The sequence below is a fragment of the Papio anubis genome, chromosome 9, assembly GCF_008728515.1.
Source record: "Papio anubis isolate 15944 chromosome 9, Panubis1.0, whole genome shotgun sequence".
In the NCBI taxonomy this organism is placed as follows: domain Eukaryota; kingdom Metazoa; phylum Chordata; class Mammalia; order Primates; family Cercopithecidae; genus Papio; species Papio anubis.
Window position 1 is genome coordinate 60,559,708 of NC_044984.1, and position 118,320 is coordinate 60,678,027.

At 40.2% G+C, this 118,320-nt stretch overlaps 1 protein-coding gene across 2 annotated transcripts; it reads left to right on the forward strand.

The window, feature by feature from the left end:
• Positions 1-15,379: 15,379 nt before the first annotated feature.
• Positions 15,380-74,405, forward strand: IRAK3 (interleukin 1 receptor associated kinase 3). Of its 2 annotated transcripts, XM_003906738.4 has the most exons (12): positions 15,380-15,928; positions 29,584-29,766; positions 35,176-35,240; positions 35,867-35,921; positions 37,161-37,312; positions 43,049-43,113; positions 51,576-51,690; positions 53,146-53,264; positions 65,470-65,668; positions 65,931-65,993; positions 66,081-66,245; positions 67,536-74,405. In XM_003906738.4, exons 1-12 carry the CDS (start codon positions 15,796-15,798, stop codon positions 68,010-68,012), a joined length of 1,791 nt encoding a protein of 596 aa, XP_003906787.1. In that variant the 5' UTR covers positions 15,380-15,795; the 3' UTR covers positions 68,013-74,405. The 2 variants fall into 2 exon arrangements, with proteins under 2 accessions (XP_003906787.1, XP_009179415.1); XM_009181151.4 differs by lacking the exon at positions 29,584-29,766 and having other exon boundaries at positions 15,667-15,928.
• Positions 74,406-118,320: the final 43,915 nt, after the last annotated feature.

Genomic DNA, 118,320 nt, shown 5'->3' on the forward strand with positions numbered 1-118,320 from the left:
CTAGACTCAAAGCTAGTAAAAGATAAGCATGTCACACCTGCAACTTAGTAAAGGGAAGAGAAGAGAAGGCACTGACAGCCCCAAGAGGCCTAGCTTTCCTTACTGACAAGAACTTACTTTGAATGCAGAAAGAAAGCAATGACTTTTTTTTTTTTTTTTTTTTTTTTTGAGACGGAGTCTTGCTGTGTCACCGAGGCCGGAGTGCAGTGGCCAGATCTCAGCTCACTGCAAGCTCCGCCTCCCGGGTTGCCATTCTCCTGCCTCAGCCTCCCCAGTAGCTGGGACTACAGGCGCCCACCACCTCCCCCGGCTAGTTTTTTGTATTTTGTTAGTAGAGACGGGGTTTCACCGCGTTAGCCAGGATGGTCTCGATCTCCTGGCCTCGTGATCCACCCATCTCGGCCTCCCAAAGTGCTGGGATTACAAGCTTGAGCCACCGCGCCCAGCCAACAATGACGTTTTAAAAAACATGAATGACCAAGGAATCTTTGCACACCTTTTTTTTTCTTTTTTTTTTTTTTTTTTTTCTGTAATAGGGTCTTGTTCTGTCACCCAAGTTGGAGGGCAGTGGTGCAATCATAGCTCACTGCAGCCTCAAACTCCTGGGCTCAATGGCTCCCCCCATCTTAGCCTCCTACTACAGATGCATGCCACCATGCCCAACTCATTTTTTTTTTTTTTTTGAAACGGAGTTTCCCTCTTGTTGTCCAGACTGGAGTGGAATGGCGCAGGTCTCAGCTCACTGCGACCTCTGCCTCCTGGGTTCAAGTGATACTACTGCCTCTGCCTCCCGAGTAGCTGGGATTACAGGCATCAACCACTACGCCCAGCTAACTTTTTTGTATTTTTTGTAGAGACGGGGTTTCACCATGTTGGCCAGGCTGGTCTCAAGTTCCTGACCACAGGTGATCCGCCCACCTCGGCCTCCCAAATGCTGGGATTATAGACGTGAGCGACCGTGCCCTAATTTTTTAAATTTTTTGAGACAGTGTCTTTCCGTGTTTCCCAGGCTGGTCTTGAGCTCCTGGCCTCAAGCAATCCTCCAGCCTTGGCCTCCCAAAGCACTGGGATTACAGGCTGTCACATTCTTTTTTTATCTTTTTTTTTTTTTTTTTTTTTGAGACAGAATCTCACTCTGTTGCCAGGCTGGAGTGCAGTGGCGCGATCTCAGCTCACTGCACCCTCCACCTCCTGGGTTCAAGCGATTCCTCTGCCTCAGCCTCCCGAATAGCTGGGACTACAGGCACCCGCTACCATGCCCGGCTAATTTTTTTGTATTTTAGTAGAGACGGGGTTTCACCATATTGGCCAGGATGGTCTCGATCTCCTGACCTCGTTATCCGCCCGCCTCGGCTCCCAAAGTGCTGGGATTACAGGCGTGAGCCACCGAAGCCGGCCCACATCACTTTTTACTTGTGTGCTTTCCCTGTAAATGTCAACCGCTTACACTCAAAATGAAGACACAGAAGGAAAAGGAAAAATATGGCAATCATAGTTCCTTTTCTTTTCAGGCTATCTTTTGCAATAAGCTAAAGTTAGAGAGTGTTGCTATAGTTTGCATGTATCAGGAAGTGAAATAAAAATAATTGATTTAGTTTTGTGTGACTTTTCCACAGTTCTTATAAGAATGAAATAAATACGTACAAGCCATGAAACACAAATTGTGTCATTTTGGTGATTCCACATATGCATTAACCCCCCTTTTAAATTTGTATTTAAAACTAGCATTGCAAAATATAAAGATCAATGGCAAAATTTGTGCTAATAATTTTAAATGATTTTTTATTTACTACATTAAATAGAAAGTAAAAAGCATCATGGCAAGTCAAGAGATTGCAAAAGAAATGAAAAAGCTTTATATTTAAGTATCTTTAATAGGGCTTTTTCCTGCTTTTTAAACAAGAGGTCCAACATTTTTACTTCTTGCTGAGCCCCACAAATTATGCAGATTAAGCAATTCCTCTGGAAAATTGGCAGTATCTACCAAAGTTGAACATACACTGCAAGTTCTATGACTTGGCAGTTCTACTCCTAAATAAAGTATATGTTCAACAGAAATGCATGCACATGTTTACAAAAGACATAACCAAGAATATACATAGCCAAGTTATTCTTAATAGCCAAAAACTAGAAACAACTCAAATTGTCCACTATTGGAAAAAATGAATAAATTATAGTATATTCATATAATCACATACCCTATATAATTAAAATGAACAAATTGACATGTTCATGGGATGTAGCTTACAAACATAGTGCTAAGCAAAAGAAATCAAATGTAAAGAATATGTAGAATAACATAAAGAATAATGTAAAGCTGAAAAGCAAACAAAAGTAATCTGTGGTCTTACACATCAGGAAATTGTTTATCTTTGGGGAGGAGGAAGGGATAATCATAGGGAGAAGGAACTTAGAAGGAATTCCAGGATTCCAGTAATGTTCTGTTTCCTGGCTGATTACATATGTTCACTTATTGATAATGAGGCAAGCTATTTATACTTAGGATTTGTGTGTATTTTATACTTAAATTTGTATATTATACTTAAATTTTAAAAATTGTCATAGAAAAGTGAAAAATTATTTGCTCCCTCTCAGTTTAGATAAGAAAGCTATCTTATGACAATAAAGCATTTACTTATACACATGAAATCCAATAACTCAGTAATCTAATGCTTCTCTATTTATTTTAAAGCTACAATTTCAAGGAAAGTGCTTTGTAAATAAAATCACTAATCTAAAGGAAATTTTATTGATTTTTAAAGACCTATCTGCATGCTTCCTCTTCCCTCTAACCATCTCTTTATCATTCTCACCTCCTTTTCACCTGTGTTTGCTCTACAAACCCCAAGCTAAAACATCTTCTGGACTATTCTCAAACCACAATTCTGTCCTTATTTCTGGATTGCCTAGAAAACACAAAACATTTTTGTTTTTGGCTTTTGGATAATAACCTACATTCAACATTAAAGGTTGTGGAGATATAAGTTGCAATTATCTTTAAAATTGTTTTATCTTTAAAATTTTATTTACAGCTCAACTTTAGTGGCCAGAATAGTGGAGATTTATAAGGCTCATAGGTTACTTAAAAAGAGCAAGGGCTTTTACAGCCAAATAAACTAGAATCTGAATCTTAGCTCACTCACCTATTTTCGGGCATCTAAGTAATATCTCCAGGCCTAGGTTTTCTCTACTGTAAACTTAAAATTGGAGTACCTAAACTGCAGGGTTGTTGGAATATTAAATGAGTCAGTATGTAAAGCACATACTGATAGTAAGTGCTCAATAAAGTTTACTTTTCTCTTTCACTGAACCTTAAAGGATAGGCAAGATTTGACCGCTATTAAGGAATGAGAAATGATTTAGTTTTGCGTGACTTTTCCCTTTTTTTTTTTTTTTTTTTTTGAGATAGGATCTGTCTATATTGCCCAGGCTGGTCTCAAACTCCTGGGCTCAGGCAATCCTCCTGTCTCAGCCTCCCAGAGTGTGCTGGGATTACAGGCATGAGCCACCATGCCCAGCCTCCCACAGTGCTTATAAGAATGAAATAAATATGTTCCTCCCTTAGAAGAAGGGAGGAAAATAATGAAATGGGAATGGCCAGAGGTAGGAATGAACACAACCACCTTGACCTGGACTTTAGAGAGCCTTCAATGATAGGACTCAATTGTGTAATGGAGAGCCACCAAAGATTTTTTTGAGGAAGTAGTATGTTGAAAACTCTGTTTAATGTAGATGAATTTGAAGATAAAATGAATTGAGAGAAAGCTGGGCTAGTGAGATAGCATTATTTTGTGGTTAGGTAGGCCTCAGTTTTCTTATCTGTAAAATGCAGATAGCATTGATACCTACTTCCAGCTGGTGTGTGTGTGGTGTGTGGGTGGTATAATAAAAAATCTATCTGGCCATTGTTCTGGCACAAAGACCAAATACATTTCCTGGCACAGAACTTCAAAAACCTTTGGAATTTCTAGAGCCACAAGAATGTCTTCTATTATTCATAATGAGCCCCTTTCATATTTGAATCTATGCTAACTCAGGAGGTGACCCATGGTGGGCCCTTACATAATTTCAAGGAAGGGGATGGCCATATCAGAAAGACCAAGCACATGACCAGGGGACTGGAGTAACAGCCACCCCATCCTGGAGATTGAGTTTAATCACAGTGGTCAACAATTTATTCAATCATGCTTATGTAATGAAACCCCAGATAAAAACTGAAATAATGAGGCTCTGGGAGCTTCGTGGTTGTTGAACACATTGATATTCTCGGAGGGTGGAGCATCTGGAGAGGGAATGGAAGCTGTGCCGTGGGTGCCCTTTCAGACCTTGCCGCCCTATGTATCTCTTTTTTTTTTTTTTTTTTTTTTTTTTTTTTTTGAGACGGAGTCTCGCTCTGTCACCCAGGCTGGAGTGCAGTGGCCAGATCTCAGCTCATCACAAGCTCCGCCTCCCGGGTTTAGGCCATTCTCCTGCCTCAGCTTCCTGAGTAGCTGGGACTACAGGTGCCCACCACTTCGCCCGGCTAATTTTTTGTATTTTTTTTGGTAGAGACGGGGTTTCACCGTGTTAGCCAGGATGGTCTCGATCTCCTGACCTCGTGATCCGCCCGTCTTGGCCTCCCAAAGTGCTGGGATTACAGGCTTGAGCCACCGCGCCCGGCCCCTATGTATCTCTTTACCTTGCTGTTCATTGGTGTCCTTTATAATAAAATGGTAATAATAAGCATAGCACTTTCCGGAATCCCATGGGTTGTTCTGGTGAGTTATCCAACTTGGAGGGAATCATGGGGACTCTCAAATTTGTATTTAGCGAGGCAGAGATGCAGATAGCTTGGAGGTACCTGAGTCTGGCAGCTGGCATCTGAAGTGGGGGCTGTTTCATGGGACTGAGACCTTGTGGGGACTGCATTAACTCGGGGTAGTTAGTGTTAGAAATTATGGACCTTGTCCTTAACTTGTGGACTCTGTACTAAGTCAGTATTTAGTGTTAGAATTGGGATGAATTGCAGGACACCCAGTTGGTGTTGGAGAATTGTTGTCGGAACATAGCATGTAAAGTAATAACACTGTGCCTAGCAAACAGTGAGTGCTCGCTAAATGGTAGTTGTAATTATTATTGTCTGAAGGCAAGGTCATCACTTCTTTCATTGATTAGACATTTATTGGGAAGTTACTCTCTGCCAAGCAGCATGCCAGGTACACAAAGATGACTGACTCCTTTGCTACACACCAATCCTTCACAAGCCCACGGGAAAACAATACCCAAAAATGAGTTCCAATGGAAAGGAGTACTGAATGTTACAGAACCTAGAAAGAAATGGTTAACTCTGGGGAGATTATAAATGGTTTCATGGAGATTATAAAGTGTTTCAGTTTCCTAGGGTTGCTGTAACCAGTTACCACAAAGAGTGACTTGAAACAACAGAAGTTTCTTCTCTCACAGTTCTGGAAGCCAGATTTTGAAATCAAGATGTCTGTGTATAGTTTGTTCCTTCTAAAGGCTCTGAGGAAGAATCTATTCCACACCTCTCTTGGTGGTTGCCAGCAATCTTTGGAGTTCCTTGGCTGTGGCTTCATCATTGCCATCTCTGCCTCAGTTGTTACATGGCCTTTTCCTCCTCTGTGTCTCCAAGTCCAAATTTCTCTCTTCTTATAAAGTCACTAGTCATTGAATTAGGGGCTACCCTAATCCAATATGAGCTTGTCTTAACTTGATTGCATTTGCAACATCCCTATTTCCAATTAAGGTTACATTCAGAGGTAGTCAGGGTTAGGACTTAAAGATACATTTTGGGGGTACACAATTCAACCTGCAACACAGAAATGGTGACTTTTCAATTGAGTATTAAAGAATAAGTAGGGGTTCACCAAGTAAGAGATATTGCAAAATCTCAAACATGAAGTAATAGACAAATTAGGAAAGACCCAGACACATATCAGAAATATTATAGAAGAACAAGATTTGGTGACTTATTAGATATAGGTACCTAGCACAAGGTGCCCAGTAAATCTTTCTGAATATAGTGTAAATCAGTCAGTCAAAATTACTCAGAGTTACCTTGGCCCATGTGATCAGAAACAAGGAAGTTTATTTTCTAGGAAATAATCAGTTTGGGACATGCTGATTTGATGGAGGCAAGAAATCCAAATGGAATTGTTCAATAAATACAGGAGGTGAGACGAGAATCTTCAGGGCAAGTTAGGGCTGATGACACAAATATCAAAGTAGTCGACTTACAGATTGATAGATGAAGAATGAGATTATATGAAACCTCTAAGACCCAGAATAACAGGATCAATAAATTCAGCCTATGGGTACATTATACAGGTCAGAAGTAGAGCTAGTTAAGGAAACAGAAGAAACAGTGTGTAGGAAAAAAATACATTGAGTGTAATCATGGAGGACAAAAAAGGCAAAATTTCAAGAAAGATGGTATGTAATGAGAGGGTAAATGCTATGGAATTGTCAAAATGAGTCTTGAGGACATTTGATCTGAACAATTACTAAGATTTTTAAACCTAAATATGCCGAGTATTTGCACATACAGACCTTTGTTACTGTCTTCTTTATAAAGGCACCAGATTACATCCAAGCTTTACTCTGCTATAAAATTTCAGAACAATGTAATAAATTCTGTACAAGAACAGCAAGAGGAACCATAACTGCTGTGAAAGACCAGAAGATGTGGATAATGTATGACCAAGTGTTGTTAGGATGTATACTCTGAAACTTGATGATGTAACATTATTTCTTGAAATTACGTACAGTTTGTTACCAGCTGAATGTTTCTGACACCCTGCAAGCCCTATCACCTGACCCAAATTCTTATGTGGAAGCCCAAACCCCTGGAGTGGCTGTGTTTGGAGATGGGACATCTATGGAAGTAATTAAGGTTAAATAAGGTCATAAGGATAGGGCCCTGATCCTATAGGATTAGTGTCTTTATATGAAATGTCTTCATAAGAAGAGACATCAGAGTTAGTTCACACTTGCCATATGCATGCATCAAGGAAAGACCTTGTGAGGGTGTAGCAAGAAGGGGGCCATCTACAAGTCAGAAGGAAAGCCCTCCCCAGAAATGGGACCCTGCCAGCACCTTGATTTTAGACTTTCAGTCTCCAGAACCATGAGAAAATAAATTTGTATTTTTTAGGCCATGCAGTCTGTGGGATTTTGTTATGGCAGTCTGAGACTAAGATAGGGTTTATTTGGTGGATTTATTCAGTGACAAGGAAAAGAAAGTCAAATACTGTTTTTTGTTGTTGTTGTTGTTGCTGTTGTTTGTTTGTTTTTGTTTTTGTTTTTTCAGAGGGACTCTGGCTCTGTTCCCCAGGCTGGAGTGCAGTGGCACAAACTTGGCTCACTGCAACCTCCACCTCCCGGGTTCAAGTGATTCTCCTGTCTCAGCCTCCCAAGTAGCTGGGATTACAGGTGCACGCCATCATGCCTGGCCAATGTTTGTATTTTTAGTAGAGACAGGGTTTCACCATATTGGTCAGGCTGGTCTCAAACTCCTGACCTCAGGTGATCCACCTGCCTCAACCTCCCAAAGTGCTGGGATTACAGGTGTGAGCCACCATGCCTGGACAGAAAGTTGGATCCTTCAGAGGAAAAATACACAAGATTTATGTTCATTATATGCCAAAGAAATTTTGGATATCTTAAACAACATTTTTATTGTGTAAACATTTTTGTAAGTCTTTTTCCAATAAATATTGCACCCAGAGTTCTTATGGCCAGCAGCAGTTGTGTCATTTGTAAACTGTAGGAGTTGGACAAGGACCTCTAAGCCCTTTTCCAGTCTCAAATTGTAAGCAATCCGAGTAAATATCTTAATGAAAGAGAAAATGTTTAGCCATAATCTCAGATTTTTTTTTTTCCCACATGTCTAGGGTTCTTCTAGGGGTAAATAAATGTTTGCTTCAAAAACAAAACTTTAGCTGATATTGAAATTATCATAAAAAGCCCTTGGCTGAAAGTTATTCAAACATGAAAATCAGACTTTTAAAAGTCAGTGGTGACTAGGCAAAAGTTATCACAGCAACATACCTAAACTGAAAAATGCCATGAAAATGGTTTAGAAAGAAAACAATCAAATGGGATTAATCACAAAGTGTTGGAAGAAATTATTTTTTATAGTTGAGGATTTTCTAATCACAGAGATGATACATAATAATTGTAGAAAGTTTTGAAAACACAAAAATCTCAAGTAACAAAATGAAGTACTGAATACTCCTTTCCGCCATCAATCCTAAGAGGATAATTGTTAAAATCTTGGTATATATCATGTTGTGACATAATTGATTTTTAGAAAAAATGTTTTTTACTTATTAAATGGGAAAAAATTGAGTTATAAGCGAACACAAAACTAATGTTATTTTAAAATATTATATATTTTCTGTGATATACTATGTAAATACATATATACACACACGCATATAGAACTGGAGGAATAACGAGCACATGTTCTTTTCTTTTCTTCCTTTTTTTTTAAACAAGGTCTCTCTCTGTTACCCAAGCTGGAGTGCGGTGGCTTGATCACGGCTCACTGCAGCCTCAAAGTCCTGGGCTCAAGCAATCCTCCCACCTTAACCTCTGAGGTAGTTGGGACTGCAGGCACACATCATCATGCCTGGCCAATTTTTGTATTTTTTTTGGAGAGGCGGGGTTTCGCCATGTGGCCCAGGCTGGTCACGAACTCCTGTGTTCAAGTGATCCTCCCACCTCAGCCTCCCAAATTGCTGGGATTAGAGATGTGAGCCATGGCTCCTGGCTACATGTTATTTTCATGAGGTCATTTTGATGAAAGCCTAAGAAACATTCAATCTTCATTTTTTTAAATTACTAAGTAGCCAGGTGCAGTGGTTTATGCCTATAATCCCAGCACTTTGTGAGGCTAAGGTAAAAGGATCGCTTGAGCCCAGGAGTTTGAGACCAGCTTGAGCAACATAGCAAGACTCCCATCTCTACCAAAACAATTTTTTAAATAAAATAAAATAACCAAGCAATGTACCACAAATGTCTTCACCCTGTTCCTGATCTTTACTCTATCCCTGAACCCCAATGTATATATAACTCTCTAGGGTAAGGTCGTAGGTTATAGGTAAGGGATGAAGCTCAAATATGGGATAGGTTCTTGATCTTTGTTTTGAAATTACTTCCCAAACCACAAAATATCATCGGTCCCACAAACTTGAGAGTCTTTTGAACATCCATCTCTAGGGGTGGCTGTATAAATAGCTACTACCAAGATACTTGTCTCATATATATTAAGAGCTGTTGTCTGCCTCACCTCTTTTCTCCCTCACCTGTTTCTAGATTTCTGAGGATTTGTGCCTGTGCTTAGCTGGGGCTTGGTCACTGATATTACTCTGTATCTGTGCCATTGTCACCATGGCCTTCAGGGTTTCCTTGGCATCTCCATTTGTTCGTCTTTGCAGTTCACTGTTATCTTCTTTCCAGCTGGGATAAAAATACTTTATCCTTCTGGTATCCAAAACTTGGGGGCAGGGGGATGTTGGAGAGGATCCCACAGCAAAGAGCTATGTCACACAGTTTTGTGACTTAACCATAGTCCTCTTTTTTCCAGATAATATGTATGCTGGCAGTGGGAAGGTAGGATGGGGTTGAAGTGTCTGGGTCTACATGGGTTCTAGTCCAGTTTCATGCACTTCTAGAACTTCAGACTGCTTCTGCCCATGCTGCCAGAATCATTCTTTCCCAACGTTTATTTTATCTCAGGGTCTCAGCTGCCTCTCTCTGCAATCTGGTTTTCATACACATCTCACATCCCACCAGATACAGTGTACACATTTGAACTCCAGGTTTAGACAGGGATTAGTTTTCTTCCCATAGGTTTTATAGGTGCTCAACAAACCAGAGAGTATTACCAAGTGCCTGCTTAGTGTGTCAGCTAGGATGCATTTGGCTTCAAATAACAAGATTCCTGGCTTAAAAAGGAAATTTATCTCATATAGTTATAAGACCCCAAGTAGGACACGCTCCAGGCCTAGAATGAATGAACTGTTCAATGACATTAGCAAGGACTTGGTTTTTCCTCTCACTAGGTTTTTCCTCTCATTATTCCCAGGACTTGTTTCATTCTAATATTGATGTCTATGTGGTTGCAAGATGGTTCCCGTCCATGACCAGACCTGCTACATGTTCTTATTCTGATCCAGAAGAGATATAGCTGAATGAAATATGATTCCCCAAGTCATACATTATTGGACCAATTTCAGTCATATCTCAGCCCCAATCTGAGTGCACGAACCATGGCAATTTTAATTATGGGGGTCTGAGTAGACCTTAGCCATGTGGGAAGAGCATACCAGGCAAGGGAGTGGCAAGTGCAAAGCCTCCAATGTGGGGCTCTCCCTTTGTGTTCAAAGACCAACAACGAGATATTGTGGCTAAAGCAGAATGAACAATGAACAAGGAAACAAAATCAGAGGGCAAAGCAGCAGAATGGGAAGGGGAGAAAGAATGCAGATTATATAAAGAGTTTGACTTTTATTGACTGAAATTAGGAGCCATTGCTGGCTTCTGAACAAAGGGGAGACACAGTTAGATAGGATTTAAAAGAATCAATCTCACTGCAGTGTTGGAAGCAAGAGTGGAAGCTATCCTTAGTTCAGAGGCTACTATAACAATCCAGACAATATGTGATGGTGGCTGAAACCAGAATGGCAGCAGTGGAGGTGAGGAAAATTGACTAGATTCTAGATTTTGAATAGCCTTGACAGGATTTGCTGGTAGATTGAACATGGGATTACACTGGTAGCTGGGAACTGGTAGAGGAGTCAAGGATGACTCTATAGATTTTAGTTTAAGCAACTGGAAGGATGGAGTTGCCGGGGGAGCGTTGTTTGGGGTGTGTGTGTGTGTGTGTGTGTGTGTGTGTGTGTGTGTGTTTTGAGACAGGGTCTTACTCTGTCACTTAGGCTGGAGTGCAGCAGCACAATCATGGTTCACTGCAGCTTTGGCTTCCTGGGATCAAGTGATCCTCCCACCTCAGCTTCTCAGATAGCTGGGACTACGGGTGTGCGCCACCACACCCAACTACTACTAATTTATTATTATTATTTTGTAGAGACAGGGTTTTGCCATGTTACCCAGGCTGGTCTTGAGCCCCTGGGCTCAAGCAGCTTGCCTGCCTCAGTCTCCCAAAGTGCTGGTATTACAGGCCTGAGCCATTGTGCCCAGCTGGTGGAGTTGCTGTTAACCTAGACATGGAGGAATGCAGGAAGAGTAGGTTTAAGAGGCATGATCAAGAATTCAATTTTGGACATGACTCTAGAATTTAAGAGAGAGGTCTGGACTAAAAATAAATTTGGTCGTCTGTGGTATATAGATGGTACCTAAAGCCTTGAAACTGATTAAGATCAGCAAGGCAGTGGGTGTAGATAGAGAAGAGCCATGGATTGAGTCATGGGTTGCTCCAACATTTAGAATTTAGGGAGAAGAGGAGGAACAGCAAAGGAAGCTGAGGGGTGACCAATGAGGTAAGTGAAAAATATAAGAGAATGTGGTATCCTAAAAATCAAATGAAGAAAGTTTCCAAGAAGGAGGGGGTGATCAACTGTAGCAAAAATACCGATAGGTCAAGTAAGTGAGGACTGAAAATTAATTATTTTACTTAGCAATGATGTGGACATGTGTGACCCTGAAGGCAGTAGTTTTAGTGGAGTAAGGTGGGAGGGGTGCCTCTAATTAGAGTTGGTTTAAGAGAAGATAGGAAGAGGGCATTGGACACAATGAGAATATTCGGCTCTACACTGCAAAGGGGGGCAAAGAATTGGGACCAAAGACAGAAGGGGGAAGTGGCATCAAAAATTTTGGTTTAAGTTGAAAGAAACAACATCATATTTGTATGCTGATGGAATTGAGGTGGTAAAGAGTGAAAAACTCATAATGTAACAGGGACCAGGGAAAGCAGGTGCCCTTGATGCCTTTGAATTGGTACTAGAAATAAGATCCAGTGCACAAATGAAGTCTAATGATTTACATAGGCGCCTAGATAATTCATCCATGGAAAACAAGAAGAAAGAGTATGTTGGCACAGATGCTAGTAGATAGTTCGATGTTGTGGTGAGATTCCATGGAAGTTTTTTTTCCTGATGCATCGGTATTCTCAATAAATATTCTCAAGATCATTTGTGGAGGACAGGATGATGGGAGTTGAGAAAAAAGAAAGCATAGCATAGCTTTCAAGGAGACCAGAAGACTGCATTGGCTAAAGGTGCATAGTATGCTTGCCCAGTGACATAAAGGACCCACTTGAGAGTCTTGGCCTTGATTTTAAATTGAGTTCAATTAACAGGATTTTGGTTTTCCACCCTGTTCCCCAGCTACACTCAGGTGCATGGGTGCAGAGCCAACTTAGAAAATTGGATTTAATCAGGATTTTAGACTTGCCAAGAGAGCTCAACAAAGTGGGAGAGGAACAAGGGAATGTAGAGCATATGCAAAGGAGTGAATATATTAATTGACCACAGACCTAATGGAGAAGCAGAAAAGTGAGGACGTCAAGAGGGTGGAGCCAGAAAAGAGGCAGCAAGATTTTGGATTGGATATCTGGTGAAGGGAAAGGATTGTTGGGGTCAGAGTACTAGAGGGAATGTGCTAGAAGGACAGGAGGTATGGTCAGAGAGTGGATTCATGAAAGAAAGTATAGATGGGATGCAGCTATTGATAATGACAAATTCTAGGGTAGCTCATGGGATTGAGTGGCTGAAATGGAGCATTGGGTGGAGTACAATGTCACTGGAGGAGAGGAGTCAAGGAAATGAGAGGCCAGGCATTGGAAAGATCACCATCCATTCTACATATATATCTGTGTGTGTGTATTTAATTTTGTTTCATCAGCTTTTAAGTTCCGGGGTACATGTGCAGGATGTGCAGTTTGTTACATAGGTAAACATGTGCCATTGTGGTTTGCTCCACAGATGATCCCACCACCTAGGTATTAAGCCCAGCATCTATCAGCTATTCCTTCTGATTCACTGCCTCCCCTACCCCTTCCCCTGACAGGCCCCAGTGTGCATTGTTCCCCCTCCATGTGTCCATGTGTTCTCATGGTTCAGCTCCCACTTATAAGTGAGAACATGCAGTGTTTGATTTTCTGTTCCTGTGTTAGTTGCTGAGGATAGCGGCCTCCAGCTCCATTCATGTCCCTGGAAAGGACATGATCTCATTCCTTTTTATGATTGCATAGTATTCCACGGTATATATGTACCACGTTTTCTTTATCCAGTCTGTCGTTGATGGGCATTTGGCTTGATTCCATATCTTTGCTATTGTGAATAGTTATTCTACATATATTTTAAATCACTGAGAACTAAGACAGGATTAGTACTGGAGAGAGCAACAATGGGCCAGGAGCTAGAGAGTCTAAAAATGAGGAGAAGGAATTGGAGTCGGGGAGATCAGCAGTTGACAGCAACCATGATGATATAACCTGATGATATAAAAATCAAAACTCAAAGACAGTTTTAGGAATAGGGAGGGAACATGGTCTGAGAACAACTGCCAACCCTGAAAATACAGGAAATTTCACATACTTTAGCTTTCACATAGGATCCTTGCTTCTTGGTAAATTACAAGATCTGGCAAAGCAGGCTGTTCTGATTGCTTCCTTCATCTGCAGTGATTTCCTGGTTCCTCTGAGTGAGTTTGCCTCCCCTGTAGTAGCAACTCAAGAGCTACCAAATAATTAATGACCTCTTGCCTCTGTTGCTCAGAGTGTTCAGGTAGTCACTTTAAGAGGTGTAGAGAGGGCTGGGTGCGGTGGCTCATGCCTGTAATCCCAGCACCTTGGGAGGCCAAGGTGGGTGGAACACTTGAGCCCAGGAGTTTGAGACCAGATTGAGCAACATGACAAAACCCCATCTCTACAAAAAATACAAAGGTTAGCTGGGCATAGTGGCATGCACCTGTAGTCCCAGCTGCACTGGAGGATGAAGTGGCAGGATCACTTGAGCCCAGGGGTTGGAGGTTGCAGTGAGCCAAGATCACACCACTGCATCCCAACCTGGGCGACAGAGCGACTAAAACAAAATAGAAAGAAAGAAAGAGAGAAAGACAGAGAGAGAGAGAGAGAGAGAGAGAGAGAGAAAGAAAGAAAGAAAGAAAGAAAGAAAGAAAGAAAGAAAGAAAGGAAGGAAGGAAGGAAGGAAGGAAGGAAGGAAGGAAGGAAGGAAGGAAGGAAGGAAGAGGTGTACAGCGTGTACAGATTGACAATAAAACCTTGAACAACGGCATATGGAAATTCCTGCCCACACAGTATGGGCTTTGCCAGTTTTTAGGTATATTTTTATGGAGTATTTTCGCTGACAAGGACCATCCAGGTAGGGGCATGAAATGCTAGTGTTTCATAACTCGTGATCTCTAGATATTCCTAAGACTACAATCTGAGAGGTTTAAAAACACCTCTGGTGTTTTCACTTGATGGTCACTGCCCACTCTTCTAGTCATTAAGGCTAAGCTTTTTCTCACCACTTTGAAAACAACTTTTTGTCACTGGTAACATGCCTTGTGTGACCTAGAGGATTTCGAAACAACAATTTTACTTAAACTCCGTGAAGATTTCAAAACAATAATTTTACTTAAACTCCATGTTGAAGGCAAAAAGCGAGATTATGTGAAGCACTTTGAGGAAGGAAAAAATGATGGAACGATATTTCATCAGGGAAGCCCATGAGGAAGAGAATTTCTTAAAACCAAGTAGGTGTATGGAGGAGGGGCCGCCTCGTGAAGAAAACGAGCATAATTTTACTCTGATTTGGTGTCTCTTCTGTTTTTCTGTTGTTGATATCTACATTCATCTTTTCCAGTAATAATCCCATATATGCACATTTTTATCTGTTTAAATTCAGTAAAAGTTGGGAGGAAAATGTGTCAACACTTTTAGAGGGTAATGGGCTGAGTGGGGTTGTGAGTGATTATCTTCTTTTTTCAGTTTTTTTTTGTGGGTTTTCCAAGTGTTCCTCGATGAACATGGATAGCTATTCTGACAGGATAAACAAGAAATAGTCCGGGGACAGTGGCTAATACCCCCAGTCCCAGCACTTTGGAAAGTCGGAAGTGGGAGGATCGCTTGAGGCCAGGAGTTTGAAGCCAGCCTGGGCAACATAGCGAGACTCCCTCTCTACGAAGAAAGAAAAAATAATAATTAACTGGCGGTGGTGGCGTGCGCCTGTGGTTCCAGCTACTCAGGAGGCTGAGGTGGGAGGATCGCTTAAGCCCAGGAGGTGGAGGCTCCGGCGAGCTGAGATACAGCCACTGCCCTCCAGCCTGGGCGACACAGCGAGAACCTGACTCAAAACAAAGAAAAAAAGGAAGAAAAGAAAGGAAGGAAAGAAGGAAGGGAGAAACTTTCAGAAACAAACTTTTTAAAGAAGTAATGACACCTCTAGCTATCCACACCAGGAGACCGCCTAGCCATGGGGCACGGTGGGCCCCTGGTAGCTCTGAGCTCTGGGCTTTCTCCAGTTCTCACTCTGCTTGTTTCAGCAGCTCCATCCCCACCGCAGAGGTGTGAAGGGGCGCAAAGCCAGCGAAGGGAGAACCCGGGTTGGGTAACCCCCCAGGCCAGGCCAAGCGGCCGCACGGGCATCTCGGGCTAGGCGCGCCTTGCGTCACGTGGGCACCGCCCCTGCCGGGGCCGGGGAACGGCGTGTTCCTAGGGCTCTGCAGCCGTCGTGGAAGCAGGATTTCCGCGGTTGTGTAACGGCCTGTCGCGGGCCTGCAGGGGCCTGGGCTCCGCCTCGTTCCCGGGGCTCGGGCCACCGTGCCATGGCGGGGAACTGCGGGGCCCGCGGCGCGCTGTCGGCGCACACCCTGCTGTTCGACCTGCCGCCCGCGCTGCTGGGGGAGCTGTGCGCGGTGCTGGACAGCTGCGACGGCGCGCTGGGCTGGCGCGGCCTGGGTGAGTTGGCCGGGACCGGCCGGGGGCGGCGGGGGAGCGGAGCGCGCCGCGGGGCCAGCTCGGCTTAGGCTCCGCGTCGCCCTGCACGGCTGGGGTCGCTCGCGGGGCTGGCGCGGCCTCCGGGAAGTTCCCGCCGGGGAGCAGGCCCCTTCCTTTCCCGGGGAGGACGCAGAGACTCCCTGGGACCCAAAAGCCAGCCCTGCCTTCTCTGTTTCAAAGAATTTTGGGTATCGCAGCAATGTCAAGGGAGACGAGGCCTGGGAAAGACGGATAACCCGCGTGAAAGCATCTTCTGTTCGTCCGCAATGCCACCCTCACTGGGTTCGCAATGTGTCATGTCTTCTGGCCCTTGCGAAATCATCCCAGAATATCATTTTCGTATTAGGACATTTTTAGAACTTTGAGATATTTATCCTTTGGTGTTTTCAATGCATGCCTAAGCCCCTAACTTAATTCCAAGTGAAATGCTAAAGTAAAATATGATTTGCAATGAACGTGGCTCCTAGTTTTCTTAATTAAATCTTATTTAACCAATTTCGTTGAATGAAGGTTTATGCTCGAGTGACTTTTTATTTTAGTCTAAAAAAATTGGCTTCAGAACTGTATTTTATGCAGACATGGGAAAGTTGAGCAACTGCCTGTTTGGAAGTGTTGAGTGTAGCCAGAGATAATTCAGACAAAAATCTTTGTTTTGTTAAGTATAGGCATTTTTGGTTAGATTTGATATTCCACAATGTCATGTTTAATGTTTATTGAAAAGAATCATGATTATGTCAAAATAACTTAGCTTTAATGGTCTGAAGTAGGATTTTTCTTACCAGGACTAGCAGAAGACCTAAATGGAGAGTTTTCTTTGTTACTGATGAACAGGATGGTCACAGTCTTTGAATTGTAGCAATGGGCTTCTAGTTATACAAAAAATGTTTATATATTTTAAGCTCTGTAATTTTAAGTTATGCCCCCCCCCAAAAAAAAGTCTGATTTCTAGAAAACAGAGACTTCCAGTGTGCAAAAGAGGGATTTTGAGGGATAAGGTCACTTCCCCATCAGATCTTTTTGAGATGGATTTTGGCGTCGGCAGTATTTATACCCCTGGATTTCCTAGAGTTACTGACTGTGAAAGAAAAGTGTTTTTAGTCCAGTTTAATGTTGGTGAATGGGGCCAGGTGGGTATCATAAATTAGTGAGGCAGATTATTCTCTCTGTTGATAGCACTGAAATCCAGATATTCATGCTTTACATGGCTTGTCTCATATAGCCCCTCCAATTACTCTGTGAGCCATTATCATTGCCAGTGTTTTTTAACAGGTCAGGAAACTGTGGTACAAATTGGTTAAGTAACTTGTTCAGGTTCACCAGCTGGAAGTGGAAGAGCCAGGATCTGAACCATGGCAGTCTGGATCCAAGGCTTATGTCCTTAACCCCAGCCACTCTACACTTCTTCCCTTACTGCTGTGCTCTTTTTGGCCACATCTAACAGCCTCCCTAAAGTACAGACATTTCTGGCATCAAAGAACAATTCAGTGATCCATTTCAAGCATGCAGCCCCATTTCCCTAGTGGTGAAAATAAATGAGGACCACTCAAATGAGAACAAACAAAAGCTAATTTTTCAAAGCAAGGGAGCCAGCCACCATTACTTGTGTTTGGCAGAAACTCAAAAGCAGGCAGAGGACGGAGGAGGGTGGGAGAAGGCTGTAGTTATGTCCTGATTGGAGGCTATTGATACAGGGAAGCTGTAGCTGAGCTACCTAAAAGGGGGGTATGCTGTGTGTTTGTTTAGGGGTATATAATTGACTTTCTCTGATTGGCCCTAAGTTGGAAGTAGGAGCAAAAATTGAGGAAGCTGTCAGTAATTATTCAAGTCCTGGCCATTTGGGGCAGGTTGCTACAGGGTTTATAGTTTGGCTGCCTGGGCTGGTTGCTACAGTTTAACCCAGTTGCTGATAGTTTAACTTGTTAGATACTGTAGATGGTAGGTTGGTTTCTTGGACTGGTTGATGCACATTGTCTGCAGAATTCTGTTTTTATATATAAGCTGGCCGTTGTCCATTTGTGTATTCATTCTCTCATAGGGCAAGGGTCTAAAATGTTTACTCCATGATACTTCAGCCGTAATTCATTGTGCAAGTGGTCATGCCTACTGACTGCCTGGACTACTGAGCTGGCCCTGACCAGGTGCTGCACAAGCTGTTGGCTCAGCAAGAAGGCAAGGCCAGCTCAGTTCAGGGTGTTGAGGCAACTGCCTGTACTAAACATGCTGAGTTGTCCTGTGGGCACAGTGAAGGGAGAAAGAGGGGAAGAGGTGCAGGGAGGGAAAACTTAACCTTCGAGAGGGGAAGGAGAGTGATGGAGGACTGAATCAAAGAGGCAGTCCCTTGTATGCTCAGGACAGCTGACAGCCCAAGCTTAAATATAGAAAACAACCGTAATATACTAAGTAAAGCTCTTTCGAGCTGATCATGATTCTTGATGACGGTATCAGTCTATGTTTACCAAGGCAGCTCATATAGCAGCCTATATATGATCAGTGTGTGCAGGATAAGGTAAGCCAATCATTCACAAACCGAAATCATCTATGCAGTCTTTTAAATACACAGATGCAGGTCTCACTCCTAGAGCTGCTGATTCAGTAAGTCTGGGTTGAGGGTCCAGCTTCTTTCATTTTTTGTCAAACCCCAGGAGTGAGTCTGATGCACAACCTGATTGGGAAGCCATTGCTTAGGCCAAATTCTCTTCTTTAATAGTGTCTTCATATAACAGATATTTTACTACATTTTTTCATTACTTCATTTAATTACTTTTATTTTTAAACATATTCTACATATTACTCTTCAAATCACTTTTGTCAAGTATTATTATTATTACAAATAATGTAATAACAAGATAATATATTCTCTGGTTATCATTGATGACTTTATGGCTTTTAGTGAAAGCAAGAGCCCAAAAGCCCAAATGAAAAATGTTGTTTACATTACAGACATGATAACGTAGTACATATAGAACCTCTGGAGACAACTCATCTGATTACATTAACATAGATTGGTATTTAAATTAAATTGTTTGGAGCAGCTGACACCATAAGACCTCTCAACAATTATGATGCACTGAGAAATGCTTTTTGCAGATGATTTATAATAGGCTGTATTCAATTTTCTTCCTCTCAAGAAAGGAAAGGGAAATTATTATATAAATTATTAATAATTACTTTAAAAATTAAATGTAAAATCACACTAAGTGTGTGTTTGTATATTCAATAAAGATTCAAAATAATAGTAGTAATAATAATAAAGCTACCTCCTATCAAGGCTTACTATTGGCCAGTGTGATAAGCATTTTACATGGATTATCTCATTTACTTATCACAACAATTCTATGAGGTAGATACTCTTCCTATTTCCATTTTATAGATAGGGGAACTGATTCTCAGAGAATTTAAGTAACTTGCCTTGAGTCACAGTCTTCTAAATGGCACACTAAGATTCTAACCAGATGATCAGACATCATAGTCTATGTTTTTTTTTTTCCTTTTCTTTCGAAATTTTAAATAGATGTGTTTTTTATACTATTATTATTATTTTTTGAGATGGAGTTTCACTCTTGTTGCCCAGGCTGGAGTACAATGGCGCAATCTCAGCTTACCGCAACCTCCACCTCCCGGGTTCAAGTGATTCTCCTATCTCAGCCTCCCGAGTAGCTGGGATTAAAGACATGCACCATTATTCCTGGCTTAATTAAAAAAAAATTTTTTTTTTTTTGTATTTTTAGTAGAGACAGGGTTTCTTCATGTTGGTCAGGCTGGTCTAGAACTCCTGACCTTAGATGATCCGCCTGCCTCGGCCTCCTAAAGTGCTGGGATTACAGGCGTGAGCCACCGCGCCTGGCCTAGATGTGTTTTTTTACGAACAGTTTTAAATTTATGGAAAAGTTTAGAAGATAGTAGGAAGAGTTCCCGGATACTCTGCGTCCTTCGCATACTCCGCACCCAGTTTCCCGTTATTAACATCTTGCATGAGTGTGCTGCATTCATTACAATACAATATTGACACATTATTATTAACTAAAGTCCATGCTTTATTCAGACTTCCTTTGCTTTTACTTGATGTCCTTTCTCTGTTCCAGGATCCCATTCAGGATACCATATTACATTTAGTTGTTGTATCTTCTGGCTTCTCTTGGCTGTGATGGTTTCTCAGACTTTCCTTGTTTTTGATGACTTTGACAGTTTTGAGGAATATTGGTTGGAACTTATCCACTATTTTGTAGACTGTTTGTCAACTGCGATTTGTCTGATGTTTTTCTCATGATCAGACTGAGGTTTTGGATTTGGGGGGGGAAAACCATAGAGTACCAACCTGTATCCAGGGTCAGTACTATTTACAGGAGTTATCACTGCTTATGTTAACCATGGCTGAGGTGGCGTCTGTCAGATATCTGCCCTGTAAAATTACTTCACTTCCTTCTCTTTCTGTTTCTTACTTTTTGGAAGGAAGTCACCATATGCAGTAGAGCCTGCTTTTTTTGTGTTGCTGTTGTTGTTTTGGAAACGGGATCTCACTCTGTCATCCAGGGTGAAGTGCAGTGGCACAGTCACAACTCACTGCAGCCTCGACCTCCCAGGCTCAAGTGATCCTTCCTACCTCAGACTCCCAAATAGCTGGGACTGCAGGCATGTGCCACCACACCTGGCAAATCTTTTTGTACAGATGGGGTCAGGCTGGTCTCAAACTCCTAGGCTCTAGCAATCCTCCTGCTTCAGCCTCCCAGAGTGCTGGGATTACTGATGTGAGCCACTGCTCCCGGGTAAGCCTGGTCTTTTGACCACTGTGTTATTTCTCTCACATGTTAGCTAGACAATGCTATGTCTAGCTCTCACTTCTCCTCTAAGCTAACACCTCACTGCTCTGTTCCTCTTTATGGTAAAATTCCTCAAAAGGGCTATTTATACTCCAGGTCCTCCATTCTTCCTTGAACTCCTCCAAATCAGGGCTTCACCTCCCACTGCTTCATTGAAATTCCTCTCATCCCAAGTCACCATAGCTAAATTCAATGGTTGGTTCAAAGTTTTGATCTTATTTGATATAGTTGATCACTCCTTTCTCCTTTCTTCTTGAAGCACTTTTTTCCTTTTCTTTCTAAATTTTAAATAGATGTGTTTTTTTATGTTATTATTTTTTGAGATGGAGTTTTGCTCTTGTTGCCCAGGCTGAGTGTGGTGGTTCACGCCTGTAATCATGCCCCTGCTGGGTGTGGTGGTTCACACCTGTAATCCCAGCACTTTGGGAGGCCAAGGCGGGAGGATTGCTTGAGGTCAGGAGTTCAAGACTAGCCTGGACAGCATGGTGAAACCCTGTCTCTACTAAAAATGCAAAAAATTAGCCAGGCATGGTGGCAGGCGCCTGTAATCCCAGCTACTTGGGAGGCTGAGGCAGGAGAATCCCTTGAACCTGGGAGGCCAAGGTTTCAGTGAGCCGGGATCACAGCACCATACTCCAGCCTAGGCGACAGAGCGAGACTCCTGTCAGAAAAAAAAAAATAATAATAATAAAAATTATATGCCCCTTAATTTCTTCTCTCCTTATAGATTTATCTTGATGTCTTAGAGTGCCCCTGGGCTTAGTCCATGGACCTTGTCTCTTCTGTTTATCTGCTAAATTTACATAAATTCCATCTATATATTAACTCCCAAATTTCTAGCTAGCCCAAGTCTCCCTCTAGAATGTCATCTTCATTTATCTATTTACCTATTTGACAGACATCTCCAACTTAACAGCTCAGAAATGCTCCCCCTAGCCCTCCCAAAGTTTTCCCATTTCAGTAATGGCTGCTCCATTCTTCATTTGTTCAGGCCAGAAATATTAGCCTTTTGTGACTTGTCACTTTCTCTCACAAACCACGTCCTATCTCTCAGTAAATGATGCTGCTGACTGTGCCTTCAGGATCTATCTAATAATCTGACCGCTTCTTACCACTGCCACCACAGCCATCTTGGCACCAACCACCATCAGTTCCCACCTCTACTATTTTCGCAGTTGGCTGACTGGGCTCGGACTCCCTGCTACTGCCCTTGACTTCCTCGAGTGTCTTTGCAGCCCAGCAGTCAGCGAGCCTGTGATGCATGTAAAGCATATGCTATCATTGGCCTATTCAGAACCCTCCAGTGGCTTCCCAGGCCACTCAGAGCAAACCCCGAAGTTCTGCATGGCTTTTCTCACTTTCTTCTCCCTCTTGTTTGCTTGACTCCAACCACATTAGCTTTCTTGTTCCTTGAACACGCAATGAACATTCTTCCTGCCAGTAACCTTGTAGGCTTGCTTCTTCACTTCCTTCATGTTTTTGTTTAACTATTACCTACTCTGACCACTTTTTTGTTTTGTTTTGTTTTTTGAGATGGAGTTTTGCTTTTGTTGCACAGCCTGGAGTGCAATGGTGCAATCTTGGCTCACTGCAACCTCCACCTCCTGGGTTCAAGTGATTCTCCTGCCTCAGCCTCTCAAGCGGGATTACAGGCGCCTACCACCACACCTGGCTAATTTTTTGTATTTTTAGCAGAGACAGGTTTAACCATATGGTCCAGGCTGGTCTCAAACTTCTGGCCTTAGGTGGTGCTGGGATTACAGGTGTGAGTCACCATGCCTAGCCGTGACCACTCTTTTAAAATTGATTACCCCCTCTAACACTCCCTTATGCCTCTTCTCCAGTTTATTTTTCTCTATATTATTTATCACCTCTTACATACTTCATGTATGTAAGTATCTCTATGTATATATAAAATAAACTATATACATATGTAAACATATATATGTTTATTTGTTTATTCTTCATCTAGAAATAAGCTTCAAGGGGGCAGGGATATTTCCTTCCTTTGTTTCCTGCTGACTCTCTTAGCATTGAAAATTGTACTTGGCACAGAGCAGGCACTCACTAAATATATGTGTTTTGAATAAATTAATGAATCAACAAATGTCTATTAAACATCCAAAACCTTGTTGAGCAGAATCTTTGACAAAGCACTGTAAATACAATGTCCTAGTCCTTGCTTGTAAGAATTTTCCAATTTAGTGTAGGCAACAGACCTATAAAAGTTTAACAATGGAAGAATGTGTGGGGAAATAGTATTGATATTCACCTGGGAATGAAATTACATAGCTTCTGACTGAAACCTTGGTGTTGAGGGTGAATTCTCTCCCAGAGGTAGTTAATGTTAGGTTCCTACCTGTGTCTAGGATTAAGAGAGCAGGACAGACAGAGGGGCACCTGAGAAATCGCACACAGCCCTCCCCAGTTATGAGTCCTACTCAGGCATGGGGTAAAACATACACATGAGCTTAAGTATGAATAAGAACTATTTCTTCTAAAATATATTAACTAGTGAGTGTTAATGCTCACAGTCTGGTATGAAGAACAGATCTAACTTATAATTTTGACTTTTGTTTTACTTTTTTGGAATTAAAATATCTTTAACCTTAATAGTTCTTTTAAAAAATTGTCTAATTTTTTGCATGCTTCGTAGAAAGAAAGAAACATCTTTCCTTTTTCCATTACAGTATCTAAAAACAAGCTCTGTGAGAATGGAGTCTTAATTTTACAGGGGTTTTGGCATGTGGTTGTATGCAAATACAAAGATTCCAAATACGGATGTGTTGCGTTATTTGAAAAAACCCCTTCAGAGACATATTTGCATATGGAGACGTGATTTCTGCAACTGAAAACCCCAAAGGTTAACACTACTTAGACAGTCCTGCACTCTTAAAACAGCCTTCAAGGACCTTTGAGCATGTGATTTCTGAACTTCTTAGGTTGACTTTTTGGCTTATGTGACTCCAATATGACTTTCAACAAAAGATTTGTGTTCCAAAAAATGGTTTTCAACAATGCTTAACTAACAGCATGTTTTTCTTAATTTGTATTTTCAGTTTAGAATGCTTTTAATTTTATCAACACAATTAATCATTGAGAACTTTTCTCTATATTTTTATTTGATATGTACTGTGAGTAAACAAAGTCCTATATTCTGAAAGGGGACAAGTAAGGGAGAGTTGGAGAAAATGATGAATATTGAAGAATGTAATTAACATGTTGATAGTTTGCATTTCTGTTGTATCAGATTGAAACTATTTTATAGAATTGGATCTAAATGAAGTATGCATTTTATGGACGCTAATAATACTCTTTAGCGATGTTTCTATTCAGAATGCATCATCGTTAGAGAAAAGCTATTAAGGTTGCAATGTGAATCACCAGTTGGAAAAAGAGAAAACATATTTCACTTCCAGTCCAGAAGCAATCCATACATGCAGGCAGTCTGGATCAGTTTTTCACCATGAACTTCTGCTATTAGAAAAAAATGCCTTTGACTAATCTAGCTTTCCTTAGATTTGGTGCAAACTCAGAACTATAAGCCCCTGGTCAATTTAGAGAACTTAAAACCCCAGCTCATTTGACATCTGTTCATTCATATTCCAGCTGAATCTCAGAAATGTGCTTAAGGGAGAGCATCTGATATTAGCAGTTTCTCAGCCAAGTCACAGGACAGGACAGCAGAGAGTCATGGCCTGCTGCACTTTTAAAAGGGTAATCAAGGAATTAAAAACAAAACAAAACAAAAAACAAAGAATGGAATTTATGGAAAGTATGGAATGAAAAGCTGACATTCCCTGGGACTTGAAATGTTAACTGTGGATTTCCTTTACAGCTATCAACTGTGCCTTTCCTTCTGTGGCAATTGTTGTGAGCAATTGAAGGTAGCTTCAACCTCCTGGGCTCAAGCTATCCTCCCACCTCAGCCACCTGAGTAGTTAGGATTACAGATGCATGCACACCACCAAGCCTGGCTAATTTTTAAATTTTTTGTAGAGATGGGGTTTTGCCATGTTGCCCAGACCTGTCTTAAACTCCTGGGCTCAAGCGATTCTCTTGCCTTGGCCTCCCAAAGTGCTGGGTTTACAGGCGTGAGCCACTGCACCCAGCCTTGATTAATTTTCTAATAGAAAACATAGAAACCTAAACTTTCCCTTTGCTGAAATTTGATATTTAGAGTTCTCTTGTTGGAATGTTCATTTTGAGAGTGGGAAGTGTTTTACAGATTAGAGGTGCTATAATTAATTAACAGGCCAGGGAAGAGCAAGAAGATTTATTATATGTTTTAGGTGGGACTACAAGGACATTTGTAAAGAAGTTTGAGATTGTTCAGTGAGGCTATGTTTTGCCTGGAGTTGTGTCATAGGTCGATGGCAGTGCCACCACTAAATACATACGTTCCTGTACTCTCCCAGAGGCCCACGGGAATGCTTTGTTTTGACTAAGAACCTTTTTTCTTGGAAAGCAGGATAGTCTGTGGGGCTCAGACTCATTCATTTGTCTTGTTTTCAATCTGAAACTCTAGCGATTATTTTTTTCCTCCCCAGGATAGTGTACCCTATCCAATACTTCAAGAATTGGCCTCTCTTTAGAAGTACTCAGTTTTAGACATGGCATGGCTCAGGCTTCAGAAACCACCCCTCCAGAAAGGCTTCCCTGCTGTTCTCATCTTTAGGTAGAGGCCTGTCTTCATAGTCAACTCACGCTTGGTGCATGCAATTACTGTATTGCTGACACATAACAGATACTCAACAAGTGTTTGAACTACACTGATTTGCAGTATTTCTCTTAAGAGCTTTTAGAAATAGCTAAATAAAGTGTTTATTAAAAATGTGCCTCAATGAAATAGGCAGATTACCTCATCAGAAAGAAATACATTAAAATAACATTACAACATTTGGCTAATATTTTTGCTTTTTAAGGCTTCCTTTTAAAAATGATAAGCTATCTAAAACATATATTGGCATGTGGATAGTCTTTGCCTCTTTGTGAAACGTCATCTCTTCAAGGAGATGAGGAATGAATATATTCTTCCCAGAACTTGAAATATGGAGGAAGGGCAAAGACATTCTAACTCAATTATGTCAGACATTTTATTCTAGCTATTTTTCTTTCCTTACAGCCTAAACATGCATTCAAATAGAATGTCTCAACTTTATCTTCCCTTGTTTAATATGTAATTTGCAAAGGCTGCCACTCTGTTTAACTCTGTTCTGGTACAGGTTGTAACAGAGTAACAAAATTCAAGATATGACCTTGTGTATATCAGTCAGGATAGACCAAGTTATGCTGCAGTAACAAGCAGCACCAAAAATCTCAGTGGTTTAACATAGCAGAGGTTTACTTTTTGCTCCCAGGAAGAGCTCTGAGAGTCCAGCAAACTCTCCTCCATGTGGTGGCTCAGCATTTCAGGCTGCTTTGGTCTTGAGGCAGCCCCCTGTCAACACGTGGTGAATTGTACCCTGGTTCTTCAGTGTTTCTGGCTGGAAGAGACATAAAGGCGTCCCTAATCTGAAAGGGCAGGGAAATGGAATCCTCTGTGATGGGATAGAGGGTTGGAAGTTATTAGCGGCACTAGTAATGTCTACCATGTCAATTTTTAGCTCATAAAAAGAGGGCCAGTAATGGTTTCATATTGTGGAAACTTTCAACTTTCAGGATTTACTCATCGCCTCAGTGGGAGCATAAAGTTGAGGTAAATTGAATATTCCAGCAAAGGCTTGTAGAACCAAAAATTGGGCAGGGGGGGAATGCGATATAAAGGCAGAAGATATCTGCCTTTCTGCTGGCTTGATTTCAAACATAACTGGTGTAGCAACTCCCTAAGAAATGAATGACCTTTGGACTCTAAAACAGACTTTTGTGTGTGTGTGTGTGTGTGTGTGTGTGGGTGTGTGTGGGTGTGTGTAAATGGAGTCTCACTCTGTTGCCTAGACTGGAGTGCAATGGTCTCAGCTCAGCTCACTGCAACCTCCACATCCTGGATTCAAGTGATTCTCCCACCTCACCCTCCTGTGTAGCTGGGACTACAGGTGCACACCATCACACCTGGCTAATTTTTGTATTTTTTTAGTCAAGATGGGGTTTCACCATGTTGACCAGGCTGGTCTCAAACTCCTGACCTCAAGTGATCCTCCTGCCTCAGCCTCCCAAAGTGCTGGAATTACAGGTGTGAGCCACCACGCCTGGTCCCAAAACAGACTTTTAACAGAAGAAAGTTTCACAAGACTTATCATTCTTCTGATATCTGAACAACCATTGCCTTTTAAAAGCACATCTGCCTTTGGAGTATCTCCTTGGTGGAAAGGGGAGTCCTGTCTCCTATGAGATCACATTGGTTCCTGCTGGAGGGCAGCTTCCACATATTGGTATGTGGCAGGATGAAAGGGTGCTGAGCTCCTAAAGCCAGTTATGGTGGCATGTCAGGGGTCCCCCATGACGACCCTCAGATAACAGTAGGATTTGATCCACAGACTTGCATCCAGGATCCTAAATTTTTTAGCTTCTCTGGAAGGTAAAGTTATGAAAGGATGCTGCCATCACCACCAATAACCCAAAAACACTGTTAATTTTAGTGCTCAATATTCCAGGTTGTAAATATTATCATAGGAACGAGACCACCTTTTCTGTCATTTGCTTTCTTTCTCTCCACTTTGCCTCAAAGTACACTTTAAAATTTGGAAGTTGTGCAGAAAGGCAACATAAATTTTCACTTGAAGAAACCTGTTAAATCAGGGCACCACAAAAACTCATATGCTTTCTGCACAGTTTTAAGATGTTTATGCCAAACTTTAATTGAATTATTTAAAGCCTAGTATCCTAGTAAAACATTTCCCTGATTTTACCCAGATACTAGCTTTTAAAATTGCTCAAAAGTGTTCAAGGGGAAGACAGGGGGAACAAAACACCATTTCTCAAACCTTCAACAGTTGAATCTAACTGTATTACAAATGAATAATAACCACACTGAAGGGGTGAGGAAGAAAAGAATTAATCTAAGTAAGTTTGGAACACAACATCTTAACTGCATGTGCTTATGCTAAGGACAGAAAGAATTATGTATTCTGATTTTGCTAATGTGTTTCTCACAAGGTTATGGGTTGGCAATTCTGAAAGTACTTTATGTGCATTGTAGAATTAAACAAACAAGTAAATATATTATCAATAATATTATTGTTCAAGAATAAAGTTACAAATGAGGAAGGACTGAAATATACCCTGTGATGCTGGATTAAAATCCGAAGCATCAGAATAAATTCTTGGTATTTAATATATGCGCATACAGGTAGAGGAATAGAGATCCACGGATGAGTGTTCATACCTATATTTCCTTGCTCTGTGTTCTTAGAGGGCCTAGAAGCAATGGAACCTTGGCCACAATGAACAATTCTAGCACCGGGATTGAGCTTCTATACACCATTGTCCAATAAAGAGACCAGAGATCATCAGACAAATAATTGCAGTCCAGGAAAGGGGGAAATACAAAATAAGCCTGGATCACCTTGTAGAGCCAGAAAATAAGGAGATACTCACAAAAAGATAGGACTTGTCAAAAGAACATACGAGGCCTGCCGTGGTAGTTCATACATGTAATCCCAGCACTTTGGAAGGCCAAGGTGGTCAGATTGCTTGAGCTTGATCCTAGGAGTTTGAGACCACCTGGGGCAATGTGTCAAAACCCCATCTCTACCAAAAAGGAAAAAACAACCCACACAAATACAAAAATTTGCTGGGCATGGTGGTGTGGTGCACACCTGTAGTTGCAGCTACTTGGGAGGTTGAGGTGGGAGGATGGCTTGAGCCTGGGAGATGGAGGCTGCAGTGAGCTGAGATAGCCCCACTGCACTCCAACCTGGGTGACAGAGTGAGATCTTGTCTCAAAAAAAAAAAATAATAATAATAATAAAATTTTAAAAACCAGAAAAAAAAGAACACAAGAGTCAACCTACATGGACAAAGCTAGAATAATTTTAGCAACAAAATTATTAATGATAGTACTGGATTTTAACCCGTGGGATAAAATAAATATCCATGAGCCCATAGACATAAATAAACAACTGGATAAATAAATAAATAAACATAGGAGAAAGGACAGCTGTTTCTTACCAAAGAGTTCATGAAGGAAAAAGGGAAAATAGAAAAATCACCATTAAGTGAATACTGTGGTAATAATTGTGATAAATAAGATCCACTGGTGGATGCAAAATATTAGTGGCCCAAATCTGAGGAGAAGCAGAGTATTTTCATAATCTCAAAGTATCTCCCCCTAAATATTTATTAATTACAAAGGGAAAGATAATTTTATAGTAGAGAAACTCTGCAGATACTCCCTTCACTAAGTGATCAGAATAAACATTATTATTGATAAGACATCACTATCTTAAACCTCTTGATATGATGCACTGAGAAGGACAATATCATTTCACTGTCCTGAAAGACAAGGAAAGATTGAGGGACCATCATAGATTGGAGGAGATTAAGGAGAAGGAACAATTAAACATAATATGGAAAACTGGATAGGATCTTAGAACAGATAATGGGCATTAGTGGAAAAGCTAGTGAAATTAGAATAAGGTTTGCAGTTATCACTGATTCTGATCTTTGTATTGTGGTTAGTAAGATGTCAACATTAGCAGAAGGCAGGTGAGTATATGCCAAATTAGTTCAAAATAAAAGTTATAAATAAGAGGAAAGTTAAAGTTATAAATAAGAGGAAATAAACATAAGGTACACAAAAACAAGTATTTCAATGAAAGTACAGTAAACAATTCTTTGTTTATATTGCAATTTCCACAGCAGAGAGACTTTCAAGCAGCTGGCTGGATGTTCGTCATATTGAAAAGTATGTAGACCAAGGTAAAAGTGGAACAAGAGAATTACTTTGGTCCTGGGCACAGAAAAACAAGACCATCGGTGACCTTTTACAGGTCCTCCAGGAGATGGGGCATCGTCGAGCTATTCATTTAATTACAAACCATGGTAAATGCTGATTCTTATAATGTGGCTCTTAATCTGTAATAGGAACTATAGTTTATAAATTCGAATATTGCATTTTATCCAAGACATTGACTCATGCTGTGTGTCAGTGTTTCCTTACCTGTGGCTTTTATCTGGAAGGGACTTTCCAGCTTCACATTTTCTTGTGACACTTTCTTCCCTTATCACCTAACTTATACAACATATTTCTTTCTACCACTTTATAGTTTTGTTTTGTTTTTTTAATTTACTTTTACTTACAAACTACACTTTTTAAAATGTTTCATTTTTCGCAGTTAATAGAATGAGCTTGCTATCAAAAACTCCGAAACTCTTTGAGTCATAAATGTAATTGGAATCATAGTATTTGAGAAACAGATCATGCTATTCTTTGTTTTACTATATATTACAAGTTGAAAACATAATTGTATTTTCCCCCTATATTTAGTATTTTATATTGCACCTACCTCCAGAATAATCTTGGGATGTTTCTTTTATCTTCACTGCTATTTTTACGCCACAGCGTTTAACCCTGCCTTACTTGTTACTACCCATTCCACAGTAGCCTAATTCTTCCCTTTGTTTACCTTCTCTATTTCTGATGCTGTGTCATGCCTTATATTTAGAACCTGATCAATAAAGCTCGTGAAGTTTTCTCCATGTATTCTTTGTCAGTGAAATAATCTAACGTTACCTGTTCTGTTTGTTCCACTCAGATGTATTCATTTCAACAATAATGATCTTGGGGCTTATGTTATAGACCCAAGGCTCTTAGATTGGAAACTCTTTTGAATCAACATCTTTGTTCTTTGGCTCTTTTCATAGATCACATTTTTAGTTTTGTGTATTTGCACACATGTTCTTTGGTAATATATTTAGTGCACATGAGCCCTTGCACACACACACACAAGGAATCCTGAGAGGTCTGTACAAGAAAACTGTAGCTTCACATTGATTTTTATCTTGATCTTTCCTATTAATGGGGTATTAGTTCCTAATAGACTTCCACCATGGTATTATTCATATAACTTGGCTAATTCCCTTTGTCTTTCGCACATTGTTTCTTCACTTAGTTTAGTGCAGCAGAATATTTCACTGTGAAGTTGACTGAGCAAGTGAAATTCAGTGAGTCCCTGGGAACTGTAAATGCAATGCCTTTTCCATTATCTGAGCCTTTCTCAGCCACTGAAACCACCCACATGGCTTGCTGTTCATAATACAAACTTATGCCACTTTAATAGGACACCCAGGTATGTTTTATACGGCAGCGTTCAGTGTTCTGGAATAAATTTTAGAGTATATTTTCACTCTCTATGTTGTTTATTTATGCAACAGAGAATAAGTTGGACTGTAAGTGGACAAAAATTCCACATTCTTGGTTGACTCTTAGTCTGTTGCACATACAACATTTATTTTTCTTTTTTGGATGTGAGATTAGCTGATTGGTAAAAAGACTTTACTACCCTAGTACAAAGAGATAGGCAAATCTGAAGTGAAGAGGAGGATAGCACCTTCCTTCTTTACTAAAGAAAATAGCATTATTTAATTGTAATTGATTGAGTTGGTGTTTCAAATTAAGTAACAATTTTGAAAAAGTTAATTATGTAGTTGTTACAAGTGAGATGTGATGATTTGTTGGAAGCATAAGTTATCTTGCTCAACAGGGGTTTCCTATCATGGCTACTCACTAAATTAGGAGTTGGAGCTCCTAACTGAAGATGGATAAAACGATTTAGTCTTTCTGTGTTGCTACCATGGACAGATTTATCAGTTATCTAAATAATCAGCTATTGCCCACCTTTCCTTGCAATTTTCTTCTGTTTTGTGGAACTGATTTCATTTTAGAGGAATTTGGGGCTTTTATATTCCAACTTCCAGGCATCACGTTGTAGATTTGGATTTTCCCAGTCTTATAAAAATGGGCCTTTGATTTCCTCCCAGGTACTGTGCCTACAATTCAGGTTGCTGCTGCTTGGTGGTTTCTTCACATCAGTAAAGCATTCTGTCAGATCTCAGGACATACCAATATTGCTCAAGAAACTAGAATCTCTATTTTTTGTTATTATATTTCTGACATGCATGTCCTTATATATCACTTTTTGCATTTATATTTCAATGATCAGCAGTTGTTTTCCAGTTTTGACACAAAATTCACAGCTTTCTACTGGCTTCTTAAGAGAGCCATTTTCAATTTTCCATTTTATATGCCAATGAAGTATTATCTCTCTTTTCACAAACAGCAAAAGAATAATGACTTTTAGTGCCCCTACAGCCCCCAGATTTCACATTTTTTTTCTACACAAATTCAGTATGTTTGTTATTTTTTCTTCTTGCCTAGTTGCCCTGGCTAGAACCTTTAGCATGTTGAGTAGAAGCGGCAAGACCGGACATCCTTACCTTGTTCCTGATCTTAAGGGGAAAACATTCAGTCTTTCACAGTTAGTGATGATAACTGTCAGTTTTTTATAGATGGCCCTTATCATATTGAGGACATTTTCTTCTGTTGGTAGGGCTTTTATCATGATAGGGTGTTGGATTTTGTCAGCTGCTTTTTTGTCATCTATTGAAATGAACATGTGTTTTTTGTCCTTCATTCTGCTAATGTGGTGTATTACATTGATTGATTTTCAGACATTAAACAAATATTGGATTCCTGGGATACATCCCATTTGGTCATTGTATCTAATCCTTACATGCTTCTGGATTCAGTTTGCCAGTATTTTGTTGAGGATTTTTGCATCTATATTTGTAATAGGTATTGGTCTGTTGTTTTCTTGTAATGTCTTTATTTGGCATTGGTATCAGAATAATACTGATCTCATAGAATGATTTGGGAATTGTTCTATCCTTTTCTATTCTGGAAGAATTTGTGAAGGACTGGTGTTAATCTTCTTTAAATGTTTGGTAGAATTCACCTGCGAAGCTATCTAAGCCTCGGCTTTTCTTTGTGGGAAGTTTTAAAGTACCAGCTCAAACTCTTGTTATGAGTCCATGTATATTGTTTATTTTTACTTGAGTTAGTTTCAATAGTTGTGTCTTCCTAGAAATCTGTCCATGTCATCTAAGTTATCTAATTTTTGGCATATCATTGTTCATAATATTCCTTTATAATTCTATTTATTTCTGTGAGGTCAGTGTTGACGTCCCCTCTTTTTTTTCTTGATTTTAGTAATTTGAGTGTCTTTCTTGGTCAGTTAAGCTAAAAGATTGTCAATTTTATTGATCTTTTCAAAGAAATGATTTTGGTTCTATTGATTTTTCTTTTTAAAAAATCCTCTATTTTGGCCAGGCGAGGTAGCTCCCGCCTGTAATCCTAGCACTTTGGGAGGCCGAGGCAGGCAGATTGCCTGAGCTGAGGAGTTCAAGACCAGCTTGGGCAAAACAGTGATACCCCGTCTCTACTAAAATACAAAAAAATTAGCCGGCATGGCAGCGTGCACCTGTAGTCCCAGCTATTCAGGAGGCTGAGGCAGGAGAATTGCTTGAACCCAGGAGGTGGAGATTGCAGTGAGCCAAGATCGCACCACTTCACTCCTCACTCCAGCCTGGTTGACAGAGTGAGACTCCATCTCAAAAAAACAAACAAACAAACAAACAAACAAAAAAATCATCTGTTTCATGTATTTCTAATCTAAAGTATTTCCTTCCTTTTGCTTGCTTCAGTTTAGGTTGTGCTTCTTTTTCTAGTTCCTTAATGTGAAAGTTTAGTTTACTGATTTGATGCATTTCTTCTTTTTTTAAGGTAGGCACTTGCAGCTATAAATTTCCCTCTAAGCATGGCTTTTGCTGCATCTCATAACTTTTGATATGTTGTGTTTTCATTTTCATTCATCTCAAGGTATTTTCTAATTTCTGTCATGACTTCTTTTGGAACTCATTGGTTATTTACGATTTTGTTGTTTAATTTCCAGATACTTGTGAATTTCCCAAATTTCCTTCTGCTGCTGATTTCTGCTTGCATTTCAATGTGATCAGAAAATAGACTTTGTATGATTTTAATCCTTACACATGTATTTGAAGTTCATTTAATTGCCTAAGGTCAGGTCTGTTCTGGAAAATGTTCAATGTACACTTGAGAAATATGTGTATATTTTGGTTTTGGATGGAATGTTCTATAGATGTCTCTTAAGTCTGGTTTATAGTGTTATCAAGGAAATTTGTTATTAATTGGTTATGCTTTCTTGCTAGTTTTCTAAGCAAAATAATTTAAGAAACACTAGAAGATAATCTAGAAAGAAGAAAGCTAGAATATAAAATGAAAGTTTTCTAGTCTGAGACAAAATGTTAGAAATGACAGCAAAATATGGCAGGGTTTTAATCTGTTGTAGGAAGCTACATAAATTACCTCAGTCCAGACAGCACTCTACCAAAGAGAAGTTATAGTCGACATTTGGGGTGGTAAGTATTTGTGATTGATACACACACACACACGCACACACACACATGCCACTTCCAATACTTTATGGCACAAGATGATATAAAAAAAAATAAACGAACCCAGGAAGATATAATATCATAATTGTAACATTTAAAAATATATGTGCAAAAATGCTGATGACACAGCTGGGCACTGTGGCTCATGCCTGTAATCCCAGCTACTCAGGATGCTGAGGCAGGAGAATCACTTGAACCCAGGAGGCGGAGGTTGCAGTGAGCCAAGATTGTACCACTGCACTCCAGCCTGGGTGACAGAGCAAGACTCTGTCTCAAAAAAAAAGGCCCGGTGTGGTGGTTGGCTCATACCTGTAATCCCAGCATTTTGGGAGGTCGAGGCAGGTGGATCTCTTGAGGCCAGGAGTTCGAGACTAGCCTGGCCAACATGGTGAAGCCCCATCTCTATTAAAAATACAAAAAAAATTAGCCAGGCATCCTGACGGGTGCCTGTAATCCCGGCTATTTGGGAGGCTGAGGCAGAAGAATCGCTTGAACCTAGGAGGCAGAGATTGCAATGAGCCGAGATCATGCCACTGCCCTCCAGCCTGGGCAAGAGTGAGACTCCATCTCAAAAAAACAAAAACAAAAACAAAACCTGATAACAATTTTTTAAAAAAATTTTCTTCTGTGTACTTTAATATTTTTAATGTCTAACAATAATTTATCTTATTTATTACTTATTTATTATTTAATTATTTAAATTATTTAAAGTTATGTTAATAATAGATTAAGGCAACTACTTATGTTTTAAGTGAACAAAAGTATGTTTGTATAACATTTGTTAATTAGAAAACTGTTTCACAAATATAACACTTCACAAATAATACTTCCACAAATTTATTGTAAGTGTTCGATGGGAATGAAACTTTAGAAATCAACAATGACTAGCAAGACATTTATTTTCAGAGTCTCAGAAAGAAAAAAAACATTAGGGACATAGAATTGTTTTGTATCTACCTTCCCGTATTTCTCTTTCAGGAGCAGTCTTGAGTCCTTCAGAGAAGAGTTATCAGGAAGGTGGATTTCCAAACATATTACTCAAGGTAGAGTATGTGTGCATGGAAAATGAGCCTGGAACTTTGTTGTATGTATAATTGAGCAAAAGGAATGAAATTAGCAGGCAGAAAGATGCTGGATTTGCCAGCACTTTTTAAAAATCAGAAATGCCCTGGTTCTCTCATTATTCTCTATTTAGTTGAGGATTCAGGAAAGTAGAGATTTATAAATATTTGAGAAATTAAGAGCTTTCTCTTCTCAGTGATCTGTCAGAGATGAGACTGAGAACTACTAAGGATGCTGTGATTTATATATTTGTCTTAACTCAGCTTTTAATTTTCCTTTTTTAGTTGGTGTTTTGCATATCATTGTTAGTTTTTATTACAGCAAACTAGCAGTGATCATTTTTATAGCAGTAGAAGTAATTTAAAATTGACTTTAACTGACTGTGGCATTGAAACTTGAGTTTTTACCGTTGGTATGAAAGCCTTAAATATGGCAATGAATGCTATTAAATAAAGTGAAATAACTTTGATTTCTGCTGACTTTATTTTAAATTAGGTTGCACTCTGTTGCACTGCAGAGTCCCCAGGGAGCTTTAGATTTCTGCTGAAGTTCTGTTCTTTCTAGACTTATGAAATAGAATTACTTTAGTATGTATTTCTTCTCTTAGGAAACAGCCAGTGTCACAGTGGATAATGTTCTTATTCCTGAACATAATGGAAAAGGTAAGAAAAAACAACTTTTTCCAACAATTTTTTTAAAATCATACTTTCATTTAAGTGAATTAAGAAGGAGAAATACCCAATAAACACAATAACCATATAAATTCAGATTCAGTATAAAATTTCATAGATACTAAAATAATTTCAATTTGATTGACACTTATAGTTCTAATAGATGACACATTATTATGTTAAGGCTCCATTGGCAAATGAAGAATGCAATTGTGGTCTCTTCACACAGGGGTATGTTTTTGTTTTTTTTGTTAGTAAAATTTGCTATGTTTGTGTGTCATGGGAAAACATTTTTAAAATTATGTTGAGATTATATAGTTTTAGAAATGCCCACAGCAATTACAGAAATCTTTCAAGATGATTGTAGAGCAATGCTGAAGGTCAGTATGAAAATCTGGTTATTTTCCATATCAACTTTCCTACTTTATTAGTAGGAAGAATAATTTAGTTCCGCCTGGAGTCATTCTGATAAATTTTAAAGACTATTTAAGGCTGTGTTGACTAGTCTTTGCCACTAGATCTGATACTTCTTTCATTGAAAAAAGAATTAGAAAAGTTAGATAAGGCTTTGGTTCCTTAGCAGTAAGGTCTAAATCAAACATTAAGTGTCTTCAGAGAGGATTTTGTATTAGCTATGGAAATATAGCCAAAATTGGGTTCTGAAGGACATAGCCAAACTTTTCCTTTTCAATTTGTATTTGATTACTCTTTGCATGTTTTCTCCCAATCTCCACTTTGGGTGAGTTTTTAAAAGGCTGAATCATCTTTCTAATTTACTCTGAGGAAGTAAATTAGGCAGTTAGAGGGTTTGGCACATGAAAAGTGTTTCTATCAGTCATGCTTGGAGAATATTGCTTACTCATGTCAATATTTCCACTTCCATAATTTTTTAGTAGTTTTAGGTTCACAGTGGGTCAACAGCAACACATTGACCTAATGACCAGGAAATTGAATCTTGGAAGAATTTCTTCCGCTAAGCTCTTTGGCTGATCTCTTTTGAGAGGAGGTAAAATCACAATGCTGCTGTTCTAACCCTTTGCTCTGTGGAATGGTGGGAACTAGATCCAAGTAAATGTGCAGAGAGCACATGATGGGCTTCGGCTTTGGTTCCTGGACCTTTCTCTACTGACCTTCCACTGGACTCTGAATTGTTTCTAATATAGAAGTTTTGGTTATAATGGTGATGTTCATTCTTAGATAACTTATCTTCCCCCTACTTTCCTTCCTAAGGAATACTGCCTAAATCTTCAATCAGCTTTCAAAACATCATAGAAGGAACTAGAAATTTCCACAAAGACTTCCTAATTGGAGAAGGAGAGATTTTTGAGGTATACAGAGTGGAGATTCAAAACCTAACATATGCTGTCAAATTATTTAAACAGGTATGGAAAGAATTATTGTCACAGGACATCAATTCCATTTATTTGCTCATCTTTCATATTTAAAAAAGTCATTTTTCATCGATGTTGAAAGGGGTATTTGAACATAAAATTTTATAAGTGGAAATAAGAGATATGATTTCAGGTGCCTGAAGAAATAAAGACCTGTCTTGCAAGAATGTGGAAGTTAAATGCTTTCCATCCCCAGATGTATAGCATGAAAGACTTTTCCGGGCTGGGTGTGGTGGTTCACGCCTGTAACTCCAGCACTTTGGGAGCCCAAGGTGGGTGGATCACTTGAGGTCAGGAGTTTGAGACCAGCCTGATCAACAGGGTGAAACCCCATCTCTACTAAAATCACACAACTTAGCTGGACATGGTTGTATGCTCCTGTAGTCCCAGCTACTCGGGAGGCTGAGGCAGGAGAATTCCTTGAGCCCAGAAAGAAGAGGCTGCAGTGAGCCAAGATCACGCCACTGCACTCCAGCCTGAGTGATAAAGTGAGATACCACCTCAAAAAAAAAAAAAAAAAAAAAAGGAATTCTGAAAAGTGTCCTGGGACTTTGCTAAAGAGGATCAGATTGTGCTAGCCTGCCACGATTTTCCTGAATTTTTTGGATGAGCTGGGTCCTCTCCAGGCAGCTTCACAGGCTAAGCCACAGTTTGGCATTTGGTACTGCTTTATAAGTTGTCTTCTATCACAACTCAGAAGGGTGGAAGGAGGAGGCTTTCAAGTAGGAGCAACAAACCAACATAACAGGATGGGAGGTCAGAAGACAATTGAGTGACTGCAGCCAGTGAAGCAGAAAGGGAATTCCAGGATCAAGCTCAGGAGTCAGTCAGAGACAGGTCCACACACAAACACAGAAGAGCTGCTCTTCATTTTCTTCATAGTTGGTCAACAATAAGTAAACATTTACTAAACTCTTATATGGACTGGGTGCTGAGCATGTAGAGATGAATAAGGCATAGTTCTGTCCTCAAAGAGCTCACAGTCTCTCTGGGGAAATAGCCAGGTAAACAAAACATTAAACTGTTGTGAAAGAAGTACTTCAGCAGAGAATTGTACAAAAGATCACAGGAGCACATAAAAGATAGCAACTCTTGCTGCCATAAAAAAAAAAAAAAATGAGTTCATGTCCTTTGCAGGGACACAGATGAAGCTGGAAACCATCATCCTTAGCAAACTAACACAAGAACAGAAAACCAAACGCTGCATGTTCTCACTTATAAGTGGGAGTTGAACAATAAGAACACATGAACACAGAGGGGAGAGGAACATCACACACCCGGGGGGTTGGGGAAAATGGGAGAAAGAGCATTAGGACAAATACCTAATGCATGCAGGGCTTAAAACTGAGATGATGGGTTGATGGGTGCAGCAAACCACCATGGCACATGTATACATATGTCACAAACCTGCATGTTCAGCATATGTATCCAGAACTTAAAGTAAAATTAAAAAAGAAAAAAAAAAGGAGAAGAGGTTTAATGGACTCACAGTTTCACATGGCTGGGGAGGCCTCAGTATCATGGCAGAAGGTAAAAGTCATGTCTTATGATGGCAGACAAGAGAGAACTTGTGCAGGGAAGCTCCTGTTTTTAAAACCATCAGATCTTGTGAGACTTATTCACTGTCATGAGAACAGCACTGGAAAGGCCCACCCCCATGATTCATTTAACTCCCACTGAGCCCCTCCCACAACATGTGAGAATTGTGGGAGCTACAATTCAAGATGAATTTGGGTGGGGACACAGCAAAACCATATCAGAAGTCTATCTGAAAAGGTTACATACCATATGATTCCAAATATATGACACTTTGGAAAAGGAAGAACAATTGAGACAGTACAAAAATGATTTCTGGGTGTTTGGTAAGGGGTAGATGAATAGGCAGAGCACAGATGATTTTTAGGGCAGTGAAACTGATACTATATTCTGATACTATAATGGTGGATACATATTATCATGTATTTGTCAAAACCCATAGAATATACCACACTAAGAGTGAACCCTAGTGTAAACTATGGTGATAATATGTCAACATAGGTTCATTGATTTTAACAAATGTACCTCACTGGTGTGAGATGTTAATAATTGGGAAGCTGTGTGCGTGTGTGTAGGAACGCCTTACTTTCCTCTCAATTTTTTCTAAATCTAAATCTGCTCTAAAAAATAAAGTCTACTAATTTAAAAAAAAAAAAAAAAAGATAGCAACAACTCTCTCTACCCAGAGAGGGGATGTATCTGGCACCCAGAAGAGTATCTGGCCAAAGTAACCACTCAATAAACAGTTCTCAAAAACAAATGGAAAAACCTTCCAGCTAGATTTTGAAGGAAGAGTAGAATTTTGGCAGGCAGTGAAGGAGGGGAAGTACATTCTGAGTGGAACAAATAGCAGTTGCAGAGGCCTGGAGACGTATGTATGAAAACGTAGGTCTTACTCATGAATTCATTCAGCGCAGTGGACTGGCCGTAGGGAAGATAGTGAGAAGAGGATGCTGGAAAGATATTAAGTCTGTGGGGTCTGTGTCCCCACCCAAATTCATCTTGAATTGTAGCTCCCACAATTCCCACATATTGTGGGAGGGGCTCAGTGGGAGGTAATTGAATCTTGGGGGTGGGTCTTTCCAGTGCTGTTCTTGTGACAGTGAATAAGTCTCACAAGATCTGATTTTTAAGTAGAAGAGTGAAAGACTTAGATTTGTGTTGTTAAAATATGACTTTGATTCTAGGTTAGATAGTAGATTGGAAGTTGTCAGAAGAATTGGGGGAAAGATGGCAAGAGCTAGACTGGAGGCAGGCTGGGCGTGGTGACTCACGCCTGTAATCCCAGCACTTTGGGAGGCTGAGGTGGGTAGATCACTTGAGGTCAGGAGTTCGAGACCAGACTGTCCAACATGGTGAAATCCTGTCTCTACCAAGAAATCAAAAAAAAAAAAAAAAAAAAGCTGGGTGTGGTGGTGCCTGCCTGTAGTTCCAGCTACTTGGGAGGCTGAGGTGAGAGGATTGCTTGAACGCAGAAGACGGAGGTTGCAGTGAGCCGAGATCACGCCACTGCATTTCAGTCTGGGCAACAGAATAAGACTTTGTCAAAAACAAAACAAAACAAAAAACAAAACAAAACAAAACCCACAGACTGGAGGCAGAAAGACCTGGTGGAGGGATATTTCAGATGTGCAAACCAAGAAATGGACAGGGTGTAAACCAGTGTTCCCAACCCTGACTATATATTAGAATTTTCTAGGGAGCTTTTTAAAAAAATGAGCCTTTAAAAAAATGGGCTTTTAAGAAAATGAGCCTTTAAAAAATGAGCTTTTAAAAAAATGGTAGGCACCAGTGTTTTTTAAAAGATCCCAAGGTGGTTCACATGTGTTGCCACTGTTGAGAGCTAATGCTGTTAGTCTGGGCAAAGTCAGTGAGGATGCAGAGGAGAAAGTATGTCTAAGAGATGAGGTGAAGTGGACCACATCTGATTATCTGTTATAGGACTGGGGAAGTGGGAAGAAGGAGGGTTCCACAGTGATTCCTAGTTTGCAACGTGCATTACAGAACCGTTTAAAAAATTATTTCCCTAATTTCTCCATTTCTCCAAATTGCATTTAGTACTACTTAATTGTACATAGACATCTCAGAATTCCTGAGAAGATGCTAAAGAAACAACCAACTGGCACAACCATTCAACAAATAGAATGTGGTCGCTTTAGAGGTGGCCAAGCTAAAGCCTGTTTCTTAGTGCCAATGTGTCCCTGGCCCCAATTCGTACACTCTCTTATAGTTGAGCCTCAGGACTCCATCCCCAAACGGTCTCTCCAGTCTACTTTCCTGTTCTTTCTGCAGCTGCCACCAAATCACACTCCCTTTTGGGAGTTTTCTTTCCATGAGTCTGAATGGGATATCATTGCCTCTAGAACCCCTTCCCTTTCTTTCTTAAAGACAGGTGTTATTTCCTGGATTGTCTCTGACCCCTCCAGTGTGGTTTGGGTGACACTCCTATGTTTAGCAACAGCATCAAAGCATTACATTATTCACCCACCTCTCTCAAAGGACTAGGCAGTTTTCTTTGAAGAGCTCTTATTTCTCTTTGTATCTTAGTGCCTTATTACAGGGCCTGGCCCATAGCAGTTGCTCAGTAAATGTTTGCTGGATAAATTGAATGAAGCATACATACCTTTTTCAATAATTCAGTTGCTAGTTGTTACGAGTAAAAATACCTGAGATTACCAAGGTGTATACAAAGTCTTACTGTCTCTACATACATTTTAACTTTCTCTTAAGGTGGTAAATGGAAGTATGGACGGACCTCACCCTTCTGCTTTTGTCTCTTCCCCCTATTTTAACCCAACACATGCGTGCACGCGCGCGCGCGCGCACACACACACACACACACACACAAAATCAGGAAAAAATAGGAACATTTAATGAAGCCTTAGCCACAGAACATTGTTAAAGAAATACAGTTTTGTAACATTGTTTATTACCAATTACTTTTCTTAGAGGGACTGAGGTGGGAAATTGTGCTAGGTGTGTTAGATCTGTGCTTCTCTAACTTTAATTACCTGGGAATCATCTTACAATGCAGATTCTGATTCAGCAGATCTGACAGGAGCCCTGGATTTGCCATTTCTCAGCAGCTCCTAGTGAAGCTGAGGTTTTTTGGTCATAGACCACATTTCAAGCAACAGGGTGTTAGAGTGCTACATTAGCATAAACAAAAAAACCAACTTCTTCATTTCTCAAACTAGAAAACTATGACCTTAGGGAGGTTGAGTGACTGACAAAGAGTCACAAATAGCAAGTGTTAGAGATAGGCGGAAAATCCAACCCATCTGGCTCCCAGGACAATGGTCTCGTAAAATGTAAATTCTGATAAAATGGTCCTTGAAAATGATTTTTTAGCCTGATTTATTGTTTCTGACTTCCTGGTTCAACTTGGAAAATAGTTTCCAAAATTCCTGTTGAATTTCTCTTCCTTTATTCCTGAAGGCAGAGCTCCAAAACTCCACCTTCTTTAGCAATTTGCAAATGATAGAACGTTACAGCTGGTGAGAACTAGGAGCAGACTTAATTTAACTCTTTTTTTGGTAGAAGTTGGAAACCTGAGATCCAGAGTCATGCAATGACCTAAGATGTATGAAGGCATCAAGAACAGTGCCAGGGACAGAGTAGGTGCTCAGTACAATATTATCAAACTCATTAAAATATTCATGTGTCAGGCTCTGGGCTATCTTCTAAAGCTTCTTGGAAGTAAAGAGTTATATTTTTATTTGCTTAGTAAGCCCATCTTTTCAAAATGCAAAGGTAAACTTGAACTGACATATCCAAATAACCCAAATCATAAACACCAAATTAGTGAAATTTTGCAGCAGAATAGAAATAATACAAACTGGATTCTTTATAAGATCAAGTGGGGAAGGTTCTAGCTGTCATGGGATTGTCTTTGAATACATAGAATGTTTTTGAATTTATGTAAATGTGTGCAAAATATGATGAAAGAGTTTAGCAAGGCAATACATTGCATGAAAAACTTTTCATTCAAGAACACTCATTCTAGATCTCTTTTGGGGCTAATGGATTTTTGAAAATCTGGTAAAAGCTAAAGATTATTTCCCCAGAAAAGTGTTCATATGCATTTACACCAAAAAGTTCATCTAATTTAGGGAGACTATAGACCCTGGGTTAAGAATCCTAGGAACAGATCCTTTTCTTAATTTTGTTCTTGTCTTTCTGTATATGTAGGAGAAAAAAATGCAATGTAAGAAGCATTGGAAGAGGTTTCTATCTGAGCTTGAAGTCTTACTACTGTGAGTATGTTTTCTCTGGAATTTCCTTCTCTTTGTGCCTGGGTTTCATCTCTGTTCATTTTTTATTTTACAGCACAGAGCTTGGCGTGATATGTAATACATTTGATTTGGATGTTAGAACTTTGGATAAATTTTGACATGTGCTTTAGTATATTCCTTAAAGTACATTTTAAAATAGATCATTTACATAATTCCCTTGAACATATTTTAGCAGGAAACTGTCACAAGGAAGTGGGTTAAATCATATGTGACTAACATGGCTGAATAGTAACTCTTAGAACATTAGAATGGTCTATATTTCACCATTTCCTCTCTTCCTTAGAGACATTCCAGTCTATAAGCTGTTTCATCAGTATAACTCTGTTCAGGAAGAGAGTTTTAGACAAAGAAATCAAGCGATTTTGATGTACATATTATTTTTCGGGAATTCACTCCTGAGTCTGAGAGTCCTTGGAGACAAATTGAAATGACTTCATTTTCATATATATATTCATATCTGCAGCTGTGCAGCCCTCCTCACTGAAAGCCTCTAACCCTGTAGAGTTCACTTGTCACTCTTTACAAATAGGAAACTTTCTTTTCGGTATTTTTTTAACCAAGATGTGAAGTCGGGAGGCAGAGAGGAAGGTGAAGAGAGAAGGCATTATACTGAATCCATTTTCTTTTAGACTGAAGACCAGAAATCAGAATAGTAGAGGCTAATCATCAAAGCTTACATATCACTTAGTCAATAAAAAATGAAATCCAAAATTGTAATAGTAAAAAGTTTTTACATGTGATTGTTTTATTTATTTGCTTATGAAAGTAAGGTTCAAACATTGCAAAATTTCAAAAGTGCAAAAGGATAGACCAAGAAAAGATTTTCTCCCACCATTATCATCCAGTCACTCAGCTGATCTTTCCAAGGCAACAGTATTACCAGTTCCTTGTATATCTTTCCAGAGATATTTTGTGTGTAGGCAAATATGTATTTTGTTTTCTTATTTTTCTCCTTTAACACAAGCAGTGACATGAACACATTGTTCACATTGCTTATTTTCATATTCTATTATATTCTGTACTGTAGTTTACGTAACCATTCCCCTGTTGATGGTTTCTTAGATTTGTTCTAATATTTTATTATATGAAAATAATGCTGCAACAAGAAAACCTTGTATTTATGTTATTTCGTACTTATTTGAGTATATCTGTAAAATAAATTCTCATCAAATGGTGGTATTAAATGGTTATGTGCATTTTATCATAACAAATTGTCCTCCAATATAAGTTATAACAATTTACTTTCAAAGAAGTCATATATGAGTGCCTGGTTTTCCATTGTTGCCAACCTGGTATTTATTCTTACCTCTTAATTTTTGCCAATCTGTTAGGTGAAAATAGTTTATCAGTGTAGCTTTTGAAAAAATTTTTATTGACAAATAAAAATTGTATATATTAATGTGTACAGTGTGATGATTTTATATACAGTATGTACACATTGTCTAATGATTACCACAATCAAATTAATTAATACATCTATCACCACCCATGCTGTACTTTAGATCCCCAGAATGTATTCATTGTACAATGGAAAGGTTGTCTGCTTTGACCAACATCTCTCTATTTTTCCCAACCCCCAACCCTTGGTAACTATTTTTCTGCTCTGTGCTTCTCTATGTTTGACTTTTTTAGCTTCCACATGTAAGTGAGATCATGCAGTATTTGTCTTCTGTGTCTGGCTTATTTCACTTAGCATAATGTCTTCCAGGTTCATCTATGTTGTTGAAAATGGCAGGATTTTCTTCTTTTTATGGCTGAATAATATTCCATTTTTGTGTGTGTGTATGTGTGTTGTGTGTATCACACTTTCTTTATTGTTTATCCATTCATCTGTCAATGGACATTTAAGTTGTGTCTATGTCTTGGTTACTGTAAATAATGCTGCATTAAACATGAGAGCACAGATATCTCTTTGAGATACTGATTTTATTTCTTTTACATACATACCCTGATATGGTTTGGCTCTGTGTCACCACCCAAATCTCATCGTGAATATACTCCCATAATTCCCATGTGTTGTGGGAGGGACCTAGTGGGAGATAATTGAGTCAGGGGGGGCAGTTTCTCCCATACTGTTTTTGTGATAGTGAATAAGTCTCACAAGACCTGATGGTTTTAAAAAGGGGAGTTTCTCTGCACATGCTCTGTTCTTTTGTCTGCCGCCGTGTGAGATGTGCTTTTTACCTTCCACCATGATTGTGGGGCATCCTCAACCATATGGAACTGTAAGCCCATTCAGCCTCTTTCTTTTGTAAATTGCCAGGTCTCGGGTATGTCTTTATCAGCAGCATGAAAACGGACTAATACATACGCAGAAGTGAGATTGTTGGATCTCATGGCAGTTGTATTTTTAGTTTTTTAAGGAACCTCCATTATGGCTGTACCACTTTATATTCCAACCAACAGCATACAAGGACTTCTTTTTCTCCATACCCTCAGCAACTCTCGTATCTTTTTCTCCATACCCTTGGCAACTTTTTGATAATAGCCATCCTAACAAGTGTGAGGTGATATCTCATTGTGGTTTTGATTTGCATTTTTCTGATGATTAGTGATGTTGAGCATCTTTTCATATACCTGTTAGTCATTGGTATGTCTTCTTTGAAAAACCATCTCTTTGGGTCATTTACCCATTTTTATCAGGTTATTTGTTTTTTTGCTATTGAGTTGTATGAATTCCTCACTATTTTGTATCTTAACACCTTATTAGATATATGGTTTGCAAATATTTGCTGCCATTCCATAGGTTTCCTTTTCATTTTGTTGATTGTTTCCTTTGCTGTGCAGAAGCTTTTTAGTTTGATATAGTTCTACTTGCTTATTTTTGCTTTTGTCACCTACGCTTTTGGTGTCATAGCCAAAAAATCATTGCCAAGACCAATCTTAAGGAAAATTTTCCCTATGTTTTCTTCCAGATTTGTATGGTTTCAGATCTTACATTTAAATATTTAATCCATTTTGAGATAATTTTTGTATATGGTGTATAAGACAAAGTTCTAGTTTTATTATTTTGTATGTGGGTATTCAGTTTTCCCAACACCATTTATTGAAGATAATTTTCTTTTTCTGTTGTATATACTTGGTGCCCTTTTCAAAGATTAGTTGATGATGTATATGTAGGTTTATTTCTGTTTTTTTTTTTTTTAATTCTATTCCATTGGTCAATGAGTCTGTTTTTATGCCAGTGCTATATTGTTTTTATTACTATAGCTCTGTAATATAGTTTAAAATCAGGAAGTAAATGCCTCTGGCTTTGTTCTTCTTTCTTAAACTCACTTATACTGTTTGGGGTCTTTTGTGGTTCTGTATAAATTTTAGCATTCTTCTATTTTTTGAAAAATGTCATTGGAATTTTGATAGAAATTGCATTGAATGTGTAGCTCACTTTTATGGACATTTTAACAATATTAATTATTTCAATTCATGTATGTAATGCATCTTTCCATTTATTTGTGTCTTCTTCAGTTTCTTTCATCAGTGTCTTATAGTTGTTAACGCACAGAATTTTCACCTCCTTGGTTAAATTTATTCCTAAGAGTTTTATTCTTTTTAATGCTGTTGTAAATAGGATCAATTTCTTTAATTTCCTTTTCAGATTGTTCATTGTTAGCATATACACACATAGTTAGTTTTTATACATTGATTTTGTATTCTGCAACTTTTCTGAATTTGTTTATTAGTTTTAACAGTTTTTTTGGTGGAGTCTTTTGGGTTTTCATCATGTCATCTGCAGACAGAGCCCATTAACTTCCACCTTTCCAATTAGGATGCCTTTTATTTCTTTTTCTTACCTAATTGCTCTGGCTAGGACTTCCAGCTTTATGTTGAATAGAAATGGAAAGTATGAGCACCCTTATCTTTTTCCTGAACTTAGAGGAAAAGCATTCAGCTTTTCACTGTTAGGTATGATGTTAACTGTGGGTTTGTCATATATGGCATTTATTATGTTGAGATACATTCCTTCTACACCTAATTTGTTGAGAGGTTCCATCATGAAAGGATGTTGAATTTTATCAAATGCCTTTGCATTTGTTGAGATGGTTTTGTGATTTTTGTTTTTCAGTGTGTTAATATGGTGTATAATTTATAGATCTGCACATGTTAAACCATTCTTGCTTCTCGGGGATAAGTCCTGTTTGATTATGGTATTTCATCCTATTAATGTTCTGTTGAAGACTGGGAACGATGGCTCACACCTGTAATCTCAGCACTTTGGGAGGCCAGGGAAGGTGGATCACCTGAGGTCAGGAGTTCAAGACCAGCCTGGCCAACATGATGAAACCCCATCTGTACTAAAAATATAAAAATTAGCCAGGTGTAGTGGCGCACGCTTGCAATCCCAGCTACACAGGAGGCTGAGGCACAAGATTCGCTTGAACCTGGGAGGCAGAGGTTGCAGTGAGCTGAGATCATGCCACTACACTCTAGCCTGGGCAACAAAGCAAGACTCAATTTCCAAAAACAAACAAACAAACAAACAAACAATGTTCTGTTGAATTTAGCTTGCTAGTATTTTGTTGAAGATTTTTGTATCTATGGCCATCAGGGATATTGGCCTACAACTTTTTCTCATTATGTTCTTATCTGGCTTTGATATGAGGGTAATGCTGTCCTAATAAAATAAGATTTACAGTGTTCCCTCCTCTTTAATTTTTTAAAAGAGTTTGACAAGGATTAGTATTAATTCTTTTTTAAATGCTTGTTAAAATTTTGCCAGAAGCTCTATGGTCCTGGACTTTTCTTTGTTGGAGGTTTTTGATTATTGAATCAATCTCCTTAGTTGTTATTGGTCTGTTTAGGTTTTCTATTTCTTCATGATACAGTCTTGGTGGATGGTATGTTTCTAGGAATCCATCTATTTCTTTTACGTTTTCCAGATTGTTGGCATACGATAGTTCATAATAGTCTCTTACGATCCTTTGTGTTTCTGTGGCATCAGTTGTAATGTCTCCTCTTTCATTTATATTTTATTTATTTGAGGCCTCTCAGAAAAAGAAGTCTCATAGTATCAATTTTTCTGAGTGATATTAATAATCCTTTTTTATTAAGAGAGATATTTTATTTTCTATGAAGTAGCTTATAATATTCCTTACCTATTATTATAGATTAGACTGTTGGTCTTTTCTTAATGATTTGAAGGAATATTTTATAATTCCTATTAGAAAATCAGCCTATTTTTATGTTATGAGATGCAAATAATTTTTTACTGTACTGTCATTTCATCTTTGCTTATTATAGTGTTGACATGTAGAAATAGTTTTAATACAGTTAAGTTTATCAAGGTTTTCTTTTAGGGATTCTAGATTTTATGTTATAGTTTAAAAGGCCTTTTCCATTAAGAAGTTATATTTAGGTTGGTGTAAAAGTTATTGCAGTTTTGCCATTAAAAGTTATCACGTTTTTTGCCATTAAAAGTAAACACTTTTTTTTTTTTTTTTTTTTGAGACGGAGTCTTGCTCTGTCACCCAGGCTGGAGTGCAGTGGTTCCATTTCAGCTCACTGCAAGCTCTGCCTCCTGGGTTCACACCATTCTTCTGCCTCAGCCTCCCTAGTAGCTGGGCAAAAACCGCAATAATTTTTGCACCAACCTAATAAAATAGTTCTCCCATTTTTTCCAGTACTTTCATGGCTTCAGTTTTTACATTTATTTACCTGATCCATTTGTTTATCTGGTGAGATATTTTCTGTGAACTACAACAACAGCTTGTCTAGGCTTCAAAAATTCTGTTGGCATTTTTAATGGAATTTTAATAACTTTATAGATTAATCTGGAGACATTTACAATTTTATAATGTTGACTATTCCTGGGGTACCATTTTTATTTTGCTAATATTTATTTTGTGTTAGGCCCTATTTCAAGTGCTTTATGTGTGTTAATTCATTAATCCTCATGACCATCCAATGAGATAAATTCTCCTGTTATCCCCATTTTGCAGATGAGGAAACTGAGGTACATCCTACCTTTTCTATAAGATCCAAGTTATTTCCTAAATCATCTTCTCAGATGTGACTAAGGCAGATGCAGCTTTCTCCTCTTAGAATGTACTATCAAAAATGGGATTGGGAGAGAAATTCCTAAGTAAACAGACAATTTCAATAAACTAAGTGGTAAGATGAGAAATACGAGCACAGAGGAGGGAACGATAACTTGGGGGATGAGCAGCAGAATGGGTTTCTTGATAGAAATAATATCTAAGCTGAGACCTGAAGGATGAGGTTTCTTTAGTTTAATATTAAGGGAATTACCTTAAACAGAATTGTAAACTCCATAGAATGTGACTTCTGATTCCTTTTTTCCCTCCTTTCTCAAGGGAAGGGGGAAAAGCTAATAATTTTTGAGGATCTGGCTTTTGGCTTAACCTTTTATTTAATTTTCATAAGAACCTTGGAAATAGATGTTTTAATTACTGATTACAGTTAAAGGAACAGGCTCAGAGCAATTAAATAACTTGCCCAAGTTAACACAGTCGTTAAAAAGACCGGAGATTCAATCCCAGGTTAGTTGTTCAAGTCTGTTTACCACACCATGGGGCTTGCATAATTTTGTCTGAACAAGGCACTCAGAATGTTTGCTGAAGTGATTTTAGAAGGTATCAGATCTGCTAACCTTCTGATGTATATAATCTAAAACCCTACTGATTTAAAAATTTGTAGCAAAAAGTTAGGTGGCATGGGTCCACAGGTACAAAACCAGCAAACTTTCTCCAAGGTATCTCCACGTTCCATACCTTGGTAACCTCTAAAGTATCCGTTTTTCCGTTTGATCAGTAATACTTAAAAATAAGCACATGGTCTTTTCTCCTCTCTGAGCAAGAGAGTAGAGCACCAGGCCATGGCTGTGTCTATCCGATGTCCACTATCTACTGCCTTCCAGAAGATTCGTCTCTCTGAATTATTTTAAGTTGCAGAAGAACCAACCAGGTATACACGGACTGTTAAATACACTACCTCAATTTCCTTTCAATCCATTGCTTTTCATTTTATAGGTATAGTTGGAATCATAATAGGTGTAGGGATCTTGTATCACAGAAGACTTTGATATATTTAAAAATAAAAACTTCTCTGTGTATGTACATGTATACACACACATACACACACACACACATACACACACATGCTTCCTTCCTTGAAGTAAGAAGAAGAAAAGGAATCAGAACCCCCCTCCCCCACCACATATGCACAATATATATAGGAATGTGTGTGTTTGTAGGAAAATTTTGCTACTGCAGAAATGAATAATAGGCTTTTATAAATAGAATATTTTTTACAGATTTATTTTAATATCCCCAAGCCTGCCCAGAACATAGTAGGTATCCCATAAGTAATTTTTGAATTAAACTGAGCTCACAGTATGTGTGAATTTCACATTTTATGTTTCATAGTTGTTACCTGGGCTCATAGTGATAGCACACACTATTGAGGAATATAGTTTTTGTTAATAAGCTAATAAATGATTATTAGGGGAAAAAAAGCCTGAGAAATGTATGCTACACTGACATAGAAATCTGTGATTTAAAATCAGTGATATACTCTCAACATCAAACATTACTAGTCATATGGATTTAGACAATAATGCAAGCTTTGTGAAGACACTGACATCTCTTTTCAGCTGTGTAACTGGTATCTAGCACAGTACCTGACATAGTAGTGCTCAATAAGTGGATGAATGAAAATGGTATTTATTCTTATGTTTTGGTGACTTAAACTTATATACTTAAATAAATCAAACTAACAATTTTAGTTGTACTGTTTTTACTTAATAAGTCATGTTGTCTTTCATATTGATAAAAATAAGTTAATATTGAATAGTGCTATCTTTTGCAAAGTTTCCAATATTACAAATCTTTAAAACTCTTTATTTTTTGAAAATTTGTGCCTTATATTTGGATGTTTTATTTATATTTACATGATTACAGTCAATCAAAAACAGTAACTAGAATTTTTTTTTTTTTTTTTTTGAGGTGGAGTCTCACTCTTGTCACCCAGGCTGGAGTGCAGTGACATGATCTAGGTTCACTGCAACCTCTGCCTCCCGGTTCAAGCAATTCTCCTGCCTCAGCCTTCTGAGTAGCTGGAATAACCAGGTGCTTACCACCATGCCCGGCTAATTTTTGTGTTTTTAGTAGAAATAGGATTTCACCATGTTGGCCAGGCAGGTCTCAAACTCCTGACCTCAAGTGATCTGCCCGCCTCGGCCTCCCAAATTGCTGGGATTACAGGTGTGAGCCACCGTGCCCTGCCATTAGAACTCTTTAGACCAATTTGGAAAGCAAATCTGTGTCCTGTGCCCAATGTGTCCAGCCAAATTTATATTCTGCTTTAAGCCTATTCTCCATCCCACCTTACTACTCCCACACCAGAGCGTTGTTCATTTCCTGTCTGAATACGCAATTTGATGGCTTTAAAACATCTTTTGTTTCAAGGTTTCACCATCCAAACATACTAGAGTTGGCTGCATATTTTACAGAGACTGAGAAGTTCTGTCTGGTTTATCCATACATGAGAAATGGAACACTTTTTGACAGATTGCAGTGTGCAGTAAGTTCTTTCTATTATTCTGTCTGATCCTCTGACCCCCTGAAGTCCTGGGAGAGCTGCTGAAACCATCTGGGAGAGCTGGGAGGCAAGATGTGTTTGCATGAGGGGAAAGCGAAGGATGGGTTTCCCAAGGAAGCAGTACTTCTTGGATTAATTTCTTACTTTTAGGAGGCTGAGCAAATACCTGAGTTAATGTGTTTTGTGCAACATTTTGGCAACCATATTGGGTTCTTACTCATTATGTAGTAAGAACCCAGCAAATCTTTTGGCAACCATGTTATATTATATTTGGTTCTGTACCTCCAGGGAGTTGGCATCAACTACTCTTATTCCTTAGATAATTTTAATTTGTATAACTTTATATAAAGTATCCTTCAATACAAAGGATTTCCATAACAGTGACACAGACTCTAAAGAGAAAGAGGCAGCCTGGACAACATAGCCAGATCTCGCCTCTACTAAAAAAATGAATAGGCTGGGCACGGTGGCTCATGCCTGTAATACCAGCACTTTGGGAGGGCAAGGTGGGTGGATCACGAGGTCAGGAGTTCGGGACTAGCCTGACCAACATGGTGAAACCCCATATCCACTAAAAATACAAAAATTAGCTGGGTGTGGTAGTGCGCACCTGTAATCCCAGCTACTCAGGAGACTGAGGCAGGAGAATCGCTTGAACCTGGGAGGCAGAGGTTGCAGCGAGCCGAGATTGTGCCATTGCACTCCAGCCTGGAGATTGTGCCATTGCACTCCAGTCTGGGCGACAGAGCAAGACTCTGCCTCAAATAAGTAAGTAAATAAATTGCTGGTCATGGTGGCACATGCCTGTCCCATCTACTTGAGAGGCAGAGGCAGGACAATTGCTTGAGCCCAGGGACATGGAGGCTGTAGTGAGCTACGATTGTGCCACTGTACTCCAGCCTGGGTGACACGGAGTGAGACCTTGTCTCAAAAAAAAAAAAAAAAAAAAAAGAGAGAGAGAGAGAGACAGAGAGAGGGAGAGAGAGAGAGAGAAGGAGGTTGAATAAATGCCATGATCCCTCATTAGATGTTTTTGGAGGTTAAGTTTAAAAATTGATTCCAAATAGGTTAAGTTTCAGTGAGGATGAAAATAAAAGCAGATTGTCTCAATTACTCATACTATTGTACCACAAGTAACTTAAAAATCTTATTTAATTAACTTTTAAGTAGTGTTACCTTACTAGCTATGTTTTGATTAAGCTAATATTAAGAAGTATGGAGTATGTTCACTGTCTATAAAGAGGCCTAGAACTGTCATCAGTAGCAGAAGGAAACCCATCTGGAATTAAAAATAAGTTCTGGAAAACCAAAACGTTGATTCACCCACCTCACCCCACCTTGCTATCTGCTTCTATTCTGGTGTATGTCTGCATAAGGAATACATAGGTAGTTTTTACTCAGAAAGTGCAACCAAACCAATTGCTGTTGTCGTTTTAGGGTGACATGGCCCCACTCCCTTGGCATGTTCGAATCAGTATATTAATAGGAATATCCAAAGCCATTCACTACCTGCACAACGTTCAACCATGCTCGGTCATCTGTGGCAGTATATCAAGGTAAATGATTCCAGAGCTTTTGGTTATTCCTGAAAGCTTCTTTTATCCTCACACGTGAGTCATACTTCACACTATTCTCTGCTGTAGTTCTCCTGGTATGTGTGTGTGTGTGTGTGTGTGTGAAGAACTGTCATCTAGGTATTTAAAAACCCTATATTTTTATTAATGAAAATGTGTCTACCAAATTTAAAAAGCTATATGTATGTTGCCAAAAAGAGGGTTTGCATTATCTTTGGGAATTATTAATGAACAATGTAGGATAGACAATTCTGTGTACAGATGGTCCCAATTTATGATGATTCAACGAAATGATTTTTTTGGACTTTACGATGGCACAAAAGTGATACGTGTTAAGTAGAAATCATACTTTGAGTATCCCCATATGGTCATTCTGTTTTTCAGTTTCAGTACAGTATTCAATTTATTCTATGAGGTGGTTAACACTTTATTATAAACTAGCCTTTGCACTAGATGATTTTGCCCAACTGTAGGCTAATATAATTGTTCTGAGCACATTTAACATAGACTAGGCTAAGCTAGGATGTTCGGTAGGTTAGGTGTATTAAATGCATTTTCGACTTACCATGAGTTTGTCAGGATGTAACCTCATAAGTTGAGAAGCATCTGTATTTTAGTAATTATTAATGGCACTTTGTGAAATGAACCTGTCTTTATCTACTTTTTTTAAAAACTGAAGCTTAAAGAAAAATGAAGCAACTTAAATGGGGATTCCTAGCAAGCTGGCAGTAGTAAATAGCGATACAAATTGTTTGTCCTTGAGTCTCCAGTGTCTTGCTCATCCTACTGAGCCTGCTGTCTCGTAACTTTATGTATTAACCTACGACAAGCTGAGCAGCAACCCCAGTGTTCATTTTTTGAGACACGAGAAAATTAGAAGCAACATCTCTCACATTTCTTCTTCTAGGCATAAAGAATCATTCGCACAGACTAGATACCCCCTGCCGGTGAATTTTTTTCTATTTGCCCTTTATCTTGAACCTGTCCAAAAGTACATGAATACACCTTTGCTGAATATCAAGGAAGACTGAATTTAAAAGACTGCTGCTGCTTCTGAACCATTTCCCAGTATCTTGAAAAAAAATTTGTAGGATGCTTTTGACTTGGGCAGAAGAGGAGCTGATTACTTACTTGTTTTTTGGATGAAATGAACTCCATAGGAAAAGACTCTAGGTTTTACTTAGTTCTAGAGGGGTGGGATGACCTACTGATAGATGTCTGTGCTTGTTGCAGTGTGGCAATCCAGCAAATGCTAGTGGCTTTGTAGAAACAGCATAAAATTAATGACACTCAAGGGACCTGAATATAGAGGGACCGTGAGGGTCTTGAGTCAGTGGAGTTATCTATTGAATTGCTTTCAAAGGGCTTAGGTGGCCGCCCACAACCTAAAACAATCCCTTCTCCACTCAGTTTGCAACCAACACTGAGCACACTAAGTGCTCAAGTATATGTTTTACTGAGTAAATACATATCTGGAATGTTGCTAAACATATTCTTCCTTTGGTCTAAACTTAAAGTAAGTATTAGCTTATTTTAAATCCCCAAGAAGTAACAGATTAATTTTATTAAGTTTTCTTTTGTGTGGCTGAGTTCATCAAATCCTTTCCTGAATGCAGAGTTTGAAGGAGAAAGAAAAGAGAAGGTGTTGGGGTTTTGGCTCTTGATGGGAGACGGGGACAGAGAGTCACTAACTGAAGCAAAGGGAGCATCAGGGCAGGGAGGGAGGCAGAGGCAAGCTCTGCCCATGTCCGGTTATTTTTCACAGCTGAAATTGGGCAAGGTGATTTGGATGTGACAGCGTCTCTCTCCTGGTATTTGGTGAGAGCACAGGCTTTGGGCCCTCATTTCCACTTTCTCGCTGTTGGTCCGTGTCTTCAGGCAGGTTCCCAGGAAGTGGGCTCAGAAGCATAGATTTACCTGCAGGAGATTTTTAAGAGAGGGCTCTCAGTCACAGCAAATGAAGCGAGGAAAGGAAAAAGGCAGGATTGGGCAGCTGGAGAGGTTGAGTTGGGATATTGTTGTCCTAGAGGCCTCAGTCCATGCTATGGGGAAGCACTGAAGCTGGGATGGTCCTTCAAAGACATCCCAGAGGCAGGTAGGGCACTCTGGACTTTGCAGCCCTGCATCTGACCAGCCGTCTTGTGGAGCAGTAATGTGGCTGCGTGAGGCAACTCGCCTCTACCAAGACAGTTCCCAGACTGTGGCTCAGCTGTGAGCCATCTTTAGCCAACTCTTCCTGCTGGGGAACCAGAGCCTCCCTGGGACCCAAGGAGGGAGCCAAGTGGGGTGGTAAAGGACGGGGTGGGAAAGGGTGGGGCTGGGGGTGCGTGGAGTCATGTTGGGAGATGGCAGCCACCATAGTTATAAAGGAAGATTTGACAGGACACAGTTCTGGAAAATGTGACACAAAGATTTTTGTTTTTCACGTACTTTGCTCCCCACCCTCCTCCCATCCTTTTCTCTTAGCTCATTGTCCCCATAATGTTTAAATCAGAGAGACTTTCCACTTAAAATGCGATTCTGAGCAAATTGCTTAATGTCTGCAAGCCTCAATCTTCCCCTCTGCAAAATGCTAGTAGTAGAATAATAGCTTCTATCTCCTAGGGTTAAATGACATAAGGTCCTTGGCACAGAGCATACACATCTTCAGTGGTAACTCCTGTCCTAATTGGTCGAGAAGTGGTGGGAGTGGCACAATGGCAGAGACCAAGTACTGTGGTGGCCAATCAGTCTTTTTACTTAACACTCTTCCCTCTATCGTCAGTTTATAGTGTTTGAAAAGTGGACCCACCGACTAAGCTCTAGTTTAAGAAAAATTACTTCTCTGTTAATATGTTTACTGACCAGGTGTGGTGGCTTACGCTCATAGTCCCAGCACTTTGGGAGGCCAAAGTGGGTCAATTACGTGAGGCCAGGAGTTTGAGACCAGCCTGGCCAACATGGTGAAACCCCATTCTCCACTTAAAAAAAAAGTGTTTATTAAATATCTTGAGAATCCCATTCATCTTATTTCACAAATGTTTATAGAACATCTGTTGTGTACAGATCATTGTGTTAGACCACAGTGGGAGAGATATTGCTGATGATAGTCTTGTCCTTGAAGGTTCAACCTGGTAATCAGAAAGATAACATAAACACAAAATGTGTAGTGCAACGGTAACTATGCCCGCTGAGTGGCTGGTCTGACAAGGCTTCCTCTCGTTAGGGAGTTCCAAGCCAGGTCTTGGAAAAAGTGGGATTGGTTGAAAGAAGGGGAGAGAATATTCCTGGTGGAGGCAATAATTTGTTCAAAGGAACAGAGTAAAGAATTGTCACGTATATGGTAAAAGCAAGAGAAATCAGTTGGTTGGAAAAGAAAGGACAAGGTTGGAGAATAAGGTAAAGTGAGGCTAGAGAAGAATAAGGACTGTGGTGAGCAGGGGATGGAATGAGGCTTTAGATGCTGACTAGGCTGAGGAACTAGGTTTGACAAGCTGGGCTCTAGTGAGAGTCTGCAGCTCGTCTAGGATATAGGTGGAAACCAAAAGGTTCTCACAACTTAAAAGGAGACCAGTTCTTCCAGGTCACTATCCCAGGAACTCGTCTGGATGTACAGAACTATAAAAATCATTTAAGCAACACTGCTAGACAGAATACCCAACAGGTAACAAAGATACAGAGTACCCAGAGAGATCTGATCAGAAACAAGAATATTATGGAAGAGACAGGGCTTGAAATGCATCTAGCAATGTATTTTATATTTTACTTGGTGGTGGGGCTGCTGACAATTGTTGCCTTTCTGAGTGTTCCAAAGAGTTCAAGGATTTCAATGTAACCCATTCATAAAATGTGCATACCCAGGCACGTGTCAGGGTATGGAGATCCGTGGCTGTGGGCATTTGTTAGAGAACTGTGGTTTCACAAGGGCTCGTCAATGTATCCCTGCCTGTTCCAAAGCAAATCAGTCCCTTCCATAGTCATTGAACTCTTGGCCTTTCTGCTGAGCCTGCCAGCAAAGATGTTAATTAGTGCCAACTGTAACAGTGGATTTTCCCCTAGTGTTTGGTGGTGTGCACACCTGTTCTCTAGAAAATGGAACGAGACCAACTCAGTTCATTTGGGATACTGAACACCTGTCAGATGGTAATGACAGTCAGGCCCCAGCAGCCTCGGCCAGATGTGATTGGCTGACCTAGATTACCCTCCTGAATCTCTTTTAAATGAATCCTTCACTGTGCTCTAAACCTGGGCCTCTCTGAGTCTTGATCCCTCTGTGTGTAGGTCAGTGCTTTTAAGACTGAGCTGTCTGAAATCCCTGCCTCTTCTGCCTTTGTCGTATTAATTTTCTAAATCTGTGTAAGGGAGACAGCTTCTAGGAGGGAGAGATGAAGTTTTATTGTACAGCTCCGAAAATTGGCTCAGAAAAGGACATCTCAAAATCTGTGTTAAACAGTGGCCTTTTCCCTGAGTAATTCGGGGCTCTGTTTTTATTAGAGGAGTGAACAATGGAAGATGCTGTTACCTTTATTTTCTTTTCTGTATTTGGGCTTCAGAGTGATGAGTCACAGAATACTTTATCCTAAATCTTTGATATTATTATGTTTTTAACAGTATGAAATAACATGGAACAATGTACATACGGTGAGATTAAGTGGAAAAGACCAAATTAAAGTAACATATAGTATATAATTATAACTTTGTATAACTACAAATTCATGCATTAAAAAATATTAAAAGTAAAACATACCAAAATATCAACAACATTTTATTTGGTTGGAGAAACTATAGCTTATTTTTCAATGGCTTATTTTTTTTACTTCTTTATGTTCTTTAGATTGTATTTAAAGAAGTATGTTCTAGTCTAACAATAACATAAAGTTTATTAGACAAAAATAACTTGGCATCAGACCTTACTATCTCAAGCCAAATAATTGGAAAAAGTTCCAAAAGACAGTCTCAAGTTACTAAATGAAATCCTTAAGTTACCAGTTCAATCATTCTGTGTAATTAATTTTATCAGTAAAGAAGCTGGATAATCTGTCATTTTTATGGTTTTAAAATAGTTTTTAAAATGAAAGCTGGAAAGTCATTATTCAGCAGCCTGGTGCCCAAAGTATGAATAACATCTTTTGTCTAAAGCAAAGTGAAATGGTACTCATGTCTTCAGCAGGGAGAAGGGAGGATGAGGATGAGGATGTGGATGTGGGAAGACCACCAGAAATCTGTGTTCAGGCCAGGTGCGGTGGCTCACACCTATAATCCCAGCACTTTGGGAGACCGAGGTAGGCAGATCACTTGAGGTCAGGAGTTTGAGACCAGCCTGGCCAACATGCTGAAACTCCATCTCTACTAAAAATACAAAAAAAAAAAAATTAACCAGGCATGGTGGCGAGCGCTTGTAGTCCCAGCTACTCTGGAGGCTGAGGCAGGAGAATTGCTTGAACCCAGGAGGTGGAGGTTGCAGTGAGCTAAAATTGCATCACTGCACTACAGCCTGGGTGACAGAGCGAGACTCTGTCTAAAACAAACAAACAAACAAACAAACAAAACAAAAAGAAGAAAAAGAAATCAGAGTTCAGACCCGGGGCTTGTCTGTCTTTCTGTGGCCAGAGAGCGGCCAAAAGTTTTCACACTTGCACATTCGGAGCCAACCAAGACAGTCTTAAGGTGACCTCTTGTTGCTGTCAATTCTTTGACATTACACCTGCCTATTTTTGTCCTGGGCTCTACACTCACGAGTCTAGGACTGTTACAGGAGAATGTGACCCTGTTATAGACTCAACATTATGCTTAAGTAAACAACATCAGGTGATCTCCCTGTAAGTGTCAAATGATGTCGTTGGGGCTGTACAGTAGGAATTTTGGAGAAAGGAGGAGCACTGGAATTCAGAGCGGTCAAGTGAAAAGTTCATGGAGGAAGTGAATCTTATGGCTGTGGAGAGGATTCGGATAAAAATAAAGCAGGGGAGAGTGTTTTCAAGATGAGGGGAACAGAATGGAGAGAGGCCAAGACAGCAGAAAGCACAATTTGTCCTGACTGCATAGTAAGTACTAATACCTTACGGGTAGCGGGTAGACTGCCATCAGATGAGGGAGCTCAATGAGACCAGAGACTTTTCACCTGACATCAACACCTGCTGAATAACTTGTTAGCAATCCTCCCAGCAAGCCTGAGTTCAGGTGTTACAGTTATTATCTCCATTTGATAGAGGAGAAAGCTGAGGCTTACAGAGATTAGTGACTGGCCTCTGTCTCATGGCTGTGGAAGGAAAAAGGGAGGTTGCATTCCATGTTTGTGTGAGTCCAATCATCATACACTTTTTAAGGAATTAAAGGTCTGGGATTACTGGAAATATGTTGGTGTCATCGGCAGAGACAGGGCAATTGGGAAGGAGAGGAGAGCATAATTAGTGTGCAGAAATTTGGAAATGCTGACATTGGACTCCTGGGGAAATTGGCAGTAGCAACAGGCATTGAAGGGGACATCGGGCCTGGAAAGCAGTGAGAGTAGATAGCTTTCTAAGGAAGAAGCTGTCAAAGACACAGCTCAGAAACACCCACAGGAGAAGCAATGCCCATGTTTCCAAGGTGCTTTCAACAAGTCGGGGGGTTTATTTAGCTAAAAAATGTCTCAGTAATTTGAACTCTTCAAAGAGAATGTTATAAAAACAAAATCTGCTTCCAGGTGGTGGAATTTGAGAAGGAAAGGATTTAAAGAAAAGAATCTTGAAAAGTTGCAGCCTGTATTCTTGGCAAAGACCCTCACATTTTTATTGGAGAAACGAAGAGGTTTTTGACTTACAGGATCACTTAAAAGCATCTGAAAGCAGTAAACTTCCTTGTTATTTCCCTCCTATCCCTTAGTGAGCTTAATTGTTTTCACATTTATGAACTATTTTAAATGGAAATGCATTTTATCCTCAGCATTTTCCATCCCAGACATTTCATTCCTGCTAATGTTTCCAAAGCAAAGAGATAATCTTGGTGAACATTTCTAATGTTTCCTATAAAATCATGTTCTTTAATCAGTATTGCCATTTGTCTCTTGCCAAGTGAAACAGTCTTTCATACAAGGGAAGTGGTCTAGGAAAGAAAGGAAGGAAGAAGCTATTTGCCTCTAAATGGACTTTTTTTTTTTAATGGAAATTGATCAGAGATGTAAGGTCAGAGTGAGTGAGTGCATGGATAATTTCCTTTCAGAAAGACTAGAAAAACTGAGTGGTTGGGAAGAGGGCATAGGGGGCCACAGGTTGGCCCTTCCCTGTGACCAGGACACCCTTGCCTGAAGACCCAGGCTCCTCCTGCCTTTATCCCTAGACGGGAAAGTTAGAGCCTAGCTCATTGTTTAACAGGCATGTCGAAGCCTACAGGGAATCCAAAGTCTCTTTCTTTGTTTGACTGATAGATTCTTTAATCAGTCTCCTCCCTCTCCCTCTTAACCCCCTCAAAAAGCCTATTTTTATCTTTCAGAAAAATTTTAGATATATACAATTCTTTTTCCTCAGATTTTCCTATTTTCCCCTAGTGCCTCCCTTCTTCTAAAATATCCAAATTTGATTTTTTCTAAGGGATGGCAAAACAATTAAGTATGACATAAATTAAAATTTCCCCTATTAATTCTATTTGCCACCACTCTAAGCCCCAACATTCATTTACTTATACACATAGATACATACACGTATGCACAGTACTTGCCAGTTTTTTCTGTCTCTCCATTGTCTTAAAATGTCTGGAAATATGACTTTAGTTATGTTGGCCCAGAACTTCTCTGGAACTATTTGAAACTCAGCCAGTTTATTGACATTAGCTAACTGAAGGGTCCTCAGATCTCCAGGGACATCCTACAACCCCCTGTATTTTTGTTCCTTGAGTTGCTGTCTTTGGACTTCTTCTAGAGACATGCAACCAAGCCTTTTGGGATTTTAAGGTAAGGTAATGGACGTAGGATGGACAATAGCCAGCCTATATCCTTTAAAGCATACTTTGAGCCCTCTGTGAGTGTCACTGTCCTTACGTTTTCTCATTTAACACTGTCCTTACGTTTTCTCATTTAATACCAACAAAGCAAAAACAAGCTTGAATACTGTGTCTCTCAGACCTGCCTAGGTTCAATGGGGATGAAAGAGAAAGCTCCGCAGTCCCACGGGAATAAAGGGTTTCAGTTTTGTAGCATTCCAGGCAAGATGCAGTGTACACTTAAGTTGGGGTGGGGTGCACAACTTTTTAGTAGCCTGCAGGTTCTAGGAGAAACTGAGTCTTGCCTCATCTAGTTAGGGGAGGCAGGGCATTTGGTGAGGGGTGTCTAGGTGTTGCAACAGCCATAATACAGATAGCACATGTGTGCTATTGCCTCAGGCTGTCCCAGAGGGGCCATTGGGTCCTCTTTATATCTGGAGCCAATCTGTGGCTCCCTGCCCCCTCTTCCCTAGATCCTTCTTTGGAGTCCTGGTCTTTCCTGAGAGTTTCCAGGCACCCAGGAGCTGGACTGCTGGGCCCATACATATATACACACACACACTATATACTATGTATATGTATATATATTATATCGGTATATATATTATATATGTGTGTGTGTGTGTGTGTGTATATATATATATATATCTTTAAAAACCAATCATGCTCTTTCATGCCAAATATGATATTTGCACTTGAATTCAAATCCTGCCTTATAATTTAGGTGGAGCATCTTGTCTTATGTTTAAGGTCCAAGGGATTGAACTTAATTAGGAGATAAACTAGTGAGCAAAGAAAGCAATTCTCATTACAAAGTAGCATTTGTTTGGGGAATTCAGGTCCCCCAAAACTTGTCCTAGAGACCCCTACTAATAGAGAAATTAAGTAACATCCTAGAGTCAGGTTACAAACTCATCATCTGTATAGGATTTTCCATACTTCCTCAGTGTACAACCAATGATCATTCTGTTAAAGGAATTATCTGGAGAGGGGATGGCATCTCTGTTAAGGTAAATAGCCTTGTGATAAAGAGTAGAAAAAATAAGATTGTAGAAACATGAAATTGAGGATATGGACCATGGATATGGGTCAAAGGTATCTTTTATCTATCTCTTTCGTGGCCACAGTTGCTTGCAGGCTGCCCTTTTGCATGATATTGCCATGATTCTAGTTATTTTAGGTTCTTAATTTTGTTAGTTTATTTTCACCCACAGGATAAACTTATTCAGCTGATCTGCATGGAAGCCGAAGGCACTTTGTGTTTGAACATTCTATTTAAGGTTGAAGCAGGGGAAAAGAATTAAGGTAGAAATTGATTGTTGAAGGGCCTTTTGCAATTTCCGCTTTCCTAAAACAGAACATCCTTCTTCCTCAGCTACTGCTAACCTTTATTTAGAATAGAATAAATCACTGGACTAAAAATTTATGTTATACACTAAAGTCAGCTGGAAAACGACTTATCTTTTCACGGATTGTCATTATTCAAACTGTAAATTCAGTACACTAGAATAATTTCACATCTTGCTGATGGCCTTTCACTGACCCAAAGTCCTCTCTGGGTTTTATGATGTAAGCATTGTTTGTGGTTACTCAACTCCCTTCTGCCCAACTTTCACAGAAGCTGACTCACCATTTGCTGAAAGCATCCCACCAGCTTTGCTATTGGTCAAATAAGTGAATTAGATTGAAGGTTTTGTTGTTATTATTGTGTCTTTTTTCTCCCTTTTTGTACTTTAAAAAAGATTCAGGGGGTTTTTTTTTTGTTTTTTTTTTTTTGGTGTTTCAAAAATTCAGCTTTTGCATTCTCATGATTCTGGCATTGTCAATTATAATTCTATGCCTTTTTTAGAACTGTGGTAGAGGAAGATGTTTAGGTATTTGACACTGCATATCTGCCATTCAGAACATTCCTGCCCTCCCCCTGTGCTGAAATGAAATGGAGCGCGCAGAAGTGACTCCAAAGTTGAAGGGCAGAAGGAGGGGTCCTGGCAATGAAGGCTGGAGAACCTTTTATTCCCACCTTGCCTCCTGGCCCACTGGCAAACTCCTGCATTCAAATGTCCCCAGCACTCTGAAACCCTCAGGGCATCTCCAGGAGCCTCAGACTTGATCTGATCCGTTGAAGAGTCAACCTAGGGAAGAAGTGATTATGAACTGACAGTCTCCTTATCTAGAGCTGGACAGAAGTCAGATCTGATTGTAGTCTGTTCCTCATCTGAGGTATGTCAGGCTAGTCAACAGTTCTCCAAGTGAGAAAGTAAAAGAGTGGGTGAGGAGTGACAGATGGGGGTGTGTGAGGCCCAGGCTGGCTTTAGCAGCTACTAGGTTCTCTAGGGAGAAGGGAGAAGGCAAGGAGAGAAATGACAACTGTGCTCATTGATATGAGCCTTGGGAACCAGGCCTCTCTGACTTTCCTTCCATAACTGCTGAGAGCACACAGCTGATAAGAGGCCCTAGAGCTCAGAAGGTGAGCGCTTTGGATTTTACAATTCCCTTGCCACCCTTAGCAGAAGGAGGAGTGAAGTAAAGTTTAAAATGTGTCTCTTTATCCTTAAAAGACCACGGGGTCTGGGCGCGGTGGCTCACGCCTGTAATCCCAGCACTTTGGGAGGCGGAGGCGGGTGGATCACCTGAAGTCAGAAATTCAAGACCAGCCTGGTCAACATGGTGAAATTCCATCTCTACTAAATTACCCGGGTATAGTGGCAGGCGCCTCTAATCCCAGCTACTCGGGAGGCTGAGGCAGGAGAATCACTTGAACCTGGGAGGCAGAGATTGCAGTGAGCTGTGATCGCACCAATGCGCTCCAGCCTGGGGGACAAGAGCGAAACTTTGTCTCAAAAAAAAAAGAAAGACCACTGGAAGTCCCTTTGTTTTTTCTATTGTCAACTCAGCCCTAAACAAAGTCTGGACTAGAATCTTTGAGGCCTTAGCTTCATACATTGAACTGTTTCCCCCAAACTGTCTAAATAGAAGTAGGACTCTGAGTCCTCTGAACAGTAAGAACACCTGCAGTTCAGACCTATGGAACTGGGGTCTGCCCATTAACCTACCTGTATAAGGATAGCAAAGACTTCTGGAGCTTTTGTAAGATTCAAAATTTGTTCAGAATTAAGAACTTCTTGATATCCCGTGGCTGTTGCTATAGCACCTTTAGTAACAGCCTGTCATACTACAAATATACCTCTGGGCATTTTGGATGGGCAGGTCTACTATTAGATGCTTTGGTTTCAGGGGATAAAGAGCAAGCTCTGAAGAGCCCTAAGTAAAGCTGGGAAGTGCATGACTTTCTGTTGGCTGCCCCACCTCCTTCTCAATATCCATCTGTTCTCTTAGAATTGATTGCTAATCTTCCTCCTAGCTGCCATTTTTTGAGCATTACCAAGTGCTGCGGAGGACGCTATGCATTTCGTTTTCCCCCTGCCAGAGTTCTGTTCTCATCATTTCATATGAGAGGAGAGAGGGCACTGAGGCTTACATGGTGAAGGAAACTGTAGGTGGTCACGGAGCCAGGGAAAGGCAGAACTCCTGACTGTATGCAGTGGGAAATGGATCTCTCTCTTGGCTTTGCTTTCCTGTTCCTGCTTTGACAGCGCTTTGAAGGTAAAAGTAAGCCAGTGCCTACCCTCAGCCAAAATGTCAGATGATTCTTAAGGTTTTAATGTGACAACTGCTTAACTTGACTATAAGCACTTTGCCTTTGTCTCTGTAAACATTTGTAGTTTAAATAAAACTCAAAGACTGTAAAACCATAGAGATGAAACCATGGGATAGGGCTGCCATGAGGGCAGGGACTACCAAAGAGTCCTCAAATCATTCCAAGTTAGTGGCTCTGTGCTCATAAGCCAAGCATTTCACAGCACAGCTCTTGCACATAACAGACACATAACCAGCTGATTAAAACTCAGTTCACATTCTCTGTAAGTGTAAGAAAAGCACAAGGAAAGCTGTTTTGGTTAACTTCAGTTTCTCTGAGAAAGCATCAGCTTTATACAGCAACTTCACATATTTATCTTTAAGTTTGAAATGCCCACTGTTCCTCGGTCAGCTTTTTGTTCTAGGTTGCAGATAACACTTGGATTTACACATTAAGAAAAATGAAAGAATGTTCTCTAGTTCATGGAGGTTCGTTTGGCTTTATTTTACAGTGTTGTGAATTAACCAGATGTGAAGAAGGTGAGTTTAGTATGTTTGTTTACACTGAAGTGCCCTTATGATATTTTGTCTTGTTTGTCCCTGATCGCAATTTTAGTGCAAACATCCTTTTGGATGATCAGTTTCAACCCAAACTAACTGATTTTGCCATGGCACACTTCCGGTCCCACATAGAACATCAGAGTTGTACCATAAATATGACCAGCAGCAGCAGTAAACATCTGTGGTACATGCCAGAAGAGTACATCAGACAGGGGAAACTTTCCATTAAAACAGACGTCTACAGCTTTGGAATTGTGAGTACCAACTGCCAGTTAACAAAGGAGGAGAGTTTATTGCCAAGAATGTTCTAGATTCTAAGAATTTTTCAAAGAATTTTAACGTTTGACTCATTGATTTTCTGTTAGCCCGTCTTATATATTAATGTTTTGTAATCAAGCAATTAATAAAATATAAAGTCATTAATTAGAATGAACTGTATTCATAGTCACGGTCAATAGTTGCAACAAATTGTGTGTATATGTTTAAGATAGCTGACTTTCTATATATCCCTTGTAGGTCATAATGGAAGTTCTGACAGGATGTAGAGTAGTGTTAGATGATCCAAAACATATCCAGCTGGTAAGAATTGTTTTCATCCTGGCACCTATCTCTTGGTCATTTTCTGATCAAGTTCTCTGTGATAAAATTGTCTCCCTCTCTTCCAAGCGGGATCTCCTTATAGAATTGATGGAGAAGAGAGGCCTGGATTCATGTCTCTCATTTCTAGATAAGAAGGTGCCTCCCTGCCCTCGGAATTTCTCCATCAAGCTCTTCTGTTTGGCAGGCCAGTGTGCTGCAACGCGGGCAAAGTTAAGACCATCAATGGATGAAGTGAGTATATACATGGTTTTATTCAAAACTGAGTCCACAGAACCATGGAAAATCTAAACTAGATAAATTGTGTATCTAAGTGAATTATTTGTTAATGAGACAAATCCAGCCTCCAACAGAGAATTCCAGCATAGTAGTTAGTGTTTCCAGGTCAAAAAGCCACATCATTTGGTACTCTGGTAGAGGTCATTTCTAGGTGGAACCAAGACCCCACAAAAAATTTAATGTAAAGACATAAATGAGCAGTTTTCAGGGAATATTTTATTCACTTTTTTTTTTTTTTTTTTGAGACAGAGTCTCACTCTGTTGCCCAGGCTGGAGTGCAGTGGCGCAATCTCGGCTCACTGCAACCTCCACCTCCCTAGTTCAAGTGATTCTACTGCCTCAGCCTCTCAACTAGCTGGGATTATAGGCACAAGCCACCACGCCTGGCTAATTTTTGTATTTTTAGTAGAGCCAGGGTTTCACATGTTGGCCAGGCTGGTCTCGAACTCCTGATCTCAAGTGATCCACCCTCCTCGGCGTCCTAAAGTGTTTAATCTTCATTAAGAGATCTGGCTCATTATAAATGCAGCATATATTTTCCTTATCCATTTTTAAAAAGTTATTAATCTATCCATAGACTTAATCACCCATTCACTTATTTATTTGCACAAATAAACAAATAATTGTTTATTTGTTTCACCAACATGGGGAAATCACCATCTCTACTAAAAACACAAAAATTAGCTGGGCATGGTGGCACGTGCCTGTAATACCAGCTACTTGGGAGGCTAAGGCAGGAGGATTGCCTGAACCTGGGAGGTCGCGGTTGCAGTGAGCCGAGATTATGCCACTGCACTGCAGCCTGGGCAACAGAGTGAGACTCCGTCTCAAAACAAAACAAAACAAAACAAAAACCCAACAACAACAACAAAACAAACTGGCATTTAAGAATTACAGGTTTATTTCCTCATTCCCTTCCAATCCTCCACATATTATGGTTGAAGTAAAAAATGTAGAGACTTGCCCAAGTTCACAAATCTAGTTGGTGGCAAATCTGAGGCTTAAGTCAGGTCTCTTGGCATTTACTTTAGTGTGGTTTCTTTTATACCTTGTTTTAAGTCACTTAATTTACTCCTCAAAATAAAGGGGTTTAGCTAATTTTTAAGATCCCTTCTAATTCAAAATTCTATAGTTGAACTAATTTCATGAAAATGAAACAATATTCTTTATAGGTAGAGAGATAAAGGGTAAAAGGAAAGATTATTCAAACTTAGTTTAATGTCTGTTTGCTTCTTTGTTAATTAGGTTCTAAATACTCTTGAAAGTACTCAAGCCAGCTTGTATTTTGCTGAAGATCCTCCCACGTCACTGAAGTCCTTCAGGTGTCCTTCTCCTCTATTCCTGGAGAATGTACCAAGTATTCCAGTGGAAGATGATGAAAGCCAGAATAACCATTTACTACCTTCTGATGAAGGCTTGAGGATAGACAGAATGACTCAGAAAACTCCTTTTGAATGCAGCCAGTCTGAGGTTATGTTTCTGAGCTTGGACAAAAAGCCAGAGAGCAAGAGAAATGAGGAAGCTTGCAACATGCCCAGTTCTTCTCGTGAAGAAAGTTGGTTCCCAAAGTTTATAGTTCCATCCCAGGACTTAAGGCCCTTTAAGGTAAATATGGATCCTTCTTCAGAAGCTCCAGGCCATTCTTGCAGGAGCAGGCCAGTGGAGAGCAGCTGTTCCTCCAAATTTTCCTGGGACGAATATGAACAACACAAAAAAGAATAAATTTCTCCAGCAGATAAAGAAAAGAGCAAGTATTGCCTAGGCACCTGAGTATAGGTATGACCTTGGGAAGACATTAGCTCCATAAGCAATGCCAAGATAATGATCAATAGTGAGTTTGGGTGATGCAGATAAACAATCTGGACAATTCCATTCCTTTTTTCCCAAACCCTCAGAGTGCCTTAAAAAATTGTTTTATCAGGATAATTGTCTCATGACCAAATCCACGCTCAATTAGAGCCATTCAAGATTCCTTAAGATCATGGGTTCTGACTTCAGCCAAACAAAACAATCAAAACTTACCAAAAAGGGACTGGATTCTAATGTCTTCTCCATTATCCTCAGTATGAGTCCCCAGAGCCTCCATCTGCCGAGAACATTCAGTTGGATTCCATCGTTTGGTTTAGCTTGCTTGCAAGGGTTGTAGGAAATGTCTAATTTGTAAATGTTAATAGATACCTTTGGAAAGAATCACCTTGTTATTCTGATTGACCCCTCTTGTTTTGCGGTTAATCCCTGACTAGCCTGCTTGTCTGAAAATGAGCCAGGTTCACCCTTGGCTACGGCATGCTCTGTGTTGAAAGGGGATTTCTTCCCAAGATCTATCCTAAACTCTTAGGACAATTTATCCTGCATTGACTATTATTACAGCTTTTTAAAAACATACTTAGTGACCTATTATATCCTAAGGAGACTATATGAAATGTCCATCAAGTAATTTTTATTCCTGAGAAAATGGCTGATCAAGGGCCTAGGTCAGCTTTTGGTTTAATCTACACCTTCCAACTCTGGGCCTTCACTCCTGCTGTTTTTTGGATCTCCCTCTTTTGAAATCCTACCAATCATCAGAGTTCTACAAAACTGCCATCCTCCTGAAAGCTTCCCTAATCTCTGCAACCAGAAGTACTCCCTTTATCAGTATTGCCATAGCAATTTCTTTGTATTTCTATTTTATACTTATCACTTTCTAAATTATATCAAAGCTGCTTGTCTCATCTCTTTTACTAGGTTGTAAACTCCCTATATTAGTTTTCTATTGTTTTTGTAACACATTACCACAAATTTAGTGACCTAAAGTAACATAAATTAATTATTTTGCAGTTCTGGAGGTCAGAATTCCTTAGCATTCCTTCTGGAGGCTGTCAGAGAGAACTCACTGCCTTTCCTTTTCCAGCTTCTAGAGGCCACCTGCCTTCTTTGGCTCATGGTCTCTTCCTCCATCTTCAAAGCCAGCAATGTGACATTTCAGATCTCCCTCTCTCTCTGTCTCACTGCATCTTCACTAACCTCTTCCTCTCATTCTGGCCCTTCTGCCTGTCTTTTATAAAGACCTTTGTGATTTCACTGGGCCCACTCATAAGCCAGGAAAATCTCTGTGTCTCAGATCCTTAATTTAATTACACCTGCAAAGTCCGTTTTCTCGTGTAAAGTAACATATTCACAGGTTTCTGGAATTGGGACATGGACAGCTTTGGGGGACCATTACTCTGTCATACTCCCTGAGTATGTAAGGGCCATCTCTTCAGAACCTAACGTGTCATCCTACACAGAGCAGGTGTTTCCTTATAAATTAAGTTGAATTAAATTACCCCGATGAACCCACATAGTCGATAATTCAGCTATAAGAAACATTGCTGAGTAAATAATGACTCTTTATGATGATGGGTAGACACACTGAAGAAAACCATTTTCAGAGGATTTACTGAATCTTCCTCTCCAAGAAGCTTGTAACAGAAGGGTAAACCTCTAGTTTCTTGTCCAGCAGAGGAATAGGCTCATGTCTTTTGTTTTATTTTATTTTATTTTTTTGGTGAGTCAGTATAGTTGGGTTAATCGTACTCACATTAGATTCCATGTTGAAGAACAACTAATCAAAGAAGAAAATCATCAGGAATCAGGGTGAGATTAACAGACCAAGGTCAGAAACATGGAGTTACAATTCTCCAAAAAGGCACAAAGTGAGATTAAAAACACAGTGAGTCTTAGTCTGATTGACAGGCTTTATGCAGGCCCTGGGTAAGCAGTTGGGAGACCCCATGCCCACCACTGCTCTGTGGGGTACCTGGCTGCCCAGAGCGCTCTGCTCTATCTGATCACCACACATGTGAAAGGGTTGGACTAAACTTCATATAACTTTTATTCCTGTGACCTGTCCTAGTTTGGCAACTCTCGATTACACATGTTAATGAAAGGAAGCAGCAAAAGTCTTTGACATTTGGTTTACATATTGCAAACCATTCTGAGGCCCATTTAGCTTATTTTAGAGATGTAATCTGAGATTATATTGGCTGAATTGGAAAAATTAGCCTGGAATCATTTGAAGTTGCCACTAATAATTCACAAAAAAAGATCATCAGGAATTGACTCTGTGTTAAACTGTTTTTCACTTAGAATATACACTCCCACCAGTACATTCAATGAAGGGTCGTTAAGGAAGGTCTGATTAACACCAGGCCCATACAATTACTCAGCACATATAATCTGTTGGTATTATGTTGATTTGAACTTGCTTAGCCGACTTAAAGCAGGGTTTCTCAAACTGTAGTATGCATCAGAATGACTTAGAAAGTTGGTTAAAAACACGGATTGCTGGGTCTACCCAGCTTCTGATGCAATAGGTCTGAGGTTAGAAATTTTGCTTTCTAATAAGTTCCCAGGTGATACAGATGCCAATGATGTGAAGCCCACTCTTCACATCAGTGAAAACCACTGCCTTAAAGTGCTCTTAAATTGTTACAGATTGGTAGATCTTACCTTTCCATCACTGGTATGTTTTTTGAGAAAAGGATCCTTTCTTTTCATTCTATTATATTCATCCTATTACCTAGAATGTTGGTTAGCACAGAGTGGGAGCTCTAGAAAGATTGTTGACCAATGATCTTATTGACTAGATCATCTTTCTAGAGTATGACTATTTTGGACACCTCAAAGATGAAGTCAGATAAGCTGGAAGTGACCTGATTAATGTTGTGGTAAGCAGATGCCACTGTGGCTGGGAAGTGCCAAATCTTCTGTTGAGTGATTCAGTCTTCCTGACTAGATTTGCCTTCTAGTGGGCTTATTAATAAGCGTTAGTTGATATGAATTAAATGTTGCACCTTTCTATGGGTAGTAAGAGGATACCTTTATGGTTTCATGATGTGGAGACCAAGATACATAAGAAAGCAAGAGTGAGCCTCCAGGTGTTCCCTCTGATCAGTAAACATGAATTCATAATTTCACTTACTCTCATTTTTATAATGCACTGTGAGCAATCCTCCAGGCAGATCCTATTTACTAAGCTTCTTCAGGCTTTTGTCCCATTTTATAATGCCCAAACACATGGAGAAAACATTCTGTTGTTTTTGAAAATGGATATGGGATTTCTGACATAATCAATTTTATTGACTTCTTGAGAGTTATAATGATCTGTGACTCTCTGCATAATATTGTAGTTTTATAGGGTGGCACATCACCCTGTGTAAAACAACTTTTATGACCTGAGGACTGATGAGTACAGGAAGTGAGGTTTATCATGAGTAGCATTTATTAAGCATCTGCTAGAATCAAAGCACTGCATTTGCTACTAGGGTACCAAATAAGACACAAACAGTTTAGTAAGGAAGATAGGGCATCTACCCAAGTCAACAGTTCAGTGACATCTGTTACTTGAACCACACATCAATGGAACTGAAAGTAATTGCTGAAAGGGTGAGAAGAAGGAATAGATTACTATGCATTTTTGAGAAGGTGAAGAAGGCTTCTTGGGGAAGGTGTCTAAAAAGAGATAAGGAATTAAGAGAAATAGAAAAGAGCACTGATGAAGCATTCAGGATGGTTATTCAGGGAATTGGGGGTCCACAGCAGCTGTGCACAACCATCCCTGACACCATAAAAATGGGGTAAGGATAAAAGGAACTGGGTCTAGAGCTTTGCATGTTTTTTTCTGGTTAACCCTCAGAGTCACCCTGAAGATGTGAATCCCATCTTATAGGTGAGGACACTGAGTTAGGAAACTAACTTGCTGAAATCAAGTCCTCCCAGTCCTCCCATCAGGTCCTCCCAGATCTGGAGGAGCCAGGGTTTGAATTCACATTTGTCTGACTTCAAAATCCATGCTTTTTCTTGTGTTCCACATTGCACAATGGAGCCACTGCCAGTTCAAGCTCCTACGAAGAGGGATGGATGTGAAAAGTCATTTGCTGATTCCACAGACTTTTAGTAGGTACCATGTCTCCTGCCTTTTTCACTATCCTACTCCTCTGCTACAACTTCTCTGCTACAGGCACCCACTCTGCAGTTACTTGATATAAGTTAAATGAATCCATCCATCCAAATGTCCTTTCAGTGAATAAGTACTTATCAATGGCTTCCTTTGTATCAGGCACTATTCTAGGAGCTGGGGCTACAGTGCAGATGGAAACCAGCAAATCTCGCTGCCCTCATGGAGCTTACATGTGAGTGAATAAATCTCACAGAGTTCTCCTGTCATAAGTTCTGGCTCCTCTGCCAGCTCTTCCAAATAGGTTCAGAGAGGTTTTCTCCTTGTCCTGTTGTGTGACTGATAATCCCATGGTGGCCCTCACTTTGCTATCCATATGCACTAAGTAGTTTATAGTGTGCTTTGTGGTTGGCAATTGTGACAGATTCTATTCTTCTATTGGTATGTGGTTTCTTTGGGGCATTTGTTTGGATACTGATGGCATCTTCTAGGGAGTCTGAGGCACCTACACAAACCTCAGGTCACTATCACGTGATACTGGAGTTGCCTGTTAAATTATATTTCTTCTTCCACAAAACTGCAGCAAGGTCTACATCCTGCTTATTTTTGGATCCCTAATAGTTGGCACAGTACCTGGTGCATAATATGGTTCAACAAATATTTGTAAAATGAATGAATCAAATAGTCCTTCAAAGCATCTTCAAAAGCATTAATAAATGCTATTGCCATCTGGATTGCACCTGAAGTTTATCTTTCTAGTATTCAGAATATAAGCAAATCCTTGCTTAAATTATTCCATTTTACCATTCTTGAATAAAAGCTATTAATTTTAAGTACTAATATCTGAGATATCTTTGAAAAGAACATTAGTCATTGTATATGTTGCTTGTAAATTTTCTCTATTGTGGAAAATATTCCAAAACCATGTCTAAGCAATGATAAACCAGTGTTCTGGCAGGGAAAAAACTGATGTTTGTTGTGTTTTGTATCTGTCTTCCTGTTCCAAATCATTTATATATACTTGATGGTCTATGGAATTGACTTGCAAGTATTTTCCTGGGAGGCATTTTTATTCCAAAGACCTGTATTGCCTGCCAAACCTTCATTTAAGAAACTCATTATGGATGTCATCTGCATCATTGCAAACTGTTTCTGGTCATCTCTTTAAATAGCAAGATAATATTTACAGAGGTTTACATTGGCTCTTGAATATTACAATATTCTCATAGACAAACATTAGTTGGAATGGAGGTAAGGTGGTAGGAATTGCTTACTTGCGGAAATGCAGGCTCATTGTTGTGTCTAGCAGGTGCTAGGTGCATTCACACATCTCTTAAGCTTTAAACAACCTATTGAGCCGGTTTCCACTTCCTTGATCTATTAGATCAAAGAAAATGAGGCTTAAAGGAGTTGGCTCTTGCCATAAGTCACACTACTGATGGAATGAGAATACAAACCAAAAACACTTTATTCAAGTCCAGGAAATACCTGCCTTGAAAAAGGGTAACTTAAAAATTCAAAGTATCCCCAATTTGAACATGAAAACAGTTAATAAAGATACATGTGTTTTTATTTTATTATGATTTATCTTGTCCTCCCATATTGGCAAAGATTGAAGCAATTGAAAGAAATGGCATTCTTGTTCACTACTGGCAGGAGTGAAAATTGGTAGAACCTTTGTAGAAGGCAATTTGGCAACATATATCAAAAACCTAAATGTTGATACACTTTTACCAAGCAGTTTGTTTAGGAATTTATCCTAATGAATAAAAGTTGTCCAAGTCTTTAAACATGAGCCCGAACATATACTTCATGATGTTTATGATATTAAAACATTGGAAACAACTGAAATATCCTTCAGTAGAAGATGGATTAAATAAATTCCATGCAGTTGTCATTTAAAAATATTTAGATGTATATTTATTGCTAGGGATATATGTTCCCAAAATATTATTGAATCAAAAAGCAGACTACAGAATATACATTTAATATGAGCTCATTTATAACATTGAATGTTTTAAGATAATACATGTTTCATAGAGAGATCTTTCACCAAATGTTAAGGATGGTTTTTTTCCGGGTGGTGGTATTTGGGTGATCTTTACATTCTTCAGACTCTTATGTATTTGAAACTTTTATAATGAACATATATCATTTTTATTAGAAAATAATAAAGTTTTTGTAAAAAACAGTCATTTTCTACATTTCTACATTTACTTGGCTCTTTGCTTGGTTGTGCCCTTGGTGGCAACTAGCAACTAGTAATAATGCTTCTATTCCACTGCTCTTTATTATTTTTATCTTCCTACCTTAGTAACTGAAGCTACGAAATGGATTTGTCTGGTATCCTTTGAGTAACGAGTTTTGAGAGGGCATGTGACAAAGCAATGCAAGAGGCAAAAACCAGATAAGCTGAAATACAGAAAAGCAGAGTACAGATCACAGGACACAACTGAGAGTCTTTTGTAATTACATATTAGTTGATTTTGCTAAAATCTTTTTAAAATTACCCATAAGATTTATACTTACAAATCCCTACTTCAAAGAGTTATCTACAGTTAAATGAGAAGATCTTTGTGGAGATAAATTTTCCACCAGAAAGTATTCGTTCTCTAGACTTGTACTCCACTGTCCATTTTTAGTTTACATAAAATTTTTACCTTGCTGTAGTTTTAGTTGGAAATAAAACTTGCAGCAGTGCAGAGGAAATGTGACTGAATATGGTGTTTTTCTATAGCAGGTAGAGATGGAACCTGTATAACGATGCTAATGGGATTCACAATGCATTAATTATAAAGAGAAATAGCAAAGGATACTCCAGGGTAAAATAGCAACTCTAATGAGTTCTAGCTGGGAGGACTGTTTTGTGCACATAACTAAGTTACAAAAGTGTGTAAGTATGATTTAAAAACATACTTCCTAGGCAGATCCAGCTAAAAGATAAATGAGTGCTGGTTTTTAAGAGCATAAAAGAGGCACAATTTTTTTTTATGATACCAAATTAATGTTTCAATGCTGCTTTGTGCTTTCTAGAAGGAAAATGCCAACTGATACAACTGTACCCTCACTGCAAAGAGTTCAGCAAAAGAGAATTTAGGAAATCTAATACATATAGTGTAAAATGGGATCATTTCTAAAAAGCACATTACAGTGAGGTTACTCTAGTGATCTTCTTAATGTTCTTAATAACATTATTCACTAATTATAATTTCATGTCGTTCTAAATGTGTATAGGCTAATTACAGTGCAGTTGCTGGACCATTAAACACTGGGTCTTATGATATTACTTTTTCTTTTGATTATAACCCAGGATTTTATAAAAGACCTACAATGACTTCAGCCAAGAGTAAATATGAATATATGACCTTTTATTGTTTTTATTTTGTATGTCTTAGAGGAAAATTTAAGATTCTAGCATGCTTACATAGTCAAAAATGCATGTTTATATTAACTCACTGCTGGCAGCTCTAAGGCTATTACTTGAGACAGCAGGCAGAGCAATCTCTGACATTTTCATTATGCATTTGTCTAGCAGCTTGAAGAGGGGAAATAATTCATGTGATTATGAATAGCCTATCTTGGTCATTAAAATGTATTTCCCTAATAAAAAAATGATCACTGTATTTTACAAGACATATTCTGACATGTCCCCATCTTTCTTTCTATCTCATATCCTAGCATTATCATTCCTAATTTCAAAAGCAGCTGAACAAACCAAGTAGCATCACTGCCTCCTGTTTAAAAGGTCTCATCAATTACAGTGAAACTACACCTTCATTTCGCTTTAGTCTCTATTTCCAAGGACACACTCTAGACCCTATCACCACCTGCAACTGCTACCTATCAGGAATCATAATATTTTTCCATAAACAAAAATAGTATGTTTTGTGACCTCATGAAGATCCTATTATCTGATCTGTCAGTGTTCTCCAAAGAAACAGAGTCAGTAGGATATATGTAGATGGGTAAGAGGAGACTTATTATGGGAATTGGCTCCCATGATTATAGAGGCTAAGAAGTTTCACAATCTGCCATCTGCACACTGAAGAGTCAGGAAAGTCAGTGGGGTAATTCTGTCCAAGTCCAAAGGTCTGAGAAGGGGGTATTGGGGCACTGGTTTCAGAGTCCAGAGGCCTGAGATCAAGATCTCTGATGTCCAAGGGCAGGAGAAGATGGATGCTCCAGCTTAAGAGAGAAAGTGAATTCTCCCTTCCTCTGTCTTTTTGTTCTATCTGGGCCCTCAAGAGCTGGGGTGATGGCCACCTGCATGATGAGGGCTTCTTTACTCAGTGCACCAATTCAAATGCTAATCTCTTCCAGGGGTACCCTCATGGAAACACCCAGAAATGATGGTTTACCTACTACCCAAGTCAAGTTGATATATAAAATTAACCATCACAGTTGTTTAGGCTTCTTTCCCTGATGGCAGGCACCACACCTCCATTCCTGAAGGGTCTAAGTCCTTAGTGATCCTGCCTTTTTTGGAGTATTATGATTTTACATCAACATTCACTCCTGGATGCGGAACCATTAGCACCCAGAAGTCCCTGGATTCCAGACTTAAGCCTCCCTGCTCTCATTGTGTTCATGAATCTGATTTCCTCTTGATAACTGCAATCAATACCCAGGGCCATAGAATGACTTCTTTCTTTCTTGGTTCAGTGGCATGAAGAACACAAAATGACAGTGTCTCAACTCCCTGGTGCGTAAGCCCTGTTGTGTCCACATGGAATCATTTCTCACTTGAGCTCCAAGACCTTTCAATTAGCAGAACTCAGAGTTGAAGAGATAGAAAGCCAAAAACAGAAAACAAAAACAAAACATGAGTGGGTACCTAGAAGTAAAAGTGAGAAGAGCCATTTCGACTTCACCCTTTGGTTGCCAGACCTCTGTGTTCTGGCTGTGAATGAAATGGATCAGTCTTTGATTTAAAGCCTGTGGTCATCCAGCCTCACAGAGTGTTGTCCTCCAGCTGACAGCATAGCTGAGCTCTCAGTAGGCCATTTCAAAGTTCTATAAAGCCAACTGCTTTATGAAGTACACAGTAAGACCAGCAGAATTCCACGAGTGCAAGCCCCATTGCCTTATTATTTTACTTTATAATTTAATTTTTTATTTTTTTCTGAGACAGGGTCTCACTCTGTCACCCAGGCTAGAGTGCAGTGATGTGATCTCAGCTCACTGCAACCTCTGCCTCCTTGGTTCAAGTGATCCTCCCGCCTTAGCCTCCTGGGTAGCTGGGACTACAGGCACATGCCACCATGCCCAGCTAATTTTTCATTTTTTCATTTTTTACTTTTTTGCAGAGACAGGAGTCTCACTCTTGCCCAGGCTGGTCTCAAACTCCTGGGCTCAAGCAATTCACCTGCTTTGGCCTCTCAAAATGCTGGGATTACAAGGGTGAGCCACCAAGCCCAGCTGCCTCACTTATTTTACTATAAAATGAGTTCTGCATCAGAACTGTGTTTAAAGAGATACTATAAACCTACCAACCAAGGTCCTGACAGAGGCCCTGTGGGCAGGAAAGGCAAATCCATATCCAGACTAAGCATCAAATCTGGTGAGGACAAATCACTGCTCCTTCCATGCTAGAAGGGCCCACTGCAGTCAACCTGTCACCAAATAACTAGTAGGCCAGTTTCCCTGAGGAATGATGCCAAGTTAAAGCTCAGCATTGACTTCTGCTGTTGGCAGTTCAGGCACTTGGCTGCAGTGATAACCACATCAGCTTCAATGCAGAGAAACCCACACATAACTTTCATTCCTGTTGCCATGGCCACATAATACCCCCTACACCAGACTTAATGCTTCTGGCACTGAATCTGGAACCAAGTTGTTTTGAAAAATATTGTCTTGTACGCCTTCGTATTTCTTACTGCTCTTGGGAGGGGTCTATGAACACAAAGCATTCGATAGGTATTACATTGCTGGCATAAAGGATGGAAAGAAAGGCAAGGGAAATTCCAAGTAGACTGTGGCAGAATGAAACAGCATAGAAACCACAGACGAGCATGTAAATGAGCCTGAACTGATGGAGAGCAGTTAGAAAATAGTACAGAATAATTTGAAGAAGTAAAATCTGGTATTTCACAGAGCCCTTTGAATAACAGGTTGAATAATTTGCACTTTATCTGAGAGGAAGGCCTTAAGCATTTTAGTCAATTAAATAAAATATTAGGAATTGATAGGCACATAAAAGTAACCTTGCACACCTTTTGATGAAAGCAGATATCCTCTCTAGAAGGCCTTTTGATGAATTCTCATCCAGGATGTGCTGGAAAAAATCCCAGGGAGAGCCTTATTTTGAGAAGAGAGGAGAAATCATTTTTCCGCTTTCCTGCAGTTTCTTTCCTACTTTTATAAGGAGGGGTGGCGTGACCTCATGGTGAGAAGGTGAAGGCCTGCCATTTCAGGGACTGGGTTAGTACCAGGATACTGATGAGGCAGGGCCAGGGCACAGGTAGGCTCTGAGACTCTCTCCAGGGGATCACTTGCCCCTCACTTCCTGCTGCCTCCTCGCCTGCGTAGAAAGCGTAGAAAGCGCAGCCTGGACAGGAGGGGAGGTTGTCGGAAGCTCTCCTCCTGTCTAGGTATGGGTCCCTGCTGAGCTCATTGCTCTCCTTTATCAGCAGTGTGGTAGACTTTCTTCCTGGCTCTCCCAATTATCTTTTGCTTTGAAATCTAAGCAGGTGGATGAGATGTGATTACCTTTCCCAGTCAGCCCACTGCATTAACAGCTATTTCTACCTGGCTGAGAGTTCTCTCAGACTGGACTTAATCTGCTTCCACTCCTAGGCATTCAGAATAAGCCTAATTTTACTCCTGTGTATATTCCTACAATGATTTTAAAAGGTTGTTATTTCTATTTTTCTCTCATCCTGAGAAAATAGCGGGAAAATTTTTAATTTTAATTCATCAGTAACCCTCTTAACATTTGTCATCCTAAATCCAATGTAAAACCTTAAATATGCCAGATGAAAAAAAATCCTCATTTATTATGTTATTTAATTTGGGTAGGGCTCTGTTAATTTAGTGTAAGGTTGTGTAAGTGTAGATGCATGCATGCATGCACATGTGTGTATATGTGTGTTGAAGTCATCATTCCATACTAGTTCTGACCTTGTGGATCTACCAAGGCCTTGGGGTCCTTTTCACATAAACTGCCAGTAACATCTCCTTCAACCATTCCTTGTGCAATTGATTTTTATACACTAAAACAGAGCTCTTACGTTTTTATTGTTTTAATACTACTCAATTATTTTTAAGCGATTTTATCTGCATCATAGTTCAGTGCTATCTTGTTTGTTTTCACTCATTGATCCAACTCGAGTTGGATAACTCTCCATTTCCTACCACTTTCCTCTTGACCAGTCAGCTCCATCCACACTCACCTTCTCGCAGGCCAAGCTTGTTCCCATCTCAGGACGTTTGTGCTTGCTGGTCCCCTGCCTGGAATTCTCTTCCCACAGAATGTCTCCCTCTGCTATTACTCTCTATTGTCTTTTTCATTATGGCGATTTCCTTCACTTCTTTTGTCACGACATGACATTATATTAGATATTTATTTGCTTATTTTTCATCAGCCTTCTTCCTTAGAATATAAAACCTGTGAAGTCAAGGGCTTTAACTTTTCACCACTGGATCTCCAGAACTTGGAAAGTTTCCTGAAACATAATAGATGCTTAATAATCATTGTTTGAATACATGAATTAAATAGTCGTTTAAATTCTTAATTTGATCAGCCAAACTTTTTTTGGCTCCTTCTTCCAGATTGTATCATTGACCACTTGGGAAAAGCTGCTTTCACCATCCATAAAATTGCTGATTAAAAAGTGCTATACAGGATAAAGGTAATTTCAGAACCACATGGTCCTCTACCAAATAGTCTCTATTAGGTTTACATCTTTTCAATTATTAAAAAATCTTTGGAAATAAATTCAAGCAACTCTGATTTCATCTCATTTTCCAACATATATTTCTCTATCTTTAATATAAAACATGATCAAAATTCCTTTAAATCACATAAAGGACCTTCAAAAACTGGTCCCAAACAATCTTTCCAACATTTATATTTCATCACTACCTCCTTTCACTTCCTTCCCACAGACTTCGTGTCTTTTGTTCTAGTCTCACTAAATGTGTTATGATTCTTAAAGCATGCCATGGTCCTCATCTCCATGCCTTATATAGGAGCCGCCAGCAGCACCTGGGCTGTGGACCAGTACCAGTCCATGGCCTGTAGGAACTGGGCTGTATTTATTACCCAGTCTGTGTCATTTTGTTACAGCAGGAGGTAAGCAGCTAGTGAACGAGCATGACCGCCTAAGCTCTGCCTCCTATCAGATCAGTGGCTTCATTAGATTCTCATAGGAGTGCAAACCCTATTGTGAGCTGCACACATGAGGAACCTAGGCTGTGTGCTCATGAGAATCTAATGCCTGATGACCTGAGGTGGAACAGTTTCATCCCGAAACCATACCACTCACTTCTTGGTCTGTGGAAGGATTGTCTTCCACGAAACTGTTTCCTGGTGTGAAAAAGTTTGGGGACCACTGCCTTAGCATACCTGTTCCAGTTACCTAGAATGCCTCCTCTCCCCACCCTCATCTCCAGACAGATGGATCTATCCTTGATGTAGCAAAAATGCCACTTCCTCCATGAATCCTTCCCAAACTTCCCCAACTGATTAATCATGCCCTCTCTTGTTCTCGCTCAATAATTTTGATGATTCTTCAGTATTTTGCCTGTAGTTTCATTATTGCTACCATATTATTTATGGTAAATAATATTCTTTCCAGGGATAAAAGTTTTATCTCTTCCAGGCTATGGACTTAGATACCCATTAATATCCATTGAATAAAGTGGAAAACATGATGAAATATTTTGTTCATTGTTTGCTATAGTTTGATGAAAGCAGGCCACACCCAATGGTAGTGACTGACATCCCAGACTGGCTTCTATCAAGGTGGCATTCACCTAGATGAGTTTCGTGGGGTCCATCTTACACTTGCTATCTCAGAAGCCAGAATTTCTGTTTTACTGGAATGGGATCACCTCTCAATGATAGATTTGCATTGACCAGATTCACGTAGATGGGTAAAAACCAGAATACCTGTTGTCTACTGCTATGGTTTGAATGTTTGTGTCCCCCCTAAAATTCACATTGAAATCCTACTACAATATTATTAAGAGGTGGGGTCTTTAGGATGTGATTAAGTATGATGGCTCCAACCTCATGAATGGGATGAGGTGCCCTTATCAAAGGGCTCCAGGAAGCTAGCTAGCCTTTTTGCTCTTCCACCTTTCATCATGTGAGGACAGAGCAACAAGATGCCATCTTGGAAGCAGAGAGTAGTCTGCACCAGACACTGAATCTGCTGGTGCCTTGGATGTGGACTTTGCAGCCTCTAGAACTGTGAGAAATTAATTTTTATTATTTATATATTACCCAGTCTGTGGTATTTTGTTATAGCAGCACAAATGGACTAAGACTTCTGCTTTCCAATGATAAATATAACTATTCAGACAACTGAAATTCTCAAGTCAATCTACTAGTGCATTATTTCCCTGTAGGCAAGCTAATATATCAAGTGATATGCTGTGAGACAGAAGAATTACTTGATCTTAAGATCTTAAGTATTTCTCAATAAAGGGAGCATGAGACCACCTCCTGCATTAGAGAAATAAGCCCTCCAAGGAAACCATAATGTTTGAGGTTGCTTAGCCAAGACTACCATTCCGTGGACGGGTCCTAGAGGATCACCTTCAACTTGGTTGCTCACACTCCATTTCCTGTGCAGTTGTGGTCAACCAACATCTCTCTGCCCAACCAGGATCCAAAGAAATGTCACTAAATATCTAGTGATTGTTATATTCATATTTAAATTCCCATTATTCCCATTCATATATTCATGGACACTCTCCTGGTTTGTTTCTAGTCACATTTATTGTGTAAGAATTTGACTAATTTAACTCCAAGAACAATTACATTTACACCTCATTGTCAACGTTAATTAATGAATAGTGACTAATCAACCTTAATTAATAGTGACTAATCAACTTGTCCTGGTCTTATGTCCATTACACTGTTCTACATGGAAATGCTTAATAATTATTCAAACTAGCTCTTCACTTTTTCTATCTGTTTAAAATTATTTTATTCAAAAGGCTTAAAAACTTTGATACCCTAATGACATTTCTATGACTCTATCCTGTGAAAATTATCATAGAGGTATAAAAGTTTATAGCTAGATAGATGTCCATTGCTGCATTATGATAGTAAATAGTTTTTTTTACAAGATACCTAAAGGTACTGAACAACATGGAAATTTGTTAAATAAATTATAACTAAAATCAGTCACTGACATGATGTTACACAACATTGTTTATCATACATTGTTAAGTGGTAAAAGGCAGATTACTCAACACTGTAAAATAGGATTCTACTTTTTGCATAGTCCATCCTCTCCTAATGTTGCATTGATTGGAACAGAGACCACAGGAGAACAAGGGTAGATTAGCATGAAATGTCCTTCTCCTGGTCAATCAGTAACCCTGTGCTTGTATGTGAAGTGCAGGAACAGTTAGATCAAGGAATGTTAACATTTAATTAAAGTTCAATTAATTGTTAATTTAATTTCTAATTTCAAGGAATTTAAAGCCACTGTGATTAAAAGTAATGAAATATAAAGTTCACTGGTTCTATGTATGATCTCCTATTCTTATCCTCATGTACATCTCTTCCCTTTGGAGTTCATTCATTCACTGCTGACCTCCCTCCCAGACACTTTTACTCTGTCCAGTGGAATGTTCTCTTGCTTGCAAAAAAAACGCCACATCATTCTCAAGCTGTTTAAAGGCAATTTTATGGCTGAGCACAATGACTCATGCCTGTAATCCCAGCACTTTGGGAGGCCAAGGCAGGCAGATCACCTGAGGTCAGGAGTTCAAGACCAGCCTGGCCAACATGGCTAAACTCCATCTCTAGTAAAAATATAAAAATTGGCCAGTTCATGTTGGTGCTTGCCTGTAATCCCAGCTACTTGGGAGAATGAGGCAGGAGAATCACTTGAATCTGAGAGGCCGAGGTTGCAGTAAGCAGAGATCACACCACTACACTCCACCCTTGGCGATAGAGCCAGACTCCATCTCAAAATAAACAAACAAACAAACAAAAAAGAACAACAGCATTTACACTTTCTGTTGTCTTAACAAAACATGACTTTCATCCAAGGATACCACTTGGCTTCCTTTACCACCCTGTCCAGCAAAAGGTGCTCATTCTTCCATGAGCCCAACACCTCTAGGTCTGGCAGGAGTAGGCCAGATCCTCCTAGTTCCACACTGTTGCTCCTACACCACTGATCTCACAGTGCCGGCCTCGTGGGCATGCGTCCAGTGCAGTTACACAGGGCCTCATGCACAGATGCCCCATGCTTGGGGTTTCATACTTTGCAGTTGCCGTCTTGAAACTCTTAACAATTGTTATAGGCTGATTCATGTCTCCTTCAAAATTCTTATAAGGTCCTAACCCTCAGTACCTCAGAATACAATGACTTAACTTGAAGAGTGGGCCTTTAAAGAGGCAATTGAGGTTAAATAAGGTCATTGGGGTGGGCCCTGATCCAATAGGATTGATATCCTTATAAGAAAAGGTTAAGACACAGACAGACACAGGTAAGACCATGTAAAGACAGATGGAGATGGCCATTTACAAACCAAGGATAGAGGCCTCAGGAGAAACAAAACCTTGATCTCAGACATCTAGCCTCCGGAAATAGATTTCTGCTGTTTAAGCTACCCAGCCTGTGGTACTTTGTTATGATGGCCCTAGAAAATGAATACAACAATTTTACCTTTTATTTTGTGTTTTATCAGTGAAGTCTGATGGGACTCTGGAGCATTCACCAGGGGCTCGAAGCCTTGGCTCATGTGGGGTTCTGCCCCTTGCTGCCTCCCCACCTCTCCAGGTCAGGTTCTTGGCCTCCTGTTCCCTGTCCCCTGGGTCCTGTCCAGCCTGCCCCTTTCTGTCAGATCCTCAGGCAGTGACCAGGTCATGTCGGTGGAACAAGCCCACCTGTGTTCCACCATTGCCCTCTGCTCCTGGTGGAGCAGAGATTAACTGAGCACCTTTGGTGGTATCTTCGGGTGGGGCATGGCAGCACCATCTCCCCTCCAGGATGGCAGTGCCACAGTGCATTTGTGGGCAACTTGTCGGGGCTAAGTGTAGTGAGTGCTTGTAACTTTATGTTGCCTCAGCATCCATTATTAAATACAAGTTTAACTTTTTCATTCCAGAAGTAGGGCTCAGTCATGCTTGACACAGTTTCCAATACTATTTCTCACCCAAATGGCTCCAGCTGGTGGCCAGAGATAAGAACTTGGAAGAATCTCTCACTCAGCAAGCTGGGCTCCTAGCTTTCCCACTGCTTTCTTTAAACAAAACCTTCATTCTGTTTTTTGTTGATACATAATATTTTACATTTTATGGAATACATGTAATATTTTAATACATGTATACAATGTGTGATGATTCATTGTGTATATATATATAGTTCAAATATTCACACATTGTATACAGTATTTCAAATATTCTCTATTGAATATTTCAAATATTCCACATTCTCTTTTTTCTCGCTATTTTGAAATATACAATATATTGTTGTTACCCTACTGTGATATTGAACACCAGAACTCATTCCTTCCATCTAACTCTATGTTTGTACCCATTAACCAATCTTTCTTTATTTCTCTACTCTGTTTCCCACATGCACCCCCTTCCCAGGCTCTGGGAACCATCATTCTACTCTCTACCTCCATGAGATCAACTATTTTAGCTCCCACATATAAGTGAGAACATGCAATATTTGTCATTCTGTGCCTGGCTTATTTCGCTTAACGTAATGATTTCCAGTTCTATTCATGTTCCTGCAAATGACAGACCATTCAGACATTGGCCCTCGAACTCAAAGTGATCACCTTTCAATCACAATGTGACTTCCTGGAACTGGTACCTGCTTGCTTTACACCCACCAATTAAAACTCCCTGCAGGAAATCTGTTTGGATAACACCCTGGACCCAGTAAAGGCAATGGCCCCTGGGTCCCTTCTCTCTCTGCCTGAGCTTGCTGACCGCGTGTGTGTGTGTGTGTGTCTGTGTGCGTCCTCCAGGCATGCTGTGTACGCCCCAGGGTCTGTATGCACTAAAAACTCTTAACCTTTCATGTGGTGGTTGTGTCATTGAAACTTGCCTGCAACCCTTGATGGTGAGCCCGAGGAGATACATGCAGGTGGATCCCCTACTGATGTGCTGCTGTCTGGTCCGCTGATGGCTGCTAAAAACAGTATCTACCAACCAAGTTGCTAGAAAAACTCAAAAACACTTCATTCAAAACAGACAGACTTTTGCCATCCCTGATCCAGATCCTAAGGGCATCCTAATGTGGAGGTTGCCATTCCTTGGTTCTTCCCCTTCTGCTGTGGTGGACTGTGGGAATGGGGAGGTGGATCTCCCTGTCTCTAGCCATGGTGCAGCCCTTCAGGGGAGGTAGAACTCAGAAGCCAGTGGGCCATGCACTGAGTTGGGGGACAGAGCCCCCACTGGGTGTCTCTAGGGGGTCTGCACTCCCTCTGCAAGTATCCCCATGTCTGAGCGAACAAGAAATGAAATATCAAATAAAAACACCATGACCGGTCAAGAGAGAGAAAGACTGCAGAAACATTTTCATATTTCAGTACCTTTAATGACACTATATTTAGACCCCCCATTTTCATTTTGCACTGTGCCCATCAAATGACATAGGCAGTCCTGCCCAGCCCCATACAAAATGGTCACCACTTTTAGGGCTCATACAATTTGGCGATTTCACCCTCTGTATCTCTGCTCAGTACCCTTGCTTCTGGACATACAATCTACTCTCTTGGCTAGTGTCTTTATACCCACTCACAGCTACCATAATTTACTCATCCATTATCAGCGTGCCAGCACATGTTCAAAACTAGTTCTCTAAAAACAAAACAAAGCAAAACAAGCAAAAAAAAAACCCCAAAAAACAACAAACAAACAAACAAAAAACAAGCAAACAAACAAACAAACTAGCTCTCTGTTTCACTGACCTTGAAATCTACTCTGGAAGAACAATTCTCTCTCGTAAGCCACCCTTATCCTTTTCATCACCCAACAGCTCCACCTCTCACCCTTAGCACTGGAAGGAAATGTGAAGGTTTTGGGAAAATCAACCAGCTGTGTGATACCACACAAGTTAGCTGCTGTATTGGAGCTTCAATTTCTTCATCTGTAAAGTAAGGAGAATAATACTAACTTTATAGGTTTTCTGTAAGGATTAAATAAAATTCTATGGATGATGTGCTTAGCATGGTGCCAGGCACATAAGATGTTCTCAACAGATGGCTAGCGCTTTCCTCTTCAATCACAAACTCCTGTCTCTGGGCTCTCAGTCTCTTGCCCCCATCAGAAGTGACCTCCAACACCAAGACCCCCAGCCCTTTCATGTCTCCATTTTCTGTTAGTTTATCATTACACCATCCTCATCTCCACCCTCAGGCTTTATGTCCCTAAATTTTTAGTTTATTTTTTAATTTTAGCAGCATCGTATTTCTTTTCTGCCTTATCTGATCTGCAAAATGCTGGCCCTGGGATCTGCTTTTTGTGTTTCCGTGCCCAAGCACTGTTAAAGTCACTGCAGCACTCAGCAGACGCATGCCACTACATATTCATGGGTTCCCCTTGGGTTAGTTTCTTTCTGCTGCTTAGGGGTCTTTTTGCTTGTCCCAGGCCATCCATCACCCCTTACTCCACAGCAGTTGTTAGAAGGCTTCTCTTCAATCCTCCTTGCCTTTTCTATCCCTCTGGCTGTCAGACACTGCCTCTGCTTTCAACTGCAGAGAAACAAAATAGCAAGTATTGGGCTTAACTCTTCACTCCTGCTTTCGCTTATAGACAGATCAACAGAACAGGCATTCCTCCCTCCTGCCTCCCGTCCTTATCTTCTTGCCTAATCCAAATGTTTTCTTCTATGCTCTTGATCCCTTTTCTGTCCTTTATTCAATCAATCATCTTTCCTACTTAATTTTCAGCCACTTATTTTTCATGTCTGCTTCTCCTGAACACATAAACATAGCTTTTTCAATATTTAGGAGGAAACCGCCTTCTTTCATCATACATCTTCATCTAACTTCTGCTTCTTCTTAGCCAGGCTCTTTGATAAAGCAAGCGCTGGCTTGCTCCTTCTTTCACTTCCTGTTTGTTCCTCAGTTCCTACATAAAGGGTTTGCCCTCCACCCCATTACCATTTCTCTCTCTCAGAAAATCCATGGCCTCCTGGCTGCCAATCATAATGATCAAAATTTAGGCTTCACCTCACCTGATTTCTCTGTGGCATCTGATATTGTTGAATACTTTCTGGAAAGTCTCTCTCTCTCCCTCTCCTTCCAGGAGATGGCTCTCCCTTGGTTCTATTTCTACCACTTTGTCCCTTCCCCCTCTACCTTCTTCATTTCTTCCTCCTCTGTTTTGTCAGAGGCTGCCGTTCTCTGGGCTTCTATTAGGTTGGTGCAGAAGTAATTGTGATTTTTTGCCGTTAAGGTAATGGGTTTTACCACATTACCTAAAAGATAAGGTAATAACAAAAACCGCAATTACTTTTACACCAACCGAATAGCTCCGCTCCCTCCTCTTCTCATCTTCACGGCCTCCCTTGATGAACTTACTCACTTTGGTGCCTTTAACCACCCTCTGTTTTCTTATGAATCCCAAAAGGCTGGGCTCCTGGCCCACTGAACTGGAGTCACAGGGTGGGTTCAGCGTGGATCAGCCACACCACCTGCCAACAGAGTGAACTTTGGAAACTCAGTGAAACCTCGTAAGTCTCAGTTTCCTTTCCTGTCTAGTGGGACTAATATTGATGGGCTTTGGGGGAAGATGAAAATAGTACAGAGAAAGCACACTCCTGGCACATACAGATGACTCAATAAATGGCAGGGATGCCGCCGCTGCTGCCAACAGAGGTGCTATTTAAAGGTAACTGCCACTCCAGCCCTGCTGGGTATTCCTAAGATCTCAACCACACGTGCTGCGTCCCATCAGCTGGGAGTATTTGCTGTAAAGATGTTTGGGCCCACTGGCTCTTCTTTCTATCCATAATCACAACATTTTAAACTGTTGCTTATTCTCTAGTTCCTCTCATGTCTAAGCCACTTCCCAGTTCTATCTTTGCTCCCTGACTTAAAAAATCTTCTAGTCTATCTGACGTGGTCTTTCAGAGGACTGCAAATAGTTAAAGAAGTCCATTTTTAAACAGTCTCTTGGATCTATGTGAGGCCTGGTTCATACTAGCATTCGGAATGTGGTTTGGGCAGTATTTGTTACCTCCGTTAATATCCAAGGAACAGTGTTTGGGGGACAATATCCAATAGATTAAAGGCCAGACCCTGTCGCGTGTCATGGCTTGGTCCTTGCCAACTTTTCTAACCCTATCCATTCTCCTGGAAGTGCTCATTCCTCACCAAATGAAACCACTGGCAGTTTCCAGGAGGCACCAAGCTGCTCGAGTTCTCTGTGTGAATGGCCTTTCTCACTTCTAGCCTCCTCTGTCCAGCTGCCCTAACTACCTCTCCTTCAGCCCATTGCCAAGTTAACTACTTCCACTCTCTCACTCGCAGCTCTGATCAATCTTTTCTACAAATGCTTGCTTCTCAACTACCACCCTAAACTTCACTTTCAATCATATCTTTGTCCCCAGAGCCCAGTCAGGCAGCATCTCTCGATTGGCTAAATAAGTGAACGATGCTGGAGAAATGCTTCATCAGAATTCCACTAGGGGTCACTTTCTCTACATTCCAGGAAGAAATAGCGCAGGCACTTAGCAAAATCAACGCTCTGAAAAATTCAGCTTTGTTTAATTTTTAAAGTAATTTGTTGTTTATTTAATGGAAAGTGAAATTCTCCATGTTGTACAAGCCTCGAAGCACCATATGATTGCAAGGTCTTTCTGGTTTTATGGATAATGTCAATATTCATGTTGGTGTAAAAAACTGAAATTGAACATGGCATTTAATTTTGCATATTAATAATTCAGATCACTGAATTTATATGAAAGGTACTTTTCTATTTTTAGCTTAATAGCTTTAGATAAGGTTAATATTTAATTAGTTCATTTCAAACATGGTTCTAAATTATCCCAAATATCTGTTCTAAACTTTTATTTCTTCTCTACTTATTCTCATTTAATTTCAGTTGCAAAATTAATGATGTATTCTTACTGATCATCTTGATCTGCTTTATATCACAGAGGTTTTAATAAGGGGAGCTGAAGAGAGGGAAAGTGATTTTACTGGTAATTAATAGCCACTAAAATGCAATACAAAGACATTTAGCACAGACATAATGCTCTGATATTTTGGTTACTTCCTTAAATGCAAGATTCTTCTTGACTGGCCTCCAAAGCAGCCAAGGTATTAAGTTTCTGTTTTTAAGGAAAAACATTGTTCTTAGCAACATTGAACATAGTAAATGGTTAAACACTAAGCTATATTTCCTGTCAAACTTTTAAGACACACAGAGATATCAACAAATGATGAACTACCATGAGATAAGTGTATGGACAGAACATGCAACAGGTGCCGTTGGAGCACAGGGAGGAATTACGTAAGGATGGTTTCCTGGCAGAATGGGCTGCAAGGGATATTTCCTATAAACTTTGGGCAAACATAACAGAAGCCTCCGTTTCTAATGACTGTGTATAGGCATGGGCCATTTCTCCAGAGTATGTCAGGGAAACTCCATCTACATTAAGTGAACCCAGTGTGTGTGAGCATACTGCATAGAGATTCTGGTATTAGAGATACTCTTACTACTTTGGCACAACCTCAACATTCACTAAACTGGAGGAGGGCCTTCCTTCTTAACTTTGGTTTTATTTTATTTTATTATTTTTCCTGAGATGGAGTTTCACTCTGTCACCCAGGCTGGAATGCAGTGGCTTGATCTCCACTCACTGCAACCTCCGCCTCCCAAGTTCAAGTGATTCTCCTGCCTCAGCCTCTCAAGTAGCTGGGATTACAGGCGCCTACCACCACACCCAGCTAAGTTTTGCATTTTTAGCAGAGAGGAGGTTTCACCATGTTGGCCAGGCTGGTCTCGAACTCCTGACCTCAGGTGATCTGCCCACCTTGGCCTCCCGGAGTGCTGGGATTACAGGTGTGAGCCACCACGCTCAGCCTTTACCTTGGTTTTCTGCCTGTATCTATGCCAATTCTGGAAAGAATTCTTGGAACAATCATGGTCTGCATGAGTTGTACGATGAATCCCTAAAGCATGGATTTTCTCACGTAGTTGGAAGCCATTTCTGTGTCCTCTATCTGGAATGCTCTACCTGCCCACAATGCACCGAACTCTTCCTCTTTTCTGGACATTAACAGAAGGGTGACTACAGGTTTGGGCTCTAGCCTTTCCTCCGAGAAAACTTTCTTTGACCTCCCAGATTAGGTTAAAGCTCCGTTTTAGGTGCTCTTTTAGCTCTAGACACTTCCCCTTTGTAGCGTTTATCACTGTTGGACTTTGCATTGCGTTTCTGGTTATCATTGAATAAAAAGCTCCAAGAGAGCTCCAGGTGTGTCTCTACTCACCTGTACCTAGCAGAGTGTCAGGCATGAAATAAGCATTCAATAAAGATTTGTTGAATAAATAAATGCAGATATGATATGAATGTCCTAAAGGATGAATAAATAATTATTTGAGCTGTCACACCAATGGGTTGTTATGGCAAAAGAGAGAACAAACGTATGCCAGCCTTTCTTCCCAATGAGACTTATGGCGAAGGTGAGCAGAGCTCCGCTGACTTTGAGTTCTGCTTTGAGAAAAAACTCTATCTTCAGTTTCTATTAAATCTTTTTTTTTTTTTTGAAGTGGAGTTTTGCTCTTATTGCCCAGGCTAGAGTGCAATGACATGATCTCAGCTCACTGCAACCTCTGCCTCCTGGGTTCCAGTGATTCTCCTGCCTCAGCCTCCTGAGTAGCTGGGATTACATGTGTGCATCACCAGACCCAGCTAATTTTTTGTGTATTTTTAGTAGAGGAAGGGTTTCACCATGTTGGCCAGGCTGGTCTTGAACTCCTGACCTCAGATGATCCGCCTGCCTTGGCCTCCCAAAGTGCTGGGATTACAGGCATGAGCCACTGTGCTCAGCCAGTTTCTATTAAATCTTTCAAGGCAGAGCTCTAGGGTATAGAGTCTAGGGTTTTTTGTTTGTTTTTTTAGACAGAGTCTCACTCCTATTGCAAAGGCTGGAGTGCAGTGGCATGATTTTGGCTCACTGCAGCCTTGACCTCCCAGACTCAGGTGATCCTCCCACCTCAGCCTCCTAAATAGCTGGGATTACAGGTGCATGCCACCATGCCTGGCGAATTTTCTGTATTTGTAGTAGAGACAGCGTTTTTCCATGTTGCCCAGGCTGGTCTCGAACTCCTGAGCTCAAGTGATCCACCTGCCTTGGACTCCCAAGGTTCTGGGATTACAGGTGTGAGTCACTGTGCCTGGCCCAGGGTTCTGTATTTAGGAAAGTTTTGGAATGGTAAAAGAAGGTCCTGGATTATACTGGATTGATGGGATTGAGCAAAGGGTAGCCAAAATGTTCTGCATAATACAGAAACAGGAATGTTAGCTATTTTCCTTTGCAGCCCAAGAAACTTGTGATTTGGAATTCTAGATGCAGGGAAGAGAATAGATGTGAAAATGGACTCCGTGGGAAGGAATGGGCCTCTAGAATATATTACCAAGTGAGAGATCTAATGCTATTACTTATTTTCCTTCTTCTACTACTACTACTGGCATCATTTACTACATCAACAGGTATTCTGTGTTCAAATACACTATTTATGTGATCCTCAGAGGAAACCCAGGAAGCAAATTTAGGATTATCACCATCTTACAGAAGAGGAAACTAAGACTAATCAGTCAAGTAACTCACTCAAGAAGGCACATCCAGTCAGGGGCTACTCATATGCTATCCTGCATTGAGGAAGGAAAAGGCATTTTAATGGTAGTGTTCCCTGATGGTAATTTAAATAGTTTCTTGTTTTGAGCTTCTTTGACCCATTATCCCCAAGTCTTTGATAAAGCCTTAGGTACCACCAGATGGAGCAGGTTTACATTATCAGTGCTTTGGGAAAGAGGGTGAGCTGTGCCTTAGCTTAGGGTCAAGAGAAAGGACAGTAGCAGACAAGAAGCAAGACAGCTGTGGGGATGGAGAATTGAGCACAGTAGGAGGTGATGAGCACTAAAGACAAAGCTTCCCCCTCTCCCTGTACCCTGATAAACATTGTAGAGATACTGGACTTTCTGCAATTGTACGAGAGGGAGGACTGAGTTATTTTATTTGGATCTTACCAGATAGGTCAATCCCCAAAGGCCCAAGGATTTGGGAACACCTATTTCTCCTGTTGTCTCAGAGGTAGATGCATGCCCATTGGTGCTTGACTGCCGGCCCTAATCTGGTCTCTCTTTGGTCTCAGCTAAAAAGGCTCTACACTTATACCCACCAGAGACAGTTCTTCCTTGTCCCCATTTTGCTGCCTTCCTGACAGTGTCCGAGCTTACCTGAACTTGATTTTTCTAACATTCCTCCATGTTACTGAGCCTTTCTTTGTGCCACCCTGACCAGGGAGGTTCACCTCGTGCCCAGAAAAATGGGCATTTTCTCAGATAACCTTTTACATTTTTAGATCATGTCAAAATCCTATAATGTTCTGGGCAAAAAGGAAGTTGGTTTCTCACAATTATAGGTTCAGCCTATTACACAGACATAATAGGGTCCCTGTTTAATGGGAGAAGAAACTGAGGCTTTCAGAGGTTGGCTGCCTTGCCCAGTTCATACCACCGGTAAATGGCAGACACGTAATGACAAAATAAAATCATTAACCCATTCCTTTAGATTTGTTTTAAATTTAAATTTGTTTAAAATCAGTATTTTTTGGGTATACTTTTATAAATTTTTTCTTGGGAAATAAACATACATACAGAAGCTGCATTAAGCATGAAGGTACAGCTTAAACTATCACACACAAAAAACCACCCATGTAACTACCATTCAGATCCCTAAATAACATGTTGTTAACATCTGAGAAGTCCCACAAGTCCCTTTCTAATCAAAATCTCCAGATTCACCCCAAAGGAAAACATTACATGACTCTTATTATAACCAATTTCTTTTTTAAAAAAGAAAAAACTCAATTTTTAGCAGCTTTATTGAGATACAATTCATACACTAGACAATTCACTAAAGTTTACAATTCAATGCTTTCTAGTAAAAATATTAAGCTCTTTTAAAAAGAGCTTAAATAATATTCATCTGTGCTAGGCATACGCTCATATGCTATCCTGCATTGAGGAAGGAAAAGGCATTTTAATGGTAGTGGCTACGAGGGTGAGCAAGACAGAGAGTCCCTGTCTTCTCTACACTACAATAATGGCATTAGATAATCAAGAGAGCAATTTAAATGAAATGTTATGAGAACTTTGATAGAAAAACTATGTTATAGGAGCATTTATCTGTTATTACATATGAAGAGCTCAGAGTAGTGCCTGGCTTGCAGTGGGCACTATAATTTTTATCATCATCATTCTTATTAAGAGAAGTTTCTCTACAGAATGTAAAACTTTTCCTCTCGAAGGATTAGGGAAGGGTCCTTAGAGAAATTTGTACCTGTAAAAGACCTGAAGGCAAGAAAGAACCCAACATATGAGATAAAACACACCAGGTCAGTAGAGCTGGAGCTTAGCATGATGTGAAAGAGGGCAGTGGCCAGAGAGAAGAGAAACTCAGGAGTTAGGCACAAGCCAGCTCAGAAAGGACCTTTTCATAATGTTTTCTGCTATAGGCCATGAGAAGCCATTGATGGGATTAATTTTTAGGATGACTCTTGGCTGCACTGTGAAGAATGGGTCAGAAAAGCACAAGAGAATTGGCAAGACCTTTTAGGAGGCCATTGCAGCCTAAACTGCAGAAGTAGCCATGGCAGCCTAAACTGGGATAGTCCAGGAGATGGAGGGAAGTGAGCAGAACAAGCATATTTTTCAGACGTAGAATTTGTAGAAGTATAAATCCTGTAAAGGAATCGAAGGGGCAGGTGGGGAAGAGAGAGGCAGGAATTGAGGTTGCCTCTAAGTTTCTAGCCTGAGCAATCAGGTGGAGGAGAGTACGATTCAAGGGGCTAATGAACTCTGTTGGAGGGACTGGTGCCACACATAGGTCGTGAGGTTTCTTCATGACTCCAGCAGTTGACATGGATCATGCCTTTCTCTGGTCTCAATTAGTATGTCATTTATATTTCTGTCATAATACATAGTAGGGCTGCGGACTGTTGGAGCTGCATGGGATCTCAAAGATTAGCAACAACTTCACTTCATAGGATCTTCAAGAGTCATGAAATTCTCCAGCCTTCTGTGGTCCCCCTAAACAAAATATCTCAGGAACATACGGTGTGTAATTACAGGAAATACAATCATGTCCCAGCTATTTTTGAGTATTGCAAGGAGGATGTTTTCACAGCCAGTTGTCACCTATAAACCACCAGCACTCCTGTTACTTACTTAACCCTCCGCCCATTACCTCCTTGCCTCTCCATGACTTTGGGAATACTTTCATAACTTCGGGAGCTCTCTCTGGGCTATTTCACTCTTCCCAAAAGCTACCTCTCCAAGATAAATTCTGCTGCATTTTTCCAATAGTATTTTTTTCTTCCTGACATCTATCCTTTATTTTGATGAGAGGCTAGAAATCCCAAAAACTTAAGTGACTTCAACGTTGCATAGCTTGTTTGTGAAAGATTTTAGACCAGAATGTTTTCTCCTGGGACTTCTGACTTCTAGTCCAGTATACGTTCTGTACAAGTCTCTCTTGTCTTCTAGCCTGGGAGCTTCTTGAGGACATGGAATGTTTGCTAGCTCATCACATAACCCGGAATATGGACTATGCCCCATGAATGTTTGCTGGATGGGCATGCTTTATCCGTATTCCTTCAACATTATTTTAAGCCCAAGCTGTTGGGCTTTTCCCTCCAGCACCAGTGACCAACCATGACCAGCAGAGGACAGCAGAGGTGCAAAAGCACTGGCTCTGGAGGGGCTAGATGAAGTGTTGGAACCAAGCCAAAGAAGGAAATATCAAAAATAGAGACATAGAATATAAAACATAGGGTGCTAGATTTAGCAAATAAAAATGCAGGATGCTCTGGGACACACTTATATTAAAAATTATTCATTGTTATTTGAAATTCAAATCATCTGAGTGTCTTATATTTTACCTGCAACTCTGACAAGTACTACTGCGCCTGAACCTGATACTCAAGAAGTGGCAATGGTCCTTATCAGAAACATATTGGAAGGAAATTGATAGGGAAGGTGCGTGGCAAGCTTACAAAAATCAAATGTGAGTGTTTATCACACAGGAAACTGGCTGACTTAAGTTCAGCCAATATCAAAGGCTGCCCTGGGGAAAAAGACTTTGCAGTGGAACCTGGAGTGATCAGGATGACATCTCCTTCCTCTCTTATTTCCTATATGAGATGTGGTCCTTCATGCGAACAATGCAACAGATGAAAACAGATGAAAGAGGCTGGGCAAAATCTCAACACGTGATCATAGATTGAGTAATAACTGTTTAACTCCACACCCTGACTGTTATAACTTCAGTTATAACTTGGATCAATCTTCCTTCCTTTTTTTTAAAACAAAACAAAACAAAACAAAACAACAACAACAACAAAAAAACAGGATCTCACTCTGTCCCCCAGGCTGGAGTGCAGTGGTGCAACCAGCTGGGACTATAGGCGCATGCTACCATGCCTGGCTTATTTTTTAAATTTATTTTTGTTGAGATAGGTTTCCCTATGTTGCCCAGCATGGTCCTGTACTCCTAACTTCAAGTGATCCTCCCTTCTCAACCTCCCAAAAAGCTGGGATCACAGACATGAGCCACTGTGCCCAACTCATCTTCCTTTCCTTGATCTTGGGGTCTTTTAACTTATGTAACAATTCTATTCCACTCCAGAATCTACATTTCCACATAATTTTCAATAACATTTTCTCTCCCTTAAGGTTCTTGTTAACAGACCTCCTGCAATTCCACGTCTTAAATGGACTTTAATTAATTGGAGGCCTCCATTCTTAATCCAATGGATAAACATGAACATTGAATAATGTGAGACATAAATTTATTTGAATGCCCATTTACTGAGTACCTACTGTGTCAAAGAAAGGCTTCACCATTAAGTAACTCATAATCTGGTTAATAAATTATTAGAAACCAGAGGGAAGATCCTCTGTCTTAGAAGCACATTAATCCAGGTTGCCAGAAAACAACTGGTCCCTTCATAAATCATGGGAATTCCTATGAATTCCTTCAGAAGTCACCTCAGGGTGAGAAAAGTCATGAATGTGTTGCAATTGGTCTATGAAATTGGGAAAGTTACCTCTGGGGCATTTTTAAAATTCCTTCCTCTTTCAGAGCACACTTGGCTGCTTCCTTTTTGGATGCAAACTGAGCTGACTCAGTCTAGCCTCAGTCACATGCTGTGTGTAGAAGCCACAGAAACACAAACAGAAGCCAGGTATGGTGGATTTCACCTGTAATTCCAGCACTTGGGAGGCCAAGGTGGGTGGATCACTTGAGGTCAGGAGTTCGAGACCATCCTGGGCAACATGGTGAAAAACATATATAAAAAATTACAAAAAATTAGCTGGGCAGGGCCGTGCACACCTGTAGTCCCAGCTAGTTGGGAGGCTGACATAGAGGAGCCTGGAAAGTCAAGGCTGCAGTGAGCTGTAATCATGCCACTGCAGTCCTGCACTCCAGCCTGGGCAACAGGATGAGACCTTGTCAGAAAAAAAAAAAAAAAGAAGAAAGAAAGAAAGAAAAAAGAAACACACAGACCCACTTGCAGCAGCATAGCTGCAGGAAGAATGAATGGTCATAACTGGTGACGAGGGCAGGTTTCTAAGAATCCTAAAATGTTAACACTTGAAAGACCTTAGTTTACCAATCACCTGGTCCAACCTCCTCATTTATGGATGTGGTGTATGAGCCCAGAATTAAAAGGACTTGCGTAAAGTCTCACACTAAGCTTGTGATAGGACTGGGATGTGAATCCGAGACTTTTTAATATATGTCTCAGATTAGATTCTGAAGGACTAAATATAATCCTCTGTGACATTTGGCTAGTGTATTAGTCAATTTTCTTACTGCTATGAAGAAATATCTGAGACTGGGTGATTTATAAAGAAAAAGAGGTTTAATGGACTCACAGTACCAAATAGTTGGGAAGGCCTCACAATCATGGTGGAAGATGAAGAAGGAGCAAAGGCATGTCTTACATGGCAGCAGGCAAGAGAGCATGTGCAGAGGAACTGCCCTTTATAAAACCATCAGATCTCATGAGACTTATTCACTATCATGAGAACAGCATGGGAAAAACTCACCCCCATTATTCAGTTACCTCCCACGGGGTTCCTCCCATGACACATGGGGATTATGGAAGCTACAATTCAAGATGAGATTTGGTTGGGGACACAGACAAACCATATCAGCTAGTGACCATTTTCTCCTGGAAAACTCTTTAGGTCCTTGACTTCTATGACCTTTTCCCCTCCAGCTGTACCCTGCTCCTCCTGAATGTTCCTTCTGTCTTCTTTGCTAGTGTCTTCCCCTATTCTACCCTTAAAAAGGAATGTTGCTTAAAGTTCACACTCTTTCTCACTCTCCCTGCACAATCTCATTAATTATTATTGTTTTAGTTACCATAAAAACTACATCTTTGACTTCAAAATCTTTGTCTTTAGTTCTGATCATTTTTCTAAGATCTACATATTCAACTGTTATCTAGATGTCTCTTTCCAGATGTTCCACAGCCACCTTAAGCTGTCTGCACCTGAGTTATGATCTTGCCCATCTTTCCTCCAAACTAGTTTCCCTTCTTGTATTTTATGTCTTAGTAGTGACATCATGATCCATTCAAATTACCTTGACCCTATCCCCATTATGCAGTTGGCCATCAAACCCTCTCAGCTCTGTCCTTCAACATTCCTTGAACCCATCACCTCCTCACCATGCCACAGCCTCTGCTTTAGTTTAGGCTTGTAGTCATAGATTCATGGAAAACAAGTAAGACAGGACATGTGTCATTAACAGGGAGCAGTTATGACTAGGACCAATTAAAAGACAATAGACCTTATTTAAAGGGAGCACAGAGTACTTAGTTTAAACAGACTCTCTCCTGAGAGAATAAAGGCCAAGTATTGCCAGATATTTTAAATTTAAAAGAATCCTATGTTTTTAATGTGAAATCTTCTGATTTGTAAATGGGGTAAGTAGTTCAAATTTTTAAATAACTTATATATAGAACAGGAAACAAACATACCCTGTCCCTACCTCCAACACACATACATAATGAGTGTGGGCTAGGTTCTGTCCTTGGGCTGCCAGTTTGCAGTTTCTGTGTAGGTTCTCATTTTCTCTTGCATGGACTATTGCAAGTGTTTCCTAAGTAGTCTTCCTCACTCCACTCTATTGGCAGAGTAATCATCCTACAGACGTAATGACATAATGATGTTGATCATTATAATCATGGTTTGAGAACTCACTATATGTCAGTTACCATGACATATTTATCTCATTTAATCCTTCAAAGAGCCCCATGAGGTACTATCATGATCGCCATTTTGCAGGGTAGGAAATTGGTTAAGCCCTGCTGATATTCCAACTCCAGAGCCTATGCTCTTAATGACTGTTTTCGACTCTGTTCCTTTCCTATGACCTCCCATTTTCTAATCCAGTGGTTTTTAATCTTTTGTAGAGCCTCTATCCCCTAATAAATACTGCAGACCTCAGAAAAATCCATACCTAATTCTTGTAAATTTTATATGCAGTATCTGGGGGAATCATAAACCCACATGAAGCTCTTCCATGGTCTCAAAGGTCCATGGATCCTGAGTTTAAAATCCACTGGTCTATAGTACAAAGTTAATACCCCTTAATATGACATTTGAGAGCCTCCATAATCCAGGTGCTACCTGACTCTCCAACTTCCTCTTCCCAACTACTTGTAGCTGCTAAAATCATACTTGCTTCTTCTTTCTCTGTATCTGCTATTCCCTCTATTTGGAAAGCTCTTTCCTCTACCTTGTCAGCTGACTTAGTTTCTACAGATTCAGCTAATAGAAAGCATTGTGTATCTGTAACCTAACCTAGTGCCTCTAACACTTCCTTGCACTTGTTTACAAGGCTGTTCCCCCATTAGACTATGAGCTCCTTCTTGAGGGCAAGGACCATGCTTTGTCCATCTGTAGCTCTACATCTAGCACAGTGCCTGAGACATAGCATGTGATCAACAAATACTCAAATGAATAAAAGTGGACTGATAAAGTCATAGGAAGCAAGCTAGATGCCAAGGTCAGAAAGGCTAAATGAGTATAGACATAGGGCATGATAATATGGGAAGTTTTAACCAGTGAACTTTCTGTGCTTTCCAATTCTTTGACTTTCTTCACTCAGTCAGTGCCCTGAGACCTACTCCCCTTCGACAGACCAGGCAGCTGATGTTAAATATCAAATTCTTAGCTTTTGTTTGAAAAAAAAATCAGTGTAGAAAGATATGAGAAAGCGTGCTGACCAAGCTCCCCCACCACTCTGCAGTGCCCCTTACACAATATTCCAACACTAGAAAATAGTCTTTTTAGTGGGAGAGAGGGGTAGAAGACGAGAAAGAAAGCAAGCAATTGAGTTAGGCATTGGCGGAACTTCCTAGAAGGAAGGCAGGGCTCACCCCCATGATCTTAGCTCTAAGACAGGGTGGGAGGGTGGCCCTCACAAAAGTCTGAGGATTTGAGAGGGGAGGACTTGTAGCCTGCTTTCTGTCTGGGATGCTGGAAGGCAACAGCCTCAGGAGAGTTCTCTGTAGCACCGTGATGCAAGAGAACTCAGGCTGTGGATGGCTGGATGATGTGCCAATGGCAAGATGCCTTGAGGTAGCCCTATCACTTTTCCTGCAGCCTTGAGAATGTGCAAATTTCCCTAAGTACCCAAGAAAAGACACAATGTTTGTTCGAGACAAGGACATGGGCCCTGAAATTGGCATGCTGTTGTGACATGGAAGCACCATAGTGAAAAATGGTGGGGACCCTGCAGCCCTGGACCAGATAGGGCCATGGAGCCCTCAGTGGGTAACAGAGGAGAGGCAACCATGCTCAGGGTTGGATAAGACTTGTACACCTCAGCAAATGCTGGCACAGGGAAAAGGACAATTGCAGATATTTCCTACAGGGCCATGAATCCCTAGAACATGGATGCTACCCCAGAATGAACGAGCAGGAATAAGAAAATCCTGATAGATATTAAACCTGACATGGAAAAAAAAAAAAACCCCACTTTAAACTTACTGAGTTATTTGAATTGTCTAGATTTGTTCTTTTAATCAGGAAGAATAGGAGCTTGATACAAAACTCAAGTTCAGCCTTACAAAGTAAAGAAAATCATATTTTTGCACACTGAGTGTGTGCAAGCCTATAAAATATTACCTTTACAACAGAAACAGTTCTGGCTAGAGCTGAGGAATGGGGGTGAGGGGTAAAGGACGGAGACAGCAGGGATAAGGAAGGAAGATTAGATGATTATCTTCAGTATAAGCTGAAGAGGAATGTTTCCTTGAATTTCCGAGAGAGTTGATTCCTATAGTAGGTGAGCACCAAGGTACAAAAATCTGTAGATACAACCAGAGTTTAGTGTAAAATAAAGGCAAATAGAAGAGTAGCCTGACTCTCATTTATCAGGTAGGATTCTTCTCAGCAACCACTGGTGAGAAGACAAAAAAAAAGGTCTGATATATTATTAAAATATGTTAAAATCATTATTTAAACTAAATAATTAATTGTAATTACTGAATTATGTGCACGTTAATGAAGAAAACAATAAAATTATTTTATGAAAAAGTTAATTATTTCCTACTTTATTCTATTCTATTCTCATATCGTCTTGGTGACTGATATTGACAGCTTTGTGTGTATCCAGTTATACTTCTTCCATGGTCTTAAAAGAGTTATGCAGACTTTTGTTTTGCCGTTGTTTTCCAAAAAGCTAATAATACTTTACACGTTACTCTGCAATGTGCCATTTTACTTAATTAGACAGCACTGACATCCTTAAGCTTCTAACTTAATTCCTTTTAATTGCTATATAATGTGTTTAAATATGATTTGCCACAATAAATTCAATAATTTTTCTATTGATGAGCAATCAGATTGTTTCTAGTTAGTTTTGGCCTATGAGAAATGGTATAATGAATATTCTTGCACAGTGGTGCTCTCATTTCTGTAGGAGAGCTATATTAAAGGATGTGTTGATAGATTTTAAAAGACATTATACAATTGGCTGGGCACGGTGGCTCACGCCTGTAATCCCAGCACTTTGGGAGGCCGAGGTGGATGGATCACAAGGTCAGGAAATCGAGACTATCCTTGGCTAACACGGTGAAACCCCATCTCTAATAAAAAAAAAATACAAAAAATTAGCTGGGCGTGGTGCACGTGCCTGTAGTCCCAGCTACGTGGGAGGCCATGGCAGGAGAATCACTTGAACCTGAGAGGCAGAGGTTGCAGTGAGCCGAGATTGCGTCACTGCACTCCAGCCTGGCCAACAGCGAGAGTCTGTCTCAAAAAAACAAAAAGACATTATACAATTAATTTCAAAAGTTTCTAGCAATTCACATTGCCACAAAGGGCCTTTGGTCTGTGGACAGAGTAAGCCCCATTGAGAAGATGATAATCTTTTATCTTAAGCAAAGATACAAAGATGGTGAGGGAGTTAGCCACCCACTTCCCTGGGAAAACTATTCTAGACAAAGAGAACAGACAGTGCAAAAGGACTCTCTGGCAGAAGCACATCTGATGTGTTCAAGGAACAACAAGGGGGCTGGGCCCGTGTAGCTGAAGCAAAATGGGCAAAGGGAGAGCAGGAAGTGAAGAAGGCCAGAGAGACTGATGGAAGGGCAGAGCATGTAGGGCGTAACAGGGTTCACTTTCAGCGCGAGTGTGATATGGAGCTCTTGCAGAGTTTTGGGCAAAGGAGTTAATATAATCTGACCTGTTTCAAAAGAATCATTATAGCAGCTCCACTGGAAAAAAAAAAAAATGTTGTAGGAAGCAAAATTGGAAGCAGGAGATCAGTTAGGAGATTATTGGAATAAGCCAGCACAGAGAGGGAGGCAGCTGAGACCAGGGTGGGAGCAGCGGAGGTGGTGAGAAGTGGATTCTGGGTATGTTTCGAAGGTAGAGCCAATGGGATTTGGTGATGGATTGTGCATGGGATGTGGGAAACAGAGAAGAGTCAGGATTAACTCCAAAGAGTTTGGCTGGAGCAACCAAAGGATGAAGTTATCATTAACTGAGATGGGAAAGACTGTAGGTAGAACAGATATGGGGAGGGAGAATGGTCAGGAATTTCTGTTTGGCCATGTCAGGTTTTAAAAGAGATCTAGCTGGTGATGTTAAGCAGGCAGTTGGAAGTACAAGTCTGTAGTTTAAAAGTGATGTATAAGGCCGGGTGCAGTGGCTCACGCCTGTAATCCCAGCACTTTGGGAGGCCAAGGCTGGTGAATCACTTGACGTCAGAAGTTCAGGACCAGCCTGGACAACACAGTGGAACCCTGTCTCTACTAAAAATACAAAAATTAGCTGGGCACAGTGGCACGTGCCTGTAATCCCAGCTACTCGGGAGGCTGAGGCAGGCGAATCGCTTGAACCCTTGAGGCAGAGGTTGGGGTGAGCTGGGATGGTGCCATTGCACTCCAGCCTGAGTGACAAAGTGAGACTCTGTCTAAAAATAAATAAATAAAAAGAGGAAGGAAAAAAGTGATGTATAGACAGTGATACAAATTTAAGAACCACAGCATATAGGTGATACTCAAGGCCATAAGGATGAATGGAGTCTGGACAGAGAAGAGAAGACCAAGGACCGAGTGGTCATAGAAAGTAAGGAAGGCCAAGGAGGCTACTCAGATAGAGAAGCCATGAGGGAGGGAGACAACCAAAAGATCGGGGCATGCCAGAAACCAAGAGATGAAAATGTGTTCAGGCAGAAGGACAGATCAGGGACATCAAATAATGCTGACAGGTCAATAAGAGAACAACTGAGAACTAACTGTGGTAGGCTGAGTAATGTCCTCCCACCCCCACAAGGATATCCACATCCTAATACCCAGAACCTGTGACTATATTGTCTTACACAGCAAGAAGAACTTTGGAGATGTGGTTAATGTTGAGGATCTGGAGATGGGGAGATTATCCTGGATTGTCCATATGGGCCTGATGTAATCACAAAGGTCCTTATAAGAGGGAGGCAAAAGATTCAGAGCCGAAGTCAGAGAAGGCAATGTGACCGTGGACACAGAGGTCTGAGGGATGTGGCAAGGAATGATTGTCCCCTGGAACCTCCAGAAGGAAAGCAGCCCTGCTGCCCCATTTTAAACTTCTGATCCTAAGAACTGTGTGATAATAAATTTGTGTTGTTTTAAACCACTGGGTTTGGGGTAATTTGTTATAGCAGCAATAGGAAACTAATGTATTAACCATTGCATTTAGCCATGTGGAAGTCACTGGTGACCTTGCACCAGAGGAATTTCAGGGATGTGTTGGGTTGGAAACCTCACTGAAGAGGGCTAACAAAGACCAGGAGAACAAGTCTATCCTAAACACATGCAGGACCTTTTCTAGAATTAGAAGAGGGGCCTACTTCAGCCCGGCCAATTGCAAAAGGTGGTGCTACTGGATAGACCAATTTCCAAATGTTTCTTCTCCAACTATGACAAAGTCCTATGTCAAGCTTTCTGCCTGGCAAGCAGAGAATGGAGTAGATATTAGTCTCCATCTGTTCCCTCCTTCTCTACCAAATACCTCTGTGCAGAGTACACCCAGAACTCAAGTTGAGTCAGTGCTGAAGGAGAGGAGAGCAGATAATATGTACAGATAGCCCTTTCAAGTGGTTTTGCTACAGGAGCAAAGAAATGAGAAGGTAGCTGATGGGGAGGGGAGGACAAAGAAAAATTTTTTTCTATGTCTTTTTTTGAAATAGAATCTCGCTTTGTCACTCAGGCTGGAGAGCAGTGGCACGATCTCAGCTCACTGCAACCTCCACTCCTGAGTTCAAGTGATTTTCCAGCCTTAGCCTCCCAAGTAGCTGGGACTACAGGTGTGCACCACCATGCCTGGCTAATTTTTGTGTATTTTTGTATTTATTGATTTATTTATATTGATTGATTTTTTTGAGACGGAGTCTCACCCTATCACCCAGGCTGGAGTGCAGTGGTGCAATCTCAGTTCACTGCAACCTCTCTCTCCTGGGTTCAAGCAATTCTCCTGCCTCAGCCTCCAGAGTAGCTGGGACTATAGGCCCACGCCACCATGCCTGGCTAATTTTTTGTATTTTTGGTAGAGATGGGGTTTCATCATGTTGGCCAGGCTGGTCTCAAACTCCTGACCTCAGGTGATCGGCCTGCCTCGGCCTCTCAAAGTGCTGGGATTACAGGCATGAGCCACTGCACCTGGCCTAATTTTTGTGTTTTTAGTAGAGATGGGGTTTCACCATGTTGACCAGCTGGTCTTGAACTCCTGACTTCAAGTGATCCGCCTGTCTCGGCCTCCCAAAGAAAGGATTTTTTGAGATGGTGAAGGCAACTGTATTTTTATGTGCTGATGGAAATAATTCAAAAAAGAGAAAAGTAAATGATATAAGAAAGAAGGGAGAATTGCTGAAGTGATGTCCTTGAGTAGATGAGAGGGCACTGGGTCTAGACCATATCTAATTGAGGACTACAACAGAGGAGGTTATGTTTGATAAAATCAGTAAGAAGGAACATGGTGCAATGTAAGTAGTAACATATTAATAATATTAATAATACATTTACACTATGAGGTGGATTGATACAAAAAGAAAGAATGTAGAAGTTGTGCGGCCAATCAGGAGAAAGTCATAATAAGTTAGGGGAGAAAGGTATAGAGTCAGGTGTTGGTATGACCCTTACACTGGAGTAAGCAGGGTTCTTAACCTGGCCTCAGGGGACTCGATTCTTTGAAGTGCTTTCCTCAAATCTTCTAAGACTTCCTGTGGTACTTGGGACCAGCTGAGATTGGCAGCACCATCTGGATGGGGTGTTGCAAACTTGGATTGGAACCCCGTGTGGGCCCCCATCCCTGTTCTTCCGTTTTGGATGCTCTCTAACCCTCTGTCCCATGGATGAGGTCAACCAGATACCCTGAGGAGTTCCATGACTCCTGCCTATACTGTCATTCTGGTATTCTCTGGCCAGGCCCAGGTTTTGGGAGGGTGACCTGGCAAGCCAGTCACTCTCACCAGGTAATACAGTATGTATGTATGTATGTTTGTATTTATTTATTTATTTTAAGGCTTCTGTGCAATTGAGCTACTGAAATGGTATCGACAGATAGATTTGCAGTGGCTTAAGCTGTTTATATGACAGAGCACCTGCAAAATATCTCCAGGGATGGCCCTGAATGTGACATGGTAATGAAGGGGCACTCAAAGAGAGATATGAGATATTTCTTTTTCTTTTTTTCTTTTTTTTTTTGAGGCAGAGCCTTGCTCTGTCACCTGGGTTATAGTGCCGGGGTGTGATCTCAGCTCACTGCAACCTCCGCCTCCTGGGTTTAAGCAATTCTTCTGCCTCAGCCTCCTGAGTAGCTGGGATTACAGGCACCTGCCACCATCCATACCTGCCTGATGTTTGTATGTTTTGTATTTTTAGTAGAGATGGGGTTTTACCATGTTGGCAAGTCTGGTCTCGAACTCTTGACCTCAAGTGATCCACCCGCCTTTGCCTCCCAAAGTGCTGGGATTACAGGCATGAGCAAGCGTGCCCGGCCCTCAAATAGATATTTCAGATAAAACAGGAAAAATAAACACAATTCAGGGAGCAGTGCTTAAATCAGAAATGCTTAAATCCTGTGCTTACTGCCATACTTCAACAATGATATCATTTAGCAAAGAGATCATAGGTGGAGCTTTTTGAAGAGTTGCACAAAAGTAGTTTCTCTCAAAATAAAAACTTACGGCCAAATATTATGGGAAAGATGTCAGCCAACAATAATCTCTCCAAAACATAGCCACCCAGGAAAGAGGTAAAGAACATTTATTTATCCTGTATGTAGCATATATTAGTCTGTTCTCATGCCATGAATAAAGACATACCTGAGACCAGGTAATTTAAAAGGAAAGAGGTTTAACGGACTCACAGTTCCACGTTGCTAGCGAGGCCTTACAATCATGGCAGAAGACAAAGGAAGAGCAAAGGATGTCTTACGTGGCGGCAGGCAAGAGAGCTTGTGTAGGGGAACTCCCCTTTACAAAACCATCAGATCTCACGAGACTTATTCACTATCACGAGAGTGGCGCGGAAAAGACCCACCTCCATGATTTAGTTGCCTCCCACCCGGTTCCTCCCAATACATGCGGGAATTACAGGTGCTACAATTCAAGATGAGATTTGGGTGGGGACACAGTCAAACCATATCAATGTACTATTTATCTTAGACTCCTGTGTACAGAGTTCGTACAGGTTCATCCAGCAGAGGTGTAAAAAACAAGTAACCTTCTTGCAATTCGAGTTATTTGTCACTTAGAGATGACAAGAGGTTGTGGTATCATTGCAACTGTTGTGGATTTGCCCTAAGGTCCCAGAGAAGTGTTTATCTGTTTTACAAACCTCAAACAAAAGAGAGGCAACAAATCAAGGAGACTGATACTATGCTACAGTGTATGCCTCCTCACAGCTCCAGGTTGGTTCCTGGGTGCATGTAGAGATATTTAGAACACAGAGCTGTGCCTGAACATGTAGCAGCAAAGAGCATGGTCACTGGAGCCTGACTTCTTAGGTTCAAATCATGGTTCAGCCACTCCTAACTTTAAGCAAGTTATCTAACGTCTCAGTAGAAGTTTCCTCATAAGTAAGATAGATGCTTTAATGTTAACTACTTCATGAGGCGTTTGTGAAGAGTAAATGAGTTAATTGAAGGAAAGGACTTTGTGATGTGTGGAAAGCGCAATGTAAACACTCAGTCTTAACCATTATAATTTTTGTTTATAATTAAGGGGGGAAGTTAAATATATAAAATTTTCTGCTTTCTGAGTGTGAAAGCATTGTCTTTGTACTCTCCAAATTCTCTGTGTTTTCTTTAGAAAAAAAACAAAAACAAAACAGAAACAAAAACAGAGTCTTGCTCTGTCACCTAGGCTGGAGTGCAGTGGCACCTTCTCTGCTAACTGCAACCTCAGCCTCCCAGGTTCAAATGATTCTCCTGCCTCAGCCACCTGAGCAGCTGGGATTACAGGTGCCTGCCATCATGCCCGGCTAATTTTTTGTAATTTTGTTAGAGACGGGGTTTCACCATGCTGGCCAGGCTGGTCTCGAACTCCTAACCTCAGGTGATCCGCCCGCCTCGGCCTCCCAAATTGCTGGGATTACAGGCATGAGCCACCATGCTCGGCCTATGTTTTCTTTCATCAAAAATAAAATTTCTGAGATTTTGTATTCTTTAATGAATTCTGCATTGTGTAAAATGAATTATTACTGCATTATGACTTTGTTTTTTAAAGGAGAATTTTCCAACTCTTTTGAAACTCCCCTGCATCTGCTTTCCATATCTTCATCACATTATCTTTCCACATTCTCCTTCCTGTCTCTCTTTCAGTCATTCTTTCCCTTTTTGCTCATCATTATTCCAATCTGGTTCTTCATATCTCACTTTTCTCCAATGCCGGAGGATATTCTCCCTTCTTGGCCAGAAGTGGATGTTGTATATGAAATCCTGTCACAAGTGGAGGAAATTTTCAGCCATTTAAAATAAATCCAGGAAAACAGACCTGCTGATCTGAATGTAGTTATCTTTTGCAACAAGAGTGATTCTGTGGAATGCTCAAATATATTTCTATTCCAGAAAGTCAGTCTTCATCTATTGATGATTATAGATTGCACAAGCATAGCGCTTTTCACATGTTCCCTGATTTGCATTCCTTCTATTCAATAATTCATTCCATAGCCAATACAACACAATATCTCATTGTCAATTTTTAATATCTCTGCCTTGGTTTCAATCCATCATTCTATCTAAAATTGGCAAAACCTCACTACAGTCATGCTCTGTGTTAGTTCATTTTCTGCTGCTTGTAACAGAATACTTAAAACTGGAGAATTTATAAAGAAAAGGAATTTGTTTATAACTTAGAGTTATGGAGGCTGGAAAGTCTGAGATGGAGAGACCACATCTAGTGAAATCCTTCTTGCTAGTGGAGCAACAGGGGGCATCACACGGTGAGGGGACTGAACATGTTAATTCAGATCTCTCCTCCTCTTTTTATAAAGCTACCAGTCCTGGATGTGAGGGTGATCTGTCTGTGCCATCTGTCACCCCGTTGGTTGCCCGAGTTAATTCAGCTGATCTGGCTGGCTAGGCGGGTGTCCCCTTCCTCCCTCACCACTCCATGTGTGTCCCTCCCAAAGCTGTGCCTCTATGGAAGAGGATTACCATCCCCGAGAGAGGAGGACTGGTCTTCGGTCAAGGGTATACGGGTAGCTGCGCTCCCCTGCTGGAACCTCCAAACAAGCTCTCAAGGTCCACCAGTCCCACTCCCATGACAACCCATTAATCCATTGACCCATTAATCCATGAATGGATTAATCTGTTCATCAGGGAAGATACCTCATGACCCAATCACCTCTTCAATGATATGAAATGAATATACCTCATGACCCTCCTCACCTCTCAATGCTGCCACATTGGGGATTAAGTTTCAACAAGAATTTTTTTTTTTATCCTTGAGATAGAGTCTCGCTCTGTCACCCACGCTAGAGTGCAGTGGTGCCATCTCAGCTAACTGCAACCTCCGCCTTCTGGGTTCAAGCAGTTCTCGTGCTTCAGCCTCTCCATAGCTGGGATTATAGGTGCGTGCCACCACACCTGGCTAACTTTTTGTATTTTTAGTAGAGATGGGGTTTCACCATGTTGGGCAGGCTGATTTGGAACTCCTGACCTCAAGTGATCTGCCCGTCTCAGCCTCTCAAAGTGCTGGGATTACTAGCGTGAGCCACACCACCTGGCCCTCGACATGAATTTTGCAGAAAAGGAGACAAATATTCAAACCATAGCACTCTCTATTCCCTTTCTGTCTTTGATCTTTGCTTCTAGTCCTCATCATCACTTGATATTACTTTTACTTGCTCCCTGGCTCCTTCTTAGGATGGAGCCTTGCTCCTTCTTAGGATGTACAAGGACTTCGTCTGTTTTGTTTACAAAACAGTTATTCTCCAGTACCCAGAACGGTAATTATCCCAAAATATGTATTGACTGAATAAATGAATTGTAGTCATCTACTTCTTAGTAATACTTTGCAAGTGCTTGCTTTTTAAAAAGTTATGCTTATCATATAGGATGAAAGAGTTTTCGGCCGGGCGCGGTGGCTCAAGCCTGTAATCCCAGCACTTTGGGAGGCCGAGACGGGCGGATCACGAGGTCAGGAGATCGAGACCATCCTGGCTAACACGGTGAAACCCCGTCTCTACTAAAAACTACAAAAAACTAGCCGGGCGAGGTGGCGGGCGCCTGTAGTCCCAGCTACTCGGGAGGCTGAGGCAGGAGAATGGCATAAACCCGGGAGGCGGAGCTTGCAATGAGCTGAGATCCGGCCACTGCACTCCAGCCTGGGCGACAGAGCGAGACTCCGTCTCAAAAAAAAAAAAAAAAAAAAAGGATGAAAGAGTTTTCATAACATGCCTAACAAAGACCAACATGATCAACCAGAAATTGATCCCCAGTTCCTTCTCTCTGTGGTAGCAGAGTTGATGCATTTTTGTCTTAGTGCTCACTTCAACCATGGCATGTTTGTATGAAAGGAGCTTCCAGAAAATGTATTTAGGAAGGCAGTTCTTTTTCTTTTTCTTTTCTTTTCTTTGCTTTCTTTCTTTCATTTATTTTTTGAGTTAGGCTCTCACTATGTCACCCAGGCTGGAGTGCAATGGCACAATCATAGGTCACTGAAGCCTTGAACTTCTGGCCTCAAGCGATCCTGTTGCCTCAGCCTCCAAAGTAGCTGGGACTATAGGTTTGCACCACTGTGCCCAGCTTATTATTAATTGTGTGTGTGTGTGGGGGGGTGTGTTTGTGTGTGTGTGTGTGTGGTGATGGGGTCTCGCTTTGTTGCTCAGGCTGGTCTCAAACTCCTGGCCTCAAGCAATCCACCTTGGCCTCCCACAGCTCTGGAATTTCTAGTGTGAGCCACCATGCTCATTGGGAGGCATTAATTTTATTTTTATTTTTATTTTTTGAGATGGAGTGTCACTCTGTCGCCCAGATTGAAATGCAGTGGCACGATCTCAGTTCACTGCAACCTCTACCTCCAAGCGATTCTCCTGGCATAGCCTCTCTAGTAGCTGGGATTACAGGCATGAACCACTGCACCTGGCCAAGGTAGTAATTTTTAATGAACATACTTTCCTACAACTTACAAACTCATATGCTCAAACAGAAATATAAAGACATGCATTTAGCCCTACAAATGTTTTAGCATGGATAAAAACACGCATAATAATGTAGAGTAAATTGAATTGTAATTGAGGTGATTGGGGTCATTACTTTGTAACATTTAAAGGCAAAGGCTTAACACAGTGTCAATTAATTATATCAACATTTCCACTGAAACACACATATGTCCAAGAAGAAGCCATGAATGCCCTATGGAATCTTGAAGTATTTGAGTACCTGTCCCCTCAAAGGTGGACTTACTTTTAAGTTTTATTCTTTACCTTATTCATGTCAATTTTTCATTTTACATAATATATCCTTACTTGTTTTAATATAAAAACAGTGTAGTGGCTGGGTGCTGTGGCTCACACCTGTAATCCCAGCACACTGGGAGGCCAAGGTGGGTGGATCACCTGAGGTCAAGAGTTCTTCAAGACCAGCCTGGCCAACATGGGGAAACCCCATCTCTACTAAAATAAAATAAAATAAAATAAAATAAAATAAAATAAAATAATTAGCCGGGTGTGATGGCGGGCACCTGCAATCCCAGCTATTCAGGAGGCTTAGGCCAGAGAATTGCTTGAACCTGGGAGATGGAGGTTGCAGTGAGCTGAGATTGCACCATTGCACTCCAGTCTGGGTGACAAGAGCGAAACTCCGTCTCATAAAAAACCAACAGTGTGTTGAGTAATATAATACGAGTCAACTGGACACCAGAATGCGTTTATCTTGAGTCTTTTGTTCCTTCTGGTATATCACCACTTACTGCTAGGAATCTGTATTCCTGGTAAGAGAATTATGGAACAGTTATTCACCACATATAACAATGTTTTGGTCAATGATGGACTGCATTAATGGTGGTCTCATAAGATTATAATAACATATTTTTACATAGTTTTCTCATATCTGGAAACACAAATACCATTGACCTACAGTTGCCTACAGGATTCAGTACAGTAACATGCAGTACAGGTTTATAGCCCAGGAATGATAGGCTATACCATATGACCTAGGTATGCAGTAGGTTATAGAGCTAGGTTTGTACACTGTATGGTGTTTGCACAATGATGAAATCACCTAAGGATACATTTCTGAGAATGTACCCCTATCGTTAAGTGACATATGACTGTATTGTTTTGTTTTGTTGAGACAGGTTCTCATTCTGGCACCCAGGCTGGAGTGCAGTCGTGTGATCTTGGCTTACTGCAATCTCTGCCTCCTGGGCTCAAGCAATCCTTTGACTTCCCACCTCTTACCTCCCAGTAACTGGGACCATAGGTGTGCACCACCATGCCTGGCTAATTTTTGTAGAGACAGGTTTTGCTATGTTGCCCAGGCTGGTCTCGAACTCCTGGGCTCAAGCAATCCTACCTCTTCAGCCTCCCGAAGTGCTGGGATTATAGATATGAGCCACCACACCCAGCCACACATGACTCTGTAGTATCAGCTTTTTGTGGCTAGGGCTTTCTGCCTCCTTACATCCCTTTGAGTACTGTACAATGCTATCACAGTGTGTTAGCATTCAAAGTTCCTCTGAATCAATGCAGTTATCCAGTCCCTAGTTTCATTAACTTTCAATATACATATCTTCTCAATTAAATTATAGAAACTTTTTGGCAAGGGCCATTACTATTTCCTATGTCTTTCAACTGTATCCACCAAACGTAACTGTTACGTGATCACTATTGTGTCAGGAAGGATAGGCTAGGTTCTGATGACATAAGAAACAATTCTGATGACATAAAAAACAACCTCAGTGCATTAATACAACAAAGATTTATTCTCATTTGTTTGAAATCTACTGTGGTTCACATAACTCTCCAGGGCAGTTGTTCGTTATATAATGACTCACTGTTGAACCTCACAAAGCAGGGAATAATCAGGGGTGGAGAATTGGGCACCCTCAATTAAATGCTCCCATCCTGAAGTGACATGTTACTCTCATTTCATTGGCCAAAGCAAGTCAGATGGTCATGATGAATTTCAAATAGATGGGGAAGTACAATCATACTGTGTGTCTAGAAAGAGGGGGAATTCAGTATCAGTGGATACTAGCACTACATGCTGTTTGTATGTAGGTCTGTTGACTGAATGAAATCTAACATATCTTTATTATAATTTCTACTCCGTATATAATTGTGTCTCTAAGGTACTGTATTATTGACTCATTTGTTGTCTTAACTCTATCATACCACTTCAGATCCCACTTCTACAAACAAAACAGACAAAATACTAGTTTAAACATTTACCAGGATAAATTAATATGTAGCACTTTCAATATAACTGTGAAACTGTCATTATCACGACTGCACCTTAATTACATCCTTTGCCTCATCACAGTAATTAAACAGATTACTAAATCTTTTTCCCTCCCCATTCCCCCAGTACGATGTTTAGGTTTTACTAATGATCACTTCACAGTGTGTTACTTGCCTTGATGCCAGTCAGGCACATTAAAACAAATGTATTTCGGACATGACTAGAAAACACATGGAACACAGGAGAAAAATCTTCCAAATGAGAAGCATTATGTATGAGATACTGAAAGGTATTGCTTCATGATTCAGATTAATTGATTCATTTAATAACCATTTCCTAGGATAACTTTCAAGGGGCCATTGCAATGAAAGTTTAGTTTATGGGAGATGAATAGTCATGTTTTCAGAAGAGAATGGTTAAGCTTCTGTTTAAAACCTCTACTGGCATCTTGCTGACCTTGCCATGGCCTCCTGAAACACTGCAGTTTCTGGCTGCCACCCACTTCCTACCAGCCTCCTCTCATACCCATTCCTTATACCTTCAACTTCACTGACTGGCCAGCAGCAATCCCAGAATCTCTCTAATTTTTTTTTGCCAACTTTTTTCTCTATGACATTGACTTTTTGGAATATCCGGGTCAGTTGTCTTGTAGAATGTCCCATATTCTAAATCAGGTGTGGGCAAACTACAGCCTGTTTTTGTACAGCTGTAGAGCTAAGAATAGTCTTTACATATTTGAAGGGTTATAGAAAAAGAAGAGGAAGAAGAGAAGGAAGGAGGAGATGGAGGAGTATTATGTGATGGAGACCATATATAGCGTGCAAAGCCTGAAATATTTACTATCTGTCCCTTTGCAAAAGAAAGTTTTCTCACCTCTGTTCTAGATCTTTCTGTTTCCTTATGATGTCATTTAGTTGGTACCTTACTTCCTTGGATTTGGGGCACATTGGAAGTTAGGTCTACAACTGTGCTGTCTAATATGGTAGTCACTAGACACATGGATTTCAAGCCCTTGAAATGTGACTAGTTCAAATCGAAGTGTGTGGTAAGGGTAAAATACAGACCAGATTTTAAAGACTTAGGATAAAAAAAAAAGTAAAATATTTTGTTAATAATTTTTATATTAATTACCATGTTGAAATAATATTTTGGGTATGTTAAATAAAATGTATCATTAAAATGTCACCTGTTTCTTTTTTCAATGTGGCCTTTAGAAACTTTTAAATTACATATGTGGTTCATATGATATTTCTATTGAACAGTACTGGTCTAGAGCCTTGATTAAAATCAGGTTAAATACTTTTAGTAAGAATACCTAATAGCTAACTTTATGTGTATCTTATTGCATCATAGCATGAAATACATATCAGTTGTGTCCCATAATTGACACTGTGTTTGATAACTTGATTAAAGGGTGAGTGATAAGTATCTTCACAGTTTAGGTACATTTCTCCCTTTGCAATTCGTAATCTATTGCTGCCAGGAGACTATCAGTTCCCTAATGATGTTCATATCCTTTGGTGATACTTGCTTGAATCAGTTATCATATTGCGGGGGTTGCAAAATGCTGGTTTCTATTTTTATAATTTCTTCTCAAAAAATTCTTATTAACCGGCATTTCTCTTCCTCTTTTTTAAACGATCACAATTAACATGTGAATTTTTATTTACTCAGTATGTTATAATCAAGTGCAATCATTATTCCTTTTGATACTATAATTTTCCTTTTTTTTTTTTTTTTTTTGCTGCAGCAGCACCATCTTGCCTCACTGCAACCTCCACATCGCCGGTTCAAGCAATTCTCCTGCCTTAGCCTCCCAAGTAGCTGGGATTACAGGTGCACAACACCATGCCCAATTAATTTTTATATTTTTAGTAGAGATGGGGTTTCGCCATGTTAGCCACACTCGTTTCGAACTCCTGACCTCAAATGATCTGCCCACCTTGGCCTCCCAAAGTGCTGGGATTACAGGCGTGAGCCACCACGCCCAGCTGGTCCTTGCTTTCAAAAACAAAAAGTCACCCAGATTAAAAAACCAAGATTAGGCTGGGTGCCGTGGCCTGTATCCCAGCACTTTGGGCAGGGGGAGGCAGAAAGATCACTTGAGGCCAGGAGTTCAAGGTCACAGTGAGCTATGATTGTGAGACTGAATTCTAGTACAACCCTGTTTAACAAACAAACAAAATTGAGATGGTGGGTGTGATCAGAGTTACCGGGGTTACATTGCTTTCAGGTCCTTTCAGTACACAGAACTAGATAATATATTTTAAGAAATCACAAGCCCATATTGATATTTTCAATTCCAGTTTAATGTTGTAGGAGCTTTTTTTTCAACCTATTTTATTTTACATTTGTATCTCTTTCCACGTACATTTAAAACTTTTAATAAAATACGAATACATTTACTTATTTTCTTTATCCTACAATATATAATTTCAAAATTACACTAACAATATTACAACAAACATTAACCATAATGAGTGAAGTTTAAGATCATTTTGTAGATCTTTTGTCTGCAGAGTATAACCTACTAGGGTTGTACAGTCAGAGTAACTTAAAATATTTATCCAAAGTATTGAAACATAACTTGAAATAATTATTTTCTTTTTTTTTTTTTTTTTTTTTTTTGAGACGGAGTCTCGCTCTGTCGCCCAGGCTGGAGTGCAGTGGCCGGATCTCAGCTCACTGCAAGCTCCACCTCCCAGGTTCACGCCATTCTCCTGCCTCAGCCTCCCGAGTAGCTGGGACTACAGGCGCCCGCCACCTCGCCCGGCTAGTTTTTTGTATTTTTTTAGTAGAGACGGGGTTTCACCGTGTCAGCCAGGATGGTCTCGATCTCCTGACCTCGTGATCCGCCCGTCTCGGCCTCCCAAAGTGCTGGGATTACAGGCTTGAGCCACCGCGCCCGGCCGAAATAATTATTTTCTCGTAGTGGTTATGCAATTCACTTGATAGATTTGTTTGTTTCTGTTTGTGTTCAATTTTCTGTTTTACTTTTGTTTCTTTTATTTATTTTTTGAATGTGTAAAACATTTACGTGATTCAGAAGTCAAACTATATAATAAATTAATCTCAGAGATTTTGTCCCTATCCCCTTTCTGTCCTATCATGTTTCCATCCCCTCTGTGGGTAACTATTTTTCCCCCCTCTTCTCCCCCTTCTCCTCCTCCTCCTTCTCCTTCTCCTTCACCTTCTGGCTTACTGCAGCGTCAACCTCCTGGGCTCATGCAATCCTCTCACATCAGCCTCCAGGGTAGCTGGACTACAGGCACACACCACTGTGCCTGGCTAATTTATTTATCTATTTTTTTGAGACAAGGTCTTGCTATGTTGCCCAACCTGGTCTGAAACTCCTGGGCTCAAGCAATCCTCCTACTCTGGCCTCTCAAAGTGCTGGAATTAGAGGCACGAGCCACCATTCCTGGCTGTTTTCATTTTTCATTCATTAACTACTGGTTTATCTTTCGCATGCTTTTTTTTTTTTTTTTTTTTTTTTTTTAAACACTGACACATACAAATAAAATGATATGCATTGTTTTACATCTTGCTTTCTCTTATTTAAAACAGTATCTTGGGAAACTACTCCCTACCAATTTGTGGCAATCTTTCTTTCTTTTTATAAAAAAATAGCTGAAGAATACGCCATTGTATGGATGTACTACAGTTTATTTAATTAGTCTCTTGCTGTTGAACATCTCTGCTATTTCCAATAATTTGCTATTACAAAAAGCACACAGTAGGTAACCCATCTCTATGTTGTTTTGTGTTTTGGGAAGTGTAGCTTCAGGGTAGATCCAGGGATCTCAATTTTAGAACACATCTCAAGTGATTTTGATGCACAGTCAGATTTGAGTACCACTGCTTACTATGTATGATAAAAATGGTATCCAGAAAACCAGAATTGTTAACTTTTTAAAAAAAGAATGAGAAAACAATAGGTAAAGAAGATTCTTATCATTCTAAATTCCTATCTACACTATCCAATAAAATGCAATTGAACTATATGAATAGAAGCTGAACATATAGTGGCTGGGTGCAATGGCTCACGCCTATAATCCCAGCACTTTGGGAGGCCAAGGCCGGCAGATCACTTGAGTTCAGGAGTTCGAGACCAGCCTGGACACCATGGCGAAATCCCGTCTCTACAAAAAATTACAAAAAATTAGCTGGGCTTAGTGGTGTGAGCCTGTGGTCCTAGCTACTTGAGAGGCTGATATGGGAAGATCACTTAAGCCTGATGGGAGGTTGAGGCCTCAGTGAACTGAGACGGTGCCAATATAGACCTGTCTCAAAAAAAAAAAAAAAAAAAAAAAAGGGAGGGGGAGTTGAACACCTGTGCTATGTGTAGTGTCTCACATCTGTAATTCTAGCACTTTGGTAGGCTGAGGCAAGAGGATCACTTGACTTTAGGAGTTCAAGACCAGTTTGAGCAACACAGTGAGACCTAGTCTCCAAAAAAAAAAAAAAAAAGAGAGAGAGAAAAGAAGTTGAACATCTAGAGATCTAGAGTCGATTCTTGTGCCCAAGTCATCATGTTGGTAACAACAATATCCCATGTATATACACATAAGTGACCCAGATTTGGGAAGCCAATGATAAGTTGCAGTTTAGATATGCTGAGTCTGAAGTAGCCAAGCGGCATCCAGTAGTGACTGACAGTGTTTAGGCAGTTGTTTGTATGGTTTGGAGATCAGATTAGGCTGAGTTATTAGCATGTAGGTGAAGGATGATTGAGGAAAGGATTATAGAGCAAGAAGATGCTTAGGATGGAGCCTTGGGGAATACCAGTACTTACAAGGCAAGAAGAGGGGTCCAAGACTGTAAATAGCCAGAGAGGAAGGAGAAAAATCTGAGAAGGCAAGCTGCAAAAACCCAGGCAGCAGAATGCTACAAGAAGAAAATACTCATCAGTATCAAATACTGCTGAGAGGTCAGGCAAAACAAAGGCTGAAAAGTATCCACTGGTTTTTGAAACGAAGAGGACAGTAAGTGTGACATTTGTCAGAGGAGATTCAATGTGGTGGAAACAGTAGCCATGTGAACGTCAAAGGAATTCAACCTCATATAGCCAATCCTTGGAAACACTGGTGTTTTGTCAGCTGCAACAGTATTTCTTTTAAAAGCAACAAAAGTGGGCATTTTTCAATTGGTACACAAAGGAAAAAAAATCATTTTTGTATTTTCTCCTCATTTTTCTTAAATATTTGGTGCTGGTTGTCGTTTATGTATATTTAAATATAGCATAAGATGCTTTTGGATT

What these genes read in the sequence shown, in the direction of transcription:
- IRAK3 (XM_003906738.4), top strand. Translation starts at nt 15,796, where the DNA reads ATGGCGGGGAACTGCGGGGCCCGCGGCGCGCTGTCGGCGCACACCCTG. An exon ending in GAGCTTGAAGTCTTACTACT is followed by an intron (nt 43,114 to 51,575) that starts GTGAGTATGTTT and finishes TTTTGTTTCAAG; the next exon opens with GTTTCACCATCCAAACATAC. An exon ending in ATCTGTGGCAGTATATCAAG is followed by an intron (nt 53,265 to 65,469) that starts GTAAATGATTCC and finishes TCGCAATTTTAG; the next exon opens with TGCAAACATCCTTTTGGATG.